We start from the raw sequence: 116075 nt of genomic DNA on the forward strand, positions 1-116075 counted from the left end.
AAAAATGTACTTAAATGATTAATTGATCATCAATAGTTGCCAGATATCCTTTTTGATAACTGACCAATCGATTAATACATCATTATAGCTATAATTTGTAGTAACACTCTACTGTTAATGAAATATAAATACCTGTGCCTGTTAATAGTCAAACCTAGTTTGACCCTGCAATAAACACTACATTACTTCATATGTAAAGCGTATACTATTAAATATGATTACATGGCTAACGTGTTGATTTACCTTAATGTTAACTTTAAGGCTGCATGTTGCCATGTTGCATTCTCTCACATAACCTCAGAGGTCATTGCAATTTCTAAAGCAGATCTATTGTAATCAATTGCATTATTTGTGCAGGTGTTGGTGTTATTTTGTCCACATTCTCTATAGGTGTGGAAACAGAAAGTCCACTGTCTTTTGTGATTGTCTTTTTGCTGATTATTGAACTCTTCAGGGGCGTTTCATGCCAGCGATGCGGTTAAAGTGACTGAAGATGAAAATGTACTTTTCAAAACTGCTCCAGCTACAAATGATACTTGATGTTTTCAGCTGCTCAGCAGAACAACTAGAATATGAGTGTTTAGCCTTCACTCTCCAGAGAGCTACTTCAAAAGTCTGTCAGGAAAATGTATACAGTATCTTAGGCCAATTAACCAATTAGGGCTAATTTAGTGATGCCTTCACTCTCTTTCCGATAGTAAGCAATAAAGTGTGCATGCATATACTTCACATATTATACTGAAACAGCTCTCAGTGTCTTATTAATCTCACAACAAGCTACAATCAGCCACAACTTGTTAGGGCCAGGATCTGCAACCTCATCATGTCATGCAGGCAGCCCAATTACCGTGCACAGGAACCCTGCATCTCCTAAAAATAGACCAGCCCAAAGCCTCTTAAGTTCAGACCACATAAGTTGCTCTCCATTAGTGCCGCCTACGAATAAGCATGCAAAGACACTTAGCTAACCACAAATCCCAGAGGACGTGGTACTTTTAATGCTACGAGAGGCGTGGACGATGTTCAGGGTGCAGGTGCTCGAGGGACTCAGTTGCGCTTGGAACCTGCAGATGAGTGAGCTGTGGTGTTGTAGCTGATCAGGCCCAGCTGCCTATGACACAGGATACATCCAACATGGATGACATGCCTGGACTGAACAACCTGGTGGCCAACACGGCCTACCTGAGGGCTCAGCAAGTGAAACGTGAAGAGCTGAGGAAACAGAGGCTCTCTCTGACGCTGCCCAAACCAAAGATGTCCTCTGCTCTCCGGGCGGCAGTGGAGAGGAAGTACGAGTCACTCTGTGAACGACAGCCCATTGGCATTAAGTTGTTTCAGCAGTTTCTATGTGCCGCAAACCCGCAGTACAGGATCGCCACTGAGTTCCTGCAAGAGCTGAGTAACTGGAGCTTTGCTGAGGATGAAGCCAGAGAGAAAGCCAAACTAAGCATCCTCGCAAAGTTCTGTCAACCGGAGTCCAGGAGTTTCCTCTCATACCCCACAGGAGAGGCAGCTGAAAGATGCAAGAGTGTGACAGACAACAACTTTGACGTGATGTTGGGCCAGATTAAAGAAGACACAAGAGACTTCCTGAGGGGGAAACCTTTCTCGGAGTATCTGAATAGCCCCTTTTTTTATAGGTTCTTGCAGTGGAAGGAGTACGAGGAGCAGAAGATCAGTGACAGATACTTTTATGAGTTCAGGACTTTGGGAAGAGGTGGCTTTGGCGAGGTAGGTGCATCTGGGTAAAAGGGTACATTTCAGATTGCTTCTCAGACTGACAACTAATATGTGTTAAAGTAAGACATTCGTACATTTTGACAGAAGAAATTACATTATTTTCCTTCCAAATTAAAAGCTGAATTCATGAGCAATTAAAAGCACCCTAATCAATTTACTACACTCAGGGGCTTTGACCTGTAGCTTTTGAAAGCTAATGTTAACACACCGTGTGTCCTCTACTGGTGCCACTATTACTATTACATAATGTTTTAGCATTCATCATCATCCTGTAGTTGCTACACACAGCGGCCGCTGTCCAGTAAATGGATCATGATCTTGCTTTAAAGTCCCAGCCAATATGTAGAAGTATATTTCAGGATCACATTGTAACAACAGACACTAAAACCGTACATGCACTGAATAAAACTGTTAAAAAATCTAAAGTAATGTTCCACTGTCTTGCAGGTGTGTGCGGTGCAGGCGAAACACACAGGCCAGATGTACGCCTGCAAGAAGCTGGATAAGAGACGCTTGAAGAAGAAAAGTGGCGAGAAGCTGGCCCTTCTGGAGAAGTACATCCTGGAGAAGGTGAACAGCCTCTTCATTGTAAACCTGGCTTACGCTTACGACAACAAGACTCACCTGTGCCTGGTCATGGACCTCATGAATGGCGGAGACCTCAGGTTCCACATCTACGAGCTCGGGGAGCGGGGCATCCGCATGGAGCGCGTTGTTTACTACTCGGCCCAGATAACCACCGGGATACTCCACCTGCACTCTATGGACATTGTGTACCGGGACATGAAGCCTGAGAACGTGCTGCTGGATGCTAGAGGACAGTGTCGGCTGTCAGACCTGGGATTGGCTGTTGAGCTGCCAAAGGGCAAATCGATCTGCCAGAAGGTTAGTGAGGTGACCTCTCCCTAGATTACCCACAGTGCTCGCTGTCAAGACGTTTGCCCATTGCAAGGTCATACTGGTTGTTTTTTTACTCATAAAGGCTCTTCGCTCCTGATCACATGGTTCACACAGAGAGAGATAACCTCCATATTCAATATCTGCTCTCATTTTAATGCCACTACCCTGCATGTTCGTCCACCTGCCACGACAAGCAGCTTACCAGGAATAGATATGATAGCTATGCATGCTGCTCTGACAGACAACTAAATTAATCTTATTAAAAGGTGCTTGACCTCAGCCCCAGTTACATGCTACCCTCAACGAGAAATGTAAGAAAGACTGAGCAGAGCTTGTTAACTTTAGCTGGTTAATCTTTGCTCTATATCAGATATGACCTCCATGTGTCTGTCCAAGGAGATGATTCAGGAGATACACAGCAGGCCTCCACTGATTAGAGAGAAAGACTGAATGACAATGTCTCCGTCATCTGTCAGCTGACCACTCTGATGGAGGCCAGTTATCGCAGCGTTATTTTCCGTCACAGTGTCTTATTATTTCACGTTGCAGTCTTTTGCCGGTCAAGAAAGTCTGCTGCAGTTAAATTAAATACACTTTAAAAAGATCAATTATTTCCCAAATGTCAAATACCTATGTTCAAATATAAATTCTAAATAAGTTAATTGAAACTATGTATCTCTGTGTCTCTTTGTAGGGGCGTCATGAGCATTTTGAAGTAACTAGCATACAGCGTAGAGATTACCATCTAGAGTACAGTTAGCTTAAAGTTTAGTTTAAAGTTTAAACTTGTGTTTGGTTTGACTGAGAACTCTCATCATCAGCTGCAAATGTCTACTGATTGGGATTTCTTCAACCCCAAAAAAATTGTCTTAAGTAATTCAGCAGAAAATAACAATCATCTTGTCCTTGTTTGATTTATTTTCTGACCCCGAAAAACACTGGTTTATAGAGACAGAGTGGCAGAGCTAGGGGACGTTACAAAAAGAAGATGCTTTTGATAAAACCCCCGTCTCTCCCCTGTGTGTTGTCAGGCTGGTACTACAGGCTACATGGCCCCTGAGATTCTGAGGCAGGAGTACTACCGCACGTCTGTGGACTGGTGGGCTCTGGGCTGCAGCATCTATGAGATGGTGGCCGCCCGTTTGCCTTTCAAAGACTTCAGAGAAAAGGTGCAGAATGAGGAGGTGACTCGTCGCACTCTGGATGACGAGTGCAAGTTCGAACACAAAAACTTTGATGCTCCCACCCAAGACATCATCCGCCGCTTTCTAAAGAAGAAGCAGGCGTATCGCCTCGGGTGCCAGTGAGTAAAAAGTTTGTTTTTTCCCCGAGCACAAATTGGTCAGAAGAGGTTGATGCAGACCTCGTTGAAGAAATCCAGAACATGTAGAACTTCTTTTTCACCCCTGAAAAACACACTCTTATCCTTGGTAAGATACAGTCCTTAAAGAAACAGGCCTATGGGTACAACGTTATATTTAAAGGAACAGTGTGTAAAATTAAAGGGGATTTTTTGGCAATATGAACACTTTAATAATGTCACCCGCCTCATGCTTTCAGAACATAATTTCCTATTGCCGTCCAATCATGAAATGTCTTTCTCATAGTAGCGGTGATGACCCTCGAAACCACGCGTTTTTCAAGAGCATCAATTTCCGTCGTCTGGAGGCCGGCCTGGTGGAGCCCCCCTGGGTGCCAAAGTCCAACGTGGTGTACGCCAACGACACGGACCAGTTAAGGGACATCTCCGACGTCGAGGATGTTACGTTTGAGGCCAAGGATGAGAAATTCTACAAGCAGTTCAGCACAGGCGCAGTCTCCATCCGCTGGCAGAAGGAAATTATTGACAGTGGAGTGTTTGATGAAGTGAACCACCCCAAACTGAACGGCCACAGCTGTGAGAACGTGTGGGAATCCAGGATGTGCATTGTTCAGTAAGCCTTTCATCTGCTCATCAAACTGGGCAAAACAATGACACACCAAAGGTCCTTTAATGTACTTTCTTTCACGTTACCAAAGTGCCTGGTTTTACACCAAATGAAGCAGCTCAGGTACTTTTTAAAACATTTACTTGCCTTTATCTAAATAAATTTTCTTCCTCAACACACACCGACAGTTGGATCCCAGTGCATGCATAGTTTCCATTACATCACTCAGCCATTTTGGCAGGCAATTGTTTACATGTGTGTTGTAAACAAGCTGCATGATGCTTGTGTGTCACTATATGACAGCAGGATTATTATCAGTATTTACAAGAATGTGCAACATTTGCTAGACAGACATAAATCCCACGCCTTTCGCTCTCGTGAGTGGACAGTGAGACGCGACCTCAGCGAAGGCTCTGAGTAGCAGACGTTCGCCACTAAGTGCCGCCAGACTCCCATGAAGTGCGTTCAATCTCCAGCAGCACTCTTCCTGTCCCCATTAACCTGGCTGTGCTGCTCAGGTATTTACAAGCACTGGATGACTCGTTCAGCTTTAACAAGGGAATGAAGGAGACAAATTGTCATAGTTTTTTCCTGCACAAAAAAACATTGTATCTGTGGCTTTAACAAGGCAATAGCAACCCCCTTTATTACCCCCCAGATGTGTTTACAAGCCATACACAACCCAATAACGAAATGTTTACTACTTAAAGCACAGCAACAGCAAACATCTATTCAGGTTTTTTTTTTACAGATTCTTAGTTCCCGTATCAACTTGCATGGAAAAAGCTTCTGGTTGCAGGATTTCCATGTATTATTGTTGTTTATAAATACATTGTTTTATTTTATTTTTCATCCCAAGATGATTTCTTAAGAAACTTATTTTTTCTTTTAGGTGTTTTTCAGTTATTTATTAGATTAAATAAGGGAGTAACATGTGAGACTCGTGATCTTAGCTGAACATCTTGGACCTTTGGGCAACCAGGATGCCCCAGGCGTCTTATTTCTGACTCAAATCATAATCATTTTTACATCAGTTTTACTTTGTTCCAATCCTCAACTCTTAAATGAAAATGTAGAATGTCAAGCATGTCTTTTTATTTTACTCACACAATGAGCTGCATTGTCAGTAACACAGTGCCAATACTATTTTGTAATATCAAAATGTGAAATGTAATGAGGATGTAACATTTTCTAATATTTCATGTGACTTTTTTGGCTTACTTTCTTGCCGCGTGCATGTGTTTGTTTTTTTTACAATAATGTTTTGTGCTCTTTTTTATGAAACTATTTGTGATGAAAAATAAATAAGGCCCATTTTCTAAACGCTTGAGTTAAATGAAGCTTTTCCTTCTACTTTGCTGCTGAAATGATTTCTGTTCACAAATTCGTCTTCATAGCGATGACATTCAAAGTTGGACTTGTTGCTCATCACAAGGCACAGATATGATCAAAATATCCAAACAAGCAGGCTCAGTCTGAAAGTGGGAGGTGGTTGTCTCTTTGTAGTAACCCCAGTTCATTCATAATCACAACATGACATCACCCTTAATATGTAATGCACATTTATCCCTCCAAAACCTCAGACACGTTTGGGTAATGAGGGACAGATAAACATGTGATGTGCTAATTCCTGTGAGGGGCTGACCTTACAGGGCTGAGAAGTGGCTCCGTTCACACTCAACTGTCATGAGATTAGAGGGTGGTTCAGATGGAAATCCAAGACGCAACCTGATCATCGTCGGCTGCAAAGGCAAAGTGGGGAGTCCACTGTGGACGACGTGACGACAAGACAAACTCGGCAGAAGGTCTCCAGGAACATGTTTTTACCAGGTGCCTACAAGCGTCTGCCAGGGTTTAGTTCCCCACAGGTCGACGCTGTAACTCCTGCCCTCCAACACACAAACTGCACGAGCCCCTGTGCAACACACACACACACACATATACATATACATATACACACACATATACGTATACACACACACGCACTGCCCATATCATTTTCACATTTGCACTCACACATGCATGCACATTTATGGATCTCCTGATCCTCAACGCTGATCATGCAGGAAAAGATGTACCCGCATTTAAATAGACACTCACTTACAGTACACACTTTGACACACACACACATACAATCTTATTACCGCTGGAGAAGCAGACATGGGGTTTTGGAGATCAAAGCGGTACAGGGTGTAATTTGGTATCTGCGTTTGTTACACGCCCATGCTCTGGACTCACATCAAAGGCATGTGCGACACTTCGGCTCAGCCCCGGCATCCTCAAGGTGGTATCACACCAGCAATATGGCTGCTTTTCCCCTTCTTTGGCTGTGAGTGTGTGTCTATGTGTGCGTACAAATGTGTGATTATGTGTTACATGTACACAGAATTATTGATTTGTGTTTGTATATGCATTTGTGCGTGCACAAGAGTGTGTGTTTGAGAGATGATAAAGTGGTTAAACAGTCGTAAAATAGAGAGGTCTCGTACTCACTGCTAGTGCGATTTGTGTTTTCAACAGTTGAAATCTTTTCCCCCTTTACATGGTGACCCTCTGCCCCTGAGGAAGTGTTTAGTTTTTTGGTTAACGTTAAATTTTCTAAGCTTCATTGCTTGAATTCTTCACATTTCCACAAATAAGGGACATCCTGCAGGGTGGTCCAACAGAAACAGAGCATGTGTGTGTGCGTGTGCGTGTGTGTGTGTGTGTGTGTGTGTGTGTGTGTGTGTGTGTGCATGATGTTCTTCCCCACTGAGGCCCAATGGGCAGTTTCCATGGCGCCCAGACCTCAAACCTTCCACAGCCAGGGGCTGGAGAACGTCATGGACAGAGCCTGATCTCACACACACACACACACACACACACACACACACACACACACACACACACACACACACACACACACGTGTAAACAGTCCCACTCTTAGCCCTCGTCCTATCACTGCACCATGTTTGGTCCCTTTACTGCAACATTCATCTGTCTATGTCATTTAATCTCATGTTCAGACTTCAACATTCAAAAATGCTGCCAAGGGGGCCAAATAATGAATAGTTCCCTGTATAAACCCACATTTTGTGATAAAAAAGAAAAGAAAAGAGTATCAATGTCTTGAATCATAACTGCACACACAGCATGAGAATCAAGAAAATGACAGGTTTGCATAGAATTCCTGACACAAGTTCATTTGTTTTTGAAGGAGAGGAAACGATCGCTCTACAATAACAGATTGTTTTAGGATTCAGTATTGATGAAAATGACCTAAGCAGATTTTTTTGCAGCAGATTGTTCACATCATTCTGAAAAGATTTACTAAAATTGCAAAGAAAATTAGGTTTTTGACAACTAAATCATGATTCACTTGCAAGGCTTGATAACCAACCAAGCAAAGCAGGTAATTACCGAGAGGGCCCAAGTCTATTCATATCAGTTAGTTGTAAGTCTCTTAACTAATTGCAGTTTTTCTGAGGCATTTATCAACAAAGAAGGTTCCTCCTCGTCTTCTGGCCCTACTAATTTAGAGAGTAGATGTGTCAAAATCTGGTTCCTTATTTCACTTGATGTTGTGCTCACATGGGGCATAACTAAAGTTAAAGTTAATAAAGTTTCCTTAGGTCCTAAAAGTGTTTTTATCAAATTGGACACAGCAAAACTAGGACCAGGTAATACTAGAGAGAAATAATCAGGCCCTGTGTGTAGAGGAGTTGATAAAACATATTTCTGAGTCTATTTTGGCTATTTGTACATTATTTTAAGCGGTTACGTAAACTGTTTAGTCTACTCACTTGTTTAGGGATTAGAGATGATTTCATGTATTGATGCATTGTTTTGATCAAGTTATAATTTCTATAATATATTTAATATTTTTTCACATTAATTGAACCACTCTACAATTTTTCCACTTGCCTCCTGGCATCTGCTGTATACGCGTTTGGACTGCACCAAACTTTTTAAAGTTTACCCATTTCCACGATCAGCACTCTGTCACATCTCTCCGTTCACCTGTCGCTAGGAATAAAGTTCTCTCCCACAAGTAGAAAATCCCATGGAAACAGCTTGAAGTTCAAAAAGTTACAGCATCCTGAAACCCGAGTTAGCCGGAGTGCAAAGCTTTCTGATGTTCCTCGCCCCTCCACTGCAGGGTGATTGAGGATCAGCACATCAAACGAAGGGAGAGGGTTATAATGATACAGAATACTGTATGAGGGGAAACCCTTTACAACCCTCACGCTGAACCGAGAAGGAGGGAAAAACAGTTGTGGTGCATGTGTTAATGTACTTTAATTACAGTACGCCATGTTGCCTCAGGGGTCACTGACCGAGTGGGTTTAGGCCTCTGTGCTTGTGTTGACGTCTCTCTTTGCATGTGTGTGTGTGTGTGTGTGTGTGTGTGTGTGTGTGTGTGTTCTGGACTTTAAGTGTAAGAACTTCTTAGCCTTCTTTTTAAGGGGCTGTCAGTAGTCAATCAGAGATGTGCTCAGAAGCAGGTTTAAAATCAATCGATTTGATATCTTCTCTCTTACTGCTGTTTCAAACTTCAAAATATCTGTGTGTGTGTGTGTGTGTATGTTATCACACCAACCCCTGGACATCTGGGGTGTGCCAATACACTGCTGCTGACGGATAAAATACTACATATTACAGAAATCAACCAAGCTGTTTCTGTAATAAAGGAAAGTGCAGGATGTGTGTGAAGTAGTTGGGTCGGTTAACCACTGAAAAGAGACAAATGCTCCTCATTCTATGACCAATCTATGTGCTATTTCCTCACAATTGCTCCACATACCATGACTCATTTGGCACCTGCACACTAGCAGGAAGGGGAGGAAGATTCCTGGCAAAGAGAGTGTAGACTCCTAAAAGGATGCACCGTGTACCTTTTTTCATTCATTATGCACAAGATGTCAGTCTGTAGCCGAGGTCTGGAGAGGGTCCACTTTGGTGACAGCAGCCTGGCATCGCCACTGTTTTCAGATGATGTCATGTTTATGGTTTCATTAAAAGTGTAAAAATGTGCCCCAGGAGAGAGAGAGAGAGAGAAGCAGCAGCCCCGAGTGGAAGAGTTAAGGTACGGTATCTCACATTGTGTTGTGCTAACTATGTCCAGAAAGGTTTCTGTGGTCCACAGAAGATAAGGTGATTCTGGCAGAACTCACAGTGCCTTGAGTGAAGGGTTACCAAGTGGCACAGAGACAAAGGATGGCAAGCCAGGTGTTTCCTCTCAGGTATAACAAAAAGTGTAAGGCAGGTGCATGTAACCAAACTCAATAGTCTCTTCTCATGGAAAAAAAAGCCCTCATACTGACAATAAAGAGGCTCTTCAGATGTAAACAATTTCAATATTTTAGTGTATTCCATGTACAAAAGTACAAGCATAATGGATAACTAAAGGAATGGATAAGGCTAGTATAATTTCATATGGCAAATGATATGTTGTTGTATCGCTTTGCAGTGTCGCTTGGAATTAAATTATGTAGGCCAAAACTGCTGCTGAGCATTTTTTATCTGATAAGCCTGAAACTCTGTGTGTCTGTGAGAAAGAAAATTGATAACGTTGGTTCCCAGATGGAAAAACACACTGCCTGGACGCTGCACGAGGTACAACATTTTGTTGTGACAGGCAGTCCTCCTTCAGGCTGTTTCTTGTTGCAGGCCATCTCTTGGTATTTATTACCCAACCGAGCTCAAGTAACGGCATCCATAGCGTATCTGTTGAGAATGCTTTCAATAGGAACACGCCTCAAATCTAAAAACTCCACGCTGTAACCTTATCGCTCTTATTTTTATCTTTGGTGAATGACGTTTTATTCTCGCAAGTATGACGGATTTATATCTTGTGATGATCATGAAGATGTGGTGAATGGGATCCCACACACAAATGCATGCGCGCACACACATTGTGCCAGCGTAAATACATGCACACGCTGGCCCCAGATGTTTCTTGACATGGTCTGCTGTGACGCCAGGACATTTGTTTATCTCTGCATGTAAAGTTAACTCTCCAAGCCCTGCACTGAGGAGCGCTGCACGTTTCCACAGAAACACAAATAAGTATATATTATTAACCCAACTAAAATCATAGTGATCACTGCTTTGTCTTGTATACTTTGAAATAAAATGATTAATGTTTCAATGGACATAGGATGAGACTGAAAGCCCAAATAGCAACACTTTGCCAAAAGATGCTTGTCACACATCTGCTCTTTGGCATGAAACACCACCAGCAAAATACATATTTCCAAAATCAGACATGCACTCAGTAAAGCTTTTACAAATGGGGATATTTAGTATAGCTCAGCTCGTTAGGGTGAAGTTGGATACTGATGTCACAAAAACCCAATGTTGTGATAAGAATGACAACAAGGTAACTCTAACAGGTGGCTGGGGGAGCTGTCAATCAACCCCACAAAGTCCTGTAATCAGGGAACATGAGTGAAAACACCTGGGTGGACTGTAGGTGTGTCGGGGCTTTAGCCAATCGTAGGTGTGCTATCAGACTTCAAAGTTCCCTCTCGGGTTCCAGCCAGTAGAGAAAACGCATTGCAGTGCCCTACATGCCCTACATGCCCTACATGCTAGACAACTTTCCGGCCATTGGTGCCAAAATGCAGCTGGTGACCTTTTTTTTTTTTTTCACCCCTGCCCCTCAAGACAGAACTAATGGTGTGAGATACACAAATAAAAAAGTTCTGATAAAACCATTTCTTCCATCAAAGTCATCTCCAGATCTACTTGAGTTCCTACTCTGGCGTCATGGTAGAGTAAATTAACAAAAGGCTCTAATGGACGCACATAAAAGACTTCCTCTATACTTAAAATCATAAATATTCTTCTCGTGTTTCTTTCTTAATCTCGTCCTTGCTCTTATAGGTGAGAGATCTGCAAACAGCTGCTCTGGGTCACATGCTTTGTGGCATTGTTAACACATAAAAAGCCCACGCACTCTGGTTAACATCAAAGTCCTTCTCTTTTTCTTTTTTTATGTCGATGCAACTTCCCGTTTTTGCTTTGAACGCATACTGGATACCGTTATTACTCTGCTGCTGTGAGGAGCAGGACAATTTCTCGGAAGATGTGTACACACAGAATACACTTATACACACACACACACACACACACACACACACACACACATACAGCCAAGGCACTGGCATGTCTGAAAAGAGCCCTTTGATTGCGCGGCCCTCACTCCTCATTTGTCATTTGAGTTGGCATTGGAAGAGTTCTCCTGACGTGCCCTGGCCCCTGCACACACACACGCGCACACACACGCACAAACACACACACACACACACACACACACACACACACACACACACACACACACACACACACACACACACACACACACACACAAACACACACACACAGCCCTGAAAGTTGTGTGGAGCCTGCAGGGAGTCAAACTGCTCTCACCTGTTGTCTCTGGCAGCCTAAGAGGGGACGATTAGCGCCCAGCACTGACAATATGCTCTTTGTTCCCCTCTTTCTCTCACTCTCCCTTTCTGCCATCTCGTACTTGCAGTCTGTCACTTATGCCAGTGCTCATTTCTCCCTCTGCTCGGCCTTCTGTCTTCCTCTGTTTCTACCTCTCAATGTCTCTCTGTCACTCTTTGTCTATGTGTCCATCTTGCCCACTTACTATTTCTGTCTCCCTCCCCTCTTTCTTTCGCTCCCTCTGTTTCTATCTGCCTCTAATGCCCTTGTGGCCATGAGAGCAGTGTGTGGAAAACAGTTGAGCACTTTATCGCAGATCATCGAGGTAATCCCTCACAAATACGCTCCGTGATGGCGCTGCTCACATGCTGCAGGGGTCTCGTCACTGGGCCAATCACAGCGACCGAAGACAGATTTAACTCATTTTGCTTTGCACTGATATCACTCGGAGGTCAAATGTTTTAAACATTAGTATCGACGTAGTGGGTGAATCAAGCTCCAGATAAATGTGCGGTTGGCGGCACATGTTCCACTCTGAATGCATTAGCATGTATTAGTGAGGCCTGGTCATCCTGGACTGGCGTCTGTGGGTGGGAGGGTGTAACAGCGGTGCGTGTGTCGCAGCACAGAGGCCGTAAACAGCCCTGGTGTGACATTTCCACAGGCTGGATCACCGATGTACAGCTGTATGAAGTGGCCTTTATGACTGGAGGGGAAGACCTCAGCGAGACGTGGGGAAGTCGAGCTAGCATTCCTCCGTTCATTGAAAACATAGTGGACAGTGTTGATGGGGGGCTCCTTGCATTCAGTCTTATTCAGCTGGTGTTAAAGGGGCATATGCTCATTTTCAGGCTCAAATATATTAGCATGCTTTAAAAAGATACTGTCTATCTGTAGCAACTCTCTGAAACGCTCCTTTTTAGCGCCTGTCGCTTAAAGCCCCCCTACTAAAAAGCCCAGTCTGCTCTGATTAGCTTGCAACAAAATATGGTGCCTCTTTGTAAAGTTATTAGTTATTAGTTATCAAGCTGTGGGTGGAGATACTCAGATGGGGGCCGGTATATTCTAATGAGACTATGTGACATAGGAAGGGGAGCCAAATCTGAATGGCTTGTTGAACACATGTTTTCTGATCAATTCAGGAATGAGTTGTCTTATTTCACAGTTTGTGGGTATGTAGGCCCAAATGTATGCAATGTATAACAAAGAGTGAATTCACATGCACTTCAACTTCTTTCCCTTGAAACTGTTTAAATACTGAAAGAAATTGAAGTGGTAGTTGAGATGGAGGTGTGAAAGTAGTTTAAGTGTCCGTTTAGGTGTAAATCCAAGCAAAGTTGGAGTCTCAACTTCCGACTGAGTGCTGAGTGAAGTCAAAGTAATGACAATTTAGTTGAACTTCAAGCACTAAAAGGAGTTGAAATGTCAGTTAAATTGGAGGTGAAATATGTGGCAGATCAGCTTTATAAACTATAAGAAGATGTCTAAGTGTGGATTAAATTGTTCATGAATAGACCTTTATGTGCGTATTTATATGCTATAACATATTTGGAGACAGATTATCTGATAATTAAAGAGACTGTTGAGCAAATTATGTGAACAAAATATCAAGTTTGCCTCACAGGGATTTATTATCTGTACATCGTATAGACCGTTTTAGTGCCAACGTCATGATTACGTCACGGTGTTAGCTGGAGGCAAAACAAAGAAAAGACTGGAGGCAAACATGAATCACCTCAGAGTATCCCTTATCACACTTTCTGATACTGTGTTTCCGTTCATCTGACCAGGGTGCAAACCCAACAGGCTTCGTACAATGTACACACAACTGAACAATGACTTTAGTGTGATTGGGATGTGGAAGTTAAAACAGTAAATATGTGAGCTTTGCAGATATTCTAACCACAGTCAAGTGATTTTTTTTTTATATGGTTTACAGGGAAATTAAAATCCCATTTAGATCATTCAAATGAAAAAAATAAATACTAACCAAGCATTATTCAACAGAAAAATGTGCTTTCCTAACTGCCCTCTTGTTTCTGTTGGCCCCTCTGAAATTGCAGCACAGCGACTTGGTTTGAGTTGGCACCGCTGAGCAGTTGGAGCACAAACACTACCTGTCAGCTCCTGGAGACTCGTAGCGTCTCCGTAAAGCAGTGGCAGCATGAGTCTGACTTCTACTCTGCTCCAGTTCATACATTCACATGAACCGTCCCTGACAACATGCTATGAAATGTGAAGTAGGATGCCATGTTAGCTGACCAAGATGCCTCTTTCAACCCGGAGCCAAAGTCACATCTGAGCCTCTCTGTAGTTCTTCCACAATTCATTGAAGTCTAAACTCATTAGGAGATGACAGAAGAAACTTGGCCATTTCAGTGGGCTGCAGGGAGCACTTTTAAGTACTGTGCCCCACCCACAAAATAAACTACAGTGTTTATAGCAGTGACATGTTACGTCACTGCTATAAACACTGTAGTTTATTTTGTGGGTGGGGCACAGTACTTAAAAGAAGATATGCCTAACTTTTCTACAGAGAAGGTTTTCTTGTCAATGGAAGAAAGCAATATTTATTCATTAAAAAAAATCTGTTTCAATTTAAGCTTTGCTAACAACTTATCAACATGGACTGTAAAAGTGTGTCTTTTCAAGGACCCAAATAATAATGAAGTTTCTCTATTTTGGTGTTACACATTTAAGAACTTTGATTGTCAGCATTTCTTGTTTTTGAAAACAACTTCCTTTTTGTCTTTGCAGCGTGTAGGAACAGTTTCTAATCATGGAGGTGTTTTTGAACGAGTTTAAATGTTGGCTGTGGTTCAGAGTTGCGGCATAAATAGAGTCTGCACAGGAATAAAGGACTGTGTCATCTGCGTAAAGATGGAAGCTACAATTGTACAATGAAAAGGTAATATGAATAGTGAATAAGACTGGCCCAAGGAAAGAAGAGAACTGCCTTTGTAATGGAGAGAAAAGAGGACTGGATGTTACCTCTCTTGACACACTGCAACCTATATTAGAGAGGGAAAATGTTCGGAAGTAAATAGGACTTTCAATCGAAAAAAAAAGAAGTGAAAATTGGCAGTATTATCCTTTAAATCCAGCAAAAACTTTTGACTTCACAAACAACAGTCTTGGTCATGTGAAGTTAGGAGTCCAGTGTATGTGCTACTTTCTGTTGTCGCTTACACACTGCAATGTGTGTCAGTCAACATCAGTTGTCTCATACAGTTTACGGCTAAGCCATGTCAGCCACCACAGAACAGGCGTATTGGTCATCACGGTGTACAATATTTGTGGGATGGACTGTAGAGTGGAGACAACAGTAGAGGTAGTAGCAACTCAGACCTGCTCGGTAACAAACACTGCCCCGGTGAGCTCTTAGGAACACAGCCATAGCTGTGCTTTAGGGCTTCACTGATGGGCCCTGACAGATTGAGTCCCCCCTATGGATTGAGGCCTCTCTGTTCTCAGACACGCTGGAGCTTTATTAGACTTCAGCATTCCTCCGTGTGGAACCACGTCGGCCAGCGTGGATCCACAGGGCCCCCCCACTCCGGCCCCTGATTGGTCGAGAGCCCCCCAGCCACGGGCCGGGTCGCTCTCTGACACGTGGTGTAAATCAACAAGCCAGAACAATGACACCCAAGGAAGCTAAAACTCTCCTGTCGGTGAACATGCATCATAACTCACATCTGCTTAACCTGGAGGGAAACAGCACTCAACTATTGGATGGAAATCTTGTTTGAGCCCATGTTACATTACCTTATATGCACTAACTCAGTATTTCATGACCCTGCTCTATATGGGAAGAATGTTACAACAATAATGTTCTCAATCCTGGAGACACAACGTTCTCCATCTAACAGCTGTGATAGATGAAGCATTCTTGTTAACAGGCTTTGGAGACTTGAGAGCCATCAATAATTTTAGCTCATCCGCCATCCCACTGTTGAGTCTGAGGGAGTTTATATGCTGCCGGAGCTTTTTGGGATCAGGAACACAGTGAAGTACATTATGTAATGTTGACAGGCTAAGCTGTGGCTGATTAATGCACTGCAGAGTGGCAGCTTTCCCAAAATCATACCACTACGTTGACATGCTGAGACAACGTATGTACAGAGGGAGAATATATTCACCCATATGCTTAAGGGAGTGCAAATATTGTATTGCTCTGGCCTGAATTTACCCCGATTTAGTGAACATCGCCAACTTTGCACAAAAGTCAGGAAGTCAAGAAAATAAAATTTGAATTCAGCCTGCACTGTTAATATAGATGAGGAGAATTGTAAGCAAGCCACACAGCAAAATGCAGTTTTAGAGTCTCGAGCCATAACAGGAATATAATCTCTTCTTTCATCTGTCTTTCTGGAAAGATGCACATGTTCCTGGAGTTTACTTTTAATATTGTAAGAGAAATCAGCATCCACCACAGCGGTTGTTATTACAAGTTGAAACCTTCGTGATTTTGTCAAAGTAAAATAGAGGCTTCGTCAGTGCAGAAAAAAAACTACAGCTCCGATGGAAATGCAGTAAATTCTGAAAATGTCCCAAATTAACAAACAATGCATTTACTAAACAGATAAACAGTTTTATCTTTCGACTAAAAAAGACAACCATTCATTTATCTTCTCGGTTTTTAAAATAAATCCCTGTGTGTTTGCTTTCTGCCTTTTCCGCTGACCCTATCTCTCACTCCTCCACACGTCGGAACCATTCAAGGCTTTTCTTTCATGCCCGCTGCATCGAGGAGGTTGTTATGAGTCAGAGTTACCAACTGGAAACCTGAACATCAGTGTTTTAGATCTTTATTATCTTGCAGATCAGTTTTCTGGTGCACAGTTTGGCATAGGGGCACTTTATCTCACATCTCCCTCCCTACAGTGCCTCAGTGTTGATGAGGGCATGAGGTGACCCAACACACACACACACTCTCTCTCACACACAGACACACACACACACAGACTTACAGTTGAGTTAAAAGTATAAACCTCTCTCTGCATAGGGCTGATTTAATTACAACCAGATTAAATGTGAATGAAGTCAAAACACCACAAAGGGTCAGTGCTCGGACGAGAACCCCCAGATGAAGTCACCTCTGGTATTTCTGCTACCTGTTTACAGAACGATAAACTTCACAGTGTAGCCACTCTGTCAGTGCTCATGCAGCTTCTGTTTCTCTGATGCTCACCGCTTGTTATTTGTTTCACCAGCATGAGAGATAAATTAATCATTGTCATTGGCAGATAGGGAGCTCTTACACCGTGAGTAAAAATCGGACTCTACAAGCACGGAAATGACTGCTATGCTGCATTAAGCGTGTCTAGTGTTTTATCTGGTTGGAAATCTTGCACAAGGATCCAACTGTAGCTTTAATAGTCAATAGTTCCTTTTTGAGTATTTATACACCATTTGATGTGATGATTTTTTTTTTTTTTTTACTTATTCCACAAAAATACAAACATTCTCATTGGAACAAGTCAACCTGGAAAAGGTTTAGCCAAATAGGAACTTAATTTGTTGTTTTTACTGCTTTCATTTTTTAGAGACGGCGGTAAGGTGAGATTGGATAAAAATATCAAAAAAGTTTTTGGGACGATTACAAAAGAAACAGGACTGTTATACGTCGTTTTCAGCAAACCAGAGTGTGTCCGTTGGCGGCGGGTGAATGTGCGCTCTATGTCCTGACAGACAGAAGAATGACCTGCTTTTTTACCTCTGTGCAGGGCTGCCAATCATTATAGGTATTCATAAAACTGCAGCAAAAACAGCCACAATTGATTAAGAAATATAGTTCCATATGCACATGTAGTCCTTGTCATACTTATACAATCGTGCATATAGTATTCCTGCAATGAACAATAAAGTCTTTCTTCACAGAGAGGATTTTGTAACGTTATCAGGCACTGCTGTCATTTTATCTCTCAGAGAAAATCCGAATCCTCCCATCTTTTTCACCTCTTTGGTGAGAGTTCAACCATCTCCACACTCCACCTACTCCCATTGTCACACTCCCAATCCGACTCAAATCCCAGCTGATCCCGTTTTATCACCAGGATCGCACCAGAAAGAATCCTGGAGCCAGCTCCGATCTGATGGTTTTGGTCGCTGCCGTTCCTCTGACTTTCATTTCAAGTGTTGCTACGCAGCAAATATTATATCTACCTCCTAGCTACACAGATCAAATAGATTGTCTGTCAGTGCAATCCAAAAGGACCCAATCGTATCTCAGCGTCTTCAGCAGCAGATGGAGTTTGCTCAGTCGGATCTGTTGATGTGAACTCAGTAGCTGTTGGACTTTTTGGCCATGTTGGCCTATAGATTAAGCATACAAATATATGTTTCACCTTGACTATTGTATAATGACAAAACGATCCCAATCCACATAGTAGCTAGTAAGATCCAGAATAAGATAATAATTGGGTTATTTGCCCAACTGTTTTGGTCCAATTCAAGAATTAAATGTTCTTCTTAATGGACATTTTGCTTATATAGAACAAACTATTGGGTTGAGTTTGACTGTTGATAGGGCATCTGTCTAAAGTCACATGCTTTGTTCGTCCACCACCTTGCACCTAATGAGGGTAGTGTTTTATTCTATATTATTATCTTTGCTTCCATAGATATTGCCTTTTCAAGCTTTTGTATTTTCGAGGAATGATTCAAAACTAAATGGGAGTTTCTCGTTTTATAAATGCCAACCAGAAAAATGAAAGTACCGTAGTAGCAAAATAAACAATATTATACCCTTGCCACAAATGCAATGAAATAACCAACAACTCTCGTTGCAGCCTGCAGCTACTTTGTCGTATTGCTGGAAGCCTCTGAAGCATCCTCGGAGGGTACCATCTCCTCGGAGGCCTATACTTGTCTCGCTGTACTGCTGTTGGCGCTGGGGCAGTACGGTGATCTACAGAATTGTATCAATATCATCCAGGGTATGTATGTGTTATCTCCTCCCACTTCTCCATTGCAAAATCCAAGATGAAAGATAGCAGAGAGCCCACCACCGGAGAGGCGATGTGATATCCTTTGTACGAGTTTTGCAATCAAGTCTTTGTTTAATCTCCGGCTTCGCAGTGTGTATCCACATGCCACCCAAATTCCAGTGCCGCTTTCTGCTGCAACATACCCGGCCAACACTTATCATATCAGCACGTGCGACTGATGAGAGTTTTGTTAAACCTCACATTTCCCAGCACGCTCAAACACAAACCTCTGCTCAGTCACTCAGTCACTCTGTCAGATGGCATTGGTCTGGTCTTGCATAAAACAAAAACCTTGAAATCTTAGACAAGTATCAGAACAAGGCAGAACTCTGTCTAGCCTGCACCCCCCACCCCCTCTCCTATACACACACACACACCCCACCCGCTGACCCCCACCACCATATGCCAAAAATTATCATACAAGTTTCTCTTTGTATCCATATTTAAACATGATGGAGAAGAATTGAGCCTTTATATGAGGGGGAGGCTGTGTGTTTATCCAGCAGCGCCAGCACCAGGAAACAAGAGAAAGCCCCCATTGCTGCTGGTGGAAGCAGGAAAGGGTTGGAGACTGCGGGGCTGGCGGGAGGGGAGGTGAATGGAGACAGGGAGAGAGAGAAGAGGAGAAAGAAACTCATTGAGTGACAGTAATTTAGGAATCTGGACTTTTTTTTTTTTTTACAATTTTCCTGCATTTGGGAAAACATACACTTCTGGGTAGAACATTTGGGACAAAAATCAAAGATGACTTTTACCATCAAAACGTGTGTGTGCGTGTGGTGTGTGTGTGTGTGTGTGTGCGTGTGGTGTGTGTGTGTGTGTGTGTGTGTGTGCGTGTGCGTCCGCGTATGTGTATGTGCGTCCGCGTATGTGCGTGCGCGTGTGTGCGTGTGTGTAGGCATGTTTTACCTGTGTTGTCACATCTGTTTACATGATGACATTATGAGGACTCCTTTCCTTATGGTGACAGAATGCTCTTGTCCCCATCCCGTTACATATTAGGGGGAAGACTTAGAGGTGAAGGTTTAAGATTGAGGTTAGGTTTAGGTCAAGGTTAGGCTGTTCGCTGTTAGGGTTATGGTTTCTATTCTGCTCTGAAAGTGGAAGCGAGCAAGCTTCCACTCAGAAAGTGTAATTAATCCTAGCTTGCCAATGTTAGCACTGATTTCCTGACCTACTACTTTTAATGACTCCTAGATTTACAGGTAAGTTGTCTGTCACTCAACGTAATCGTTTACAGAGACTGAGACACACATTTATATGTTTTACTCTACGGCAAATACCTCAAGTCTGCCCTTAAAAAGAAAGAGCGTGTCAAAATACAGATCTGAATGTCCGACAGACCACGACTGAGTCATTTTCCGTCACTGGGAATGAGTACAAGGTCAAGTTCTGTACGGGTACAAGTGTAGTTTCTGTCGCTCATGGTGGACGGGGAGGACCTGGATCAACATTCAGTGGGGGACGACATGTACATGATCCCCCAGACTACTCAGGTTCGGTAAGTTGTTATTAGATCCTGTGTTTATGGTCATCACATACCTAGTTAGCAGTGCCATTCTCCCAGATACACAAGTTGACAGAAGACCCTTTCTGTGGATGTGAGAGAAAGAATTTCAACCAATAACCCACTTGGTGGACATTAATGTTCCAAAGACAAAGCTACACTATCCTATTGACGCTTTTGGACTGAAGACTGAGATTTATTTTTAGAATGCTATTTACAACTTTGGCTTCTTGCTTCTTCCAAAGGAACCACACATTACATTTTGACGGACCAAACATTTTGCTTATTATCTGACGTTCTAATCGTTAATATAATTGATCAACTGTGCCTTTATCTTATTGAGTCTTTATGCACTTTACATTCATGCTGAGATTGATGCATACAAAGCAGATATTTATCTGATTTGTTGAAGAGATAGCTAACCATCCCAAACTGTTCCTTTTTTTAGTGTACCACATGAGGCCCACACCATAGCTGTAAACCTGTTTTATTAGACCCTGTTTCCTCAGGCCCCACGAGTTATGGAGCCCCGGTTGAGGTTTTAGTCATTAGTTGCAGTGAAGAAGCTTTAATTAAGATGCCCTCCGGAAAATATGCTGAACATTTTGTGCCATTTCCTTTCACACAGTGTTGAGAAAATATGATCTTTCAGATATTTTCAGTGTCAGAGCCTCTCAAAGACATGAATATTCTGAAACTATATAGGCCAGAAAATGATTGAGAAGGGAACAAAGTGCAGGAATGCGAGGGTTTGTAAATGGTCTTACTGATGGATTGTGTTTTCGCCCGTGTCAAAACAGAGCCAGGACTGAATGGGCCTCCTCATGACCCCCTGGCCTCGGCTCCACGCTCAGGCCGCTCAGGAGGGCCTGAGGTTTGGCGGTTTCTAACCACAACAGCCTTCTCGCTCCTTTTGAGACTTTTTTGAGATTTTTTATTCCAAAATGAGACGCTGGATAAATGATGTTGACTATGAAGGGCCCCCTTGTTCACATAGAATAATAAAGAAAGGATACCCTGGTGGAGAACTTTGCTGTAATTTTGCCTTAAAGTATGTCTGGGCTCAAGAGTTGGCTGAGAGGGGAGAGAGAGCGCGGCAGAGCCTGTCTCATTTCCTCCATGATGGATGAGCCTATTAGCTGTTGAGTATTAGCGCAGGTTTAGCTTTACACCTCTGCCTCACACACACACTCATTGTGGCGAGAGGAACTGCTGAGGAAGAGATGACGAGATCAAGTTTGGAAAATGTTTAAATCCATACGAACGCAAAAAATCAACCTTCGTCAGGCATTTCAATGACAAAGCTGCATTTATGCTGCGGATCCATATTCACAAAGAACAACCAATCTAATCCATGATGAGACGTCAAAGCACCTTCACGCATGTTTCTCTTTACATGTTTGTAGAAGTTGCTATTCAGGCCACCCTGCTGTGGATAAGGCTTTCAGTTTTCTTCATGAACTTTGGCTCTGCTTTCAGAGTTCAGTAACACAGTTACATTTAGAAGAACACTATGATACATTTCCACCACAGTATGTAATGTCTGAGTTTAATCCAATGTTTTAACGTTGTTAGGCTTCTTCTGAAACAAAACATATTGTACCAAGACATAATCAAAAGTCAGCATATTTGTATGTAATGCTTTGTGGTTTCCTTGAGTGTATTACACCCGAACACTACGATCAGATTTCACCGAACAAATTTCCCTTGCATGCTGCGGCAGAAAGCATTTGTAAACTACACCGCTTATCAAACAAACACTATTGTCATGTCACAAACTGGCTCAGGGAATGTGACAAGTGAGTGTACGCAGGGTTACACCTCGAAACATAATTCGGTGAACAAAGCCAAAAATGGAATAGATAAGTCAGCAATGTAATGCTTCTGACGCCAGCTGTCAGAAGCATGAGAAACGGGTGCTTTTATTACACTAACTTAAAAATATAAAATAAAACCAAATCCGAGACAATTACAATAAGGTAATATTAAAATGAGAAATAACACGCATGTCCTCACACTAAATGTATAGCCTTTCACAAATGCACTAGATTGGCTATCACACAGACACATCGACATATGAATAGTAACCAAATACTTCCAACCACCAGCATCCATCTTACCAAATCCAATCACATGGCCACCGTGGATCCAGGCGAGAAATGTAAGTATGATTATTGCAACAAAGAGAAGCTGTTGAATTGGGAAGTTATTGGGAAGTTACACACAACAAAGCTGGTGCTTATGAATGGGAGGAGACTGTTTTTAAACTCTGATGACGCTCTTCCATAGTGTACATAGGAAAGCAAGCAACAGTGAGGTGTATCGTCAGCAGGAAATGAGGTTGAACCACTGACCCAAAGCACAGATCAAAATGTTGATCTCTGCCTTTACAAGATCTCGGCTACCAAAACACACAAAACTGGAATTAACACATATGTGCTAAATTGATATCGGGCACACCAAAAGCTTCCTTCAAAAGAAAAAGTTCACTCGCCAAACAAGTTGTCCCAGACACAGAACACAAAGAGGAAACATATAACGCACTTAAGTCAGCGGGCCAACCTTCAAACTTACACACACCAACACATGAAATGAGTTTTTGAAGTTCAGTTCCTCACCAAAATGTCAAGACTTGTTTTTTAGGTCAATGAACTTCCCAGTATGAACACATACATAATCTTTCAATCATTAGGTCCTGTAAAATGTCAAATCCAAGAGTTATTTTCCTTCCTCCAGAGACCGTTTAACTGGGAGGTGGGGTTAAAGGAAAGGATATTTTATATTTTTTCGAGCCATTTTAGCTCCATGCGCCACTGAACAACTCTCATGTGAATTAACGGGTGCTCGCCTCATGCGCTGTGGTCAGGAATGCATTTTATTATGTCTACTTCTACTTCCTCGTGTCTTTTCTCCGTGACCAGGAGATTGTTCCCTCCTCAGCCGGGATGGAGGATCTTCCAATCCCTTAAATACACCTTGAGGAGCCAAAGAGCAAGGATAGAGGAGATGAGAGAAAGGAAACATGACACACAGCTGTAATCATCTCAAACCATGATGGGGACTTTTCTGTCTTTTGTGTTTGTAACTTGAGGTTATTTTTTCAGCACATCCCTGGTTCCCTCGACAAAAAAGCCAATTGGATGTTTCCATTGGATTATTGCAGAAAATAAATTCTGTGTCAAACACAGTTAGTGATGCTTATACGTTTTTGTTCATCAAGATAATCTTCACAAATGAACAGCAATTTTATGATTTTTTAAGCTTCACAACACAAAGAGCCAAAAAGTACTGTTAATTTATTATTTGGGGAAATACACTTATTGCCCGTATGCTGCTTTACTCCTTCTGTTCTTGCCTTTCACAGATAAAAGCTCTAGACATACATTGCATCATTAGAGGGAATTTAAATTCACTCAAAAACATTTTGTTAAGAGGCAACTCACAAAATTGCTTACAATATCCAATTATCACATAATTGCCAGTCGTTAAAGAGTATTTATTTTGGGTGGTCCACCAGTCGACATTGATATGGTCATGTGTCATTGTGGCAGCAGCGAGAAAATCAAAGAAGTAGTGTCCAAAAGGGATTTTTAATGTGTTCCAATGAGCTCATATCCTCATCTGACATATAATTATCTATAGATAGTGAGCAAGGAGGAGTGAATGCTTTTCGGACACAACCCGAGTGAGCGAAGGGGCCAATATCCATATTGCACCTTTCCTTATGGATGGGGAAGCATTTGAGTTGTCTTACATCATATCAGTTGTATTGATTAATAACTGAGAGGGACTCATTATTTTGTGTGTCTCCATGCCATGCTCTGACAGGCTGTGTGACCAACAGCTTCAGGCAACATTTGAGATAAAGCATCAAAGTTCATTTTTGAAATAGTTTGACCAAACAGACTCCATTCATTCGCACCTTTAAGGACTTTTTGTTGTTAGCTAGAAATTCAAAAGATCTATCTCCATGACAACTGAACAACTTCCTCTGCTGATGAAGACAATGTGATATGGTTGAAAATCTTGGAGCAAGATAGTAAGTGTGTGCAAAGATAAGATGCTTTGACTAATTTTCCATTTGTGTCTTTTGCATCCAGAAGCATCTAATGACATACTTCTGATTACGTTTTAAAGAAGAGTTATTTAATCCCAACTCAAAACATCTCGGTACTGAATAACTGTCTCTGTTCTCTGTATTGATGAATAAAATACAAAAAGTAAATAAACAAAAAGGATGGATCCTACTGCAACAAGCAAACAGAAATAAATTAATCAATTAATTAATTCAATAATTTAAAAATAATTCCTGTTGCACATCCATAGGGACAAATGCACACACACGTCTACATTAATACACACACACACAGTCACACAGACACACACACACACAAACCCTTCAGATGCAGACGCTTTCCAGAGAAGAGTCCACCTGATTCCCTCATCCATCCACAAGTTATAAATAGGACTCGTTTGACGTACCAGAGGCTTTCAGGGTGGGCAGATGGAGGGCGGGGGCCAGGGGGGCGGGGAAAAGAGGGGGGTTGGAAGGCGTAGAGGGGTCAAAGATAGTTGATATCCCTGTGCCTGTCCTCTAACTGCTCTCACTCTCTATATAACCCCCCTTCTCTCTGCTGCCAGCTTTCTCTCACATGCAACTCTGTCCTCGCTTTCTTTCTTTTCCTCTCTATCTCGCCATGTGTCCTCCCTCACTCACTCTGTGTAACATGTGTCCACTCGCACTCTCTCTGGCATGCGCTCTATCCCTCATGCACTCTCGCTCTCGCTCTCTCTCTACAGCTGACAGCATGTAATTGAAATGGTCAAACACATGAAAACATGACAAATGGCAAGAGGTATTTGTGCTTCATCATCATCTTTGCAGGACTCTCTCTCTCTATCTCTCTCTCTCTCTCTCACTGTCTCTATTCAGCTGGAGCTCGGCTGGCAGTTTGTAATCTAACTGCGCAGACACATGACAAATGGTAGGAGATATTTGTGCTTCATCCTCATAATTATAGTGGACCCTAACCCCCGCCCCCTGAACATAGTCTACACACTTGGCCGAAGCACAGAATGAGTCAACATGTGGTTAAATTATGGTTCTTTGGCCTGCACATTTCCCAACAGAGAGTCCCTGAGAAACGGATATGCAGATTAAATAAGATCAACCGGATTAAATGCAAAGTCAAATTGAGTTGGAGAACAACAATTGATTTTAAACCCTGTCTTATCATGTTTGGCTCACATTGTGTGATCACTGCTGATCCACTTCTGAAGAGCTCTAAAGCCAAACAAGCCGGCTCAAACTTCCTGGTGCCATGTTGGAGGCTTCTTCTGGTAAGACAACAGAGATAAAACAGTCATGGAGATAAGACAAGAGGACCCCTGCTGGGCTGCTGACCCACAGTCACAGTTGGCCCTGACAGTTAACACAACACACTGATAAAAGATTGTGCTCGGTTGGGTCACTCGGTGTCACGTTGATCATCGACAAAGTTACAGAGTACATTCTAAAAAACATTAACATGTTGGAGCTTCATTTTTTCCATCAATTGCATAAGATTGTGTTGAACTTACTGCATGTAACTCTTTCTGGTGGGGGGACAAAACAGTCTTAATCTATTGGTCCACTTTCTAACTTTTCTTTCTTCCAAATGTCACAGTCTCTTATAAAAAGAGAGATTTTGCTCTTGTCATCCTTGAAAAGCTCTGGAAAAAGCTTGTATGTTATACAGAGCTCAAATGCTGGTATTTTGTTACCTGAGAACAGAGCAACGCTAGCTGTACCACCATTTCCAGTCTATTTCTGTATATCCCAAAACTATTTGGACAAATAACTGTAACAGTGAAATACACTCATACACAGTCTTAACAGAAATATAACATATTATACATTTCATATTTATTGCAGATATATGTATGTCTATTGGACTGCTACATACTGTAAGGTGTTTCTGTTATTTGGTCTATCACATGTTTATCACGTTCCACTATCTATGCGTGCCATGAACTCTTTTTTTTTATCAAGGTATTATTTGAATCCGGATCCAAATAAAAAACCGCGGTTAAAGAATGATTTGTGTCTTTTTATTTGCAGCACAAAGCATCGGATGCAGAGTTAAATCACGCTGTCTCTCTGCTTTATCGCATGTCGATAATGATTTGATAACACAAGTCTGCAGACAATCCCATGCACAGGAATGTCGGCAGGGAAGGCAACGTCTGGAATATCAACAACGTGCTCCCTACTGCGAAACGCATAATCAAGTTGTTTTGGTACCTCCAGCTATCTAAAGCAGCCATCTTTCAGCTATCCTAAACAGCTATCTTATGTCTCTGTCCCCTCCGACATCAGACGGGGACAGAACAGTGAGAGGCAGACAACACTGATACCCTGATAGTGCAGGGGGTCTTGTTTTCCCATGTGCGTTGCCAGGATGTGATGTATAAATAGGCACCGAGCTGTTAGTGTGTGAGTGCAGGCTTAAGTTATGTGGCTATAGCTTGATAGTGGCTGTACGTGGCTGCGAGGCCGCGGCTGGGCGGGCAGCTATAGTGGGGCGGGCTGTCGGCGTCTTCTCATGTCCTGAGATCTGAAAGGCCTCTCCCTGGAGGTGGTGACGAGCGGCAGAAGGGCACGGATTCAGAATATTTTGGTGTTAATTGAGCTTATTGGCCTGCTATTCACAGCCTTGACATGTGATTGATTTAAAGGATAGTGTGAGACTGCGTCGGGGCTGACCTCTCCGCTGGCGGCTCCTCAAATATGGCCTCAGGACGGCACAGCTGTGAGGAATAATCCATCTCCCTTCATTTCTTTTTTCAAAAGAAGAGTGAGCAATCCACCCTCCGTCAGTATTTTATTAGTTTTCCGACAGTACTGAGATGGAGGAGAGGAGAAGGGAAAGAGAGGAGGCAGACATTTGAGGGGGCTTACACTTGAACCTGTGTACCGTTTTCCAGACTGGTGCAGTTCGACCAACATTTAACCGAACATTTTGTCTCATGAGTCGTTAGTGTCGTTAGCCTCGAGAGTTATTAGTTACGCAACTCGCTAGTTGCGTGACTCGTTACTCACTTTGTAATCATGGGAGTCGCCAGTAAGTCAAGATAACGTCAATCACTCTCTTTACCTAAACCTAACTAAGGGTTTTTGTTGCCTTAACCTAACTTCCTGAAGACAGAAGGTTATTTTGAAAGATCACTATGCATGTCCCGACACATTGAACACAAATTAATGCCAGAGCGGTACCTAGCGCGTCGATCTGCGATGCTAAGCGGCACTGACCAAGTGCAGAAAGCTCAACTTGCAGTTTCACGACCAAGAAACTTGTTACCTTTGGACAGAGCTAAGCTAGCAATTTCCCCCTTTTTTCAAGCCGTTATGCTAAGCTAACCGAAAGGGCTGCTTTTCTCGTAAAGAGAACAACTAGTTTCCCATAATGTTGAACTATTTATATAAAGTGAATCTCAAAATTCCAAAATACTTCACTCCCTTCAAATGCCAAGAAAGCAGCAGATTTACTGAGTATTTTTTAAATTCCACCGTCTTTATGGGGTTGTATTCATTCTGTAAGTTTCCAAAGCTGATTGACAGGCCTTGACAAAATAAACAGCGACTGCAAGTGTTATTTCAAGTCAGATATGCTACTTGTTCCTTTAACCTTGCTCGATACAGCAACCCCCCTCAGTCCATTTTTAGTCCTTCCCGGCCAGCCTGGCTGGCAGTCTAAAGTCGTTCACTAGCTGCGCTGCGACTCAAAGTGAAATACAATCAATCCCCTCACTTACCAGTACAGGACGCCTGCGTGGAAATCATATTCTGGAAAAGAAGAATATAACATCTTCTCCAGTTATACAACCTTACAGGCATTGTTTCTTCTTCTTATCCTCTCGCAGACATTCTAACAATTTAAACAACTAAATGTCATTGTTTAGGCTTCCCTACCCGACACACTTTATCTTTAAATATTTCTAAATCCTCTGACCCCATGTTCCCTATGTGCAAAGCCTCAGCCATTCAAAACACCCCCACCTCTCTCCACTACGGCTGTATGACCGCGGAGTAGTATTGCTTTCAACTGCATTGCTCCCCAAGGACATCAGAGAGTGGACCTGAGTGTGCCCAGAAACTTCAGCCTTTAAAAACAAAAGCAGAGACTTTAACTGTTGCAAATTGAGCCATTCACCATTAGCCTTCCAGCGCAAACACCCACACATACATAAACACACATGTATCAGTAGTCTACTTAATTTTGACCTCTTCATTTTTCTCAGCTTATAAAAACTTTTGTGACACTGTGGATACTTTCATAAATTACTCGGAGAGGAAGAGAGCCCACATTAATTTGAGAAAATCCTTTAAAAATCCTTTTAAAATCCTTTGCGCCTCATTCAGGACATATTTACAATGATTGCATGCAGACACTGATTAAGTCTATACTGTTAGAAAACTTTCAGTCAAACACTCACTACAGTAAATATCTGGAACTATTTTTGTGTTTCTCTGTTTGCTTTTTCTTGTTGATGACTCAGCTGCAGGACTGAAACCCTATAGACCTCTTTCCCACAGGAGCCATTTTAAACTTATGTCACAGTCTGGATGGGATAGTTCAGAGTATGGACAGCTGTTGTGAACCAACTATTTCCATACAAACTATTACTATTCTCTCTTAAACATATTATCCGCAGTGATGAAGCCATGTATTATTCATAGCTACTTTTATTTTTATTCAGTTAAATTAACACTAAAGTAAAACAAAGAGTACCCAGTATAAAGAGATTGAGCATGAGGTATTTAAGATGCAGATTTTTCTAAAGGGGGCTGCAACTTGAGATCACAAATATGTCTAGAGATTGCTGCACTTGCAGTCAAGACTCACATTTAATGTAATATATGTGGCCCAATCTTTTCCCCAGAATCCAGTGTTGCCAATTTAGAAGTAGTTCTTGCTTTTTTAAGTTTCTATGCTGTTGATGCAGAAGGCAGACGCAGAGCTCGCAAAGTTAAAAGGCCGGTCACTTCTTGATTAAAAACATATACTATATATATATATATATATATATATATATAGTATATATATATATATATATATACACTTTATTCATCGCCAGGGGAGAATTTGGTTGTAGCAGCAGCAAGCAAAAAAAAAAAAAAAAGAATACTTAGTATGATAAAATGCACAATATATACAATACAATGATATAGCAGAGCAGGACATATTACATTGAAGAAAAATTTAATAATAATCTAAATTTAAAAAATTAAAATGCCAAGTGTATATAAGTGTATATAAAGTGAAAGCGGTGCAAGGTTTATTGATGTTGTTCAATTTACAGGGGGATCTGGCCAGAGGTGATTTAAAGTAAGCAGTCAGCTAAGGTGAAACAGACCCAAACGGGAGCAGAGAAGCGAGCATAAACAATGTGGCAATTACAAACTGCTGGTGGACCGGTACATCTTCTGGGTGGCTGAAGAGGTGAATGAGGGACAGGTGTGCAGGCAGGTGATGATCAGGTGACTTGCGGACAGCATGAAAAGCTTTTTTCACAGTAGACATAACCACTGTTAATCCCAAAACCCTGGTGGGATCATACAGCTTCTGGTATGCTACTGTGCAACCCGCCTAACTCATAGGTGTATCCTATGTATACAAACCATCATCTGGCATCTTATTGAAACCTTTTTAGTCACTGTCCTTGAAAGAGGGCTGGCAACAATGCTAAAATGTTTCCCTTCGCCAGCTGGCAGCTAAGAAATATAACAGAAAAATATAAAGCAGGGACTGTGCCCTCATTATATAATATAGATATACAATATATGTTTGCACTATAAGGTAACACTGTAGGTTGACATATCACTGTTTGGCGTTATAATAGGAAGAAATTACTACAAAAGTGATGTTTTACTATTAATAAAAGATCTGCACTGATTAACATGCCATCACCATTTAAAATGTGAAAGCTTCACGAATAGCTCTCTAAATTAATTTAAATTATGTGTTTTGAGCTGCTGCTCCCATCGCACCAAAATGTGAAGTTTTTTCACCCTCATTCCAGCTCTGAGTAGCTCCTCCACTTCCGCTGTGTATTGCACTGTAGGACCATTGACAGCACAGTCATAAAGCAAGTGATTATAGAATCAATCCAGGCCTTTTTAAGCATTCTTTACATACCACCAAAACTGTGAGGATGTTTATTAGTTAGGTTGGCTTGGATACATAAATATTCAAAACATATTTATAGTAAGCTATTTGTATAGAAACGCACATAAAAAAAAAAAAAACTTTTGGTGGTTAGATTATCCGTTTAATTCCAGTGATGCTGACATCTTGAGGATATGACAGCAGAGTCATTCTTGCTACCTGCCATAGACTGTAAAGGACATTATCTAATTTCAAAACACTGGATGATGAGGAACACAGATGGACTGGGGTGATGAATACGGACCATTCACTCAGTCACCTAATAGCACTACATAAAAATTGCATAAGAGTGAAACTGAGACATTTTGTGCACACTGTCCTCTCATTACAGCCAATAACTATTTCAACTCGTGGATCTGGAAGGAAGTGAGCACTTAAAGAAACAGTCATGATTAGAAAACAAGAAAACTAAACTGCTGCTCGCTTTCACTCGTCTCTGGTGTCTGCTCATTCCTCTGGCACGGCATAAATGACCAATTATTACTACACAATATGAACAAAGAGATAATTACATGATCCAAGCCTCAACAATGTACCTGTATTCTCCCTGTCAAAGGCAGTACACTAGTCCAGATGTATTGCTTTTAGTGTGAGGTGTCTCTCATTACACCCATAGCAATCTCAGACAGTCCTTGTCTGTGGATAGTAATGGCATGCCGGGCTGTGGCAAGGCTCACCCATTGTTCTCCACAGGATTTTTATAGCTTTGTGCCTGATATATGATAACCAATAAGTAAGAAGTAGTAATTACAAGGCCCACACTCCACCGGATCGCCTGATGAATGTGTGAATAAAAGACGAGGGGTTCTTTCTGGAGGCTAGTTATTACAAAGCCATTCAGATGTTTGACATACGGCAGTATTATGAGCGGGAGAGTGCGAGCAAGGTCAGAGAGAATAGCATATATCAATTTCCTCCACCAAATGGCAAAGTATAGCACTGACCTTCTTAAAAACCAATGCGCTGCAAAAGCCAGTGAATACCAAATCAAAATACTTAGTTGAGCACTCTCCGCTCAGGTCAAGAAAAAATAACACGATGAGGTGAAATAAAAATACACAAAGAAAGCACAATGGGATCCAATTGTAGAGTCAGGGACTCAGAGCAGTGGTGCGGTCAGACCTTGTGTCTCCTAAACTGATCAGTGGATCAGTGCCATTTATTCTTTATGGATGTCACCACAGTGGTGCAGAATCAAAAGCGCCCAATTGTTAATTTCTTAATTTAAAACAGTTAGCGATATCATAATGGATTACTGGAATAGTTTGACATTTTGGAAAATATGTTTATTTGGGCTTTCTTTAGCCAAGAGATTGATGAGATGATCGATACCGCTCTCTTACTGTATCTGTCCGTTCAGGCTCGTGCCAGCAGCTAGTTAGCTTAGCTTAGCATATTGACTGGAAACAGCTAGGCTAGCCAGTTTTTGCGCAAATAAAACATAAATCTGTTTCCTTTATTGTTCATAGATAACCCTCAATGACACTTATTGCGGATCAGTTAACTTAATCCAAACTGCTTTGAGGGTCCAACCTTCCATCAGCGGTCCCACCTCAAGAGGCCTTGTCACTTGGATGCTAATACATGCTGATATGCGCTGCTTACCTTGGAGAAAGATATGTCTGATAATAATCTGTGGCCTTCTAAGGGCACAGTCAGGCTTTTCCCGCCCTCTCCAATGACCCCTTCGTCTTTGAAGTGTGAACTTAAAAACGTTTAAGTGGAGAGGCTTCTGAGTAGTAATGGAACTTCAGTTCATTTGATTCACGAAAGCCTTGACGCTGGCGTACAATACGATATCATCTAGGAGTCTGGAATGTATTTCCTCCCCCGCTCGATCAGGCTTAATTTGAAGTTGAAGGCTTTTTCTTCTCTACCTGAAGCCAGATCTGATAAATCCGAACACAGTGCCTTCATCAAGCTCAATTTGTCATCTAGAGGAGGAGATTTCCTTTCATAAGGCACAGGCAAATTTATAGCCTGATTATACAAAGTGAAAGTATTTAAACAGCATGTATTTTCACACCTCATTGGACGAGATCTTAATATTGTGGGATACAGTCGTCTTAAAGGAATAGTTGGGGGGGAAATGGTTGTTTGCTTTACTGCTGAGAGCTAGATGAGAAGATAGATATAATATCTGTACAGTAAATACAAAGCTAGAGTCAGCAGTCGGTTAGCTTAGCTTAGCTGAAAGACTGGAAACAGGGCAAAACTACAGAGGCGCAATGCATTCTGAATTAACAAGATTATTATCCTGGTATCTTGGCAGGCAAATGCACCGCTGCTATGCAGCTTGTAAATTAGGACTGGCCTTTTTTAGGGATAATATTTAGTGCTTATTTCTATCGGTTGATACTATTATGCCCCCTAAACACTGTGTGCTGCTGTAATAATTATTAAAGCAATTGCAATAGTGTTTTTCACTTCATTGTGGTACATCAGGTTAAATCAGAACCTATGAACGTGGCTTTTTTTTTCTTCTTTTGATTTCATTATTTAGGGTGTTGTGGAGATCCAAGAGGTTAGTTGGTGTAGAAATGCAAGAAAACTTGTTTTAATTACAATCTTCTTTTACAGAGGAGGACCCTCAGGCTCCTGCCAATTATGTATCTTTTCTCTATTTTGAAACATTTCAAGGCGCCCGTGATGGTAGCCAGTCACCTTTGGGCAGAGTCTCTTTCACTCTTGCTCAGCAAAGCTAATGATTTTTGGCTCTAGCCTTAAACAGACATGAGAGTGGTATCATTCTTCTCAACTCTCTTTGACAGACAAGTGAATATTATTTCCCAAAATGTTTGGCTATTCCTTGAAATAATTGGTTGTTTTCTGCGATTTAGTTCATGTGCAAGAGGCCACAGCATCATACTTATTTCCAAACACATTCAACATGTTGCCAGCACTGATCTAAATGTTATAAAGTCCAAATGTCACTTATAGACTAGACAAGTACAATGCTGCCTTCAGCAGAGTTTTAACAGGGGGGCTAATAGAGACAGTATGCCGTTGACAGCCAATTCAGTCCTGCAGGGCGAGAGGCCAAAATCCTTGAGTTCCAGCCCTGTTGAGAAAAGATCAAATGCTCAGTGCAACAGCTGTTGAGCTGGAGGCTCTCCCCACTCAGCCACTAGATGGAAACAATAGTCCTCTGCACCACAATCACTGTTGCATCCATTTGTTGTATGTTATGCCTGATTCTGTGCACTGTTTTGTCTTTTGCCTACATGCCAATTCAAATCTTCCTCTCTGCGGCTTCATGGGGTCTTTGTGTTTTTACCATCCTTCAACATGATCCACCCCTTGAAGCATCTGCCCCCTGCTGAAGTGTCCTTAATCAAGGCAATGAAACCCTACCAGCTGCAGGAGAGCTTTGTTTAACAGAAGAAAACTGACCTGCAGGGCTCAATAAGGTTTCATGTTATACTGCATGAAAACATTAGCAGAAAATGGTGGCATAATAATTATGAGGCCGCAACATTAAAATGCCACTGGGACTATCGTTTTACAAGAGGAGCAGGCTTTTTTTCCTGCAACTATACTCGAGAAAAACTATACTGGTGTTTGAGCAGTATAAATAAAGTATTTTGGAACCAGAGGACAACGTCTTTGTGCCACTTTTTTCATTAACATTTTTGTTTCCCCTCAATAGCTCTTATATATGCTTAATAAATGATAATACAAGTTTCAGATCCTTTTGTTGGTTGTAAATATTACTCTTTGTGTTGATAACTGACTTCACAGGCTGCACCTGAGTTTATTTGAGTACTCCAATTCCATGCTACTTTATACGTTTTACTCTATTATATGTATCCAACAAATCCAGTTACTTTGCTAATCAAAACCTCATTCAACAAATATAACATAAGTGTATAAATATGATTTTTTTATTTTCTTAATACCTTATCAAATTAGTTGTAATGATCCACTGATATCACATACAAAATAATTTGACCCACTTAACACTATTTGTAACCTATGTAAAAATCTGAATTCATAGTAGCCTGTAATGTTTCTCTCTGCAGTGAATTTGTGTGGCGAAATGGAAATACTCAATTAAAACGGAAGAACCTCAAACGTGTCAGCCGCCTCCATTGGGTGAGTGCAGCCCACTAAAAGAAGACTTGAATGCAGGCCATTTCAAATGACTTGTACCTCCTGCACATTTGCAATTCACACATTGTATGTACCCCCTAATTCACTTAACTTAAGGGGGCTACATTGCAATTCACAGCAGTGAGAGGTATTTGACCATCCTCCACATCTGTCCGATAATGTTCCTTGTGTGGTGCTGCCGGTTGAAATGTGAGCGTCACTGAGTCCCCCCCCCCCCCACCCCCAGCCCTCCCTCCTCCCCTCGGTCTCTCCCGGACTGAAGTCCCACTGCGCGGCTCTCAAACTTCAGTGCGGAGCCTGAACGCGGAGCACGAAGAGCAACGAGCCGACTGACGGACCGTCGCAGCGAATCAGCCTTGTTTTTTTGGGGGGGGGAGCCGCAACAAACGGCGCGGACGCTCGGTGCCGATAACTGCTCCCGGTCGGCGGTCACCGACGGTCGGCTGGAGGATTTACGCTCAGCTCTCGGCGTTTGATTTTGATGATTTCTTCCTCCATGTTTGTCGAAGTTTCCGACTGTCACGTCTTAGGTACGGACCCTAATCTCCACCGACTGAGAGATCGATCGGTTTAATTCAACACTAAATAATTGAACACTTAGATTCTTAGGCAGCTTCTTTCTTTTTTGAGTGTTTTCTTCTTCTTCTCCTCCTCCTCCTCCTTCTTCTTCTGCCGGAGCGGTAACGGTAAAGGCGACATTCGGACCTGCCTTCGCCATGGGGGAATAGCGGGGGACCTCTCTGCAAGCGACCCCGTGTTTTTGACTCTTTCGTGGTCATTTAGAAAAGACAGAGCGAAGTTTTTTTTTGTGTGTGTGTGTGACTCAAACAATGGGCATGGACGGTTGCCCGCTGACGGTGGGGATTTTTCTGTGGTGTCTGCTGGTGACTTGTGGCTCCAGCTTTGAGATCGTCTCCTACGACCAGGAGCGAGGCAGACCGGCCAAGTGCGAGCCCATCGTGATCCCCATGTGCGAGGGGATCGGCTACAACCTGACCCGGATGCCCAACTTCATGGACCCACGACGATCAGAAGGAGGCTGCCATCAAGCTGAACGAGTTTGCCCCTCTGGTGGCTTACGGCTGTGACGTGCACCTCCGCTTCTTCCTCTGCTCCCTCTACGCCCCCATGTGCACGGACAAAGTGTCGACCTCCATCCCCGCCTGCAGACCCATGTGTGAGCAGGCCAGGGAGAGGTGTGCCCCCATCATGAAGAAGTTCAGCTACACCTGGCCGGACTCGCTCGACTGCTCCAAGCTGCCGACCAGAAACGACCCCAACCGCCTGTGCATGGAGGCCCCCGAGAACGAAACCCGGACGGAGGGGAAGAAAGGCGAAGGCATGCTCCCGGTGCCCCTCGCCCCAGGCAGCCAGGCAGCAGCGGCCGCTCTCCGGGCGGCTTGGGATCCTGCGAGAACCCCGACAAGTTCCAGTTTGTGGAGAAGAGCCAGTCGTGTGCCCCACGCTGCTCCCCCCGCTGTAGACGTCTTCTGGTCCAGGCAGGACAAGGACTTTGCCTTCATTTGGATGACGGTGTGGTCCATCCTCTGCTTCGTCTCCACCGCATTCACCGTCCTCACCTTCCTCCTGGAGCCCCACCGCTTCCAGTACCCGGAGCGCCCCATCATCTTCCTCTCCATGTGCTACAACGTCTACTCCGTGGCCTTCATCATCCGGTCGGTAGCCGGCGCTGAGAACATCGCCTGCGACCGGGAGCACGGGGAGCTGTACATCATCCAGGAGGGACTGGAGTCGACGGGCTGCACCATCGTCTTCCTCATCCTCTACTACTTTGGCATGGCTTCTTCGATCTGGTGGGTCATCCTCACCCTAACCTGGTTCCTGGCTGCAGGGAAGAAGTGGGGCCACGAGGCGATCGAAGCCCACAGCAACTACTTCCACATGGCTGCGTGGGGCATCCCCGCTCTGAAGACCATCATCATCCTCACGATGAGGAAGGTGGCGGGAGATGAGCTGACGGGGCTGTGCTACGTGGGAAGCATGGACTCCGGGGCGCTCACGGGCTTCGTCCTTATCCCGCTGTCCTGCTACCTGATCATCGGCACCTCCTTCATCCTCACCGGCTTCGTGGCCCTCTTCCACATCCGGAAAGTGATGAAGACGGAGGGCACTAACACGGAAAAGCTGGAGAAGCTCATGGTGAAGATCGGCATCTACTCCATCCTCTACACGGTGCCGGCCACCTGCGTCATCGTCTGCTACTTCTACGAGAGGCTGAACATGGACTACTGGAAGCTGAGGGGGTTGCAGATGAAGTGCGGGTCGTTCAGCGGTCTGAGCGGCGACTGCTCGCTGCAGACGTCGGTGCCCACGGTGGCCGTGTTCATGCTGAAGATCTTCATGTCGCTGGTGGTCGGCATCACCAGCGGCGTGTGGGTGTGGAGCTCTAAGACCCTGCAGACCTGGCAGGGCCTGTGCAGCCGGAAGCTGACAGACAGGACTAGAAGTAGAAAACCCTGCAGCGGCGTCAGCTGTGGCAGCACACACTGCCACTACAAATCTCCTGCTGTGGTTCTGCACATGGCCAAGACTGACCTGCACTCAGACAACCCTACACATGTCTGAGAGGGAGCATGACACACACACACACACACACACACACTGACACCTATGCCCTGAATAAGGAGCTGCTAAAGACTTTGTAAGAAGATGAGTTGTTGGACTGAACTGTCCGTTGCTGCCCTGCTGCTGCAAAGGGACGGGGACACACAGGCCTCCCTCTGAGAAAATAATCTATCAACAGTATTCAATGCATAAAGGGAAATGTTCAGTATTGTTACCCATATTTTCTGTTTCATAGTGTTCTGTGCAGTAGACATGCTCACCATTACAAAGCAACAACAAACAATGGACTGTTATGGGAGGTACGTTGGGAAATATTCTCCTCCCCAAAAGTGGCATGATTAACTGTATAAATCTGTATAAATGTTTTATTTATTGTACATATATTTAATTTAAAGTGGACACTTATCAGATTTGTTGTTTAGATACATTTATTAAAAAGGTAAAGGGAAATGAAGTGCCTTTTATAAGAACTCTGGTTCTGGCCTTTTTTGGAGGATAATAAATTTGTGGAATTCATGTTCAACTTCCTCACTGCCTGATGTTGTTTGTAGCTATCCCACAATATCTTCTAATGCATGTTTAACCATGTTAACAGTCTTAAACTGATGCCGATTTAACAGTCACAAATGATGGCTCATTTCAGTCTTGTTTTCCTCATTTTCCTGCCATTCTTCTCCGGGGATTCTTTTTGCGGCAGGGCCTCCCGGCCAAATGTGTTGTCTTCTAAGTGCACGATGCTCCACATCCCAGAGGCGTCCCCAACCATAATCCTCAAAGAGAATCACTGATGAATAGAGTGGCAAACCGTGGCAAGTATTAATGTTTGCATCATCGTCTTGAAAATGCAGGAGCGGAGGAATATATTTAATCAATGGCTGTTTTAATTCTCCCACCAAATCGTTCTTGTTGCCCTCTCGCTGCTCCATTTGATCCCCGTGCAAACACTCAGCACTTTGATGTGAGAAGACGAGTCTGAAGTGGATTTCACCCTCATTGCATGGTTTCACTGGCAGATTTAATTTTAGCATAGGCACTCAACATTGTGGTTGTTCCTTGAGTTTCACTTAATATTTAAGTTTATATGTGGGTTGTGGTTCTTGGAAGTTGTATTTCTGGTTTAAATCAAGAGAGTTCCACGATATATATATATATATATATATATATATATATATATATATATATATATATATATACAATTTGATATAGGCCTTTTGTTTGGCGAAAGAAACTACCATCAGGTATAAAATAATCATTCACTGATTCAGAGAAAAAGTGTGCCTAACCTTGTTTTCATTAAATAAATACCCTAAGTTGGGTCTTTCAACCAAAATGTCAGTAATAAAGTCCATTTTATTAAGCACAAGAGCCACCGTGTTCTCACATGGTCAATAAAAAAAAAGTGAAAGTAAATAGCTTTTACATTACAGGACTTTTGTGTAACAATTTAAGTGCCAACGTAAATTACAGCCACACACAGTCGTTTCACAGCAAAACACAGTGGAAATTACAGCAGTGGGGTTGATTATTATGTCTGTGTAATTGCGTGCTGTGTCACCAGTGAAGTGATAGCATGGAAAAAAATGTGATGACCAGGAGCTTGTTTTCATTACGTTATTGGAACCATCGGCAGTGCGAAGCAGGCGTGTGCTCGCTTACATCTCCAGAGGTTAAAAGTTGTTTTGTATAATAAGGTATAATAAGATTAATGTACTACAGCACATGTTAGTATTCATTTGATAAAGACACATCGGTCTAAATTGTAAATGAACCACATTTTCCACTCGGTGCAGTGTAGTGTGGATCTGTGCGACGCCTGAGTTAACTTGAATTACTTATTCCTTCCTTCTGCAGAACAAGATGCGGGTTAACTACCAGCATCCGCCACCTTTTTTTGTTTTCATTACTCAGCCATTGTCGACGTTGTCCATGGCTTGGCAGGCGAGTGTTTGCGAGTCCTGGACTCTGACACCGTGTGGATCACATTTAACTGTTTCAAAAAGGCTGTTTAGCTTCGAGCCCGCACGCAGCCAAAGACTCGGCTGGTGGTGTTTCAGCCACATGTTCCAGTTCGTGGGCGCGTGCTTCCTCCCCGGTTTACACTCCAGTGACATGACCCAGAGAGGCCAAGCACTTGCTGTGTGAGACACAAACCAGCTTGTCCCACCTGCGCTGAGCTGCACTGATTAGATAGGAAGGAGGTAGCTGCAGAGGGTTAAGGACACAGGGCTAGTACAGAGGGCAAGTGTGTCTTCTGCTGCAAAGCTTTGTTGAAATCCCCTTTTCCCTTCTCAGCACTTGACTAAGACAGTTTTTTTTTTTAATTCACAAAGGTCAACATAAATGACTTGGTATAGCAGCAGCAGCAGCAGCAGGATGTCTTTGCTCTGTTTTCCTTTTCCACCAATATGAATTCTATCACTACATTTCCAGGTCACTGAAAGCTATTTTTAGTTTCTCTCTTTCGCAGAGGAAAGGAATCAGTGGAGCGCAGAGCTTCAGATAGAGGCAAGAAAGAAACGTTCATTCCAAAAACAGAGTTTGTTTGAGCTGTGGTTCCTTTGGCGCCAGAGATGTGGCTGCCGGGAACACCTTCTCTTCTCACAAACACACACACACACACACACACACACAAACACCTGAGGTCTGCAGTGCTGGAGTAGCAGCAGCCAATCAACACCAAGCCTGTTGTGAAGAAGAGCCCACCCCAACTTCCAGTAATGTCCATATTCAGGGAGCAAGTAAGCTCGGTCTCACTCAAAAGATTTAGTTTGGCTGAGTCTCTGCGCTGTTTTTCTTCTATTCTGGCTCAGTAGGTTAAATAGTGTCAGTCGCCTTGAGCAGCAAGTTTGTCTGAGCCAAAAGTGAGACTACTCTCAGAAAAAGGCAAGACTTTTCTTTGTGGTTATTCAGGAATATTTCATTGTGTTGACTGTGAGCCTAACAGTGTATTTATTTGATCTAAAGCAACACAGAACCGGTCTATTTATCCAGGATTTGTGCATTTGTTTTTCATAAAGAGGCGTAAAAATACCTTTCTCGCTTTCGCTGCTGACGCCATGTTTTTGTCTGCTGAGGAGAAATCCCTCCATCTGGTCATGGGTCTGATTAAAGGCGATCATTATGGCATCAATGCATCTCCCTCATAGACTTAAACCCCCGCCCGCCCCTGAGGGGGAAAAAAATAGAAAATAAAGCATCCTTCATTACCCTGCCCTCCCTCCTTTCTGCAGTCCCTCACCCCCCTTGAGCACTATCCCTTTCCTGTGCTGTTTTGATGTGTAAATGAGCGCATTGAAAACCTGCAAGCCCCCAAAGAGATGCTTACCATGAAAATGCGGCAGTCAGAGAGCACCACAGTTCACACAGCTCACCACTCCTCGCAACCGGACTCCAATCAGACACCCAGTAAGCCGCTGCCGTCTCGTCTGTTAGAGCGGGGCACAAACATGAAATCACACACACACTACTGCACAGACGCATGCTGACTCATATCATCATGCAGACATAAACATTTACATTGTGACCCCTGGGAAGAATCCACTCCAGAGTTAAAGCCGCACGGCCGAGGATGGAGGATTTGGCGTTGCAGTGACTTCTTTTTCTTCAAATGAGGATACGGTGTCAAGTGTCTGAAGTGGCTGAAGAGATACAGCAGCTGAGATTTTTCTGCAGCATCTATCACGCCAGTGAAATGAAAGGCTGAGAGATTCAGAGTACAGAGGAGTGTCTGTGTTGTTCAGTGTCTTGGCATTTCAGAAGCACCGCAGAGGAAGAAATACACAAAGGTTTTTACTCTATTCAAAATATCATGTTTTCTCATCAGCAGCAACTCATCTATCAGGAGTGTATGTACATTTAGGGATTAATCAGAAGTCCCTTGCGTATTCACTCCGTTTTGTCTCATCCTTCTTTCAGGATTTGTTTTTCTTCTTGGATGAAATAGTTCCAACCGTTTTTTCTGAGAAAGTTTCTTGGAAACAGTTGAAATTATTTCACCACAATAGCAGTTTGATGTCAATTACTTTTAAATAATGAGATATTAAGACTCACTTATATAGATACTAATTGCTTAACATGGAGATTCTCTTCAGTGTGGATGAAGTCCAATTTGTAACTGCACTCTTCCTGACCCGTCACTTTCAGTCTCAATTTCCAGACTTCATCCTTTCATCTCGACTTAAAAAGAGAGTGAAGTCAGACCACTAAGGATTGTGCTTTTAAATTTTAATCAGAATAAAATTATAATTGAACATTCACCAAAAAGGACCCAACACACGATTTAACTTGAATCAACTCAAACAAAGATATTTTCATTCATATTGCACATAATCAGAAATCCTCATAAAAGTGCTTTACAGCATACAACACCCTCTATCCTTAGAAACAACAACAGTAAAATCACCTATCACACACAATACAACAATTAACCACAAATTAAAATGCATAAAAACAAGTATTACAAATTACCATCAATTTAACTGACATATACATTTCAGGGATGAAGATGGTGTCACTATAAAAAAGGCAGATTACATAAAAGCTGTCTGTCCACACAAAAAGTTTTAAAAAATGATAGAGAGAGCTACTACCCAATAGATACATGTTTGACCAATCATAGAAAGGTCAAGGAAGTGAAAACCCAAATAAAAAGTGAATATGTTCACATTAGAATTATAGCAAAGAGTATGACATTCAGAGTCACTGCACCCTGAACCACAGGCTGAACATATTGCCTTTCAAACTACAGTCTGGTATAAATGTATTTTTACAACCGTTGATGCCATCTCGATTTAGCTCCTGCAGTGATTGAAAGCATTTATAAAAACATTGTTTGTGGAAAAGCAAGTGAATGTAATGTAACGTGCTGTCAAAGATTAGGTCACAATGGATGCAAAGGAAAGCCGTGCTGCGACACAAAGTGGTAACACCGAAGAGTAAAAGGCCCGGCAGATTATTTTAAGAACACAGTGCAGGAAGAGAAAGAGGAGAAAGTTTCAAGAAAAAGTTTCCAGCTTTTTGCTGTATCTTTTTTTAAAGTGTTTTTTTCATGTCCTTTGATCAATAGGCAGAAGACAGAGAAGTAAAGCTTTCTCATCCCCCTGTACTCATTCCTGTGCTGCGTCTGCCTGTGGCTGAAAGGGAGATGAATCAGTGAACAGAGGGAGGATCCGCCGCTCGCACTCGCTCTCTGAAGCCAACAGCATTGCTGTGATCACTGTTAATCTCCTTTGCCACGCCGCTGCCATCTCTTCAAATACATTCATCTCATTTCCAACAGTGTGCACGGCCTCTTCTTCCTTTCTAATTAGGCATCGTCGAGATTTCACAAGTCACCCCGTGGTGCTCTGCAGCGGGCAAAATTGCTCTTTGAGCCAGGGGGTCAGTGATGGTAAGCATTTGTTTGAGGGTTAAATCACAGCAGGCCTTTCATCATGTTGTCATGTTGCACGATCAGAGGCTTGGGATTATGTAGGTCAGACATTGGAGAGTGAGAGCGCCCCTTTTGTAGCTGCCATTTTTATTCAGTTGCTAGGCAGCACCCGCTCTAATCTCTTGTACCAAAGAGTCTCTCCCCGGAGAAAAAAGAGAGGGAGCAGGAGTTACAAAGGACGGGAAAAAAATGTGAAAACAGCATCAACAAAGAACACAAACCCATGCAAGGACTGCTTTTAGAAAGACTCTAAAGGGTGGGAGTGGAAAAGGACAGGATGTGGGAGTCTAAGCTCGGCCCTGAAACGGGCTCTGGCCCTCCTGAACATCTTTAAACCCCTGCGGTTTTGTTTGTGCCATTGACTGGTTGATCATCCTTCAGTTTTTCAACCAATCACACAACTCCGACTGCAGGGTAGATTCAACATCCAAATCTGCACCGGTTTGCTGATGCTGGGAAACATTTCTTTCAAATCGTCAGTCGAGCTTTCAAAAACGAGTGTGGTCTAAATGCCCAAGTGGGTTAGTGACAGCAGGACGGCTGATGTGAGGCCGGACTGTGGCACAAATCCCTGTCAACAGGTACCAAAATGGATCAGAACCAGATCCGGGGTCTCGGTCATCTGGCAAGTGTGTCTGCTGTCACACTGCCACTGCACCCCCACCCCAAATGTGCTCATGTCACGCTCAGCCATCAAAGGTTCACCCCTCGGCTCTGTGTTCTCAGAGAGGAGACCCACCCACCCCTCCACACACAGATCCCCTCCCTACCTCCCGCCCCGGCCCCGGGCTCTGTAAGGATCTGCTATTCTCCGTTGCATTTTCACACTCTTTGATTTGGAGTTTTGAAGTTTGTCCTTGTCTTTACATTTCCTGACTTTTTTGACTCGGTTGTGTTTCATATCGACATTCTCGATTCACAAAGTATCCAGATGACCCTGAACTGTAGCTTCTGATGCTCTCATATGTGTACGCTAAGTATGACGCTACAGCTAACAGCTTGTTAGTTAGCGTTGCATAAATAGCAGAGTTTACGCTCACGTTGCGTTTTTCACAAGAGGTTATTGTATTCGCTTTTTGTACCAATAAGATTAATACAATTTAACTGTAGGCAGATTGTGTTTCCTTTGAACCGAGGCCATGCTAGCTGTTTCCAGTCTTTCTTCTCAGCCAAGCCCTGTCTAAAGGTACAAAACCAACAACATGTAAAACGTCATCTTGCGATTTTATGGGGGCTATATGTTTTTTTTCCGTTTTGTATTTTCTTTTTTTTTTTACAGATATGTTCATTTCTAAATTTAAGAGTTGGGTGGATTTAGTTATCTTACGACAGAGCCAAGCTAAGCTAGCAGCAGCACGTGGTAGCTTAATGTTTACTGCACAGACGTGAATCTTCTAATTTTACTCTCAGCAAGAAAGCGAATGAGCTTTTAAAATGTCAAACTATGCAAGGGGTGGACCGAATATTATTATATATATTATTAATATATAAGCTTGGAAACTTAATTGACAATGTGAACAATTGAATGCTGACGATAGACATTCGAAGCTTCAAAAGAAGCATTGACTGTAAATAAAATTGGTTATTGATATTTCGAAAATCAGAGCTGACAAACATCCAAATATCTCGATCTTCTCTGTGAAGAGGTATACATATTAATCCAATAATAGAAGGGAATAAATTATGAACAATTTCCTGTCACACCAGACCAACACTGTTTCCCAAAAGCATGCTAAGCTAACCGGACGTAGCCTTGTAGGCCAAATGGCCAGACATGAGAGTGCTATCAATCTCCTCATCTAACTTCTGGCAAGAAAGCCAATAAGTATTTCCCCAAATGTTCTTAACTATAAACTATTCTTTTAAAAGTGTGTGGGACACATGAAGCAGACTCAAACAGAGGAGGCATTTTAAACTCCCAGACTGACGAGGTATAAAAGTCCTTTGTGAACCAGCTCAAAGGTTGTATGGTGGGATATAATTGGCTAATTAGGGAGAAGCGGTGTGTATTCGTTGAAAGTGTGTGTGTGTGTGTTTTTGGGGGTTGTCCTCACATTATTTATGCTCTAGGTTTCTCCAAATGAACATGTTAATTAACTAAAATGTGTACTTTTTGCACAGTATCTACTGAGGTTGTCCAGGGTTGTTTGAATTTTGTGAACAAAATGAGACATTTCGGGGCGAGGGTTCAAACACATTTGGCCCAAAAACTTCCTATCATCAATTAAGCCCTTTTCCGGCCAGGACTGTTGACTCAGGCTGATCACTGTACATTAGCCAGTCTGTGTAGTAAAAGGAACCAGCTGGGGCCACACTCGCTCTAACACTGGACCTTTTGTCAAGGTCTCAGCCCCCCTATAAGTAACATAAAAACCTTGTTGCATGAGAAATACTCTTTGTGTGGAAGCAGACATTGTTCCTATTGTGGCGTGTCAAGACTGACATGCCAGGTCCAACACAGTGCTGAATAAACTGTGGTTTGTGTACATACTGTAACTGTAGGCTGTGGAAAAGGAACGCGGCAGCGGTCTGTGATGATCTTGGCGCCCGGTGAGGATTTGGCATGTAGAGCAAGAGCTTGGAGCAGCAGTACCACATGCAGCCCTTTACCTCAGGATAATAACTGCTTGTAGAGCTGAGCGGGAGAAAACCTGCAAGGATCAGCCTTCCCGTTCACACCCCATCATGCATGAGCTGGCAGGATCCTTGTGTTGTTATGGTCATGAGACATTTCCTGTGTGTGTTTTGGGGTTGCATCTGGGCTTGTTTACAGCCCAGGGTAGAGCCTCATTAAGTGGAACATGTTACTAGACGGATGTGGAGGGGCTCAAGTGCCTATTAGTGGGGCCGGCCTGTAGCCCTAAACCAGAACCCAACTGGGCCAGGTGCTTCGTGATACAGCCTGGTTTCCACAACTCAGGCAAACAGGGCTACAATGGGCTTACTCATTAGAAAAGTGTGCATCGTTCATTTTGGCCACATGTGATACCATCCATGGTGATCTCTTAAATTCTACATTGAATTTTAGGAATGGTGATATTCTACATGTGTGTTATAATCAGATCCCATGATAACACCAAAATCTTCTTCGGCAATTTCTCGACCCGCCTTTGGCACTCAGTCCCAACCCTGTTGGTTACCACTGAAGACTTGGAAACTTGTGTAGTTTAATTTAAAAACGAGGTTAACAAATGTTATAAATAGTAGTTAAACAGTGAATTTGTTGGGGTTAAATAGTGAATTTGTTGGGGACTATTTTAAGCTGCGCATTTGGTGCACTAGTGAATATTTACGGCAACTAGACATTGTGAATGTGGGATCGACTCATCACATTCACCAGGAACATGTCATGTAGTGCAACGGTGTCGCTAACTAACAAAAATGGAGGTCTCAGTATAGTAGGATACACATACTTCTTCGTAGAATCAGTAAATTGCTGGTTTTGATCTTTTGATGATTACTAGATCCTTGAAGAGGAAGTTCATTGCATTGTGCATGGCCACTAAATGCCGACCCAACAAGACTGAAAACAGTTTGAGCACGCTGAGGTGTCCTCGATTCATCCTTTCACTCCGGTTGTGCATGTGCAAGGAGGCCTTCGTGTTCATTTTTGTGTGTGTTCATATCTGTGAGACCCTCACCATCTCACAAGCCCCTCTCTCAGCAGCAGCTACATGAATTCCTCCACAGCTCCAGTGTGAAGTGTCCTGCAAAGACCAAAGCTGTGCAGCAGAGGACAAAGCAGAGAGGGATTAGCGTCCCCCGCCTTTCTGCTCATGCACACCCGCACTGTGCAACACTCGACATAATCAAACACTCACGCAGTGTGACACACAACACAACCAAACACTCTTCTGGGGCTATGCTCCTAAAACAAACGCTGTGCTGGAACCCCAGGGGCTGAGGAGAGTGGTGGAGGAGCTGAGGAGGCGGATGTGAGGGAGGCCAAGAACTCGTGGTGTTTATGCTGAACAGCCAGAGAGTGAGAAACGCACGGAATACAATCCCCATGTTTTCCCTACCCCGGCTAATCTGACAAAACGACAGAGGGAGCAGATTCCCTTACAGAGAAAGCTGCCACTTAGATATTTATCCTTGCTAAGGCAAACATCTGGCCCCGGCGGGCTCTTTTCATAGGGCGATATGAGTGGGTGTGATACTCTGCTACATTTATTTGGGTGTGAAGTTTTAATTAAAAGTGAAAGCCATGCCGCCGGCCAACCCCCCCCCCCCCCCCCCCCCCCCCCTAAAGCTTTGTCTATCCCCTGAGCTCCATCTGAGGGTGAAATGAAGGGAGAAAAGCAAAACTAGAGAAGAAAAGACAGATGTCAGAAAATAGACAAACAAACGCAGAGACATGCATGTAGGTGAGGCGATGCAGGCAGGAGATAAAGAGCAATTTATCACTCAGGAGGTGTGAAATCTCCCTTCTTGCTGTTTGTTTTCAGTTGCAGTCGGATGGAACCGCCTGAATTAGAGACAAAGTGCCCGTTGCTCCCACACACAGAGGAGGGCGTATTGCTTTTAAAAAATCTGCTTACTCTCCAGAGTCTGGTTTTCCAGAAGCACCCTTGCATGCAAGATCCCCTCTGTCAACTGGCTCATTAAGGACCTTCACAACCCAGGGCCAGTGAAAATACAGGGAAATACATCCATCCATTTATCCAGTTTTGCAGTTTTAATGATTTTGAGAATTGTCTTTGGAAAGATTTTTGCAAGATTTCTTGGATAAAGTCAATCTCGACTGCTGCAGCTTTTGCATTGTTGTCACAGTCAGAGCAACAGTTTACGAGTGAGACTGAGCTCATGTTGTGTTTACCAATCGCCTCTGGATACAAACTGCTGGGGCCTCATTTATGAGCTGGCACACAGAGTCCCTCATCACCTTAAGCAAAAAAAAAGCTCATTGTACGTACACATTGTTACTAGCAACACAGGTAATAAAGCTCAAACTTCCATCTATCAGTTTTAATTGCCTTCAGGAGACAGAAAGTGTGTGAATGGGCTTCAGTGCTCCCACGTGATAAATGTTCCAGACTACTTTTAATTAAAGTCAGGGCTGGTTTTGCAAACAGAGCAGGGGACTTTAACCATTTGTCAAGTAAAAAATGTGAAAACTGAATTGACATACAGTAGTTTTTAGATATTGTAATAATTACTCAGCACACTGACCATACACATGGTCATATGGTTTGACATTTAAAAAAAAGAAAAAGTATCCCAATCTTGTAAATATGAAGTTACAGCCTGCAAATGATTAGCTTAGCAACTCAGAGCAAGGAAACACCGAGCAGGAGTCTGTCCAAAGGTGTAAAAGCAATGAGTTGTGGTGTGTACATGAGCATGTGACTTTTAACATTATGGGCAATTTGCTTCAATTATATACAGGTCTTGCCTGTATGGTAAATATGAAGCTGTCAGCTATTTGCTTAGCTTAGCATAAAGACTGGAAACAGCTAGTCTTGCCCAATCAAGTCGCTTCATGGGGGGTTATATGCCGGACTATTGACTACTACTACTACTACTGACTACACAAATTAGATTTTGTGTTGAGTCTGTGAGCTTCAGAGATGCTGGTAGGCAGATTCTGTTACCTTTGTTTCTATTCTTTGTGCATAGCGAACACCATCATTGGCTCTCACCTTTTGAAAAAAAGAAACACTTGCCAAGAGCAGTATCACCGACAGATGTCCAGCGCATGGATAAGTTAATGACTTTCTCCCTGTCTGCCGGTCTCTTAGCTAGAAAGAGTCAGGCCTATCATGTGTTATCTGGCCGTGCTCTCAATGTGAGAGGATGTTAATTGGCAGTGAGGCGCCAGTCTCTCCCCACCCCTCTTCTGGCATCAGTCAGAGCCAGGAAAGGTGGCATTAAGCCTGGCCTCAGAGCGCTCCAGACTCCGTGGGTCCAGAGGGAACCAGAAGGAAGGATCCAGTGTGTGGAGGCCATCCCTGAAGTACCACCTGGTCTGAACTTGTACACTTGAATGGAAAACCTTCCCAGAGACCAACACAGGGAAGGTGTTCTTTCAGAAATAAAAGGAGAATTATTTTCAACTTAAAAGTGGCGCAAAGAAAAACTCCCTGCTGGTGTTTAGTGTCGTGCAGAGTTCCCTCCTGACTGATTGGAGTTCACCCAATGTGTGTGTGTGTGTGTGTGTGTGTCTCCTAGCTCCTGTCTGCCGTCCGTCTGTCTCCCCTGGATTGGACTCCTGTCGCCTTCCCAGTGAAGGACCACTCAACCAGGGTGGATATTCTTTCCCTCACATCTGCTATGAATTTGCCAGAGCCGAGCCATTCAAAGGCTCCTTTATGGAGCCGTCAGCAGCCCTGTGACTGCTTCCTATTAAGACACATGCACACTTTGTACACGCACACACCTAGGCACACACACACACAGGTTTGTACTCATGCACACAATAACACTCATGCTTACCTTTGAATAGGTATTTCCATTCACAATGTGTTGTCTTTTTCTCTTTCTCTGCACATAGTCATATGGTATACACACACACACACGCACACACACGCACGCACACACACACACACACACACACACCTCCAGTTTCTTACTCAACCAAAAATCTGAACTTAAATCAGCCCCAACAGCTGCAGCCTTCTTGTGTTTTTTTTTAAGTGAATCACCCATGCATGGTGGAGCAGTGCAGGGGTGGTTATTGGGCCATTACACACTTTAATCTATTTATTGCTGACATCCCCCTCACTGGGCATATGCACACTCCAGAGAAACATGAGCTGGGACAGCAACAAGGCCATCAGTGTAACTTAAGATGGATCTGATTTGGAAAGAAAGGAGGGAAAATATGGATATAAAACTAGAGACCATCTTGCGATGGGATCGTACAAGCCATGACGCCAAAACGGGACAGGGGCGTAAAGTGTGTGTGTGTGTGTGTGTGTGTGTGTGTGTGTGTGTGTGTGTGTGTGTGTGTGTGTGTGTGTGCGTGTGCGTGTGTGTGTGTGTGTTTGTGTGTGTGTGCTGTCACTTCTGACTGCAAAAAAACTAAGACAGTAACAGCCAAAAAGATGGCGACGGCCAAAGTGCAGAACTCCAGTCTTCAAAACGTGAATACACCACAACAAGTCTTTATACTAAAGACGATGCGAGGAAATGAAGTCCCTAAAAACAGGCATGGAAATAATAATAGTGAAATGGAAATAATCACTGCTCTGTCTCAGGTGCATGTGTCATAACTTTGGCATTCTTCTTTTAAAAGCAACTCAAAACAGTGAGGAGGAAGTTAATTGGCTTTCCATCATCCCCTGCTAAGCTTTACAAAGAATCCAGAGATATATATAAGCCCATTCAACATTTGGGATCACTAGCTTGACTGAACGGTAAGATGAAGCAGTGTGATTCATGAAAGGCCTCAGCCCACTTATTACGTCGACAAGCTTGACTGCCTTTCATCTTCCCCGTAGCACGCTCATCCAGTTGTTGCCGCTGCCATACCTGGATACCCGAGTTCAGAGGAATCCCTCGGTGACTCTGAGGTTATTCCGTCTGGTCATTTTTCAGATGGCCTTTTAAAATGTTTCAGATGTGTGCCTCTAATTAAATCTGTAATCACTTATATAATTGATCAAGAAGGAAGCAACGTGTACAGGGATACCTTACATTTACTTGTTGGATGAAAAGCCAGCCGGAGTACCCAGGGTCCAAGTGTGTGTCTTGGCACTGGTGTGTCTGGTTGCAGTCATGGCAGAGAGGATATATGACTGATATGCTGCTGTTTGGTCTGCAGGAAGATTCAGACTGTTTCAGAGGAGTGCAGGATCCCCTTTGGGGGTGAGAGCTCCATGTTCCCAAGAGAAAAGCCGTCCTCAGAACTCCTCCTTTTCTACACTCCCTCGCTTTTCTCCGCTTCTTCTTTGGTTATATCTTCAAAGGGAGAGGACGCACATGAGTGGAGAAAATTGGGGGAGAAGGCTCTGTTTTGTGAATAATGCATTAATAATCATTTGCACTTGCACTTAAAGCAGAGAGAGATTTAGGGCATGTCGCCGCCGCGGTCATATAAGTTGATTTTGGCACTCAATTTCCAGGTCACCTTTACGCTCTGTGAATGATTATGTTACTTCTCTTCTCTCTGTTCTGGCAGACTGTCAGGATTTCTCAGTCGCTTTCCCCCTTGTCCTCATTTTCTCTGTGTGCTTTCCTGCAGCTGCCAGCGGGATAGAAGAGTGACTGAGCTCATTCTGAAGTATGACACAAATCAGGCTCAAGACTCCAGCAGGAGAGCTTGACTCGCTGTGTGTGCCGATGTGACGGCAGCGGTGGGACAGGTGTCAGAAACGCAGCGAGCAGGCCCTCACGCTGAAGACCTGCTCGACATGGAGAGAGATATTTATAAAGACTCATTTGAAAGTGATCGCTAATAAAAGGTACAGACAGGTATCACATTTAAAAGAGATGACTCGGTAGAGCGCATGTCTCATGGCAGTTTGTGAAATAGTCACGAAATGCAATCTATTGCTTCCGAATTGTCTGATTTGTCACTCGACACAACTTCTTTTTTTGGAACGATATTGTGCTGCAAAACAAAAAATTAGGTTGAGGAAAAACGTGATGGATTTTGGGTTAGAGTGAGGCAACAAAGCCACAACAACACTTTGAGACATGCTAAGTCGAAAACCGATATAGTGGTTGAAAGGCCATAAGTGGTCTTTGTCGATATTTAATTACATTGAGTTTTGCATAATCACGTTGATGCATTTAATTTGTGTGTACACCACAAAAAAAGTTCCTAATTGACTTTTCCATTGACATTTTGTTCATGTAAATACAAACAATTTCCGTCCATTTCCACGAAATCATCAGATTGCCTTTCAGGGTTAGCTCATGACCCGCTCAGTGTCAGACCACCACGAGCCTCAAGAACAGCTTCAGTGTGTTTTGACAGTTTCATACTCCACTAATATATAAAGGCTATTTCTTTGTTGCCTCTATGTATTTATTACTAACCTCTCAGGTTGAAACTCATCCAACACTGATGCCCTTGTGTACTGACACACAAGTTAAACCACTGGAGTTCAACAAAAACAAGATTATCTGTTTAAGACAACAGACCCTGGTTCAGCCACAACAAGAAATATTCAACACCAAAGTAGGCGTGACGCAATACAACAGGAGTGACGATAACTGAGACATTAATAAATGTAATATTGTATGAATATTCCAGCGCCTCTTGAATTATGTTACTATATATATATATATATATACACACAGTTGTGGTTAAAGACTCTCTCTCTACCTCCCTACAATTTGAGTGGAATTAATTGGCCAAAAATAAACTTGCATTGCATTTTTCTTTTCAGAGATATCGAGATAGTATCATTATTGTGAAAATCAGATATCATAACAGCCCTTCACCAAAGATATTATCAGTATTATTACGGTAGTTCTCTAGCAATCCCTCATTTATTAGTACTTTTATCCCCCAATTCATTTAGCTGAACGTCACGATTCCCCGGAGTTGATTGGCGGGTCGTTCAGATCACCTGTTGAGCAAGGTGTGAGGAGAAGCTCCTAATTAAGAATTGAGAGCAGCTTGGTGCATTTCCCCTCTTGGCCAATCAGGTTTGACGACGCCCTTTCTTGAGGGCTTCAGAGATGTGGGAACTGAACACTCAGGATAGTTCAATACTGTATATTAATAACTCTTCTTTGCTGTCCGATTAGCTTCATCTAATGCAAGCACTGAGGTCACACACAAAGACACACAATTAACAGAAAAGTAAAATAAGATGGTTAACAGTGCAACATTTCACGAGGACACAAAAAAAGGAAACAAGTAATGTAAAATGACAGAAATATAATAATTTAAAAGTAATTCAGGAAACTTTAATGAATTATTGAAACACTCAAATCTAATAAACATTTTAATTTGAGTATTGTATTGATGAGCAGTGAAGCCAAAGCCCGCCACGGGTTAATAACTGTCCTTTAATGTGGTCCCAGTAAAGTTACTTCATGAGAGTGAGAAACACTTGTTCACACTCCTCGCTCCTTGTCTCGAGCCCTCTGCACCAACTTGGACCAGGAGTAAATATTTGCAGGATGGGCTGCTCAGCTCTGCTGTCACACACGCACACACACACACACACACACACACACACACACACACGCACGCACACACACACACTGTGTGTGGATGTCTCGGTCGTACACTGCTGCTGTCCGTTTGCTCAGGGTTCAAAGATTATTCAGCGCATGGCCAGTGTTTGCTTGTTTTAAAGTGAGGCACTTGCTGCTGCTGCTGCTTCAACCTGTCAGGGCAGATTTTGTGACATAATAGTGGAGGCAATGTAAAACCTAATAAGTGTACGGTGTCAGAGCCACCTGCTACAAGAAGTTAAACACAGTAAAAAATAAGCTGTGAACACAACACTGACATCCCACCACCTTTCAAGTTAATATGGTGAATGATTTTTTTTGCAAACAGTTGCTTTTATAGAGCAACATATCATTCATTTTGAATTGTGTCCTTTATTCACTCCCTTTTTAGGTCTGTTTAGGTCTCCACCTCTTGAGCTGCCAAATTCTCCACAATGTTCACGAGGTAGTCTCTGACTGTGTGGTATCTGTTGTTTGTTGCTGAGCCGGTAGGGTAGAGTATGTTTTCAGAGCCAGTCGAAAAACAACATTTTGAGGGCAGTGAACGTGTAAATGATGTCGTTCACACATCCAATAATTGTCCAGTCAAACCTGCTCTTACAAGACAGGAAGTATCATATTATTGCTATGAAGGAAGCCAATGCATGCGTTGTTTTTGATCGATTGACAATTTGCACAGGACTTTCACCAGGGAGACCATGGTACATGTCAACCTTACTATTACTATTTGCTAATTAGCACAAGCAAAACACAGGTGAGTCATGTTTTGCAGGTATTTGGTCAAAAACTAAAAGTATTGGACAAATGTTTCCCTAATGCTGGCGCTTGAAAAAGCAAAAGGTTTTTTTCCCCAGTTATGCACTGAAAGAGGGCATGAATGTCTGCAGCAAGTTTCCTCATATTGGATTCTTTCAGATCCTGTAACTGTGTAGCTATTTCTGAACCTCTTAGTCTTCTACTGAGATGATGTCTTTTACCTCAACGGGGAGTAGAAGTTTGGTGATTAATGCTCAACTATGTTTCACTGCGTAGGATGCAGAGTGTGACGAATGAGCAATACTTGAAACCCCCTTTCATGAGTTTGGAGAGACCCTGATAAATCCACCAGACACCTAAAAGTTCAATACATCACGACTGTATTGTATTATTCAGGTTAACTAGTCCTTGAATGTGGAAGAAGCTCGAGTTCATAAGAAGTTCACTCAAATCATGCGAGTGAGTTCAAGCAAGTGTTCAGTTTGTTTTGGCTCCATTTCCCCAAAACAGTCAGACACCAGATGGCTGTCACAGCGATTCAGTCAGCATCAAGACTCAGAAATAACAAAAAGCAGAGACTTCCCTCCAACGCTTCAGGCAATGGAACTCACAATGTCCTCAATCTGCCATCAACTCCTTTTTCCTTGTGGGTCAGGAGCGTGACCTGTGAGCCTCCGTCTTCTTTTATGACCCAAAATGCTGCAGTTGCAAACATTTCTGGGGAAGATGGACAGGAAGGACACACTTTTATTTTGAAATGCAGAAAGATGTAATGAATGTCAGTTTAATTGAATCAAATAAGTCTGCATTCTTATTTTCAAAATTGGATTTTATTTTCACGGACAAAAAAAACAAACATACCAAAGTAAAAGGTCACTAATCAAGTGTTACGTTTCCACCAACTTTCTACTTCTCTGATCTATCTCGGCCCCCGACACCTGTCGCCAAATTAGACGCAGCACTTCTTGCCCTTTCCTCTGCTCCACGCATCCCAGACCCACTCTTCGTACAATATTCATAATCTATATAACTTTGGGACTTTCCAGTGGCGAGTTATCTTTGCTGCCACCTGTACGGGGCACATTTTTGTGGAGAGCTTCCTGTGAAACTGGCTACAACTGAGCGCAGACAAATAATTATTCTGCTCTATAAACGGCCATCGAAGCCCATTTCGATGGCAGTCTAGACAGTGTAATAGCCTTGTGTAAATATCTTAGGTTTCTTGTGTCCACAGCCTGCTATTGGTCTTTTCTGTAAACCAAATGAATGGAGGATATTAATATTGTTCCTTCAATATGAATTGAATTGCAGAGACTGAGTTGAGTGATTCAGGCCAAACTCAATCACAAGCTAAACCTTTTCCACAAAATGTTTTCATGGGTCAAGTCCCAGTTGTTCATCCTCCTTTGTGAATAATGAAGCAATTTCTCCTCCAACGTCACTTTTGATTCTTTCAAACACATTTAAAGCTAATTTGGCTGAGAAAAGAGTCAGAGCGTAAGACAATGTTTGACATTTTATTAAAAAGTAAAATTAGACATCAGTCGGCAGTCACGGCTAACCCGTTTCCCTCCACAATCATTGTCTTATTACAAGGCTTTACAGATGGCAGTGGTGTCTGTCTGACCAGGCGGCACTCATCAGCTCAAATAAAACAGGGAGCATTACGGTCTTCGTCCACAGCCTTTATTGGAAATTCTTTACAAGTGAATCCTCCTAACCTGCCCAAACCCAGCTTTAGAGACTATAAATATATATATATAAAAAAAGGAAGTGTAAAAGACTTTTGCAGTTCCTTTAAAGAACAAAGAAAGCATTTACAGTCAGGTCTCAACTTGAGAAGGGTAGTCACCTTTTGTTTGTTCGTTGAAATGTCAAACAATTACAACAGTGATTTAAACAATTGTTAATCAGATCAGGAACAAAGCTGGATTTAAAAAAAAACATTAAAAAAAAAAAAGTAAAAAAAATAGGGGGGAAAAAACATCAATGGCCAAATGAAATCAGAAACAAATTTAAAAAAATCAGGATGATAACCGCACTAGAAAAAAACACTGAACAGCACAGAAAGAAGAGGTCAAACCAACCACAGCCTTGTTAGCATATGTATACAAATACATCGCTGGCAACCACACCACAAACTTCTGCACATTCAAAAGGTTTTTGTTAAGTTGACTGCATAGAAGTTATTACAAAACAAGTTGTAGAGCCAAAGTACACCAGCACTATGAAGCTCCCTGTCCTTCGATGACCAGTCACAGCACACCGTCACCAAACTATTGGGACAAAAGTATTTAGAGCAGGAAGAGAGCACCACCTGGTGGCTGAACCAGGAGATGCAGGGAAGCCTTCATTTGAGCAGTTTCACCCTCACGCGTGTCACTAAATCCGCGACTTTAAGGTTGTGTTGCAAAATATAAGTGACTAAATTATTTATGCTGCGATAATGAAAAGTAAGATAACTGACATGTTCTCTTCAGTGACTAGGAGAGCCACCTTAACATGTATTTAATGGGATTAAGATCAACAAGTTTTATCATTTACAAAACCAAATAAAATGTGCAAAAAATATCAAATATTCAGAAATGCCCTTTTTTTTTTTTTTAACAAATGTCACATTTGTGTTTATGCACATAATTTTAATAAAGTCTGGTCCTGCAGCTGCTGGCATAATAGGTGCACTTCACACAGGAGTGTAAACTGATGGATCATTGAGGTACCAATTCTTTTAAAGTGGCAGGGCACTACAGAGGAAAGGCTGGTCAGCTCTACGCACCAAGAACGACTCCAAGTCGAGTCCATGTTTTTGAAAACATCTTGGCACGAGAAGAGCCGAGAGGAAACGTGTTAGCACTAAAATGATGCAACTACATGTGTGACCTGAAGTGTCGACCAAGCTTTTGACACTAAATCTGCACCTGGGCTGGGGGGAAAATATATATCTAAAACTAGTAAAAGTCCTATCATATTTAACTATAGACTGGCATTTGACCAAAGATAATCTTGGCGTCAAGATGCTTAGTAGTAAGAGTGATTTACAGGTTGTCAGCGTTGTTTTTAAACAAAGAAAGATTTCCCAGAGGGCTTCGGCTACATGGACACCATCTCTTTAACTGACAACATTAAGTCAAATTACACGTGTGTGTGTGTGTGTGAGATGTCGACTTGGAAAATAAATTCAAATCAAAGAGTATTAAGAGCTACAAGGACCCATCCATTATCTCAGATGTCTCAATTTCTTGGTTGAAAAAAGAAAAGAAAAAAAATCACGGTACAAATATAAATCAGTTTTCTTTTGTAGTTTTTCAAAATATGAAAAAAATCAATAACACAAAAGAAGTCCTTCTGAGGATTAAGTCCCGCTAGCTGTGTGGTGGTGGAGGAGGAGAGCTCTTGATCATTTCTAGAAGAGCGGGACAGAAATTTTAAAGCAAAGAGATGACAAAAAACAACAAACACCCTGGACTTCATGAGCGTTTCTGACGCTTGGAATGTCGCTGCTGGCTGGACCGGTCCTTCTCGCTGCGCGCCCCCCCAACGTCGCTCCACCCCCCCCGCTGACGAGTTCTCCGTGTGTCCCGCTCGCCATCACTATCCTGCTCCCTGTAATCCTTCCTACCTGAGGTGGTAGAGGTCCTCTTACTTCGTCTCTTGTCATCATCATCATCATCATCATCCTCCTCCTCCTCCCTCTCCTCTTCCTTCTGTCCTCGAACATTTCTGGGTTTCTTCCCGTTTGATTTGCCATTCTGCATTTTTTTCTTTGGTTCCTCCTCTTCTTCTTCCTCCTCCTCTTCTTCAACTTCTTCCTCATCAACTTCTTCCTCCTCCTCCTCCTCTTCAGATGTTGCAGGGGCTTGGCTGATGCGTTTGCGTGAACGCCGGCGGAGGTAGCTGAGGCCAGGCAGCAGCTTTTGGAGCAACTCTGTGAATGTCTGCTCCGTCTTGACCATGCAGGAGAGCACGGTGCTGCCCTGCTGGTTGTACTCCTCTGCGTTGGAGAAGACTAGTTTCAGGTCTTCCATGAAATCCTGGGCGTGGCGATACGAGCCCTGGCTGAATTTTCCGAGCATTGTGTGGAAATCCATGGGCTGGGAGATGATGTCCAGGTAGTCTTCTGCCTCCTCCACGGACACAGGATCCCTGTAAAAAGGAGCCAAGTGTGAGATGAGAGCCAAGTTAAGACTACAGATTCAGGATCATAGCAAGTCATTGTGGGAAGGACATGTTTATTTACTACAACAAACGATGTGTAAAGCAGACAATACAAAACACTCATTTTAATTCAGTAGTGAGATTATATATTTTGAATGTAGTGAAGCTGGGATGACATAATACAAATTGCGTTCACTTTTTTTTTTTATTGTTAGATTATGACTTCTGGGTGTAAACACTGGTCAAGCACATTGGTGCCACTCCATAATAAATTGAATGTCCCTTCAAACAGATCATGCTCTCGGCTCACCTGAAAGGCCAGCTGTAGCGGAATTTCATCAGTTTCTTGAGGATTTCCTCGCACTTCTCCAGCTCCAGCACCTGCCTGCGCACTCCTGTTTGGGAACTCTGTCGTACCTGCAGACAACACACACACACACACACACACACACACACACACACACACACACACACACACACACACACACACACACACACACACACACACACACACACACACACACACACACACACACACACACACACACACACACACACACACACACACACACACACACACACACACACACACACACACACACACACACACACACACACACACACACACACACACACACACACACACACACACACACACACACACACACACACACACACACACACACACACACACACACACACACACACACACACACACACACACACACACACACACACACACACACACACACACACACACACACACACACACACACACACACACACACACACACACACACACACACACACACACACACACACACACACACACACACACACACACACACACACACACACACACACACACACACACACACACACACACACACACACACACACACACACACACACACACACACACACACACACACACACACACACACACACACACAATTACAACAAAACCGATTCATTCTGACTGAAGGTTTCGGAAATAAAGATCAACTCCGGCCTTCACACGTTTCCTGCTTTAAGTATATTCCTTAATTCTAAGAATTAAGACGTAGCTTTTACATGAGATTGTCCTGCTGGTTTCTTACCAGTTCATCAATGTCTGCAGGGCTGTTGGGGCCAGTCCTCGGTTTGCTGCTCTGACTACTTGAAGACGACTGCTTCTTGGGTTTACTTTTTGAAATCTTCTGCCGAGATGAAGACTGCTTATTTTTCTTCCTTGGTCTCACTGTAAAGAAATAATGAGGTAATCAAGACAAGAGGTAAAAAGATCAAATAAAATACGCAAGAGTGGAAAAAAAGATTCCATATCTGAAATGTTGCCATGTGTAACCAATATCTGTTAATTTGTCACACAACCTGCAGATAGGCCATTATTGTAATAAAGATATTGTTTAATGAACAATTAATGCTTTATTGCTCTCTCTTCTTAGGCGCACGTTGCGATCCTCCGCATTGACGCATAAAACTTCTTAATCATTATCCGTGACATGCAGGCTTGAAATGACAAAGGGGATCATCCTGTCACATACGCCGAGGGAAGTCGGAGTGATTGAGGCTTCAAAGCAAAAGGTCCAGACCTGAGCTGTGCTACATGACAAAACACAGACAATAGAGGCAGGGGCCAAAATTCCCTGTCAGCATCCCTCTCATTCCCAACTTTCAGCACCAAGAAACCCCATTTTCCAAAGCCAAACACAATCTGTGACTTTTGGAAAGTTTTTGTTGTATTCTTTTTTATTTGTGCCATCGTTTTTAATGCAAAACGCAAGCAGTCCAGTTTTGAGTTGGTCCACAGATGTATAAAAAGAAAAAGAAAAAGAAAAAAAGAGACTGAAACATCATCTCCTGGTTGAAACCCTGATGGTGAACCATCATATGAAATCTGGACTGTCTTCTCTTGTTGATACTCACAGCTGTGACCCATGGCCTTGTAGTCATTTTCTTCCTCATCCTCTTCCTCAGACTCCTCCTCTTCAGACTCCTCCTCATCCTCCTCCTCCTCTTCTTCATCATCTGTGTCTTCGTTGTAGTTCCTGCAATAAAGAGGTTGTCAATCAAAAATCTCAACTTGCAAAGACAGCACATTGTCTGCACAGTTTTGGGGCTGGAGTGGTACAAAGTGAGAAAGTACAAGCTGTAGCCTAAAGAACTGTGGAAAATACATTTACACATCAGAAATCTGCATACGCAACATGTAAAAACAATACATCTAGCTTAATTTATGTCCAATTGAGACATGTAAGCACACATCTAATGGGGTTTTATATGTAAAATGACAAATTGTCACTGTAAATGCCCTACTTTATTATATGCACTGCACTAATTATAATGATAAGTAAGGTATTTTCTCTAAACAGATAAGCTAGTCATTGAAGAAAAATGTGTTAGTCGCCCCAATGTTGTACGACAGTTTACATCGACAACAAAGGAGCGGTGACAAAGTGTGAGGCAGACAGTTACCTTGAACGGGAGCCACGTCTGGCAACAGTGGGCTGGCAGGCCGGACACAGCCACTCTCCGGTGGGGATGCCGTACAGGGCTGGTCGCAGACAGAACAGGTGGAAGGCCTTGTTGCACTCATCACATAAGATAAGTTTCTCATCATCACCTGGAAGAGATTGATATAGAAATCTTAGCTCAAATAAGCTTTTTAAAATCAGTATGACAATATTTTTGTTCCCGTCTTCACTCCCTGAAAGTCCAACAAAATGTGCGTGCAGCTGTGCTAGCAAACAGGTTTTCTTTCACTGTCATCTTGTCACTACAGGTTCACCTGTTGGCCTGCGGAGCTGGCTGCTCTGTATGTAGACCTGCCTGACATTAATAGTCTGTTCTGCTCTGAGCCTGTTGCTGCTGCCCTGTTTGGATCTGGGTCTAGACTCCATCAGCTTCAGCAGAGACGGGGTCTGCCTGAGCACTAGACAGGGAGCAGAAGGGTAGTAGTGGAGCACTGCTTGGCTCACACTGCAACTCAATAATACAGCACACCTGTTGAGTAAGGACTGACTGAAGAAACCATAATAATTATAGACGGGAGCCAGTAGTGGTGCTGTAGGTCTGTTTTCGAACAAAAGAAAGCCATGTTGTAACAAAAGCATTTCTATTTCACTAAAGGCATAATGCTCTTTGATTACATATAACCTGTGATGCACATTTTATTTACAGCCAATTCCTTTGTCTGAGACAAAATGGGTGAGGCAGCAGTTGAAAACAGCCCTACCTTTCCTCCGACAGACTTTGCAGCGAGCATTCTCAGCAGACATATCCCACTTTATGCAAGCATCCAACATCCCCAGCAGGACGTGCATGCGGGAAAAGGTCAGGGCCTCTCGGAGGGCAGTCTTCCACTTCTCTACCGCTGTCGCCACCTAAGAGGAAAAGCACAGACTAGATTAAACTCTTTAGATTAAAGACTACAATAGTGCTAGCTCTGCCTGCACAAATATTCAGTTTGTTTCATGAGCAAACTTTAAATTTTATTTTTCTTGTGTGTTTATAGCTCCAGTTTTTCCTACAAATAAACAATTCAATAATTATTACTGGTGCTTTGTCATTGACACACCGTAATTTACATTACATTACATTACATGTCATTTAGCTCACGCTTTTATCCAAAGCGACTTACAATCATTTGAATTATAACCATGATGAATTTAATAACGGCAAACCTTGTCAGCTAAAATCCAATATTTCAACAACATCCAGTGACTTGTTGATGCACCACATAACCTGTGAGACTCTGTTCTCTTACCCTGGCCTCTTCTGCCAGTCTCTTCTCGTCGTCCACCTCTTCAGCCTTGCTGCTTTCCTCCCCTCCTTGCTTTTTCTTCTTTTTCTGCTTGGGGGCCATGAATCCCTGCAGGAACTTTTTGATTACACAGGCCTGAATGGTGATGATGCACTCGCCAAAGTCTTTCAAATTCTCCATGTCTTTCAACTGTGAATAATAGATGAAACAGGGGGAAAACTTATGAATTACAAATCACACAGAAATACTACATTATAAAATATCACTGTATAATAAAACTGGTTGTTTCACCAACATAGTTTGATATAATAAAACCTTTAACTCAAGGGTTAAACTGTTTTACCCCTGTTTTGTATGTGAATAAACTGGTTGTATTGGTCTTTAAAATGTAAACTCTCAAGTCAACACTAAACATGTTATTGCCTGCTACTTCGTGGTTTTTCTTCTGCATGCGTTTTCCACGACACATTTCTTCCAAATCACTTAGAGTAGACTTATCTGAGTAATGAAAACCGTTTGCACATTATATATTTCATGTCTACAGCCTGACATGGTCCTACAAAATCACTTAAACTGAAAGATTAAGAATCTTCAGTGAACATTAATGTTGACATTTCAAGGCGACTAATATTGTGGCCAGATGTAGCCAGACACACTAATTACCTGCTCTTCAATGTCTACGTTGTCATCCAGGTATCCCAGGCCTCCCTTCTGGAGTCGTGAGGCTACCTCCTGGATGTCACTGCGCAGGTAATTGAGCAGCTCCGAGTAGCCATCGCAGGTCCTGAGGCCCATTTTTGCCTTACGGGTCAGATGGACAGAGTGGAGGACGTCTTGGTACCTAAAACAGGGAAGAGAATGAGTCATATTTTCTTCAGGACTGCGGCTTTGTTAAAAACAACCTTGTCCGATCTGCCTGTTTCTTTTTTTTAAACATCATCGTTCATACTTTTTGTAGATGCTCTAGGGGTTCTGTTTTCACTTTTACTTTCAAACTTTTCATAACCTAAAAAAGATTGCTGCTGCTATTAATACCAACACAAAAAATGATCATTTCAAAATAAAGGCATATCTGTATAAACAGCTAATAGCATGTAAAAGCTTTAAATAGCACAGCTGGTAAAAAAAAAAAAAAAACAGCTAATGCTTGACATGTAGACACATTTGTTGAATTAATTATCTCTTATAATGAGAGAGTATGCACCTGCTTTGGATCTTTGCCTTCAGGTTACTCTCTCTAACCCCCTGAGGATGAAGACTCTCCACAAGTTCCTCCAGCTCAGCTGTGTTGTCACAAATGAACCTGTGTTCAAAAAGGCAGAATATTAGAATGAAAGATTGTGTAAAAATAAAAAAGGATAACATGAAAGAGAAGACAGAAACAAAGCTCTAACCAGAGGTTCTGTCCTTGGTTGGGTACAGTAGTTTCTATGCAGATGTCTACTGCTGCTCCCTGCTGGGCTCCCTCACTAATAGCACCGTCTATGCTGCCATCATCCTGTTCAGCTCCTACAACATAAACAGTCATTCATTAACCAAGACCAAAATGACCAATTATGGCCATACATACATACATACATACATACAACTCCACTCACAAGCAAAGCAAGACAAAAGGTTGCAGAATTGATACCAATATTTGAGATTTGATAATCAGCTAATATGCATTGCTTTTAACAAATGTAAACACTTCGATGAAGGTAACTTACACTAAAGTTACTGTACCTTGTGAATCCTGAGTAACGGCCGACTCACCATCCTCTTCCTCTTCGGGCTTGGCTGGTTTCTCCTCAGGTGGAGGGGTGAAGTTGTAGTCGATGCTTTCGTGCACCCAGCCTTTCTCAATGTACAAACCAGGTACCACGTCAGAGAAAAGCCAATATCTGAAGAAAAACATCCAGAAACCATGTTTATAATTTACTTTTAGGTTTTACAAATTGACATTAAAATCGGTGGATAAACGCTAGTGTTCTGACCGGTTATGATTTCTGTCCGTTCCCAACTGGGTCCTGCGCGTGACAAGCCTGGATTTGGTTATACCTTCCTGAAAGGCCTTTTCTACAGAAGCCCTCTGTTTACGCATACGCTCCTCTTCAGCCCCCTTCTCCATGCGCTCTTTGGGAAAATGACACAGAAACAAATAATATACCAAACGTAAGAGCTATAAAAGTAAAGAACAGTAGACTGTCTGGCTTTGCTCTAAATGGAATTCACAAGATCTGTGGTGGTGGAAGGACAAAATACTGACAGAACAACATTTTAATTGGCGTTACACAGCGGTACATGTGCCATCGAGCTTGTCAGTTAACCAACTTGCCTTCTTTTTAAATAGCACATTTTGTTTACCTTTGTTCTGTCGGTCCATCTCCTCCTTCTCCTTTTTGGCCTGCATGGACATCAGCCGCCGACTCTTCACCGAGCTGATCATGTCCTCTGGCTCCGGTTCTGGCTCTACCTTTACTTCTTTTTTGTTCTCCTTCTTTGCACTTCCCTCTTTTTTTTTCTCGCCTTTGAGCCCAGAAAAAAAAAAGAACAAAATAAGTTTGGGGAATATCAATAACAGACTCACAATTGAAATGATCAAAACTAATTTACAATAAATGAGTAACTTAAGAAGTTCCATTGATATTTTTTGGGTATTGTATAAGGTTTAAAGTGCAATAAATCTGAGTGGGGAAAGACGCAGGATCACGGTATTAAAATCGTATTACATTAATTTCTACATTAACCCCTGCCTACCTTTGACCTCCATCTCCTTTCGCATCTGCTTCTCTGCCTTCTTGCGGTCATTGACCTCTTTCAGCATTGCCAGACGCTCCTTCCACACCTCGGCTGACCGTTGCTGCATTGCATCAACGTGGTCTTCAACAGAGTAAGTCATGAGTATGCGGTGGCAAAGTGCCACCAGCAGGCTGACCTTCTCCTCGGGGCTCAGCTCAAACACCTCGATTGTCTCAAGCTTCTCCAAGAACTCACTGGTCACCACATCGTCAAAGCCGCCCAAAGCCCCTGTGTCCAATGAGCCCTGGTTGCTCTCCTCCCCGTGGGCGTCACATGGTCGCAGGCACAACCGTGCCAGCTCTGAAACTGAGTGCATGGTAAGAGGGATCTCAGATAAGGGTATGTCAAGCTCACTGTAGCCTTCTGCCAGCTCATCCTGCAGCAGTGTCTGAAGCAGCACAACCAGCACACGATTCAGGTAGAGGAAGCCGGACCGTTCACCTGCCAGCGCTTCCATCAGAGCCACTGCTGTGATGGGATACTGGTTATCGGGCATTAGCAGCCCTGCATAGCAGTGAAGGAAGTCCACGACCATAGCCACATCACCGAACAGGGTGTTGGGCAACCCCTCAGGCATGTCTACAAGCTTGAACACCGGCAGAGTCTTGCCACCTTCGATCTCCTGGTCCTCATATCTGCGAGATTGTTCGCGGCGGACCAGCATCTCCTTCTCACGTCTCTCCTTGGCCTTTTCTCGCAGTTTCTCTTTGAGTTCCTTGCGTTTTTTCTTCATCTCTTCTTGCTTTTCCTCCTCACTCATGGCTGCCCATCGCTTCTTCTGCTCCAGTAGTTCCCAGCGTTTCTGCACCAACTCCTTGAGCTCCTCTGGCAGCCGGTCCCGATCATCTGGGGACAAGGTCTTTGCAGCCTTGGAGATGAGGGAGGAAAGAGAGTTTCTTTTGTCCTCTTTTCCCTTGTTCTCTTTATAGTAACGGAGGAGGTGAAGAGCCATAGGGTGCAGTGGCTTCCCCAGTTTAGGCGTACCCATGCCGGTACTGCGGGCTCTCTTCTTAGGGCTCCCAGAAGAGGTGCTCTTAGCCAGATGCAGCAGAGTCATCTGCTTCATCTTCGGTGTCTTGGCACCAGCTTTACCGTCCTTTTTAGAAGCTTTGAGGACATTGAGCTTCTTATCACTGCTCTTTCCAGTCTTCTTTCCTTCCTTCTTGTCCCCGGACTTCCTGCCCGATTTTGGAGTGGAGGGAGCCGAGCCTTTGCCTTCTCCTTTCTTTGGAGATCCAGAGTTCTTCATCTTAAGTGGGGAGCCATTCATCTTCTGAAATACAGACAATGTGAGCACATGAAGCAAAGCGTTAACTTTTAAAAAGAGATACCCCATCATCATAAAGTATACACAATAATGTACATCAAGGCAGCTTACCTGCATGTGGCCCCAAATGGTTGGACTAAGGGGCATGCCTAAAGAGTCCTTCTTTCTTTTCCTTTTCTTCTCACCCTTCTCATTTCCTGAATCCTCTCCTGGTGTGTCAGGGGTCTTGAGCCTCTTGTTAGGTTTACCCTCTGGAGATGACAAGCTCTTACGCTTTGCAGAGGGATTCTCTGCTAAAAACTTAAGACAAAAAAAAAGGAAGAAGTGTGAGACAAGAACAAGCAATATCTTTAAAATGGTCTAATATGGGAACCAAAATGACCATGAGTAAATTACCTTGTGTGGATCAAGTAGAAAGTCACTGAATTTGCTGGGCAAGTTAAATTTTTTCACTAGTTCATCTTCAACCACCCAGGGAGCACTCTCGCCCATGCCCAGCCTCAGAGCATAGTGCCTGATGAAGTAGCGCATGATCTCCTTGGTTGGAGGGCGCTCTGTTCTGTAAAGACTGTCTGCTGGAACGTCACTGATCACCTATGAGACAAGTTGTTGGGGAATATTCAAAAACTCAAACTGTGTAGACCTCAAAAGATCATGAACCACAAATGGAAGTAATATACTGTCACGGTTTCAAGACTAGATTTTTTCTCATCTGAGACCAGTTTAGATACAGACCTTATCCTCATTGATGAGCTTCACGTCGTACTTATGAGGAAGGAATTTGGGCATCACCCATCTCTTCTTCTCTTCCTTCATTGCAATGGGAAGTTTCCTTGGTGAACGGCGTGCTCGGTCACCTGATAGGCGGTGAAACAATATCACGTAAAAATAATAAATAAAAAAAGACCCTTTTCCCTGCCAATCGCGTAGAAAAAGTGGTTGAAACGTTGTGAAACAGGGGAAAAACAACATTCCATCAAAATAAAAAACTTTCTCTGGGCCTACAACCAATACACCACTTGTGCAGTTTAAAAAGGAACACACTGACCATCATACCACAAGTTGTCATATCCATGGTGCACAACTACAATACCTAGGTTCTGTTTTCTCTTTATGTACTGATTGGTACTCACTGAGACTCTCTCTCCTGTTTTCTTCTTCTCTGGGAGGAGGTTCTTTCCTCTGGTTCTCCTGACTTGCATTCTCCTTGTCGCTGGATGGAGAGTCACAGGCACCTTCAAGTTTCTTCTCCCCCGACTCACCCTCTGGATTATCAAGGGGATGGATCTTCACCACCTTCACTTGCAAACTTTTTTCCTTCCCCACCTGAAGTGAAAGGGTCTTGTGAAAATTTAAGAATACCAAGAGGAAGTTCTCCGTTAAACACCTGCTTTCCACTGCACTACCACTGAGGATGGGTATCTCTTGTTTAACATTGGCACCAAGTCAAATTCAACTTAGCAGGGTTTGTAATTTCTCAAGACTTTTTCAAAAGAACAGAAAGCAACTGCTGAGGCAGAACATTCATCTAAACATGTTAATAAGATTCACTAAATGGTCAGCAAAAATGCCAAGTGTCTAATTTGATGACACAAATATGTTTTATGGTCCTCTAAAAGACAATAGTTATTAGGGATAATGTTTATCTGAATGGGTGAAAAACGCTCGACTCAAGAGATTAAAATGCAAAGATAAATAACCAAGTTTGGAAATTGAACAGGTCAAACTGACCAGGAAGTCACACTCTTCATCCACAGCATACTTGGTGAGAATTTCTAGCCAGGCCATTTCAACCAGTTTGTCTAAAGACACTGTGTTGTGGTGGACCATCTCCAGGACTGGCTTCTCAAACCACTGGGGATACTCCTCCTGAAGCCTGCAAACAGAAATGAGTCAGCGTTGAGTACGAACAAGGTATACAAAGTTAGGATCTTGCATTCCCATAATAATAATAATAATAATAATAATATACTACATTTATGTTGTAGTAAGCAAGATGCTGATTGATTTTAAAGCCTTGATGCTCATCAAACAGACAACTAACATATCAGACATAAAGTGTGTTTCTTCAGGGGTGTTAAGCACTCTATTCCAGAAATGATTTATTTCATATTGTTTGAATTTCTGCAATTAATTCGTCACCGGGATCAGAGCATTACATATAACGGGGCAACAACATTTTTACCAGTAGTAAAAATCTCCTGGCTGATATAATTAGACAGAGCTTAAATACAGCCTGTGATCCTCAGTGACTTGAGCTCAGGGCAACTAAGCAATGCTCTGTCCCGTCTTTGCTGAGAGCGAAACAGAAACACGCACACAGAAACACACGCACGCAGAACTATTCTACATTTGATCTGGCTATGTCTTCCCTTTTGCAGATCAGAATAAGGAAACTCTCACCAGGCCATCAGCGATTCAAGGATGACTCAATCTCTCACACACACACACACACACACTCTAGAATAATAGGAGGAGCACCAGGTTTATCCAATCATAGCCAAGCAGCAAGCCGTGTGACCTTCACGGGGAAAGTACGGCTCTTTCGAGATACTACCGAGCTGCTGTCATAAAGGCTAATCTGCATTTGAGTGCATCTAATCAACCCGTAGTGGTATATATCTATTTAGAAAATAATGGGAACAATAGGTTTACTAGACATCTGAATGCAAAGCACTGCCATCTACTGAACTGTACCTATGTATTCTTCACAGAACTTAAATCAACAGCATAATTATACAGCAGAGAGCAGACAAAGGCGCTCCTTTTTCACTAGTTGTATAGTCGTATACATGCACACAAAAACAGGGCGTCATACTAACAGTTCGGTGACTTCTTGTTCCTCCTCCCATGCTTCGTTGTGAGTGAGTTGACTGCTTCCAGTGCTCTTGCATGTCCAGATGTGCTCACTATACCTCTGCAAGCGTGCCTCATACTCTCTGTAGGCATTTGGTCAAAGAAATTACAATAGTCATATGGAAACAGTTATTCCCTATTTAACCATTTACAAGACAAACATGGTCCGTCGTTGACAGAAATATAAAAAGAGGCAGAGGTCCAACAAACAGACATACCAAACTAAATGCACGGTTACGCCCTAAAAACTGAAAAGTGTACAAATGGTGTAATTAACGGTGCAAAACTGGTAAACGTGAGGGGAGCTAGGAATGAATAACAATGTGATGCAAGCTGGAAAAGTGTCCTGGCTACCTACTGCTGAACAGAAGTTCTGAGGAAAAAGTTAACCCACTGCGATGGGTAGTTAGTTGATGAGAGTAGAAGGTTTCACTAATAACTACAAGAGTAAAGTTAGACACATTCCCTGAGTTACTGTGGATGGGATAACATTGAGAGGTATACGTGAGGCCTGTGCTTCACATAGCTGTTCTTCACGCAGTGATGACATGTCGACATTAAAATGTATTAATTATATATATATATATATATATATATATATATATATATATATATATATATATATATATATATACATACATTTTCTCTGCCACTATGGAAATCCAATTTTATTCGAACTTATGCCAACTTAGACAAAACATAACCATTTTAATTAACTTTAAAAGTTCACTTTCACACTGCGTGCGTCACATTGGGTTGTCATAACTGGCTTCATGCTCTTGCTGCCAGTTAAGGACCTCTGACGTTCAAAGTTTTAACACTGACGCCGAAACAAGTAAAGTAACCTTTACTTTTACAACATAACCAAGCCATCTAGACACACGTGCTTCCATGAATAAATAAACCGATTCAAGTAGACTAGTGTCCTCTTGTCAAACTCAAAAAAGTCACACCGGTAGCTCCGGCTAGCGGAGCAACATCCTCAGCCTGAAAGACGACGAGCTATTGTGACATAATGGGACACCCAACGCTAGCAGCACGCGAGCTAACCCCGCTCGTGTTGGTTGCTGACAGATGAAAGTGAAAGCACGTCTTTATCGGCTCTCTGTATTTAACTACGCATATACATTGACATATTAGCCATACAAAATACTATGACGTCGCTAGCTTTACGAAATAGCCGGCTAACCGCTTCGCTCGGCGGTGTGAACACTAGCTAGCTAGCTTGCTTGTCATCAGTGTAACGTTGTGTACATGCGGGGAAACGTGAACCGGATTAAACAAACGTCAGGTAACATTAAATTAGGTGCGTTGGCTCCCCGGTCGCTTTGCGTGGGACTACGTGAGTATCTATTTATTCAGGTAGAAAAAGTCACGTATACAGCATGTCGGGTGGCTGAGTCGAGCGCGAGCATCATCACGTTGAAGGATACTCTTTGTTCCTGAAGGCCTCCTTGGTGTGCTCGACGATGTAGACCTCCTCTCCCGGGCCTGGTGGCTCGGCTAGCGGCTTAGCCAGTGGATACGGTTTCCGGCCTAAAAGCGGTGCCATGTCTAATCCACGGATTGGCCACGGCGTGCCAACGGTAGAATGTAATCGTCCAGTAACAAACTAGTACAACAATATGGAATGATATGTCCTTAGCATGTATGCAAGTGTCCCCGAAATATTGTAGCGCGTCTCACGTTACCGCCGGCAGGCCCGGCTCCAACGTGTGGCAGTTAGCGGACGAGCTAACGCGAAACGGGCCGAAATGCTATCTCGTTGCAAAACAATAACAGTGCGCTTCTTGCCGCCCGCCTCATCGCATCCTTCTTCTCTCCTGTAGCAGCGGTGCCATGCTGGTTTTACGCGAACGTCTCGGGTGTAGACCAGGTTGCCGGACGCGTCCCTCCGTGTAGTTAGTAAACTTTTAACTCCTCCGAATAAACATGTAAGGACACACGAGAATCAAACTCGCGGCAACAGCCAAAGCTCAGTTTAGAAGGAGGTTATGGCGCGCGCTGAAGAATCCAAAGTCTTGGCAAACTAGCCCTTTTCTCGTTTGACCAACTGTATCCCCTGCGTGTTGGTATCGCCGCAGCTTCTTGTTATCGGATGAGAGAATTAGCAAGTGTTGCAAAAAAGTAACCTGGATCAATCAAGAGGTTAATTCCTTGTCGAAATGGCGGGAGTTTCTAGTCCACCGGCACAATCCGTCCGCAATCGGAACTCCGTTTCCCCGGCAGCAAGCAGCGTCGCACGCACGACCCTCCCTCTCTCGGCGTTGATTGGCTCCCTCAGTCATGCGCCTTCATCGAATTGCTTTGAAACAGCCTCTCATTGGCTGATGTGGCCTGTCTTTTGTCACACTAGAATGTCCCCTTCAAATAAACCACGCCCGCATCGAATATAGATGAGAAACTCGAGGTCAGCTGATGACAATAAAGATTATACGATCTATTTAACTCATTAATACTAAATTATATATAAATGCAATATTCTGATTATGTATTTGATGAAAACTGATGTGGAATGAATTCCCTCTTGAATTATTGAATACATTTCTGAATCCATTGTCTGGTCTCCATTTTGAACAGGTCTGATTAAACAATAGGCCCTGCCTTTATAATATAGCAGAGTGATTGCCACAAGATATAACGAGTGCATACAGATCACAGCATTGACTGCAGCATTAATTAATTGAAATTGAATTGGAAAGTAGCATTTATTATGGTTTACAATGTCTGCAGTTATAAACATGGGCAAATTATATTTTTAATATTTAAAAAAGCATTTCCTTGCATGTGATAAGCCAAAAGAAAATATGTTCCAGAAAGTGCCTCGTATTTAATAAAAATGGCACATCTAAACATCAATCTGCATAAAGCTACACATTTAACACCTTTTAAAAATGGCCTGTAAACCTAAAAAATGTAGCAATAGAATACATGCAAACGTAAAGCTCAACTGCATAACAAGTAAATTAGAAACAGTTGCCAAAAAACATTTACAGCATGTAAATTGAAATACACTGCTTGCAACAGCAGTGACTTGCCACACAACGTTTGGAAAATTCCCTGCCATTCATTTAAAAAAGCATTTATAACAGCATACTTTAAAGACCTTTAAAAGTGAACAAAGATTTAGCTGTAAATACTTATTTTTCTCATTTGCTGAAATGTAACGATTGCGTAAATATGTCAAGAAAACCTCTGAATACTTTTTGAAAGTTCATCGAATCTGATTGAGGAAAGGTATTTTGGTGCATTTTGACAAAATTATTATAAATGAGCTATCTCAGAACAGAATTTTCTCCTGTGCAAATCTTCTTTAAAGGGGGTGCTCCTGATTCCTCCAACTCCTCCTGTTGAATAAAAAAGGAACACGATGTTACTCAAATGTTCACATACATTTTACACGATGCTACAGACCCCAGAGATAGGAATAAATTCTCAGCGGACCTGTGTGTCTGGGGTGCTCTGTCGGACAGCTCCCGATGAAAGAAGATCCTCCTTGATGAGAGTGGGAGGCTCATCAGCCCCCTCCTGTCCTAAATTAACTGGCTCTGCATTTACAAGGAAGGGTGGAAATATATCCTCATTAATGCCGCACTGAGCTCTCGGATGCCAAGTACATTATCTATTGTGGGTACCTTTTTTAAAAAATACAGGAATAATGTATACAATTGTGTGTAAATATGCTCAGGGGAGCCATCCACATACCATCCACACTCTCCTGGCCCAGCATTGGTGGCTGAGATTCCTCGGTCCGGAGGCTGGAGGTATGTGGAGGGCTGGAGGTGCTGCTGCTGTTATCCATTTTAGACTGGTAGACATCCGACAGAAAGCTCTGGTTGCTGTTTTCATCTGAGGAACAGAGGAGTTGTACTGAACATCAGGGTGAGATGTTTTTATGTTGTAGTTTATATATTTGTTTTATTTTATGTGATTAGTTGTGCGATATGTTGGCTTTTCGACACATGTGCAGGCCAATCTGCATGCGATGGCTCCAGTGTTTTATTAAATACAGCCACAAAACTCACCAGTGAAATCCAGTAAAGAGTTAGCATTTTCCAGGACCACATCTTTCATTCCTCTAACGTCTCCACCTGTGGATTTGGTGCGATATATCTGATAAGAAAGAAAAGACGTAAAATCAGACTACTGATGCAACAACATTCTTTGAAGTAAATCCTTAGAAGCGATCATGTTATTTTTTTGGGTGTGTATATTTTTTACGTGGCAGAGGCCCCCACCTGCTTTGTTTCTGTTACTGGCACCCACTTGAATATGCGTAAGGACGTGTCTCCAACTGTCACCCATTTCTTCTCCCTGGGAATGAAATTAGTGAGACTTATTTTCAAAATGAGCTCAATTTAGGTCCAACGCTACACCGTCCGCTTTGATAGCGTTAATCTGTAACGTGGGCTACATGCTCGTGTCCGCTCTGTCCACAGCAGAGATGACAGCCAATCAGATATCCTGTCACGCTCACTTGCAGCCATCGTTTGCTTCACGCGAGCGTGTAAAACCCGAGAGGATAGATGTCGGAATGTGTTCGTTGATGTCACTGTTATGTGACTACGGGACGGTCGTTACATTACGGCGGCATGTGAGGCTGTGGCCATATTGACAGCTCTCCGCGAAAAAAAAAAAAAAAAAAAAAAACTCAGTTAGCTCCGCCTCTCCTGTCAAACTGGGGCAGTGATTGGTCAGCAGCCCCGTCAATCATCTAACTTTTCCGACTGAAGTTTGTTGAGCGACGCAGCAGATATCAGGCTACAGTCACTAATACATTTCCCTCCATATTGACCCCCGGACAGCCTACATACCATTTTCGCACCTTCTCGATGGCTGCCAGGACCTTTTTAATATCATCTTTAGCCCGACTTCGGGTCTCAGCGCGGCCTGTTCGTCCCGACATCTTGATGCTGTTATGATTCATCTACAGATGCATCTGAAAACTTCAAGACCAAGCCCCAGTCCTCCGTTACAGTGGTAATCTCGCGAGATTTCATCGTCTCATTTTTGGGGGGTTTCTCTTTTTTTGGGCTTGATCCTCCTCAGTATGCTGCTCATACTGTATTTACTGTAATGTTTGGGCGCGCAGTTATTTATTTATTTATTCATCTTGGTTGGAAGTTCCTATTCACAATGCATGTATGCATATACTTAGGTAACATTTTTAATAACTTCCAACTTTACTTGAGTTATTTAATTGTATGCAACTGTATCAGAAGCCCAACACTCTTCTGCCTTTACTGTTGTTTATTGCACTTTACTTGTGTTTAGCCTAGTATATTGTGTGCATTCCTTTTAATTTACACCAGGTAAAAGGGAAACTAAATGTCTTTCTTATATACTATACTTTACTGCACTGTATATAGATAGATATAACAAAGTAGCATACGTTATTTATTATATTGTGTTTTTACTCAACTACATTTATATGACAGGAGTAGTCCTTAGTTACTATTCAGATTAAGATTCAACCTAAATTCAGCCTAGTGCATTGTTAAAGATTAAACAAGTGGATCCCAACCTTTTTAGCTTGTGGTCCACAAAAGAACAGACAAACCCCCCGTCCCATTTTAGATGGCTATTGTTAGGAAAGATTGGGACAGAAGAATGATTTCCACTCCAGACTACTCATATGGTTTTAATAAGATAATGGTTTGAGGCCCAAACAACACTTCAACATTTCACAAAAAGCAAAGATAGAAAATAATCCAAAATATGAATACATTTGATTTGCAAAACTCACATTTTGTGTGTTCTTTCCGACCACATTACACTTACACTTACATTACACTGTTTAAAGTACTGTTACCTGTTAGTCTGTGCACTTTATTTTATATTCTTCTGTACATTTAATATGGTTCAATTCTTGCACTGTGTTGATTGTTTAATGTTATTGTCCAATGTTGCACCACCCACCATGAGAACTTCTTTGTATGTGAAACTATACCTGGCAATAAAAGGTTCTGATTCTGATTCTGATTAATCGTCTGACGACCACTCAGATCCCATGACTCTCTGGAGTGGGCCTGATCCCCAGGTTGGGATTGACTTTCAAAAATTGTGCATTGATACATTAGTATTACAATTCTAATATTATGATCATAAGTACTTCTACCTTTTACACTTTAGGTACATTTAGTTGATAATACGTTTGTACTTTTACTTAAGTGGGATTTTAAATGCAGGGTATTTACTTATTATGGAGTATTTTTACATTGTGGTACTGGTACTTTTACTTCAGGGCCTGAGTACCTTTTATCTAGATCAGAAGCTTGGTGAAATATACACTATAGTTTTGACTGGCTCTCATCTTTGACCAACAGAGGGTAGCCTTGAGTTGTGCAGAGCAAGCGTGCTTCAAAGCCTGAGAGCAAACATTGAGCCTGTTGCAGTTATCATAGGAATAATCCCTGACCAGAAATCATGCACTGCTCTTGTGTCCTCCAGAGAATACAAGAGCACGGTCTGCTCTTTTTAACCAGATACCAACACTGATCCGAGAGGACCGTTACAGTGGTTGCATTACAGTTGCATAGCTGCAGGGAAAAGCCTTTGTAAACAAAATAGTGTGTAGTGACTGAAAAAGAAAGTGGAACAATAACGTAGCACGATGAGCTGTCCCAATATGATAATATAATCACAGTACTGATAGTGGCACTCTTCCCCGGCAATGTTCAGTGCCAGTTTATTGTTATTTGGACAAGTTATGCTTGTCAGGACAGCATTAGGGAATTAAATTCCTGCAGAGCATGAAATACTGTATTGTCAATAAAAAGGGTTGGGTCTTTTTGCCAAAAATGTGATGTTGACACATTAAAATGCATTCAAACTTCTAATGATTTGGTTCGTGGCTGTGTGTCATTATTCATCATGTTCCTCATATTAAAGGTCCATATTAGATGATATTGAATTAAATAGATTCAAACCGTTTTCACGAAAGAGATTGTCAGAGCAAAAGTAATAAACAGCAACATTCTTATAAAAAGTTGTTTTAATTTTTGTGCCTGAAGTTGCCTGATATGCCATATTTTTGGAAACACGTACGTCATATATGTATGATAAGACTGCAGGAGTATCTTTTGTTTTTTTTGTGGACATGCCTAGAAAATCAAAATCTCAATGCATTATTGATGGCGTGGGCGGATCCTGCTGCAGCTCCAGCCAGTGGCTGACGTTATTGGGAGGAGCCAGTGACAGTTGCCAGAGAAAATATCCAAATAACAGCGAGACTCATCAGCAGGCAGCTGGACGATGTCCTCATTCCTACAGCAGAAGTTTGTACGTTGTTTTTTTGTGTGAGAGCACTGTGCGTGAAGGATCCCCATGGACGTCGTGTGTTATGTGCAGGTTTCTGAAGAACTGAGAAAGATATACATTTTTTTAAAGTTCCCGCAATTTGTTACACATATCACTTCTGGTTTTGGTGGATGTGCTTGTTTAGAGTTAAGAGTGTTTGTAAAATACATTCCTTACAACCTTTTTAGATGAAATTCATCATGCGCCATATTGGTCTTTTAACAAGAATAATGTGAACATAATACATATTTCATTTACAGATACAAAAACGTTGCCGTCAGACTGTACGGATGCAGCACGGTAGCCAATATAGACCTTTATTTTGAAAAGCGGGAGTGCTCTCTTCCTCTAAGCCCGGTTAACTTCACACCGTGCTGTTGAGGCTGCTCCTGTCATTGACTGGGGTGGTGGACAGAGAGGCCAAATGACCCAACGGGGCGACGAGTCCAGCGCAGCATGGACTGCTGCCCGCCATAGTTAGTGCAGCGTTTATTTGTATTTCTTTTGTTATTACAGTCCAGCCGGCCCATCGGCTGAAAGTTGTGTTTTGTTGCGCTGCTGTGAAAAACACGACAATGGATCGAGTGAAGAGCTCCATGCAGCAAGTACCCAACGCTATCCCCAAAGTGATCCGACGGACTACTGGAGGGGCCAACAGCCTGGAGCTGGAGAAGGAAAACTTTGAGAGAGGGCAGGTACGTGCGTGTGAAGGGGGGGGGGGGGGGGGAGAAGGAGGGAGGGTCACATAATGATTAATAAAAAGATAGCGTTGTTTTCCAGAAAGCGTGGAATGAAGATCCTGGCTGATGTGGGAGGATAATACTCACGTCAGGATATTTGCTGTCAGCTCCTGAAATTAAACTGTGCAACTGTGAGATTGTGTCGTGACGATATATGCGCTCAGGATCCAAACCAAAACATTTTTGCCTTTTTGACAAAACCCTTCCAGTTTTGATTCTCCACTGTTCCTATTTTTCAATGATTATTACCAGATTATTGGCTGTTCCTCGTGTTGCTCCCCCTGATGTTCCTTCTGTGATCGGCAGAGATACAAATGAGTCCACTGTACAACAAAAGATCTGTTGAAATGTAGGTCAAAGACCTTTTGGATTCAGATAACTGTGCTGTTTAGCCAATCTGCAGAATAAACCAGACAAGTCGGAGCTGTGTAGAGTCACATATGGCTGTCGGTGCCTTCTGTAGGCCTCAAGGATCAGAGATGATGTTGGAGATGGAATGATCAGATTATTGAATATATGTATATATTTTCCTTTGTTTGTTATGTTTAGTTTTTTGTTATGGCCTCTGATGAATAATGAATGCAGTGTAGCTTCTGACTTTGTATGAAGTGCTGTCCCAGTGAGCATATGTATGTAGGCTGCTGTTACGCTGTGGAGCCTGCTGCTTCCTGCTGCTTCCTGCCTGGTGGTCTCCCCTCCCCTCTCCCCAGACCAGGCACAGAGGAGGGAAAGGGGGCAGAAAGTAGGTCAGATCAAGGCAGCACAAACTGCCGTCCTTGGTCGTGCTGCAACGTTCTTCTCCCGTTTCTAGCGGCCGCTGTATTTGTCAATTCTGCGTCCGGATGGTTCGCATAGAGTTTGCCCTCCCTTCCCCTCTCAGTCCCTTACGCCTCTCCCATCTGGGACATTAGCAGCATGGATTACAGGCTGAGGGAGACATGCATGGCTTTATGCATTCCCCTGCCAAGCCTGGTCACTAGGTCACTGTCATGCTCCTGAGATCACACCCTTTGGAACTGTGTCAAGGCCGAATGGTCTCCAGGATCACAACACAATACATGCACATAGTTTCTTCAGAGTTCTGATAATGTGTTGTGGCAACTGAAGTAAAAATAGATTGAATCTGAACAGAGTAGGAATTTTACCTCAATTATTTGAGAGCCTTTAAATGAAGCACATGGCTTTGCAACTCACTGCTACCGTTATGAAGCTGTTCATCAGTGGTCCAACTAAACACGTTCAGCCAGTTTGTTGTTGATGACAACGGTGCCAATTCTGTAATATGATACTGACTCACTGATGATCTTTTTTTTTTTTACCCTGTAGTAGTCTTGCTGTTTTGTTTCTTTTTATTTTCCTGTGTGGTTGATTTTTGACTGGGGGATCCACAGCCGTGGCAGGCGGCGCAGGAATCAATGAATCTGCTGTCTACTTTACAGAGGATCAGCGAGAGATAATCTCATCTGATCTGTTGTGCTCTAAAGCTGCCTAAATCTGCTGGGTGGCTGGCTTTCACCTCCTGTCTGTGTGCATATCTGTCTGTGTGTCGTCTCCTGCAGTCTCGTTTTAGCCATAAAGTACAGTGAAAGCTAAACGTTTCCATTAATAAGTCCATATTAACTGGACAGTTCCTCTGTATTGTTGTGACTGAAACAAGAAACTTTTTGAGTTGTTTGTTTCTCTCGATAATTGTGATTGTGTTAACAACAAAGTAGAATAGCTTTTTATAATCAGTTGCTATGCATGACATTTATTTAGGTAGACCATTGTCAGACGTATGATAGTACTTAGGGTGAACATTAGCCCGACTTTAATATTGTACAGTTAGAAGCCAAAGTAAAACACTGGTCCTGAGAAGTGCTCGTCTGCTCTCTGTTGAGTTGGGTAAACAGCCAGGGTGTGTTCCAAATGCTCTGTCATCTTGTCCACACTGGGTTATAAAAAGATCGAAACAGGGCAGCCGGATAGCACACAGCGCTTGTTTTTAATGACATGTTTTGCCTCATAATAGCAGCTGACTCTTAAAAATTCAGATCTTTGGTTTGTCTCGAACAGACGTAATTGAATGATTTGGTATTCTATTCTATTCTAAAGCGGTAAGAAAACCAAGTTAGTTCTCAACACTTAAACGGTAAAAGCTTTATTTAAAGGCTTCAAAATGTCAAGAGATGCCAACTCCTTCCTAGATTGCAAAACCGTCTCCAAGCTGTCAGTGGCCACGGAGGTTATTCATTTAAAAGCTGGTGTAGGTAGTAATCTCCGGACACGTATGAACCATAATTAGTGCTTTTGGAAAACTTCTGGCGTACCAGTTCCTCAACTGGGCCAGCGAGAGCCCTTGAGTGACACCACATCATATGTTACGTAATTAAACGTAACAATTAAGGCCTTTAAAATTAGACCGGCTGCCTCCTCTTTCTCCTTTACTTGTCCACGGGAGTTTTGTCCTTTTTTTATCTGTATTTGAGTACATGTAACAAATTTCCCCCTGGGGATGAATAAACTATCTATCTATCTATCTATCTATCTATCTATCTATCTATCTATCTATCTATCTATCTATCTATCGATCTATCTATCTATCTATCCATGTGAACTTGGCAGTCGGTGTGGTTGTACAACAGTGTTTCTTTCTCTTTGAACGCTCGGCTCAATGTTATGGTCCTTCTGGTCCAGTTTGCAGCCGCCTTTCTGCCCTCGAGGAAGCAGAAGCTTGACTTTTAAACCTTTTTAAGCTAACAACAGTTTATCTTTTGCTCCTAGCTAATTCTTTCAACTGTTCAGCCATTACTTTTGGCTAACTATTTTAACCCTATATTCCTTACTTTTAGCTATCTTCTTACCCGTTGTCCATAGTTCAGCTGTTGAGTTGTTCTTTTTCAACCGTTTATTCATTACTTTATCAAACTATTGAAACTGTTTTCTATTATTTTTACCAAGTAATCCCTGGAATACAAGTATCCCTTGCTTGGGGATCCCTGGGGTACAGTATGTGTGGACCTGCATTAATGGACACCCCTCGTCCCCCTGCCCTGCACCCTGTTCGGTGCAATGATAACTGTGGAATTCAGGGGAGGAGCGGGGCCCTGGCCCTCGGGCACCAGCAGGACTCAGCAGGGCGGACGTAGACAAGAATTTTTTAATCACCCCGTCTCTCTGCCTCTCTTACACTCTTACTCCTCCGTCTTTTGTCTTTCTCTTTGCCTTGTTGTTCTCCCCTCCATCGCTCATTGTCTTGAGTCTTCCTTTGGTTCTTTTTACATCCTGCAATTCAGAATGCAGGGAAGTTATGGAGGGATATCCGCATACATGTAGTAGACGCACACAGACAAGCATGCAAGCATGAAAGCGAGACCATTGAAAGCACTGAGGCAGCAGAAACAGCAGGCGATGGTTTGTGGCCTCATTGCAACGACTGGCTGTAGAATAATAGAGCTGGACATGAGTGACAGGTCAGTAAGTGGAACAAAGTGCACCGAGGAGTTCCTGGCGGCATTAACAATGGCTTTGATTTACAGATTGTTTTGGCGTTCTCGTCTGTGTTTTACAGTACAGTAAAGCGGAAAGGGGGAGAGACGGAGATGGAGTGAGGCTTTTTGTTTCACATGCAGCAAAGGTCAAAAGTCAGTCTGAAACCTACATCATCGGTGTAAGCACGTGGTATGCAAATTAGCCTGCTTCAACATGAGTGGCCTCATTTTAAATGGGCATCAAATGCAATACAGTCCTCAGCCTTGCGACTGTATTTACATTATTCAGGCTGGATGATATGGTGGACATCAATGTTACTACACTAATGTTTATATTTTCTGATGGCAAAACACTATATAATCACATATAAAGTAATCAAATTGATTCTCAATGCAATGAGCTGTCTTACTGTTCTTACAACAGATGCACTTTAATTAATAAATAAATAAAACTTAAGATAAAGTTTTTGATTATTTGCTCAGAAACATGAATTTGCATAACATTGGTTTCCAGAGGGATTACCATCATATGATTATAATTGCACTAAAAGTTGATAAACAATAATATTAAATTATTGACTCACTCGTCAAAATGAAAGGGAATGTTTATTAACACCTAAAATGAGCACACAGAACGTGAGCAGTTAATTGTCTGAAGATCTCTGAGCCCAAATATCATCTGCAAACTTGCTTTTATGCTGCAGACTGATTTGGGAATCCAATAGCATGTACATGGTGAAAACATCTGTTCATGCTTTGAACTAAATGTTGGGTCAGCTTTGTATTGGGGTTTTGCATTTGGAGTCGAAAACTACACATAAATAAACTCAGTCAGTCTTGAGTGAGGGGAAGAGAGACGTGAGAGGACTTTAACCTCCGGCTCAGGTTTCAGCACATTTGCTCAGCACAGACCATGTTGTGGTTCAAAGTACATTATTGTGAATCCCTTTTATGACTGCAACATTTTAAATTCTACCTCGAGATAGAAAAAGTTAGGATGGTGTCAGCTGCAAGTCACATATCCTGCACGACATATGTTATTCCACAGTTGGGGATCTGCAGATTCTTTAACATTAAGACACATATCCTATATTAAGTTTTGACAGACTTAGAGTAGGACTAAAAGTCTCTGTTGCTTTTAAATAAAACCATCACATGAAATGGCATTGAGAGCTTGTGATGTCCAGTTATTTAATGTAACTTAAGCTATTTAATTTAACTTATTTAAGTTGTGTAATTGTGGTGGTCTCCAGCACTAAATGGGTGGGATTGGAAGTCAGATAAAACCTTAATTTTTACTCCTTCCCCTTTTTGTAACGTTTGAATGAAAAGGTGGTGATAAGGAGATGATTTTGTGAACTTTTATGAATATAAAGGAGAAGGGGCTTTGGGGGGCTGAGTGAGTGAGAAGCCAGGCAGAGACCGAGTGGGACTGCTGTATGTGAGAAATGCTCTGTGAGGCCGCCCTCATAACGACGGGCCCACGCCGTACCAGGAAGTGAAGAGACTCGCTGGAAAAGAGCCGGCATTGTCTGGAGTCAGACTGTTTATGTTGAGTGGACCGGAGGTGTAATGTGCAGCCCCGATGGTATAATGAGTAGCATATTGATTATCGTGGCTGGCCTATTCTCGGCCGATCAGCTGATGTGCTGTGGTTGTATAGCGAATAATTTTTAGAACAGTGGCCTGGATTTAAAAATGGAGCTTGTGGGCATATTGTTTCTGGTGAGATCTACAGGACAAAAGGGACATTATGGGTCTGATTGGATATTTCATACTAACACTTAAAACTCCCGAAATGTTAACACATGACGATGTATTTGGATACTTGCTACTGTAACAATTCTCATAACTTCTGTCAATTGTACATCAGTGTCGTTCTAATTGATTGAAACATACACTCTGGCCACTTAGTTAGGTACATATAATCTAAAACAGTCCAGTACAGCAGCGTTATCACATATTCTACCTTTACAAAGCTTGTAATTGGTCAGTTTTTGTAAAAGTGGTCTGAGAGGTATTAATGTAGCTATATTTGTATTACTGAGTTTGTAATTAGTGTTGGTGAACTACTATATGTTTTTAACATTTTGTAATTAATACAAAATGAATGCAGTACATAGCATGTATTATAGCAACCCTGAGCTCTTGTGAGCGTTTGTCCAAGTTCCAGTCCACTTCCTGTCATTTTGCAAACAAAATCTAGGAAATGTCCCTGATGATATTAAGCATATAAACTTAAACTGTATTTTATTGTCATATTACATATATATGAAATTTGTCCTCTGCATTTAACCCATCCTTAATTATTAAGGATGGGTGGGCTGCTGTGAAAGCACCCGGGGGTTCAGTGGGGGTTCAGTGTCTTGCTCAAGGACACATCGACATGCAACTAATGGGGGGAGCGGGGATCGAACCGGGTACCTTCTGGTTATGGGACGACCACCTCATCCCCATGAGCTACAGCCGCCCCACTATTTATGTATTAGTTATGTATTACTATTATGAATATGATCAAATTACAACAAAAGTAGAACACAAGTTATTTTATTTTAAAATTCACTTCTGGTTATGGGACGACCACCTCATCCCCATGAGCTACAGCCGCCCCACTATTTATGTATTAGTTATGTATTACTATTATGAATATGATCAAATTACAACAAAAGTAGAACACAAGTTATTTTATTTTAAAATTCAGTTCAACCGTTTTCTTAAAAGAATAACATCAACAATAGTTTAATGTGTCATAAGTCATGCCTGTGAACCAGCTTGCACAATACCAGGACCAGCAAAACTGCTATTTTAATTTACTATTAATTCATATATTTTGTTATTTACTCCTGTGATTTTCCTTGATGTCAGAATGTCTTCTGAGATGGACGCTTATCATTAAAACATGTACTAGACGCACCAGGCTCGCATCAAACACAAGCTCAACTCTGCATTGACAACAGGTTGACGTCTCGGAGGAACCAGATGGGGGCATCAGCTACCAAGAATTGTTCTCCTGGTGGAAGTTGAGGCCCGGTTCCTCCCCCCACTTTCACCTATGAAACTTATTTCAAGGCATCATGTGTTTTCCATAAATATCATTGCACACACACACGCATGAAAACAAGACCAAAAACTAATTCAATTCTGAAACGGGGCCAATGGCTCAAAAAAAACTATAGTTTTGCAAAAGTATAGTTTTTTGAGCAATGAGTTTGTTTCTTTTTTTCTTTTCTTTTTGGTTCAGGTGAACCAATCAAAAATATAAAATAATTAGTGATTTACCACCTCGTAATAAAAGGAGCTCCTGCAGCTGTTTTTTTTCTTCTCATTTCCTGGAGAGCACCTCCCCTCTTACAGGACCCCCCTCGGTCCCCGGACCCAAGATTGGGCACCACCATGTATAAGCCATCCCTCTCTGCAGGCTCCATGCTACTATTGTCTAACAGGAGAGCGGGCTATTCCCAAAGTAAAGGTAGCCCACTATCCGGACTTCGCCGCCGTGTGGGCGGGTGCATACAAGCAGGGTAGGTGTGCGCGTGGAGCCCAAATGAGCGGCATTATCAGCGCTAGTCCTCTTGTGTTTCACCCGCAGACGGCTTCGGCTTCTCGGCGGTCGGATGCTGGAAGTCGTCGCCGATAAGGGAGCACGTAGGGCTCGCAGAGAAGAAACATAAGGAGACGGCACGCGGAAGGAAGTAAGGAAGCAAGGATAAGGGAGCATTTTAATACCAAATCGGGACACACGTGGAGCTAACGGCCCACTCCACCTCCCCCTTCTCCTCCTCCCTGCATCTGTTGCCTCCGTCGCTTTCCCGTTACTAGTTACTCCGCGTGAGGATACGGCGGGTCTCCTCTGCCGCTCCAGGGATCCTCGCTCCCCGTTCCGAGAGACGACCATGGATCTCAGTAAAATCGTAAGTGCTGAAGAATTGATTTAGTTTAGCTTTTAAGGACGAAAAAAAAGGACAACGGCAACACATACGAACGAGACATGGCATGTTTTTTATGAGGTGTAGGTGCTGTCCAGAAAGTTATGTTGCACACACACACACACACACACACACACACACACACACACACACACACACACACACACACACACACACACACACACGGGCTGTTTGCGTGATTACATGCGCGTTAAGCTCGGTACAAGCAGGGGCTTGCAGCCTCATGTGGTCGTGGGAAGTTTGAGTTGTGTTGTGGGGAGAAGAAGGCATTGAAGGTCTGAGCAGCGATCTGGGAAACCGGGTCCTTGAAGGAGGTCCACAGGGTCCCTGCTAAGTGGAAGAGCTGTTTGAGTCCACTCACGTTCTGGGGAAGGAACATGTTGATCTGCACTTGCACTGTACAAAGACTGATAAAAAAAGGCTGATAAAAGAACAGCAGCCTCTGCTGTGTCTTGTGTTGTGGACGGGGCATTAACACATGATCGTTTACAGCTTTAACTTGAGTCTATTTTGGGGTCCCAAGACATGAACATGTCTGAGATGTGCTCCTCTGTTGCCCAGAGCCCTCTGCTTTTCACATGGCTCAGTCTCCAGCTGCAGGTTAGTGGAGGAAAAGCTGTGCAAAGCACAGCTTAAATGTGCCATGAATGTCAATTATGGGTTGTATTGATGTCGGTTGGAAACAAACCTTGAAGACAGAGTGTGTCTTTGTGTAACTATCGGCGTGGCCTGTTACTCAAATGAAAGAGACGGTATGAATGCAAAGTCAAGCAAGATGGTAAATTGTGTTAATCACAAGCAGGACCGTATAAACAATAGTTCAGTGAGTGAAAGCAACTCAAATCGCGTCTCCATATATATATATAATTTGTTTGTGCTGTGAATGATGTGATGGAGGCTAACAGGCAGGCTACAGTGTCCATAGTGTACTGGAGCAGGTGCACATAAGCCCAAGCAACAAGACTGGCCTTTCACTGCCAACATGGATGGATGGGTGTACTTGTAGCCCTTGTATAGTAGGTGTGGGGGAGGGTGGGCGATAAAAGCACACCAAGACTTGTCTTTCCAATGATCCTCAGCTCTGAGAGACTCTGAGGAGTTTATATTGAAGGAAATATGCTGAGAAACGCTAAAAAAATAAATGGTTAACATTCGTACTAGAAAACGTATGAAGAGGTACAGAATCCAGTTTGTTTCTTTTGATAACTGGAACAGAAAAATCACTCTGATCACTGAAATAAATCCCAGCTGCCCACATGAAGTCAGTCGAGCCCCACAGCGCAGACACGGCGTAGGTGTAGTGGTGGAAAATCTCCATTCAGTTGCACTTTACAGGTTATTTGAGACAAACCTATTGCTGTTGGGAAACTGTTCATTATTGTGCAGGAACTCCTCAAGGCTGTTCTCCTCGGTTGCTGCCGTTATTTTTTGGGCGGTTTGGCATGGAGTGAACACGGTGGTATGAAAACAATGTCCAGAGAGAGGATTGGCCGGCTAGCAGACTACAGTCCCACATGTGAGACAAATACTTGCTGGATTTAAGAGTTTTGAGGAACTTGATTGCATGAAAAGAAAATGTTTAGAGTTGCAGGGTGTTGAAATTTCAACAGATTTCAGATAAATGGTAGTTTCAATGACTGCAGATACTTTTATCTAATAGGGCCCACTGAAGGTATACTCACACATTAATGTCTAACAAAATAACGGTCCCGATTTCTTACGAAACAACTTTTTCCACGTGTCATCATCTCTGAAACGTCAAAAGACAAGAGAGAAGCAACAATCAACAGAAGAGTTTTAGAAACATGCAGATACTTTCAATTCAATATTAGCTTAACTCATGAAGAATTGGTTCATAACTAGAGCTGAAATGATAAGTCAGTTGACAGAAAATTAATGGGCAATACTTTTGAGTGTTGTTTGATCATTTTAATCATGTTTAAGAAAATGCAAATATGAATGACTAGAAGAAAATATGATGGGCATTTTCTGACATTTTATTGACCATTAATCAATCAATAAAAAAACAGACGATGCCTCAGATAGCTGTTAGCTGCAGCTCCACATGCAACCAGTAAACAGAAAATGTGTATTATGGGTAAATGCACTGACTCATTTGTAATCAACAAATGTATGATCCACGATATCAGACGTCATTATTATTATTTTGATGGTGATAAATTGAGCCTACATTTCAAACACATGTATGTACAGAGGAGCCAACTGTTCGTATACGATAACTTCAGCAAAGCCTCTAACGGTACACATCAAAAGTTTACTTGAACAAATGTAACAAATTGAGTTGCTAGAAGAAGAAACAACTGTTTTACTGTTGTGGGACGGTTTAACTGGTGTCAGATCACAACATAAGCCGTCATCATCAAGTCCTTCAGGAAAACGTACCCACACATGTACAGACAAACTCTGTGATGTTCACGCGTGCTCAGTGAAATGAGCAAGTGGGCTGAGGAGCCTCGCTGAGCCGCACAGATGTTCCCTTTTATAATGTGTCGTCATGACATCACTGGTCCTGCAGGAAGTTGCACTTTAGAGCTGAGGCTCCTTCACACGAGGCTGCAGAAAGCCATCCTGTTGGGAGAGGCTCATAAACCTGCCATGGGGGTGTTTAATTATGCCGCAGCCCGGCCTTCAGCATGTGGTGAGTGTCTTTAACCAGCTGCGGCCCTCCACCTCTGCCCTCGGTAACAGAAGCCCTGTGCTCTGAGGTCACATATTGCAAATATCCTGAAGCTCTATGTTTCATGCTTTTTAATAGGCTCTTTAGAGACGGCGTCATCCCACTGGGCATATCTGCATCTCCAAATGCCCTGTTATTATTGGGATGGAGGATGCTCTGTGCATTCTGTGGAAAGCCAACTCTTGAGAGTCATTTCAGCCTGTCAGCCTCCATGATTGTGATAAGACTGGTAGATGCTGTGGCAACAAAGATGGGCAGTTTCTTCATCCCTTATGAGTAGAATTATGCATTGCAATGCAGATCTGTTCGCTGGCAGCATGACCTCTTGAGTTTTGTAATGTTCCTTCTCACAGCTGGGTCTTTCCCTGCGTGCATTCATGTACACAGGAAAAATAGCCACTTTTCCCCTTCCCTCAGTGCCATCCAGGCTCCTTTTCAAGAGGTGTGGAGTGACTGTTGTATGAGAGCGGATGTTCATGTCAGATGCAACACGTAAAATGGTCCTTAAACAAGCAACACAGAAGGTTCTGTTCAGTGGACTGACCTTTGGACTCGGGTTGAGTTACTTTTGGAAAAATGTTTGGGCCCAAAACTCTTTTCCAGTTATTATCTGATTTTATTTTTATTGCGTTTGTCAAAAGTGCCATTTAATGGTGTGGAAGGATGTGTGCTGTGTGAAACACACTGGGCTGAGTACACAAGAAATACTGACATTAAAGGCCAAATTGGTCATTTGTGAACATGTAAATTAATTAGAGACTAATTGGTGAATATACTGGAGCATTTAGCAGCCAAAGAGACATATATTTTCCTCAGGAGATGGTAGACACCAAAAACAGAGTTAAAAGGAAAGTGACTAGGGGAGCTGTATTCGTCAAGTGGCGAGAATCATTACTCCAAATGAATATGGGGTCAGATCAGTCTCAATAATTGCAAATGCACACAGAGAGACTTAAAAATGCAAACACAAGTTTTATAAATGCGCACAGAACAATATGTCATTCAGACGTCGTCGGTGAAAGTCACTGAGCTGTGATGATATATATATATATATATATATATATATATATATATATATATATATATATGATATGAACCCAAACACAAGGGCGTTAGATGTTCCGACGTTTATGGGATGTCCACAACAAGTATAAAGCAGAAATAGTGAATGACGGAAGTTATAACTGTTTCCACGGAGTAAAGCCACGAAGATAAGACACGCCCCCTCTAAGGCGCAAATAAAGCGAATGACGCTCATGTGATTGGTTGAAAATGAGGGCGACATCTGATTGGCTACAGCTAGGTCTATGTTGAAAAAACGCATTTGCGGATCTAGCCAGGGGAGTCTCATAAATCCGTACACACGTGAAGAATCCACAAACAAATGCAGTGCGATTGACAAATAAATAAACACAGACACATCGTTCTGCGTGCATTTGTGAGTCTAATTTATTTGTAAATCTTTGTGTTTGCATTTGTACATCTCTCTGTGTGCATTTGTAAATCGAACATATTTGTAAATTGTTCTGTGCGCATTTGTAAATCTTGTGTTTGCATTTGTAAGTCTCTCTGTGTGCATTTGCAATTATTGAGACTGATCTGACCCCATAAATGAATGCTTATGTTGCTCCATATACAGCTGTATATGTGCTACATTCACTTAAATGCAAACAGCAATAACTATTTTAGTCATGTCTGGTAGCCACAGCTATGAATATAAAGTTGCCATGAGTGGTTTTCCTTGAAAGACACCTGGTAGTCTGGCAGGAAATGTGAGAGGTAGAGGGAATGAAGTGTTCGGCCCGACGGAACTGTCTCACGCGCTGTCTGGGTTGACTGAGCAAGGTTTGTAGCTGGAGGCGGGTGGAGCTATGGGCATTTTTCAGCAGGCAGGAAATGGGCAGTGCAGGGTGTGCCAAGACAGGAAGCCTGACTGAGCGCCTGTACCCCTCCTCCACCACCACTACCTCCACCCCCAGCTACAATGACCATGCCTCCTCCGCCGTACCTCAGCATAACACTGCTGCCGGGTTTACAGACAGCCGTGCATGTTTTCCTCTTTTCATTCTTCCCTCCATCCCCTCGGTGTATACCCGTCCCCCTGTACAGTACATCTACTGGACCAGTCTCAGTTGCCATCTAAATTTACACTAAAAGCACAAGAAAAAGAGTGTGAAAAGCTCACTGTTGCATGGAAAAGTGGAAATTGAATTATTTATTAACAGATGGAGACAGTCAGTTTCCACTGTGAAGAACACTGAAGAGAAATTGCACTTCCTTCCCTCCGGTTGGTTTTCAAAGATAATAAGTCATTTTGATAAGTAAGCACATATTGAGGATGGAAGACTGAACACTTAAGTCCAATGCAAGTATTTTCTTTTAAATTGCGGCCTCTATGTCTTCATTAGGGCAAGTGCTTGACAAGAGAGACTGGCAGGGCTTGTAAGAGCACTGAATAAACTTCCTGTTGGTTTCAATTTAGAGGGAGATGAATAGGTTTACTGATTAGTTTGAGGGTTGTAGGAACTGCACTTGATGTCCATTTATCTTCAATGTTTGGGCATTTTCTGTGCATCCCTGTGCTTTTTCCTCTGACAAGTACCCGTGGGAAATACAGTTCACATGTTTAGTTCCCACGGTCTAAATAACGGCTGCAACTAACTAACTTTGTTTTGAGTTCTCCTTTTGGGCAGTGTGGGTTCAAACCTGAGCTAGAACAAAATGTCCATCACCATTTGTTGGAGCCCAAGTTGATATACTACACTATAATCATAGTACTGTAAATCTGATTAATCCCTCCGCTCCCATACTAAACCATCCGGGTCGCACAAGGACACCACAAGCACCTCCTCGGCCATGAGAGTTTACATCCACGAAAAAACAAGTGTTTCTGAATTTACTCTGCTCCCTTTCATTTGGCCCTGCACAGGTCTTCCAGTCATTTTTCTCATGATGGAACGCTACTCGCTGCGGTTCGTCTCATCAATAACGCTGACATGAGCTGTGCCACAACCGAGACGAAAATAACCAGGAACGCTATTTCTTTCTCAGCATCGGGGGCGAGCACGAAACAATGACATCTCTCCGGGACTAACGTGGAAATTGAATTGCCGAGGCATCAATCGCATGCTCTCGTGAATCGGTCAGAGTAGTCAGGTTGGGGAATTGAGTCAATGAGAGAGGCGGTTTCTTTTAGCAGGCAGAAGATGCTTCTGCTCTCTGGGCTCTGTGCACTGACCCTGCAGCGGACACAGCCAGGCTACCATCAGCATATCAATGCCCTGCTCTCTACAGAAGGGCCGGTTGGGGCTTGCCAGGCTTAACTTGACATGCCTTTAACACTTTGTTCAAAAGCCTTGGAGAGAAAAAAAGATGTTTCTGTCGATGCAAAAAATAGTTTTACGTTTGTTTGGTGGTATTATCACTGATGGATATAGTGTTGAACATCAGCGGCGGATGAAAGGAAGGCCCGAGCATGAAAGATCAGGAGGAAAGAAGTTCAGGTTTCTGACCGCATTAACCAATTTAAGGTGGACTGATCTTTGGGCTGATCTTCGCTCCTCATCCTCATAATCACCTGCTTCTCATCTCCTGATTTAATTTCTCCTCGTGGCGCTCTGTCAGCCGGTCTGCGTGGCCGCCCGGCAAGGAGCCGATAGGTCGTCGATGCCAGCAGCCAATGCCAGGAGTCCCAGGCAGCTGGCAATCTCATGCAAGCCAAACACAAAGTACAAAGTCTCACTGTGGGCTAATTGGGTCATCCTCATGTGGGAACCAGTTGCACTGCGAGTTTCTCAATCATCCCCTGAGTATTTAGAAGTAAGTGAGAGGAATTGCATCAATATAAAGCAACAGCAGATTGACCTTTTTTGTACTGATGACAACACAAGATAACAGTGACGGGAAAGGGCACAAAAGTAATTTCCCTCGATGGTAATGCAAAGCATATGTGGTCAGAATGTAAACAGAATATTTTGGCTGCGCTATACACTGAATTAGATTATTCGAAAGCAACCCTCTTGATAGAGTCGGTGTTGGGGCGGTAGAAACAAAGCTAGTATTTCGCAATAATTTTACCACTACTATCCTCGTGTTTTATTAAAAGTGAGACTGAAACTTAACTATCAGGAACCAGCTCAGAAAATGTTATCAAAGTCTTTAAATCAGTTCAATTGAATTCAATGAATGAATACTTTAATGTTGAGGTTTGCGAACACAAAACAAATCCATTCACACTCAAAAATATGATAAACAATGTCCATGAGCAAAAAAAAAAAGCGCATTACATCCAGCACTGAAAAGTGCATTTATCGATCTATACATCCAGGAAGCAGAGTCGGGCTCTTATACCACAACTATTCCCAATAAAACCAAACTAAACCTTTTGTGCTTTTATACACAAGCAATCTGAAATGCTGCTCCGACTGCATTGATTTAGAGTTGTCATAAAGGACATGTGTGGTGTGATTGATAGTAGTATATACCTATTGTTATGTTCAGTATTAAGCTGTGCAAGAGATCACTGGAATCAGAGCTGCAGTTAACATCCGTGTAAATTCTGCTCATATAGTGCAACGCTGTTGTTTCATGTGTTCTTACCAGCTACGAAGATGAGATAAGAAAGTAAGTGTGAGTTTGTGATTCCTGTTGATTAACCCATTAGTTTTGTTTATTTATAAACAGGAAGTGTAACCTCTGACAAAGCAGATGTTTAAATTTAACTCTGTGACCTTTCCCTGGTGGTCTCGATCAGAGGAAACAGACCGTAGATTTGACCGCAGTATTATTTCTGCTCTAGTATGCACAGCCTGGACAGGACGGTGTAAGCCCTGCTGTGTTTGACCTTTACAGTGCGCACACACACACACACACACACACACACACACACACACACACACACACACACAGCCAGAGTCATAGCTCAGTGTTATGTGCTGATGCAGTAAGACAGGTGTAGCTCCGTCGTTCATGCTTAATCAACATTGTGCATGTTTGAGGACAGAAGTGGAAGCGTGGTCAGTTGTCATGTTTGCATCTCACACACACACACTCACACACACACACTGCGGTATCTCCTCGTCACCAGAGGGATTACGAGCAGAGCGCAGACGGGTGTGGATAATGTTGAAACAGGAGCCCGCGGGTCTCTGCATTCCTCCTCCTGCCCTTGCTTTGTTTTTGTGAACCGCTCCTGTGACCTGAGAGTAAATTAGATTTCTGGGGACGCAAAACTTGTGTTTGACAACTTGCTGGTGATAAACATTTAGATGTGTCGTCCCCCCCCCCCCCCCCCCCCCCCCCCCCTCCTTCAATGATTCATCAGGGTGGACGTCCAGTCCTGACAGCTCACACTGGAAGAGGAGGAGCAGATTTGGGGGGAAATCTGTGGGAAGTGAGATTATGAAACTGGCCTCACGTCCTCTGCTGACCCCAGACAATCACGGTCAATAACTACAGTGCAAACTGTAGTGACAACATGCATGTTTGGCTTTATTTGTTATATCATTTCAGCATTTTTAAGATGTATAGTTTTCTTGGTTTGATTTTCCTCTTCTGTGCAACTTGATACTCAGCCAGATGTCGCTCCAGAACACCTTGTTTTGAAAAGCATATGAAACGACTTAAACTCTTCAACAATGTGGGCCTGGAATTTATGGCAAGAACATTTTCCATATTTATTTCATCATAAAGCTTTCCTGTTTGGCTGACTAACATAACGGTGATGGGACGTAAAGAAAAGAAAACGGTAATAAGTTTGTAATTTTTAGCCGTGCTAGCAGCACGTCAGTCGATCAGCTCTCCACTTTGATCCAGATTGAAATATCTCAACAACTTTATGGATCAATTGCCATGACATTTTGTAATTTTGTTCATGGTCCCCAGAATGAATCCTTGTGACCTTAACTCGGTTACCTACGTGACGTTGACAGTTGTGGTTTTTTCGAGAAAGGCCTGGACAACTATTGGATGGATTGCTATTTAAATGTGAAGAATCTTCTTGGGGGAGCGCTAGTGCATGTGTGAGAAGAAAGATTTCTGAAGCCTTTGAAGGCTTCAGATGGAGTTGTGCAAAATCTGATGAATTGCCTCAAGTGATGACACTTGTTGGGGCTGAAGAATACAAGTTTGAAAATGGGAAAACTCTGGAGCTGTGGTGTTAGAAAGAAGTGAACTCCCCGTCCCCAGACCTCTGTTGGCCGCTCCTCATCACTATTTGAGGCTAGCAGCTCGAGTCCACATTGGCACGAGCATGACACTCGTGAATCACCAAGCAAACTATCGGCCGTTGAGTTGCATTATGGGTTATGTAGGCACCAGAGGTAATGTGTGCAACTGTCCATTTTTGACTGTCCACGATGCTCAATAGGTGACTTAAATAGTTAAACATGGAAAACATATCGGCATGTTGGCACAGAGCTGCTAGCGTCGCTCTTTAAGTCTTGTTTGATGATAAGCCATTTTGTTCTATCAAATGAATAAACTTCACCAACGATTGAAAAGGCTATCGCTGGTGGGACTCACTGTCAACACTACCAACCGCTCACGCGACCATCGAAACTACTGGCACCACCACAACTTTGCAAATGACTGCAGTCTAACAGTGCATGTGAATCCTGAATCCTGTATAGCTCTAGAGTTTCTGTAAAACGAGTTGGATGATACTTTAATTTGAGCTGGAGTTGGAGGGGGTTCATTTTTTTTTAGCTTTGCCAACATTCCTTATAAGATTTCATAGCACAGACAGATATTCCACTGATGTACTCACGAGTAACTGTCGGTGCTGTCTCAGATAATATATACCAGACGGTTTACATTCTTTTCTTTCTTTCTTTTTACGAGTTAAGGAAGTGTTCATTTTGAGAGCTTCAGATAAATCACACTTAACATGCCCTGTCACTTCGCTCTAATTTAAGGAAGTGACTGTTGTGCAGGTGGGACACGTAAAGAGATATGTGATGGTGTCACTTGATGAGACAGATGTTTGCCTCTGGAGAGCTCCTCAAAAGCAGAGAGGAGCTTGGGCCTCAGCTGCTGCCTTGAATACTAACGCTGGAGGAAATAGGTCAATCAACGTTGTCGGTTTCAGTTCCCCAGGTGGTTAGAAAAGGAACGAGGCAGCTTTCATAAAGGTGGAACTTTTAAAATGAAACGCCTTTTTCTTCTTTTTTTTTCCTGTAAAGTGTATGAAAAAAGCTTTATGTTCTCCATTTCTCTCCACTGTTCCCCTCTGCTCTCCCTCTCCTCCTCTTCTCAGGCTGTCAGCATCAATAAGGCTATCAACACACAGGAGGTTGCTGTCAAAGAGAAGCATGCCAGGAATATCCTCATATTGTGTGTGTGTGTGTGTGTGTGTGCGTGTGTGTGGAGCTGTTCCTCCGAGGCAGCAGGGTTATGTTAGTGCAAGATCAAAACAACAAACTTGGTGTAACCCCATCATCTACACGAGGCTCTGCCGCACAGCTAATTTAGTCTAAAATGTAAAGCTGCAGAGTCCCAGGGAGAGGAAGAACTAAATCCAATATATCTAGGGCTCATTATTTTGGGTTTTCAACCTTTCCAAAAGAAGATTTGAGAAATGAGTTGTGTTTGTTTTGAATATTAGATTAACATGCAATTTGGCTTTTCAAAACACCATCTGCAGTGCAGATAATTTGTAGTATAATCATATTTTTACTCAGTACAGACTCTTACCCATCATCAGCAGCTCGTTTTGTGTTTTTTATCTTAACTTCAATTACCCAAAGCATTGTCCTGGCTGTCACCATTGTAAAAAGAGTTGGTGATAAAATCTGTGTCTTCGTGCATCACAAGAAACAAGCTATTTGGCCATCAAACTTCAGTAAAAATCAGTTTCACGTAATCAAGTTTTTTGTTTGAAGATGGTTTTTAATAGATAAAGTGGAGGATTGGTCAGTGTTTCCCTTGTGACACTCCTGTGAAGGAGGCAGAGAATGAAAAGACGAGATGATAAAATGCAACGTTGGTTACGAGCCAGACGAATGCGGCACAGAAAATGTCATTGCACGTTAACAACCCAGTGATCCTTGACCGCACCCGTCACCCTGCATCTTGGGGACCCATCATGAGAAAGGCGCCCACACTTTCTGGGCGGCGGTCAACCGGCTTCCTCTCTCCAGCAACGCGGTGCTCTGCTGGAAGTTCTGCCACGTCTTCCACAAGCTGCTGCGAGACGGCCATCCAAACGTACGTGAAGATGACAACGACATTTCTCACATATTCTAAAACGGATCTGATCTCAAATCTGTCTCTTGTGTTTCGTGACTAATGATTAATTCCCCTGTTTATGTCTCGCACCTCCTTCCTTTTGTTAATTATACCCAATGAGTCCTGTTTTATTAACTCTGTTCCCCCGCTTGGTCCCCCTCCTCCCCGTCTCTCCAGGTCATAAAGGACTCCATGAGGAACAAGGCTGACCTAACCGATATGAGCAGGATGTGGGTAAGGGAGGACACAGAGATTATTTTATTACTGCAGTATGCAGTCACAAGGCGAAGGACTGATGACATGAGAGAATGATTAAATAACAGACTGAATTTGTGTTTTCAAATGATGCCGATCCATAAAACCAATTTTCCATCCACATTATTAATAATGCTAAGGTCACCAGTGATAAAGGTAACATGGTTCTCCTGAAGCACATCGTTATCTATTACTGAACCAGCTCCCGTCATTTGGCAACGGCGAAAATGTTGCCAGGAACGACAATTTTTCTTAATTCTGTCCTTGAAAACGCCTTTTCTGAAAGCATGATAGGACTGTGGCCATAAGTGCATCCCGCAGCAGCTTGTGTTCATTACCCCTATGAATAAGGAGAGTTGTAATAATAGAAGCTCGTATTTTGTTTATTAGAAACATTAGCGTACAGCCACAAACTGTCCTCCCTTTTACCATCAGATTACATGATTTCTGTATAGATTTAAAGTGTCCGTGGTGATAACATTTGCATTAATCTGAACTGAGCACACATTTCTATTGATGCAGACTCCTCTGATGAGGTTTATTGTGCAGTCCTGCACAGAATGCACTCCATAAAGCCACACAGTCCTACCAGTCTTACAGTCTGCAGGTTTTCTCTGTATTCCTGGATTTATTTTTTGCTACTCAGTTTTTGCTGACATCACTGTGCAGGAGGATACAGGAAGTTTGGTCCCTGTGACCGGGGGTTGTGGCCTCTCTTTCCTGTTGTGTCATCACCACCCGCACTCCCAGGCTCAAGGAACTTTGTCCACACTTTTAGTCCAGGGGCATTTTCACAGAGAGTGAACTGAAAGATTGTGGAGCTGTGCAGCGGGAGGAGAGAATATGTTTTTGCTGCTGTGAGATGATTCAGCCCTGCAGCTTGAAAATGAAATGTCTCTTTCATGTTTATTGTATGCTGCCTTCAGCCAAAGGGCCACTACGAATTCCCTCAAAGCACAAAATGATTTGCTTTTTTCTTTAACTACCAACCCCCCCCCTCCAGGGTCACCTGAGTGAAGGCTATGGGAAGCTGTGCAGCATCTACCTCAAACTGCTCATCACCAAAATGGAGTTCCACATCAAAGTGAGTTGGCCTGGCCTATAAAATCCAGCCCCAGTCTCCCTCATCACTCATTATCTTTGTCTTTTTAGTGCCAGCGTGCCTCTGCAGGAGGCCGGCTTCATAGACAATTCTGTCTTTCACACTAATGGCCTCTCAGGAATCTGTAATGTGGCCTTTTTATGGGACAGCCGAGCAGAGCGCTGCAGGGACTGATGGGTAGTGTTGATGCTATCACATGGAGATGTCATTCTTACCCAAATAAAAGTGTTGGGGTGGTTTTAGAGGGCAGTTTGCCAAGGAGCAATGTGACACGTTGGCAGATGAAAACCTTTGATTAGCTCTCTAACCCTGAAATGTGCTAAATGTGTTGCTTCAGCAGGCAGGTTGAGCTAAAAGCGATGGCTAAAATAGCCGCTGACTTCCCAGAGCAGGAAATACAAATTGTCATCTCGCACATAAAGGTCAATTAATCAACAATCCGCTCCTGTGAACACAGTCTCACATTAACCTTATTAAAGCAAAGGGCTGGTGAACTAAAAAGAATAACTGCTTGGATCATTTTTACTTGCTAGATTATCACTATTGTTCCCTGGAAATGTTGTGACTTCACTTATTTGAGCATTTTATTTCTAATTAATTGCATATTTGACAGAGAAAAGGTGATATGCAGCTGTAACTTAGGAGTCCTTCCACTGTCCACCATTAAACTTCATGTCATTTTGTTACAGAAGTGCTGCAGTTTTATGTAAATCCACCATGACAGCATGTTCGATTCAGAACAGGGTTTGTTTTGATTGGCTTGAAGGCATGGGAGCGGTTCAAAGTCCAGACAATACATCAACCTGAGGGATTCAAAAAACTTATTAATCCTTTACTTAATGGGTAACTTCGCTGTTTTTCAACCCCTACTTGTTTATGTCATTGTGTCTCAGTAACTAATTCTAGATTTGGTCCTGAAATGAGAGAGAACGCTGCAGCCGCCAAACAAGCTGTAACGTATTCGCTCGGGGGAACTCCTCACCGCCATTAATAGTCCTCGTTTTCGCCACTGACAAACTCAGACATTATGGAAACAGAGAAATTAAACGCTTTTCTTTGCCTTTCGCTGGATCCAAGCCTCCCCTCAAGGAGAAGTCTCCCTCTGAAGCCTCGCATTGCACCCACATTGTCAAAATCAGCTAAATATTCAGGCATTACCTTGGAAAATGTTTTAGAAAGCACTAACCTAAGCTTTCTGTCCTCCAACCGACTCAAACTGTTGACAGCAACGGTGTACCTTGGCTCTCCTCTCTTCAAATCTCACTCAGGTTTCCACAGTTGTCTTCAGGCAAACAGGAGGGAGAGGAAAATACTTAAATGTCTCTGTTTCCATGATGCCGTCAGACTCTTATAATAACAATCTGAGCCTCTCGGTGGGCAGAAACAAGCACTTTTAATGGACTTTGACACAAAAACATGGGAGAAAAAAGGCTCCAGGTTGAAAAATACCAACGCCCTTTAATGTTGCTCAAATTAATATTTCACAATACTACCAATAGACCACATGATTACTTGTGTGTAAAAGGGGCTCATCGTTATGAAGCAACAGAGAATTACCTGACACTGCTGGCTCCATCTGCGTTGCAGAGCTTAGTCAAGACTTTTTTAGCTCGTTTTTTGCCCACAACCTTTCTGTTTTGTTTCATTCTTGCCAATCTCATCTTAAAAACCTGTCTAACCTGCTGAGCAACAAACAGCAGACACACCGTTAGCAGCGAACTGATGGACGTCGTGGAACATTAGCGACTAGAGCGACCGACTTGTTTTCTAAGGAGTTGTTAGAGACCAAAAACCCGAGTTAAAAAGAGAGTGAATATTGGACTTGAAACACGACTCATCCATGAGTGATGAAAGTACCTCACATTGGTACTTAAGTACAGTACTTAGTTATATTCCAGCTCGACCTCCGACTGTTGTCCTCTCTTTCAGAACCCTCGTTTCCCTGGCAACCTGCAGATGTCAAACAGACAGCTCGACGAGGCGGGAGAAAACGACGTGAACAACTTGTGAGTGTGGCGTGCTGCTTCGCGTGTTGTCATTGTTAATGTGCTCATCTCCAGGATCCAGATATTAATGAGTTTCAGTGTTATGTCTCAAACTGTGTTGACCAAAGTGTGACATTTAATTTAAATGGATGAATACATTAATCCTAATGCAGCAGAGACACAATAACCGACTCATGATGATTTTTAGAGGGGTTGTTGAGCACAAGTTGGTAGAAAACGGTCAACAAAGTTTAGAATGTTTAATTAATTTGATTGTCATGATTACATTTGATTCTTTCATCAAAGCGTATTCTTCACACTGTCATGAAATCACAAGACCTAGAAGGAGGAGATGGAATAACAAAATGTGGAGGAAAGATTTCATTCACTTTGGACAATCGTCTGCTTACTAATGTCCAGCAGAAACTGCTCATCAGAGGAGTTTGAAGCCCTAAGAGGTACAAGTATTGTGTAGATTTATTCCCAGATATTTTAGCCCATTGACAATAACTCAGCCGATCGAAATTCTGGACGTAAATCATTTCTGGCCCGATGCTGGGACACATATGGAAGTGAATATATAATGAATAAAATCATTATTATTATTTATTAATGTACACACATAAAATGCTCTCTTCAAAGCCACAAGACTGCATTGATAGAAACAGTACATTTTCTTAGCGTTCTCATTCTTGGGACATTTTATTTACACAAATCTAAGTGTATGAAAGTGAGACCTCGTTTTAGTGTATTTCATAATGAATTCCTTCCTTATTTCAAAGCTTTTTGTTTTGCATCTGTTCCTATTGGTCTAATTCAAAGATCTTCATGTAATTATGTCTGCAGGCAATGGGAAAGGTTTAGCAGGTTTCCCAACGTGTTAAAAACCTGCATATATACAAAGAAAATGTGCAAACAGGAATATGAAACTCGGATAAAAGTGGTCATCCCTCTTTCTGTGTCTCCCCATTTGTAGCTTCCAGTTGACAGTGGAGATGTTTGACTACCTGGAATGTCAGCTCAACCTCTTCCTGGGTGGTAAGCTCCGACTGTGTGTTCTGTGCTACAGACTGCTGATCTGAGACAGATTATGATGTGGCACGCACAGGTGGATGATACACTGGCAGGAAGACGCGGTCCGACTGATAGGTGAACTGTACATAATGGTGCACAGAAATAGACCCTCTGGCAGCTATTAGTGATTAGATACTGGATGGTGGCCATGCTGTTGACTGGGTTAAAGTTTCCAGACGGGACTCAAAATAGACGGCTGGGATGAGACCAGGAGCTCCGAGGAAATTAACATAAAAAGAAATGTAATTATTGTTTCTATGTTTGAGGAACCATTTCTCTATTCAAACTCAGGACCAGCTTGACCTCTTCTGACTTATATTATCTACCTGCTTGATGCAGTGATCGGATATTCTATTAGATACACACAAAACAGTGCGTGCGTGCGTGCGTGTGTGCATGCGTGTTCTAGTTGTGCAGGAAACCACACCTCTGCAGTGAACACAGAGGCTCACCAGGCTTTGGGGGTTGTTGTGAGCAGGGAAATGAAAGAGGGGCGTAATGATGGAGGCACTCAGACAATCCTGTTAGTGTTCAGGTTGATGCTCCACGTTAAACCTTTTTTTCCCCCAATAAGCAAGAGTGAGCTGTTTTCTGCTTTCAACTGTTTCATTAGTTACATTTAGTGGGAGTGAGCACAGCAGAACCACTTGTGACATATCAGTGACTGTCTCTCTGATATGTGTGATGATGACTCAAAGTGTGTGTATCAAACCCTGTGAATACATCCGTTGATGGTGTATGTGTTTCCTCTCTGCCCTCCGCAGTGTTCAGCTCACTAGACATGTCTCGGTCGGTGTCGGTGACGGCGGCGGGCCAGTGTCGCCTGGCCCCTCTCATCCAAGTCATCCTGGACAGCAGCCACCTGTACGACTACACCGTCAAGCTGCTGTTCAAGCTGCATTCCTGTGAGTGACGCACAGCCCTGTTGCTCAAACTGCAGGCTACGTAGAAATAGTACAGGTTGTTCAGTGCTGGTCAAGCTACAAATATGGTGCCGTTAAAGGGAAACGCATGGCAGTGAGTCATTGTAGATGGACTTTATCAGTGGTCATCAGTTGGGTTGTCATGCCGAAATGAACTTGCTGAGCTGCAAAATAGACTTCAGACCTTATAATAATAATAATCGTATTATCAAGTCAATTGAATCATTTAGTAAGTATGTTTATCCCAAATCTCTCTTTACTTGATGAATGCCACCTATTCATGAGGGAGCTGCACGTTGATAGGATTTAAACATTAGCAGAATCAATTCCCTTAAACCGATAAGTAAGTTTCCGTTACATTAGTGCCCAAAATGATGTCCTTAAGTTGCTTTATCTGATCAACAGTCTGAAACCTAACAGTATTTCATATTGTATCATACTTTATAATCACAAGAAGCAAATCCTATTATTTGAGAAGCTGGAACCAGCAAAGATTTGAAATTACAAAAACTATTGTTTGATTATCAATATACCTGACGGTTTTCGGTCGACAGACTTTGCGGCGTAAAAGATGTGACAGAAATAAGGACAGAATGAAGGTTAGATATGCAAATAACATCATATAAATTAGCCACAATGATGATAATATGAGAAGAGGATTAATATTGATGTGTCATTAACATGTCTGTGTAAGTTATAGTTAGTTTGAATTGATTTGAACTGAAAAAGACAGGTCTGGGCCACTCGTTAATTCCCTTTGTAGAAATGTTGAACGCAATAAAGTACTCAAAGACACCACTTCACAACACATCTGTTCATATGAGTGGTTCTTGCATGAGATCCATTGCCTCTTGAGCAGCAGCTTTACCCTTTTAGTTCTGTATAATGTGAATTATTACTTAAAATGCGTGACCGGTTTCTTCAAAGGTTCAACGATGACATGCTCTCCTCCTCGTTAAATGTTTTTTCGGACCCTTTTGGCTCCTGAAACACACCAAAGTCCTGCTGGATAAACAATAAAATGCCTGCAATTCAGTTTCAACAAGCCTTTTCTCAGTTTATGAAAAGAAGATTGTTTGGGAGATTTGCAGGCTGTAATACCTGCATGCTCAAAATCCCATCAACCACGTGTGCACTCAAAACTCAAAACTTTATATACATATAAACACAGGATACCTGAACAGATTGTGTGTCCCAGCACTGACGTGCTTGTGTTTTGTGCTCCCAGGCCTCCCCGCAGACACTCTCCAGGGCCACAGAGATCGCTTCCAGGAGCAGTTTAAGAAGTATGGAGTTCACTTGCGCAGCCGGTCACGGTTTCACTCGACACAACCGAGTGTGACCTTGAGGACTGAACTCTCAGTACTGCGTTGAATGGATTTGCTATATCGAAACTCTTCGGTCTCCGTCTGTCCTGATCTCTGCGCCTCTGTGTTTCAGGTTAAAGAGTCTGTTCTATCGCTCCAGTAACTTGCAGTATTTCAAGAGGCTGATTCAGATCCCACAGTTGCCTGAGGTGAGACCCGCCCTCACTAAGTCCACATTTTAACCACGCCTAAGCCTAAAGTTGACCCACAACGGTTGTTTCAGGCTTCTGTTCCCCGATGGATTAATATACCAGTTGTTCATACTCTAAAACAATTCTTGATTATATGTTGCTTATATATTATGCCTTTTCATATCAAGTTCTCAGCTTTTTACAAACCCCCTTCACTTTCCTGTCATGCTATGGCATATATATACTGCCACATGTGAGGGAAAGAGAAATGTAGACCGCCTATACATGATGTACTTCTCTCTCTCTCTCTCTTCAAAATGTGCTCGTATCTATTTGAGGATCTAACTCGTATCCATCGTGGACATGTAGTGACAAAAGCATGCCCTGCACATTATCATAGCTGCACTCCCTCGCTCTTCATTTTATGGAAATTCATTTCGATATTCAAAAGACTTTGGTTTCCCCAAACGTCAATAACGTTTTCTTTTATTGCTTTTATCTTTGTTGTTGAACGTCATCGCACACTCTGATTATGTCGGCTGGTAAATTACTAACTCACTTTCACCAAGGCACGGGCAAATTGATTTGAGTGAATCTGTGGTATCATCGTTAATCATTGATATAATCTAGATATCAATGGGAAAAAGCCTGATCTAAGCCTACAATTAACAATATGCTGATCATAATTGTACCCTGTGTTCTTTGCAGAACCCGCCTAACTTCCTGCGTGCGTCGGCTCTGTCGGAGCACATCAGCCCTGTGGTCGTGATCCCCGCGGAGTCGTCGTCCCCCGAGTCGGAGCACATGGTGGAGACGGACGACCTGGTGGACATGGACGTCCCCGTGCTGCCGGTGACTAAACAAGACAAGTTTCACGGAGTAGTTCCTTCTTAAATGCTGTGTGGTTGTGTGTGTGTGTGTGTGTGTGTGTGTGTGTGTGTGTGTGTGGTCGTGTGTGGAAGTAGTCGTGAGGCAGCGGATGCAATGTGGTAAACTTTTCAATTCAATTCAGTTTATTTTGTATAGCCCAATATCACAAATTACAAATTTGCCTCAGAGGGCTTTACAATCTGTACACATACGACATCCCTGTCCCAGGACCTCACATCGGATCAGGAAAAACTCCCCAAAAATAAACTTTGACAGGGAAAAAAGGGAAGAAACCTTCAGGAGAGCAACAGAGGAGGATCCCTCTCCCTGTCCGGGGAGAGGGATAAACTGAGGCACATAAAGCAGGAAGTTACTTGAGGAGACTCGATTAGTATTTATTTCTCAGATTCTTGGTAAGATTACTCTCAACATCTGGTTTATATTCATAATGGTATGTCATAATGTTAATTATATTGACTTTCACGTAGCTGGCTGTTGGAAAAAAAGGTGTTTCTATGGAACATCGTAAATAATGAGGTAATTAATGGCAGTTTGGACCCACAATCCAACTGCAAAACAACTGTATTATTATTAGTGAATGTGCAGATTGGTGGAGCCACCTAATAAACATATTATATGACATGAAACTATAGAGTCACTAAGGTGGATTGTATGAACAAACTCTAAATAGCTAATGACAGTTTCATAATAACTAACTATGCGGTTAGGTAAGAGAAGGAAACTAATAACTTGGTTTAGTTGGTTAGCCAATAAAAGGGTACCAATTTAAGCTTTTGTATAGATAATCATCGTCATGTTTCTCTTTTAAACACACAGGCTGCTTTGGAGACCAAGTTTGACGACCTTTTTGGCACCTCGGCTGCCATTGACCCGTTCAACTTCAACAGTCAGAACGGCTTGCGGAAGGACGACAAGTAAGGCCAGAAAATGTTACATGTCGTGTGTCTGCATCATTGTATTTGTCAGAATTATTTTTAAATCGTCAAGAAGCTAAAATAATACTGCACCAAAAAAGTAATGGGCCTCGAGTGAGACCCAGAATATCCCAACACAGACATGGATTAAACTATAAAATACAACGTTTGATTGGATGGATACAAAAATCCAGACTAAAATCAAGCCGAATTTCATTTTTATCTGTTCACCCTATGACTCCTGATGACTTAGTTTTGATTGATGTTTTGTCTTTATCCACCAGAGACCGTCTGATTGATCAGCTGACCAGGGAGATCCAGGCCCTCAAAGACGAGCTGGAGTCTTTCAGACTGGAGGTAAAACATTTCTTTATCACTCTGCACAGATGGCTGACAGATGTCATGTCTCGCACACAAAGAAATCCATCTACGGAGGAAACGAGAGTTCATTTCTTTTCATCCTGCTCTCCCCTTCTCATCAGAGTGGTCGCTTGTGTACAGCTCTAAGGGGGCGTGTCAATGAGCTGGAGGCGGAGCTTGCGGAGCAGAGCCACCTGAGGCTGCAGGCTGCAGGAGAGAGCGAGTTCCTGAAGGCGGAGCTGGACGACCTGCGGAGGGTCCGAGAGGACACGGAGAAGGAGCAGCGGAGCCTGACGGAGATAGAGAGTAAGACGAGATTTGTAGCTTCTTTGACACATTATTGTATGATTCAGAAATATATTTATTACATCAAAATAGTTTGGAATCATTGAAGCTTTCTTGCCTTCATTTTTTTTTGTGTAGTCTGACAAATCCTATACAGTTGACTGACTTAAGATTAAGCTACAACCGACTCTAGAAGTGGTTAACAAATCTGATAAAGGAGTGTGTTCCACAATATATACAATATAATAACAATGTCTCTCTCTAATGTGTCTAACCAGAAAAAGCTCAGGCCAATGAGCAGCGCTACACCAAACTGAAGGAAAAGTACTCCGAGCTGGTTCAGAGTCATGCCGACCTGCTGAGGAAGGTGAGGAAGATGAGTCTTACTTCGTCAAGTTCAACCAAATCCTTCTGTGTCCTTGTCCCCTCCTAAAAAAAACACATTCCAAGTTTAATTAAGTTCTGTCCTCCAGCTGTCCTTTTTGTAATTCCCCCAAGCTGAAGATCCAGCCTTGGTCCTGATTTATTTTGGTGTGTTTCTCTGCATGTCTGCGTCCGTGTCCGTGTCCGTGTGCGTGTGCGTGTGCGTGTGCGTGTGTGTGTGTGTGTGTGCGCGCAGAACGCAGAGGTCACCCGGCAGATGACGGTGGCTCGGGCAGCGCAAGACGAAGTGGAGGCAGTGAGGAGAGAGATGCAAGAGAAGGTGAAGGCCGCTCAGGAGGTTGCAAACAGACAGGTGAGCACGACATCAATGTTGTTATCGCACAGCGAGTCAGGCCCCGTGTTTTCAACTCTGGGGTTTGCAGTCAAATGATTGGCTGTACAGTGCTGCACCACACTCATGTAGGATACAGGACTAAAATAATGAAGTAAAGATTGGGTTTTAGGGGGGATCCTCATTTGGCTACAAAAGGACCTAAACGGAAAAAACTGCTCTGAGAAATTTGTATTTCGATGCTTCAACATTTAATCTGTTAATGGTGTTCAAACTAAGCTGTTGTGAGGTGTCTAAAGTGATATTTTTGCCTCAGGAGAGGGACCAGTTGGCGCACTTTCAGGAGCTGCAGAGAGAGCTGGTGTCCAGCAGGACAGAGCTGGACTCCCTGAAGACCACCATGGCCTCGTCACAACAGGTCATTCTCCTCTTGAATCTGCTAACTACATTTACAAAGTTGCTGTGAAAAGTTACCGAACTAATTCATAACAGCCCCGATTAAAATAGATAATAGCGGCTGCTGCGGCAAAGAAAGTGTGAAAAGATTAATGATGTGGAATCTTTCACTTACAAATCTGGGTGATCCTAATGGAGCACAGTCTGGATCGAATCTAAAAATGGTCTGCTGGCATTATGCCCTCTTACTTTAGTCATCATTATTTTATGATCTCACTTACACCCCACTTTTATAGTATTGGTTACATCTTTCGATGCGCAGACCTGTGCTTGTAAAAGGTTGACGTATGGATCAGCTGTTTTCTTAGCAACATCTCAAACACATCCGGTTTCTGACAGACATGACAAATCTTTGGCGTCGGCAAATCGGGTGTTCAGCGTGAGGGAATTGCAGCACAATAGATTTCATCCTCTACTCTTTCCTGTTGATCCTCTTTCGGCCTGTGTTTGTCATCTCGGCAGAGCCCAGAAGCCAAGTTGATGTTTGTAACAGGCGACGAAAGGCATTCCTTAAAAAGACCAGATTGAAAACACAGAAGCCGTAAAGTCCTGTCCAAACAGCTGCTTGAGCTTGTGCTTGGTTCCTCGCTTCAGTGTACTTCCGAATAGCAAAAATTGATCTGCAGTAATATTTTGAAAGGGATAAAAGGGGAGAGACAGTTCAGTAAGCAATGAATTCATGCTGTTAACCTTCACAACTCCCACTGATTGCCCTCGACTCCCTTTGCCTTCCCATTTCAGATGTTTTCCTCTCATCCGTCTCTGCCTCCCACTCCTGACGTTGCACTCTTGTTGCCACTTCTTATCAACTTTGTCACTCTTTCTGTCCTCCTACTCCTCCATCATCTCTCTAATCTCCATAGTCCTTTTCACACGCAGCCCACTTTTCATTCGCCGCTGTCACATGCTTTCAGCTCTCGCTAGCTCCTGCCTGTCAGTTTCCAGCCATGTTCTTAATCTTGTTTTTTCTTAATTTCTCTACATTTCTCACTTTCTGTGGGACCTGCTGGGACTCAGGCTGTAAGTTTCACACTTCTTTTTCTTACCATGCACTCACTACTGCGTATTTAACTAGTTAATAGTCGAACAATGTAATTTCACAAACTTCCGGTACACAGGATCTGATTTAACTCTTCTTTCTGTTGCCACAGTTTGTGTTTGTTGTGTTGCAGCCAAGTTGCCATATTATTTTTTTATCCCTCCATCTTTTATTGGTCCACGTAGTCGAGTGAGGTGCTCGGCACACAGCTGGTCGCCCTGGAGTCTGAAAAGGTGGAGCTGGTGCAGTCCTTGTCGAAGGTGGAAACGGAGCTGGCGGTCCGCGGGGAGGAGCTCGAGCGAGTCCAGAGCTCGTTGGCAATTGAGAGGGAGAGCGGGGTGAAGACGGCAGAAGCCCTGCAGAATCAGCTCAATGAGAAGGTGACGAATTGTCCTTTTATCCATTATCTTTCTTAATTAACTTTCTTAATTAGCTGCAATAAATCAAGCAGATGTTTCGTTTGCAAGTGAAGGACCCAGCATGTTAATGAACGACTAATTCATCTTCACATTTGGACCCTCTGGCGTATCGAATAAAGGCTTGTGTGATAAGTTGAACCGTGTGTGTCTGTGTGTATTTGCGCCCACAGGAGAGCAGGGAGCAGGCGTTGGAGAGCCAGCTGGTTGCATCCCGCTGGTCCAGTTTGCAGGGAGCTGTGGAGGAGGCCGAGAAGATCATCCAGGATTCGTTGGCTCAGATAAACGACCCGGCGCACCTCAGCTGCACCAGCTCCGCAGGTCAGAGCCGCTGTGATGGGATGCTAATTAGCCCTTTGTGTAGGGATGTTTGTCTTAACTCCCATGTCTCTCTTTTTGTTTTGTTTATCTCTGCAGACTACCTAGCATCGAGATGTCAGGCCTCTTTAACCTGTATGGACCGACTCCATTCGGCCAAAGAGGCCTTCCTGGCTGATAACACAGGTGAGAGTTTGGCTTTGTGAAGGTGAGCGAGAGATGTAAAGATGTGTAATAAGCTAGCACATGCCTTTTTATACATTCTTTCACTACTCAACATTGTCATGAAGACTGTCATTACCAAACACACACCCTAATATTGTCATTATTTAAGGCCCTGCACACACACACACACACACACACACACAAGTTGCAGCTGAGGAAAGCTTTGCAGGGAAGAAGTAAGTGAGGGTAGCTGTCAATCAAGCTCTGTGCAGAGAGAGCAAGTCTGTACATAACAGGTGTGCGTGGGCTTTAAAACCGGTGACATCACAAGGTGATAACTGTGCTAGTGTGTTATGATCAGAGGAAAAGCAATTCATGTCAAAGCTAATTCCTTAATGAAAACTAAGTTTGACCTCTTGTATTACTGTTCTATGGTAATGTACTGTATTCAGCCTACTTTGGTTAATGTCCCTCCTAAATGCTCAGGGATAAACATTTTTTTAGAAAGTTTTTAAGAAATCATTTCAACCATAATCATATATAAAAAAAGCTGAGTGCATTAAAAGTAAAACTAATTATCACGATAAAATAGTGATGTAAAGTGACCAATGCTTTGTATATGTTATGTTAACCGTTTGATTTCATATTATTTGTTCTTCTAGGTGTATCTGAGCTGGTACGAGTGGTGACCCAGTGTGGCCACCTGGTGGGCGACACCATCGTTCAGGGTAGTGCCACCTCCCACATGGTGCCCGTGGAGCAAGCTGATGGTGTGTGTGTGTGTGTGTGTGTGTGTGTGTGTGTGTGTGTGTGTGTGTGTGCTCTCTACTTCACTCCTGATATTATTTGTGGTCCAGACATGTACACGTTCTGACATGTCTGTAAGTAGTTCATACCTCCTCATGTGTTACATGTGTAGAGTAAAGTTGGGCGATTTAAGTGAAAACTATTTTCTCTATAATTTCCTGGGATAAATATTATGTCAGTGTGTAATCTTCTGGTTATACCTTGTAGCCGTCAATATCTGAACAGACAAATTCTCAATGGACAAACAAAGTTGCTGACTTCATTCAGGAGTAATGTCTGGGATTTAGCTTTCTTTGTGGAAGTTAGCAGCCCAGACAAGTCTAAACATGCCTAAATATGATGGAGCTCTGGCCACCATCTTAGTACTGCAACAAACCCAACAAAAATTAAAAGTGGGTCAAACTGAAGCGGTGTCTGTAGCTGTGGCTCTGACGACCCTCTGTCTGTCCATACTGTACCGAAACATTTGAATAAAGGATATGAAAAATAAAAGCAGGCCGACAGCTGCTGCTGTAGAGGTAGTTTTGGTTTATTCTTGTCCTCTCATCCGAGTGTCTGTTTCAGCTGTTAGTTTGCCTGAGGGGATGTCAGAATAATTAACACTGCAGCTGCAGCCACTGTTACACATCAGAGTTTACACAAGACACAACATGGTATTTTAATAGAAAAAGCACATAATGATTTTCTGCTGTGTTGTACTCCATGCAAACCTATAATTAGTTTCTTCAGTGTGTATTCTGTAGGTTGAATACTGGTGATGTCATTCCTTTTTCACCGGGGGCAGCTCCACGAATTGTTACCATATCATAGATGTCCTACACTAAATTGGTTTATTTATACAGTGCAACTAACAGCTCCAGGAAGTTCAGAAATCTGTTGATTGCATTATTGTGCAGAAGCTCGACGTTCCAAACTTCAGTGATTATCTTGCATGCACATACATCTTCACTAAACCCTCCAAGGTTACAGGAGAAACATTCAGTTGTAGCTTTTAGAATACGCTGCCCTCGTCTCATACGTAAGAGTGCGTGTCATCTAGGAGTTGGGTTTGTATCTTTTCATCTTTATTCATCCAGTCTGTGTAATTATTCTATTTGTGTGTGTGTGTGTGTGTGTGAATGTAGGAAATCAGTGTGGTTTTCTTTCTGTGTGTGTTTATTTATTGAAATGACATGCGTCCTCCCTCTGTCCCGGTCAGCCCTGTCGGAGAGCGTGAAGGCGTGCGGGGCTGAAGCTCTGGTTCTGCTGGGCCAGATGAAGCAGCAGAGCAGCCTGTCTGCAGCAGACAACGGCAAGCTGAGGGCAGCTCTGGAGGCCGTCCTGGCCACTGCAGAGGTCCATACTTCATACATACATTCATACCAGTGTTTGCACTCTGGGGACATAAAATGGGACCCTAGATAGAACATAAAGTGTCCCAAGAGTTTCTGAGTTCAATTGAATCCAGACGGTGATAAAAGGTTACATTTGTTTGCTTTAATACTGACGTCGGTCTCTCTTGTTCTGTCTTTCGGTCAGAAACTCCGTCCTCGAGGTTTGGAGCTACAGCAGGGGGAGCTGGGAGATCTGGTGGAGCAGGAAATGGCCGCCACTTCCGCTGCTGTGGAGTCGGCGGCTGCCAGGATAGAGGTGTGTGTGTGTGTGTGTGTGTGTGTGTGTGTGTGTGTGTGTGTGTGTGTGTGTGTGTGTGTGTGTGTGTGTGTGTGTGTGTGTGTGTGTGTGTGTGTGTGTGTGTGTGTGTGTGTGTGTGTGTGTGTGTGTGTGTGTGTGTGTGTGTGTGTGTGTGTGTGTGTGTGTGTGTGTGTGTGTGTGTGTGTGTGTGTGTGTGTGTGTGTGTGTGTGTGTGTGTGTGTGTGTGTGTGTGTGTGTGTGTGTGTGTGTGTGTGTGTGTGTGTGTGTGTGTGTGTGTGTGTGTGTGTGTGTGTGTGTGTGTGTGTGTGTGTGTGTGTGTGTGTGTGTGTGTGGTGTGTGTGTGTGTGCATTGTCCCTTGTTACACTTTCCAACAGTATTAACTTCAAAGTGTCTTTTTTTTTGTGGATCCCAACAGGAAATGCTCAACAATTCTCGAGCAGTTGATACAGGAGTCAAGATGGAAGTCAATGAGAGGTAATGCATCGCTTCAGACCGAAATCACTTTTACCGTCACAATAATCACAAACTGTCACCTCAAATTAACTGAATACTTAAAGCATGTTGCATCTGAATGAGATTCAGGAGAGTGCAAGAACATGTACAAAATGATCAACCTCATTATGCTTCCAAGAATCTGTCATGAAATAGAACTACAATTGACCCTCAACCAAATGTTTCCTTGGAATACACCAACCTCAAATTCAATAGCCTGAAAAGAATATGAAGATTGAGGAACCGATTCCTCTGTTGTAGATAGACACAGGAAGCCCCGCCTTCTGTTATGTTTGTGATCGGACCACAATATGTAATGGTTTCCAACATTGGCAATAAACTGGAAAAGGAAATGGAGATGCTTTCAGACGAGGCAGCACAAGTGTGCGTGCCATCTAGTAGTTGGGTTTGTATCTTTTCATCTTTATTCATCCAGTCTGTGTAATTAATCTATTTGTGTGCAAATGAAGCCAATTAGACTTTTCTGCGCTCTATTCTAACGTAATTAATAATGTTTAAAAAAAAAAAAACAGTTTTCTCAGTAACGACTGCACCAGTGCTGCTGTGAGAGATTATTATGAAAAGAGACAAACCACGACTGCAGCTTCAAATAATACATTGAGAATTTAGGTCAATGGTGCACTGATCATGCAATAATTAGACGGAAGGAACTAATGGTGAGGAAGCTGGGTTTTTTTTTTTTGTGATGAGCACCATCTTTCAAAATGGGATGAAATGGAGAGATCAGTAACAGCTGGATTCAGTGAGTCAGTGTTTATTTCCTCTGCTCTGTCGCCCCCTGCAGGATTTTGGCCGCCTGCACAGAGCTGATGCAGGCGATCAAGCAGCTTGTTTTGTCTTCCAAAAATCTGCAAAAGGACATCGTGGAGAGTGGCAGGGTGAGTTTCCTTCTTCTCCATTTCATCAGTGAGAATGAGATGTGGGTCATATTATTAACACATTTCTCACGATAATAAGCATAATGAACAGTGTACACCAGAATAATATGTACTGTAATTAAGTAATGATACTTGAGCCATGTAATGATGCATTAAAACACAATGTATAACCATGAAACAATACCTTGATACCTAGAATATTATTAGCCACTCCTTACAGTCTCAGACACACTCTAAACAAAAGCTGGCTGCATTCATTGCAGCGTGCAGTATATGATTGCATTATATTGCAACTGGAGTAAACTGAATATATTTTAATACGTCGCCTTGGCCTTGCCTAAGGAATTGGGATTGTTGTAGATAAATTCATAATTGATGAATCAAGAAATGACTAGCTAGACTATATATATTTTATTATTTCCTCCACCAGGGGGCAGCCTCCATGAAGGAATTTTATGCCAAGAACTCCCGCTGGACTGAGGGCCTGATCTCTGCCTCCAAAGCAGTGGGATGGGGCGCCACGGTCATGGTGTAAGTGTCAGTCCTCCCTCCTGAGTGTCTCCTTCTTACCACCGAGTATACAAGTGTTGTGAGTCTTAAATGTCCTGAAGGATGAAAGAGGTGACCTTTTACGTGGAAACAACTAAAGAACAAACACAACAGTAAATCATGTCTTAAGCCTGGAAGGTCATTCATAAATCAGGTGCTTCCTGCTGTGCTGTGAACAAAGTGGTCTTAACCTCCACGCGGTGTCGTTCCAGAGATGCCGCTGATCTGGTGGTGCAGGGCAAAGGGAAGTTTGAGGAGTTGATGGTGTGTTCACGTGAAATAGCTGCCAGCACAGCACAGCTAGTGGCTGCCTCGAAGGTGAGCAAAGAATGCACTTTTAAATTCTGTTGCTGTCTAAATGTTAACTAACAGAAGGAATACAGCTGTGAGCAGAGTTCCCATGTTGCAGATCGCATGGCTCTTGAATTGTTGCGGTTCTCCCTCTCCAGGTAAAAGCAGACAAGGACAGCGCCAACCTGCAGCGCCTGCAGAAGGCGTCCCGGGCCGTCACACAGGCCACTGCAGGTGTCGTGGCCTCCACCAAGTCTGGGAAGTCCCAGATTGAAGAGAAAGGTGAGAAAGTTAGGATTCCTTGGTTCACAGTGTGGTATGTTTAGGCTTTATTTTATCATAATATAAAATGTCCAATTGTTTTTAGTTCAAAGCTACAAGTTGTAATAAAAAAACTTTAAAACCTTCATTTGTTGTTTGTGTCCAGACACAATGGACTTCTCCAGCATGACTCTCACCCAGATCAAACGACAAGAGATGGACACACAGGTAAGCAGCGGAATACAGCAACTATATCAACCTTAAAAAAGCCACAAAGCTGAGTTGAGTCCTAAGAATCTGCTTTAAATGAGGTGGGGTAGAAAGTTCACTCCAAGCAGGAAAGTGCTCTGCATTTAATTGGAAACCAGCCCATTTAGCCCACAACAGAAGGACATCTTATTTTAGAAAAAATAATTATTTAATAATCTATCAGGACGTGTGATATGTGACTTTATGTCTAAAGTTTCTACATCAGACTGAGGGTGTATTGCTCCTTGTCCACTGAGAGGGCCCATATGAACACTTCACTCTGTGTTGTGGCTCCGCCTCCCCCGACACTAAAAAGAAAAACAGAAAGGTCTGGACCTGCTCACACACGCGTCCCATTGTTGGATAGAGTCTGTTTTGAAGTGTGTTTTTCTGAACTAAAAACCCATATGAATAATGATTGTTTAACTGGGCTTTGGAAAGCACAGACACAAAGGAATTTGGAAAAACATAATATTATAATCAAATCAAAAGAAAAAAATAGTTCATCAATTGTCCTGCAAGAGACCCAAGAAAAAAACCATAATATTTGTTCCCTCCCAATCTGTCTCCATGCAACAGTATGTGACTGTGAGGAGGTATTTCATGGTTTGCAGGGAAATGACGGGTCTGTTTCCTCAGGTCCTGGTTCTGGAGCTGGAGACTCGCCTGCAGAAGGAGCGCGAGCGTCTCGGCGAGCTGAGGAAGAAACATTACGAGCTGGCCGGAGCAGCAGAGGGCTGGGGCGACCAGGAAGAGGGTAAGGCAGAGGTCAACCGCTACAGTGTAAATATACCCCCGACTATTGTAGTAATAACAAGTCAAATTAATCTGTGTCTTTCTCAATCGGCACAGGTTGAAACCTGCCACTGCTGCCAAGAGCCCCTCCACCACCAGAAGACCGGCTTCTGTCTGCCTCTTTTAATTTATACACTTTTCACCCTCTTTCTTCCTTGTTTTCTGCCCTTTTGTTTGTTTATCGAAGCCAAATGAAAAGGTGCTTCTTTTCTAAACCTGCCCATGTCCAAGGGTTCGGGGGTGGGGCGTTGAAGGGAGGAACCAATAGATGTGAGGAGTGGAAGGTGTGTGGGTGGGGTTGTGGTGTCCCACCTCTCCATGCCATGCCTCTCCTCCAGGACTGTGTTGGCGAAGAACGCTGTCAAAGTGAAGTGGACCCGTTCTACGGAGTATTTATTGTCTTTTTCTTTCCCGGTTTTTAACAACGGCGCTCCGTCGAGGAGTCACAATGGAGACGCAAAGAGCACAAGTTCTACTCAAGACATCCAAGGATGTTCTTGCCCCTCCCCATTCCCCAAATAATGTCTCGCTGTAACATAGATGAGCTGTCTTAATCTCCCCCCTAGTTTCTTCCTATTCTTTCCTCACTGAGTTATCACCTTATCAAGTCCATACCGCTTCACTGCCTGGTTCACTGGACTTTCTGCCTTTCACCTCTCTACCATTAACGACCGTGACTGTTTACTCGAGCCGACACGCTTTTTCTTTTAACAGACGCCTGCATGGAAACTCTTAAATCCGCTCCGAAATCAGGAGTGCTTTAACAAAAGGAAAGTTGCACCGCTTCTTTCTCTTAACAGTGTTTTCTCCCCGTGAGCTTTGAGACCGCCAACTACCTCATGCTACATCCTCAGAGGTGGCGGTGCATCGTGGGACGGACTGATGAGAGTGAAAGTTGTTAAAGACATGGGGTCATATTTTGTCATTTCCCCTTTTTATATTGGTTAAATGTAGGGATAGAGGGAGGGAAACCTCCTCCCGCTGAAACAATAGCAGTTTAAATCTGTCGTTCGATCAAGTTATAGACCCTTATTGGTGCAAATGTCGGCCCCTTCAACGAATCTGTCGCAGAAGCAGCCGCTCTGGAGGTGCAGTCGGGATCCAGTCACATGATGAACTGCTAACGGTGTCGTCGACAGCACCCCAAGTCGTTCGCTCGATTGCTTCCTGGAGACGTTGTGACGCGTCGAGGATGATAAACCGCTGAGGGTTTTTCAGAAGAAAGGACCGCCCTCTCAGCCAGAGGAAATCTGCAGTAGCAATAAACGGAAAATCCGAAAAAAGTTTGAAAGTCCGACTCGACTTGTCAGGACGCTTAAAGCTGCACAACCCTGGTTTTCATGAAATGTTGCATCACATGATCCTGCCTCTTCAAACACCCTGCAGGACTGCAGTTTTATGAATCACATAAATCACAATGGACTCTGAGTGTGCAGCACATGGTGACTGCAGTGTTTTCAATAACTTCCTAAAGACCAAGTAGCTGTGTATATAAACTACAAGCCTTCTTTTGTTGGAAATAATCTTTTGCTTTCGTTTAATCTATAAGCATTCAATAGCATTACTTTTCTTTTTTTTTTGCATCTCTCCAAGTAAGGATTCAGTTTAATTGAATTAGGAATGGTGCACCCGCGAGCCACAGAAGGGGGAGGGTGTTATTTAACGGAAGGTCCTACTGAGACTTTCGACCTGTTGCCGGTGGACTGAGCAGACTGATCATGCCTTTGTGCAAACCATGAGATGAGTAGGCATCCGTTGGATTTCTTCTTCTGGTCTGGTGGCGGCCTTGATGATTCTCTTGGAGTTTGTCTCTCTCTGTGTCTTAACACACTTTGTTTTGACGCTCTGCTTCAGCTGTGTATCTAAAAAAGAAAGTTGTGACACTGGTTTATTTATGGACACTGGTCAAATAGTATTTGCCAATAACTCTTAAAAACTAGTTCTAAACCACTTACAGAAGCAGATTGGTGCATCAAGAGAGCGAAAAGTGTGTTATTCGTCAGACTTTGAAAATCGTTTTTTGCATTTGACACCACCCAACTGCTGCCCCAAGCAGGTTTAACAAACGGCATGTATTCATTGCGTTGCTGTTGGATCCAGGTCTCTGTATTTAATAATGATTTTAGTTGTGTTCTGTCACTTCTTCCACACCTGGGTAGCTGATTTCATTAGAAATTGGAATATAAAACGTCACATTTTATACGGTATTACAAGTGTTTAGAAGGATGAATTGAATGCACCTTGAGGGTTGTGTGGTTGTATTTCTGCCCAAATATTCTTTGTTAATCTCTCTCTCTCTTTCTCTCTCTCTCTCCTCTCGTGGGTTTGTGTCTGTAGTACCAGCTCAGCCAGCCTTTCAAACTGCCTCACACTGTAGTCAAAGAGAAACAAATACTCACATAGCAACATTGAAATATGTCTTTGTATGATATACTAAAACTATGTTGTTGGGTTTGTTTTTATTTTTTCAGTTTTTAAAATAAATATTTCAACTCTAATACAGATCCAGATATGACTGTGGTTCTTATGTCAGACAAGTCAGCTATCGTGAAAAGTAATCCCCTCGTGTCACCTCGGCTAGTTGAGAGCAATGGTATGTCCCTTTCACCAGAGGTTTACTTAAAAGCTTACATAACCCCTGATTGATAAATCGCTGTGTGTGTGCTCTCCTTCACTCCAGATATTATCTGTGGTCCAGACATGTACACGTTCTGACATGTCTGTAAGTAGTTCATACCTCCTCATGTGTTACATGTGTAGAGTAAAGTTGG

The 116075-nt window shown here is 42.7% G+C and overlaps 5 protein-coding genes across 9 annotated transcripts; 3 read left to right on the forward strand and 2 right to left on the reverse strand.

Moving 5' to 3' along the window:
* The first annotated feature begins 1134 nt into the window (after window positions 1–1134).
* Window positions 1135–4578, forward strand: grk7b (G protein-coupled receptor kinase 7b). The gene is made up of 4 exons (XM_034548946.1): window positions 1135–1731; window positions 2188–2625; window positions 3672–3943; window positions 4248–4578. Exons 1-4 carry the CDS (start codon window positions 1135–1137, stop codon window positions 4576–4578), a joined length of 1638 nt encoding a protein of 545 aa, XP_034404837.1.
* Window positions 4579–35123: 30545 nt separating this feature from the next.
* fzd9b (frizzled class receptor 9b) lies at window positions 35124–37909 on the forward strand. Its single transcript, XM_034547744.1, is given in 4 exon segments — window positions 35124–35839; window positions 35841–36168; window positions 36171–36292; window positions 36294–37909. Coding segments are annotated over 4 exon segments (1752 nt in total). The 5' UTR covers window positions 35124–35650; the 3' UTR covers window positions 37407–37909.
* Window positions 37910–55400: 17491 nt separating this feature from the next.
* Window positions 55401–70820, reverse strand: baz1b (bromodomain adjacent to zinc finger domain, 1B). Of its 2 annotated transcripts, none has more exons than XM_034547819.1 (21): window positions 69986–70820; window positions 68519–68635; window positions 67428–67572; window positions 66830–67022; window positions 66432–66553; window positions 66093–66290; window positions 65808–65996; window positions 64388–65702; window positions 63995–64156; window positions 63625–63763; window positions 63374–63531; window positions 63043–63157; window positions 62853–62951; window positions 62312–62489; window positions 61652–61837; window positions 61121–61268; window positions 60361–60508; window positions 59812–59933; window positions 58986–59125; window positions 58196–58302; window positions 55401–57873 (listed from the first exon to the last, which is right to left on the reverse strand). In XM_034547819.1, exons 1-21 carry the CDS (start codon window positions 70102–70104, stop codon window positions 57198–57200), a joined length of 4776 nt encoding a protein of 1591 aa, XP_034403710.1. In that variant the 5' UTR covers window positions 70105–70820; the 3' UTR covers window positions 55401–57197. The 2 variants fall into 2 exon arrangements, with proteins under 2 accessions (XP_034403710.1, XP_034403711.1); XM_034547820.1 differs by having other exon boundaries at window positions 70685–70796.
* Window positions 70821–71227: 407 nt separating this feature from the next.
* Window positions 71228–73524, reverse strand: bcl7bb (BAF chromatin remodeling complex subunit BCL7B b). Its single transcript, XM_034547821.1, has 6 exons — window positions 73367–73524; window positions 72791–72866; window positions 72578–72665; window positions 72258–72401; window positions 71997–72100; window positions 71228–71899 (listed from the first exon to the last, which is right to left on the reverse strand). Exons 1-6 carry the CDS (start codon window positions 73477–73479, stop codon window positions 71828–71830), a joined length of 597 nt encoding a protein of 198 aa, XP_034403712.1. The 5' UTR covers window positions 73480–73524; the 3' UTR covers window positions 71228–71827.
* A 2269-nt stretch (window positions 73525–75793) lies between these two features.
* On the forward strand, window positions 75794–115802 carry hip1 (huntingtin interacting protein 1). Of its 4 annotated transcripts, none has more exons than XM_034548735.1 (32): window positions 75794–75833; window positions 76368–76546; window positions 93962–94025; window positions 94769–94911; window positions 95110–95166; window positions 96191–96271; window positions 98219–98295; window positions 99251–99312; window positions 100113–100253; window positions 101500–101557; window positions 101712–101787; window positions 102478–102621; window positions 103477–103574; window positions 103859–103931; window positions 104057–104240; window positions 104498–104586; window positions 104839–104955; window positions 105251–105352; window positions 106615–106809; window positions 107019–107166; window positions 107263–107349; window positions 107991–108098; window positions 109334–109470; window positions 109654–109764; window positions 110184–110242; window positions 111066–111159; window positions 111590–111690; window positions 111921–112026; window positions 112158–112281; window positions 112427–112488; window positions 113149–113266; window positions 113362–115802. In XM_034548735.1, exons 2-32 carry the CDS (start codon window positions 76427–76429, stop codon window positions 113364–113366), a joined length of 3141 nt encoding a protein of 1046 aa, XP_034404626.1. In that variant the 5' UTR covers window positions 75794–75833; window positions 76368–76426; the 3' UTR covers window positions 113367–115802. The 4 variants fall into 4 exon arrangements, with proteins under 4 accessions (XP_034404626.1, XP_034404631.1, XP_034404627.1 ...); XM_034548740.1 differs by lacking the exons at window positions 75794–75833; window positions 76368–76546 and adding exons at window positions 83460–83753; window positions 83881–83972; XM_034548737.1 differs by lacking the exons at window positions 75794–75833; window positions 76368–76546 and adding exons at window positions 83470–83582; window positions 83651–83972.
* The last annotated feature ends 273 nt before the right edge of the window (window positions 115803–116075 follow it).

Source organism: Cyclopterus lumpus, chromosome 13 (assembly GCF_009769545.1).
Source record: "Cyclopterus lumpus isolate fCycLum1 chromosome 13, fCycLum1.pri, whole genome shotgun sequence".
Lineage (NCBI taxonomy): Eukaryota > Metazoa > Chordata > Actinopteri > Perciformes > Cyclopteridae > Cyclopterus > Cyclopterus lumpus.

What these genes read in the sequence shown, in the direction of transcription:
- grk7b (XM_034548946.1), top strand. Translation starts at nt 1,135, where the DNA reads ATGGATGACATGCCTGGACTGAACAACCTGGTGGCCAACACGGCCTAC. An exon ending in GAAGAGGTGGCTTTGGCGAG is followed by an intron (nt 1,732 to 2,187) that starts GTAGGTGCATCT and finishes ACTGTCTTGCAG; the next exon opens with GTGTGTGCGGTGCAGGCGAA. An exon ending in GCGTATCGCCTCGGGTGCCA is followed by an intron (nt 3,944 to 4,247) that starts GTGAGTAAAAAG and finishes TCTTTCTCATAG; the next exon opens with TAGCGGTGATGACCCTCGAA.
- baz1b (XM_034547819.1), bottom strand. Translation starts at nt 70,104, where the DNA reads ATGGCACCGCTTTTAGGCCGGAAACCGTATCCACTGGCTAAGCCGCTA. An exon ending in GAGGCCTTCAGGAACAAAGA is followed by an intron (nt 68,636 to 69,985) that starts GTATCCTTCAAC and finishes AAATGCCTACAG; the next exon opens with AGAGTATGAGGCACGCTTGC. An exon ending in AACCAAGGACAGAACCTCTG is followed by an intron (nt 62,952 to 63,042) that starts GTTAGAGCTTTG and finishes TTTTGAACACAG; the next exon opens with GTTCATTTGTGACAACACAG.
- bcl7bb (XM_034547821.1), bottom strand. Translation starts at nt 73,479, where the DNA reads ATGAATCATAACAGCATCAAGATGTCGGGACGAACAGGCCGCGCTGAG. An exon ending in CAGTAACAGAAACAAAGCAG is followed by an intron (nt 72,666 to 72,790) that starts GTGGGGGCCTCT and finishes CTTTCTTATCAG; the next exon opens with ATATATCGCACCAAATCCAC. An exon ending in CTCTTTACTGGATTTCACTG is followed by an intron (nt 72,402 to 72,577) that starts GTGAGTTTTGTG and finishes TCTGTTCCTCAG; the next exon opens with ATGAAAACAGCAACCAGAGC.
- hip1 (XM_034548735.1), top strand. Translation starts at nt 76,427, where the DNA reads ATGGATCGAGTGAAGAGCTCCATGCAGCAAGTACCCAACGCTATCCCC. An exon ending in CCGTCCTGGCCACTGCAGAG is followed by an intron (nt 109,471 to 109,653) that starts GTCCATACTTCA and finishes TCTTTCGGTCAG; the next exon opens with AAACTCCGTCCTCGAGGTTT. An exon ending in GACAAGAGATGGACACACAG is followed by an intron (nt 112,489 to 113,148) that starts GTAAGCAGCGGA and finishes CTGTTTCCTCAG; the next exon opens with GTCCTGGTTCTGGAGCTGGA.